The following is a 144179-nucleotide window of genomic DNA, read 5'->3' as shown; positions in this document are numbered from 1 at the left end:
GAAAATGGGTTCCTGGAAGAAGATGAAATGTTGAAGGCAAAACAATACGACCTTTGCATTTCTATTGGCATTGGGTTCAGTGGGACACACATATATCTGGGTTACTGAAGCAGCAGCTTTAGGGCAGAGTACGAAAAAAAAAAAAGTTTTGATATCAACACACCGCTGAGTTGTGGGTAACTGCGCAGTGTAAACATCATTTTATCAATGGCATGTATGTAGATGTGTGTGAAAAATGAGGGAGGAGAAAGTAGTGGATGTAGAGACACCTGCCGGTAGAAGAAGGCCTCTACACATGCATGTACAGCACCATCACAGTAAAAAGACATATATATATATATATATATATATATATATATATATATATATATATATATATATATATATATACACATATATATACAGGATGGGGAAGCAAAATTTACAATATTTTGAGGCAGGGATTTAAAGACAGTGTATGACCAATTAGTTTATTGAAAGTCATAAGAATTTATTTGCCACAAGAAAATTTACATAATAGAAAATGTTTTATTCTATGTGTCCCCCTTCTTTCTCAATAACTGCCTTCACACGCTTCCTGAAACTTGCGCAAGTGTTCCTCAAATATTCGGATGACAACTTCTCCCATTCTTCTTTAATAGTATCTTCCAGACTTTCTCGTAATAGTTTTGCTCATAGTCATTCTCTTCTTTCCATTATAAACAGTCTTTATGGACACTCCAACTATTTTTGAAATCTCCTTTGCTGTGACGAGTGCATTCAGCAAATCACACACTCTTTGACTTTTGCTTTCCTGATTACTCATATGGGCAAAAGTTTCTGAAAAGGTATGGATAATAGTGTTAGGTATGATTATGACATTAATATACGTTTGGTTTCAAAACAATTGATGTAGTGCCTGCTGAGAAAAAACAACTAAATGGTCATTGTAAATTTTGCTTCCCCACCCTGTATTTATTTATTTATTTATTTATTTATTTATTCATTCATATAGGAGACCACTGTAAAATTATCACTTCCTCTGATTTTACCATTTATAGGTATGTGTTTGAGTAAAATGAACATTTTTGTTGTATTGTCTAAACTAACAGCAACATTTCTTCTAAATTTCAAATAAAAATATTGTTTAGCGCATGTATTTGCAGAACACGACACATGGTCAAAATAACAAAAAAAAATGCAGGTGTTTTCAGACCTCAAATAATGCAAAGAAAACCAGTTTATACTGATTTCTTATACTGATTTCTAAACAACACAATACTAATGTAACTTGGGAAAAGTACAGACATCAATTTTTGGTGGAATAACCCTGATTTTCAATGGCAGCTTTCAAGTGTCTTGGCTCTCCACCATTGTTGTTGGATGACTTTATGCAGCTCCTGGCATAGAAATTCAAGAAGCTCAGCAATGTTCAATGGCTTGTTACCATCCATCTTCCTCCAGAAGTTTTCAAAGTAGGTTTAGGTCAGGAGATTGGGCTGGCCATGACAGGGTCTTCATCTGGTGGTCTGTCATCCACACCTTTATTGACCTAGCTGAGGCAAGGAGCATTGTCCTGATAGAAAAAACAGTCCTCAGAGTTTGGGAACATTGTCAGAGCAGAAGTTGAGTAGTTTTCAAGTTATTTTTGGATTCCAATTACTTTTGCGGTACTAATAGCACTGTGTTTGCCTATTGTAAGAAGACAGTGATGGCCACAGTAGTGGTTTTTGTACTTCTTCTTAAATAAGACATGGATCAGGTGTTTATTAAGTAGAATAAGGTTTGCTTGTGTTGGAATTCAACAGACACAGGAATGGAATGGCTGTCATACATGCAGACATACTGATTTCAGAGGAAAATGCAGTGGTCTCTTAATTTTTTCCAGAGCTATATATATATATATATATATATATATATACATACAGTACAGGCCAAAAGTCTGGACACATCTTCTCATTCTTCGCATTTTCTTTATTTTCATGACTATTTACATTGTAGATCCTCACTGAAGGCATCAAAACTATGAATGAACACATGTGGAATTATGTACTTAACAAAAAAGTGTGAAATAACTGAAAACATCTCTTATATTCTAGTCTCTTCAAAGTAGCCACCCTTAGCTCTGATGACTGTTTTGCACACTCTTGGCATTCTCTTGATGAGCTTCCAGAGGCAGTCACCTGAAATGGTTTCCCAGCAGTCTTGAAGAAGTTCCCAGAGATGCTTAGCACTTGTTGGCCCTTTTGCCTTCACTCTGCGGTCCAGCTCACCCCAAACCATCTCGATTGGGTTCAGGTCCGGTGACTGTGGAGGCCAGGTCATCTGGCGCAGCACTCCATCACTCTCCTTCTTGGTCAGATATCCCTTACACAGCCTGGAGGTGTGTTTGGGGTCATTGTCCTGTTGAAACATAAATGATGGTCCAACTAAACGCAGACCGGATGGAATGGCATGTCGCTGCAGGATGCTGTGGTAGCCATGCTGCTTCAGGTTGCCTTTAATCTTGAATAAATCCCCAACAGCGTCACCAGCAAAGCACCCCCACACCATCACACCTCCTCCTCCATGCTTCACGGTGGGAACCAGGCATGTAGCATCCATCCGTTCACCTTTTCTGCGTCGCACAAAGACATGGTGGTTGGATCCAAAGATCTGAAATTTGGACTCATCAGACCAAAGCACAGATTTCCACTAGTCTAATGTCCATTCCTTGGGTTTCTTGGCCCAAATAAATCTCTTGTGTTTGTTGCCTCTCCTTAACAGTGGTTTCCTAGCAGCTATTTGACCATGAAGACCTGATTCACGCAGTCTCCTCTTAACAGTTGTTGTAGAGATGTGTCTGCTGCTAGAGCTCTGTGTGGCATTCATCTGGTCTTTAATCTGAGCTGCTGTTAATTTGCGATTTCTGAGGCTGGTGACTCAGATGAACTTATCTTCAGCATCAGAGGTGACTCTTGGTCTTCCTTTCCTGGGGCGGTCCTCATGTGAGCCAGTTTCGTTGGAGCGCTTGATGGTTTTTGCGACTGCACTTGGGGACACATTCAAAGTTTTTGCAATTTTCCGGACTGACTGACCGTCATTTCTTAAAGTAATGATGGCCACTCGTTTGTCTTTACTTAGCTGATTGGTTCTCGCCATAATATGCATTCTAACAGTTGTCCAATAGGGCTGTCAGCTGTGCATCAACCTGACTTCTGCACAACACAACTGATGGTCCCAACCCCATCAATAAGGCAAGAAATTCCACGAAGTAACCCTGATGAGGCACACCTGTGAAGTGGAAACCATTTCAGGTGACTACCTCTGGAAGCTCATCAAGAGAATGCCAAGAGTGTGCAAAGCAGTCATCAGAGCTAAGGGTGGCTACTTTGAAGAAACTAGAATATAAGAGATGTTGTCAGTGATTTCACACTTTTTTGGTAAGTACATAATTCCACATGTGTTCATTCATAGTTTTGATGCCTTCAGTGAGGCTCTACAATGAAAATAGTCATGAAAATAAAGAAAATGCGAAGAATGAGAAGGTGTGTCCAAACTTTTGCCCTGTACTGTATATATATATATATATATATATAAACTAATTAATAGACTGGAGACTAACTGAGTTAATTTCTTTGAGTGCTTTTAAGTCCAAACTGAGACTTCTTGCAGCTGACTCCATAACTTACACTTGTTTTTCTTTATCTGCTTGTAAATCTTATTTTGCTGAGTGTGTCTGTTATGTATTTTAACATGTAATCCTGTAACTGTGTGTTGTATTTGCTGCTGCCCATCTTAGCCAGGACTTCATTGTAAAAGAGGTTCTCAATGGGATATTTGCTGGTTAAATAAACGTTAAATAAATAAAACAAAATAAAATCATTTACAAGAAAAGCAGATTCAGACTTGTTAAGCACTCATTAAACATTTCATAAGATAAAGTAAATATTTCACAAAAGTAATTTAGATCACCATTTGTTTAAAATTCAAATTAGAGCCACTAAAGCTGTAGGGGGAGTATAATTAGATTTATTTAAATAATTTTTGTACATTTTTATAGTTTTATAGGAAATTCCAGTATAGTGTGTGTCATTTTGTTGCATGTCAAAGACTCTAGCAGCATCTGTCATACTGAAAACTGGCTCCAACATATTGTGGCTTGTGACCAATATCAGGAAATACATAACCAGCTGACCTAGGTGAAAAAAAAAAATTAAACGTGAAAAAATTTGAATAAAGTCTGCAAGGACACAAACAGTCCTATATATCTACGTACTGACTAATGAATAGGGTATCTACAAAGATGGGTGGGGTATCTGGATAAAAAGTTGTGGGCCAGTTATTATACCATTTTAACAGTGAGGCGAGGGGAGTCCAATTAGAGACAGGACTAATACCATATTAGGAAGAATGAGGAATTTACAGAAGAAAGGCAGAAGGGAAGGGATATGCGTATTTGGTGTGATCTATTTCAAAACCTATGTATAATAATATAAGAATATAAACATAAGAACAAAGGAATTTTATATGCAAAAACAAAACTGAAAACCTTTAAGTACAATGCACTGAATCATCAAACAAACAAACAAAAAAAAAAAATCAAAGAATCAGGTAATGTATGAAAGAACTTCCTATAAAATAATCACTGTCCACTGTCACAGTCTACTTCTACTTCCTCCAAGACAACAATACCAGGGTTCAACAGGCTTAAATTGTGAAAGAGTGGTTCAGGGAGCATGAAATGTCATTTTCACACATGGATTGGTGACCACATCGTGCAGACCTGAACCCCACTGAGGATATGAGAGATGTGCTGGAGACTTTACACGGCGGTCTGTCTCTCCATCATCAATCAATCAATCTTGGAGGAAATAAAGAATGCAACTATGGACAGAAATAAATATAGTGATATTTATTCTGACATTGCACAAGCATTTCATAACATTAACAATACCACAATGGTGCTGTCAGATGAAATATTATTTGCATTTTTTTTTGGGGGGGGGGGGTGGGGGGTGGCAGTGTTTAAATATTTGAAATTGTAACTGAACTGAGAAAGAAAAGTAAGTAAAAAATGAAATATTCCTTAATCTACTCAGTGTTAAATAGTTAAATGTTTTCTTTTTGATTTTGATTATGTCAAGTTGCATTATTTCTGCTAAAGTTTGTTGGATTGGCTAGTAGGGTTGTATAAATGCAGGTTTGAGCTTTGTTGCAGGTTTCTGTTAATTAAATTCCCTGCAAAAGTAATGCTATTAATAAAAATGAACAAATCCATTGCGTAACGACAGCTCTTTCATCCTGTGTAAATGTACTGTATTGTACTGTATGAGCTATACTGTATGCTTTGTTCCTCTTAAAGGATGGTGGACGCCTGGCAACAATAAGAACAGCTGTTCAAACATTTACCTTCCTTGGTAGTGAGCCTTTAGTCAAGAACCTGAACAAACCCGGAGACATTTTGAAAATGAAGCCTCCTTGACAGGATGCAACAGCTGGCCTGACATATTCAAGTTCTTTAGGTGTCACAGCATAGATTTTGCCTCTCATCCATTCTCCTTGCCCTACAGAGTATGCCAGCCCTTGTCAGGATCCTCCCCTTCAAATCTTTAACCTCAGAAGTGTTGACAAAGGCTTTTTAGGGAGGGAGAAAAATAGTCACAACTGCATCTTAAATGTCCTTTGACTTCTTAACATAGCATAGCCTTTAAAAAAAAGATCACTACAATTGATTTCCCTTCATCCATAAGCAGCAAGGTGGCTGTAACTGATCTGGTATTTAATGGTTCACTAATGTAGTGTACAGTATGTGTCACATGTAGAATTAACTAAATTAATATTCAGATAAATTGGCATTTTTTTCACATTTTGATAAAAATTCAGGTAAAATGATTAATACATTTGGTCAAAATCCCCTGAAGTCCCATATATGTATATAGCCCGTAGAATTGATTTACTTATTACTATTACTATTACTGATTTTGTATTGTTTGTTTGGTTTTTGAATGAATGTCAGTGTTGTGGGCATAGTTTGAATTACAGGGGTCAATTTTAATTCTTCTAATTTCAAGTCAACTCCCATTCTCAGTGTAGGAATAGTTTAATGTAAAACAATTTCATTCAATTATAATTTTCTAAGCAGATAAATCCCTTTGTTTCCATTCTCATTTTATGGTGAATAAATTGTGCTGTAGAAGTCCAATCAGTGACAGTGTTGTGCAAGTTTACAATTCACATAAACTAGTTCAAAGTTCACTTCATACAGCAGTGGTTCCCAACCTTTTTTGGCTCGTGACCCCATTTTAACATCACAAATTTGTGGACACCCCAGACATTCAAAACAGAGACATTTTTCTTTTGGAAATGTCTTAGCAGGTCCAGGTGGGTGAAGAAATCTTCCCATTCTCTGTTCAGTCTGGTTTTCTGGCTGTGACTGCAGGTTGAAGGGTAGTAACACACACAGTCACATGATTGGGTCAATCAAGATATGCCCTCTCAGATATCCTGCATTTTATCTGAACTCTATTTTTATTAGGAAAAGTGTGTGGTGTTTTAATTATAATGAAATATCTATTGAATCATTGAAAAATATTTTTTTATTAGTAATTTTTTATCCTTTTTGTTAACTTTTATTTTTATCAATTTTTAGAAATTTCAGGCAACCCCATTTGAATTCCAGGCAAAAGGTGTTGGAAGTCTGTGGTGTATAAGGTGAAGAGGAAAGGGGAAAGCACAGTCCCCTGTAGAGCTCCTGTACCACTGACCACCACATCAGACAAGACACTGCCCAGATGGACAAACTTTGGCCTGTCTGTCAGGCAGTCAGTAATCCAGGAAATGATTGAGCTGCTGACACCCATCACCTGCAGCTTCTCACCCAGCAGCAGAGGCTGGATGGTGTTATAAGCACTGGAGAAATCAAAGACCCTATCCCTAACCCTAACCCGGGGACCGGAACCAGGCAGGACATCTTCCACATCACCGGTACTCTCTCCAGACTCAGGTTCAGGTTGTACAGCTGTTCCAGTACTGAAGACAGCTGGGTAACACAGGTCTTCAGTATCTCGAGGGAGATGCCATCAGGACCTGCAGCCTTCTGCTGGTGAAGTGTCTCCAGCTGTCTCCTAACCTGGCCTGTAGTCACTGTCATACAGCAGAGGGTGCTGTTGTCTTCAGTGGAGGAGGAGGAGGAGGAGGAGGAGGAGGAGGAGGTGCGCACACAATATAGAACATTTACATCACATGCAAAACAAAGCTAACCTTAACTCATAATTAGAATAGTTAAAAACTTATGTATTTATTTCAATTTTATATTTCCTAAAAATAATAATCCATTATAAATAATCTGTCACTAAAGCTTGTTGATAGAATTTTGATGAACTTAAAGGAAGTTTAGATACATCATAATAACATAGCAACAGGAAACGTAGACCTCCCACTTCTTCAAATATATTGTGAGGAATGAAATACCATAAAGAATTGGGTGTTTTCAGACATTCTTTTAACCATTTCACCTTAAAAGTATAATTCAAGTCCTTAACCCTTTCATGCATAGTGGTCAGTACAGTGGACAGCTATTCTACAGCTGTTCTCTTGTATATTCATGGGTTTTGTTGTTTTAGTTGCATATTACCCAACACAGTGGACACTTATGCACCATCCCATACACTGCAGTTCATACCATTACTGTGACTTTGCTGTTCTTGATAAACCTGACCTGCAGTAAAATGTTTGACTGCAAATGAATTGCTAATTGTTATTAGACTGTATTTAATGTAATTTAATTTTTTTGCACAATATCTCCCTGAAGTGAGTAATAACTAGTATTAGATTATGATAAAATGTGAGATAACAGATTAGCTGCATCAAAAATGTTTTTATTTCATAGTTTTCACACAGTATATGATATTGCATTTTAAATGTATGTTTTTCTGCTTCAAAATTAAACACATGGGGTCCAGATAAGTGGACATTTTTGTAGCTTCATGAAAAATGGGTTTATTAAAAAAAATTCAATTGCATTTTTTTTCATGCCTAATGAGGAATAAAAACACTCAGGGAAAAATCTTGACTAAGGTTCTCATAACTCATGTGTGAAAGGGTTAAAGTCCAAGAGTTCAAAGTCACCTTCCTCTTTGGTCTCCAGACAAGATTTCCTTCTTCAGGTGATGATGTTTGTTTTTCCACACAAAGTTAATGAAGATGTTATCAATGCCTTTGCAGGTTGAGTCCAGGACAGTAAGAGAGAGAGCAGGATAGACAAAACATGATATACTCCCTCTGCTTTGGTTAATAGAATCCTTCCTATGATGGAGAGGTCTCTTTGGAGCCACATGTTTAAAATGGATTGGGTTTTGTTCATTTTGGGAGAGAAGTTTAGAAACTGACGTTCTGTCGGGTCCTAACAAATATGAATTCCAAGATATTTAACACAGTTTTTGACAAGCATATTATGCAAGATTTGATCCGTAGTTTGAAATAAACACAGGATATAGGTATTTTCATTCTAAATAAGGTAAAAAGTGTTTGTTAGATTACAGGGCAATGCAAACACTGTATTGTGCACTTACATTGCCATATATCAGCTACTGTGTGGAAGTTTGGGGTAATACATATAAGAGCAACACAAAGCCATTGTGTCTCCTACAGAAGAGAGCTATCAGGATTATTCATAAAGCAGATTATCAGGAACACACTAATATATTATTAATTCTGGATTATTGACATGGCATGAGCTAGTCAAGCTACAGACATTACTTGTTATGATTAAAGCCAAAAGTAAAGCACTACCAATTAAATTACAAAAAATGTTTGTCTTCACTTCAGAGAATGAAGAACATAGAAGGAAAGGTCATTTCAAGCACCAGTGTGCACGGACAACTTTGAAGCAGATGTGTGCATTAGTGGTGGGCGTTAAAGTCTGGAATTCTCTTTATAATGAGCTGAAGGACTGTAAAAACATATTCCAACTGAAAAAAGTGTATAAAGACAGAACAATGAGATCATACGAACAGTTACAAGTTTTTACATTTTGCTTTATATTTGTTTTTGCATCTTGTGACATATTTATTTGCTTATTTTGGTCTGGTACCATAATTGTTTTGCATCATTTCTTTAGGTATATGTTGTACTTCTTGGATATGTAGTTTTGCACTTGGTTTTGTATTGACTTGTATTAATTTTTTTGTATTATCTTTGGATGCATTTTGTTTGGTTTGTCTGACTTTATACAGTATGACTTTATAGCTAGTTGTGTATAGCTAACCATTAAAGCTATTGTTATTTAGAAGGGGGCAGGAAATATAAGATTTTCTTCATCCAGCTCCTTTTTGTGTATATGTTTGTTCACCTGATTATTGAATGTCTGCTGATGAAATGCACATCCATGAACAAAATAAATAAATAAATGAAATGAAAAGGATTGTTTTCACATTTGGATTTGTTCAGTTTTAGGCCTGATGCAGCTGAAAACATGTCTACTAGAGATATAGCACATTCGATCTGTTGTTTATGCCTTTGGAATAAAGCTGTGTCATCAGTCATTTGAGTTATTTTTATCTCTTTTTCAAAAATGGTTAAACCTTTAAGGACCGGATCATGGAGAAGGTACAATGAAAGTAATTCAACAACAATCAAAAATAAATAAAAAAAAAAAAAAGAAAAAGGTGAGATGGGACAACTCTGGCGAACGGATGTCCTGACAGGGAATCTTTGTGTTGTGTATGGGAATAACAAAACACTGCTGTCAATATTTGTATAAAACATTTCAACTGTTGAAACAAAGTTTTGACCAAAACCAAAAATTTGGAGAGCTTTTTATAAGAGACCGTGTTCTACAGTACAAAATGCTTTATAGAAATCAAGAAAGACTATGAGGGCTTCAGATTCAATCTGGTTAGAATAATTCAAGAGGTCAAGAATAAGTCTTGTATCAGAGCTAATGTGACAGTTGGTCATAAAACCAGTTTGAGTGTCACCTATGATCTCACTGAAGCCCTTTTTAAATGTTTATCAAAAATTAAAGACAAAATTTTATAATCAGTGTTTAAGAGTGTGATGGGTCTCCAGTTTTCTATTAATAAATGGTCTTTCTCTGGTTTAGCAATTAGGGTTATTAGAAACTGCTTCATAGTTGTTGACATTTCTTTTTTATTCAAACATTCCCAAAATAATTCCATTAAAGGGTTTTCAATAATGCTCCAAAAATACAGATAAAATTCAACAGGAATCCTATTGATGCCTGGTGACTTCCCGTTTTTCATAGATTTAATTGTATCTAAGATTTCAAGTTTTGTAATGGGTCTCTCACAATTTTGTTTAAATTGCTCGGAAATAGAGGGGGTGAAAATTTTCATTGAATTGATAAATTCTCGCAATCATTGGTTCAAAAATTAGATGTGTAAATATAACTGTAAAAGGAGCTGACATATTTTGAGATCACTGAGGGATTGGTGGTTATGTTATTGTTAATTTTAAGAGATACTACAGGGTGTCCCATAAGTCTCCATACATAGGAGACATAATACATATGGTTCTAACATATATTTCTTTATATTTCTTCTTTATAGTTCTTCAGCAGTGGAGGACACGCATTGAAATGTGTTCCTGACAAAATGGCAGTCATATAGAGCATATTATATAAATAAAAATGGTTTATGTCAAGAAACGTTTATTTTTCCTATGCATGGAGACTTATGGGACACCCTGTATATTATTTATATTACAGTTTCGTTTCCCTAAAGAAAAGAAGTAACTAATGTTTTTCTCTCCCTGCTCCAGCCATATTGCTTGAGATCTTATGAAAGCACCTTTAGCCAAGTCAATATATGGGTTGTCTATGTCCTCTTTTAATTTTTTCATTTTAATTTGTTCTTCCTCTGATAGGGAAGATTTCAAAAGTAAGGTATTCAATTCAATTTTAGTTGTAGAGCCCTATAAGAGTGTTTAATGTTTGGTTGATCTTTGCAGTGAAACATTTAGCAGGGCCTTAATGTTTACAAGTCAAGCAGAGATTGTATCTCACTGGCAGAAGCTTCTCAAACCTCTGAGCAGAAAGTGTGTTTCTACTGGGTGTGCACATCAAACCTCCTTTACTAAATCCATTACTGGAAAAAAAACTAAAAGTAATTTAATTACAGTAATATGCACTACTGCCCAGCACTGCCTACAAACAAAGTGTAGATCAATCAAATAAACCTCTATGATTACAGATATGTATGTATATTTATAGATGGGTACAGACATGCATTTGAAGTTGATGATTGTACGAATAAAAACACTGTGGGTTTGTAGCACTGACTTTATGTACAAAATAAAAAATAAAAATAGCTGTATTTTAACCCTCCCGCTGCCCTCTTCTCGTATTGTGTATACTACCCCCACCCCTGCACATTTGTAGTCAAGTTAGAAGCTCTGATTCTTTAGTTCTGTAACAATGTGGCAACAGACTGAGATGGAAACTGTATCTCTGGCTCCATCTTATGGCAGTAATGAGGAAATACACAGACAATTCCAATACCAGTGGGGTATGGATATGAGTGGCTTCGTCTGTTATTCCTCTATAGCCTTCCTTTCTGCCGCAAATTAGATTCATGCCACCAAGACGTCATTTATTCCTGTTTTGACACTGGATAATATACAACATAAATATTCAGTGGCTATTTAAACGCCCAACAAATACTGTTTTAAGACATATATGTCCTCTCACCTCATATCCTGTCTAGTAGAATAGTACTTCAGTTCCACTCAGTCAACAGGAAGGAGGCAGAGGCCATAGAAAACCCTGCTGCTGTAAGTAATCTACTCAATACTCAGACTGAAGCAGACTGTTCTCCTTTATCACAGGAGGATGATGATTGTAAGGAGACACTGTCTGCTGCCTCAGAGGGATCCAGAGGACCACACAGGTCAGAGAAGTTTTTTTTTTTTTTTTTTTATGTATAGCTAAGAGTAATTCTATACCCATTTACATGGCATTCTTTTGTGGAATTTTGATTTTAACATGAGATTGTGAAAAGTGATGAGAATAAATGATTGGATAACTAGCTTGTGCATTCTAATCCTTTTTACCAGAGCACAGCTGGAAAACAGCAAGAGAAGGGTCCAGCAGCAGGTCAAAGGTCAAAGGGAGATTTACAATAAATGCCAGGTTAAGTCTTCATGTACAACTGTGATTTTAAATGCTATATGTTACATGCTGTATGTTTGAACAGTTATCAGTCAAGGAGCTGCATGTATTGTGATGTATACTGTCATTTTCAACACATTAGTGACGATACTTGGATGTTGATGCTGCGGAAGGACTTCCAATGAAGATAATCCCCTTGGTTTTGTGTGCAGGACTAATAATGTATGTTCCATCTACACACACTATTCCATTTGGAAGACCAGCAAAATGAAGATTATCACTGATCACAGTCTTACATTTGCTGCATAATGTCGCTAACATTATTTAGAATATAATTTAGGATTTAATATAGAGTAAGATTGAAATGATAATAATAACCTTTATGTCAAACATAGGTAGGAATAACATATAAAGGTGAAAAAAAGAAAAAATAAATTACAAATTTAAACAGAACACTCCAAAATATTGAAGGTAATCACCAACAAAATAAAATTAATTTACATACTGTACAGCTATTTCACTGTGGCTCTTTAACAACACTTTATGTCTGAAATGGAGTAGGAAAAGGCAAGCTTATATTGTCCAACCCCAAATACATAGAAATTGATGAATAGATATTCATCAGGAAATGACAGCGTATCTATTTGAGGTCCAAAAATTCTCTTTTAGTGTAAATTACTGCGTATTAACTGTGCTTTTAGAATAGAATCTTCATTTTTGTCACACATGTTAACATGCACCACACACCGAAATTTATCCTCTGTCTTTAACCCATCACTAAATCCTAGGTCATGCATCACACACACTCCGTGCTAGGAGCAGTGGGCACACCAGGGGAGCAAATGGGGGCAGGGGGGGATGCCTTGCTCAAGGGCACATCAGCTTACAACTCTTGCCAGCCCAGGGAATCGAACCGGCAACCACTCGGTCACAAGCCAGCCATCTAGGCCATGGTTTTTAAATCTATGGGATCACGTTTTTCCAGACCATCCATATCTAACAGTGTGTTTCGGGTGGTAGGAGACAGGTGAAACTCTGGGTTTCTTAAAGAAAAGATGCCAGCGAGTAGGTTGGCATGGTAACACACTCAGGGTTTGACTTACCTCTCTGGAATGGAAAACCCCTAGTTTCCCTCACCTCAGGGTTAACATACTTGTAGTTTTCACATAACGCGCTTTCTGGAACAGGCCCCTGGTTTGTTTTGTTTTTTGTGGAGTTCTTTTTTATTACTTCTTTCTTTGTTATTATTATTATTATTATTATTATTATTATTATTATTATTATTATTATTATTATTATTATTATTATTATTATTATTATTATTATTATAAGTAGTAGTAGTAGTAGTAGTAGTATAAAAGCCAAGTGACTACTGTGTGCGTGTGTGTGTTCGTGCGTGCGTGTATGTGTGTCTCGGGATTCACACAAAATCCAGACAGAGAAAAAAGTGGTATATTGTTGTGCTTATATATTGTTGATTAGTTAGGAGATAAAATAGAAAAACTATTTCGTACTTTTATATATTTGATGAGTGTAGTATAAATCCACTAGGTGGCAGTGTTTCTTTGTGATTAAGTTGCTTCAGCCACCACTGGTTTACACTCTATAAGAACAGAAAGAGCGCAGCAAGTGTTTAATCCCAAAACTATATACAAACAGTCGTTTTGCTTTGTCTTTATTAGACTGTGCGTGTGAATTATCTGCTGTATACAGCTGATTTATACAAATAAATGGCATGTGAGCAACAATATTAATCTTTCATAAATATATGTATTTTATTCAACAAATCGATGTCCCACCCTTGTGCAAAGAAAATATATTTCTCTATATATTGACAGTCAATATATTACTGACTGAAAAATGTATTACTGTATAATATATATTGATATTTAAAATATACAGAATAATATATTGTGTCAACATATTTCGTATTATATTACAATATATTGAAAAATACATAAGGAATTGCCGCTTTCCATATATTGAAACATATATGACAATATATTTACTTATATATGTAAATATATGTCATTATATATTTAGTAATACACTTCATAATGTATGTATGCATATATGCATATATATATTGTCTAGTGTATTACTAAATATATGTAATTATATATTTAGTAATACACTTCAAAATATATGTATGTATATATACGTACATCTTTTTCATCCTATGTTGCCAAAATGAGTAAGGAGGCATCTTATTGAGCATTTTTTTTAGTTAACACTTTTTTCATGTATATCACGATGCATATTTTCATGAAATATGTTATTATGCATACCAAGTAATGTAAGTGTTGATAAATATCTGCTTTATGTAAACTTGTGTCAATGGAAAGAAATTGAGTTTCAATAAAACTATATGTAAAAAATATAGGGCAGTTTTTGTCTTCATTGCAATATATGTTTTATACTTATCAATATATGGTTAAAGCATATATTGCAGTATATTGGAAAATATATACACTACTTTCCCATATATGGAAATGTATTTTTTAATATAATGCATTATATTTTTCAATATATTGCCATATATTTTTGTTTCATAAGGGCAGTCGGTACACTTATTGAAACAAGTCTGCAGGTATCTGCACTAAATTCTCAGTGCTTGTATTTGATTAACAAGAGCACCTGGTGTAAATTAATTTCTGCAACAAACGCGCGTAAAAGGTGAAATGATACTCAGTAGAAACGTCAATAGGTATTTTACTTGTCACTCATGAAACTTAAACCCTTATGGCAGTGAAAAGAGGGTGGTGGTGGTGGTGGTAGTGGTAGTAGTAAATACAGTCTTTTCAGCTGTGGAAGTGTGCTTTCTTTAGGGTTGCAAAATTGCACCTCAAGCGGGACTTGTGGCGCGTCTTTTTTCAGCGCCAGCAGGGGGGTGGTGACGCGCGCCGCACAGGTCACATTTCAGCCCGTGTTTCCGGGACAAAGATGCAGATTAAGAGCAAAGGGAGGAGGATGGGTGTTTATTGCAGTGCATGTGTGGCGCAGTCTCTCCGTGCGCATGTTCATTAGGGCGCTCCTTTTGGTGTGCGTGCGAGCGTGCGTGCGTGTGTGTGCGTTTGTGTGTGTATGTGTGTGAGCAGGCCAAGTGGAGCTAAATAGATAGATACTATAGAGATAGATGGGAGAGAGGGAGAGGGAGAGAGAGATGAAAGTCAGCCAATCAGAAATCCCCCTAGGCGTTTAAAGGGATGGTGGGCAGTCTCTCGGGCTTTATGAGCTACTTATTTTACAACCTTCAACTCATTCTCACGTCTTGACCTCCCATCGGCTCATCATCATCATCATTCAGCAGCAGTAGCAGAGGAGTGGAGCGTTGTTTGGATGAGCAACGGCCTGGTTCGTGGTATTAGTAGTAGTAGAAGTAGTAGTGGACATGGATCTGCCATAAGTGTTTTTTTCCTCCCTCTTCTTTTTCGAACATTTGAGCTGTTGGATGTTACTCTCCCACCCACCACCGCTGCACTTGTTGCGCAGAGACTAGATGCGCCACTGAGTCCTTGAAGAGGAGAGGCAGGGACGGACTGCAACAGGTGCACAGAGAGCATCTTCTCCTGTAAGACCGCACCGGAGGTAAGGAAATCTGACATCAGCTGTGGCCTTTTTGGACGAATATAATCTAAGTCTATGAACCGGGTGATTTGATAAAACATTTAGAAATAAAGCCTATGTGTGCATTTCTAAGTTTCAGCAGTGCTTCATCCACTCGGTTAAAAGTGTTTTGTTCACTTTGTTCATTCTGTTTGAAGATACACTGAACTTTAGATGCCGATTTGAGGAGGCTGTGCTTGTCTTCTGCCTTCATCACACGTACAAAGCCAGGATGCCGGTCCTGACGAGCCCCGACATCGCCAACAAGTTTAAGGAGAAATGGCTGAAAGCGTACCCGGAGGATCCTTTCACCGGGTCCGACTCTGCCCCCCTCGACGACAGCCTCACCAGCCTCCACTGGCTGCAGAATTTCTCCATCCTGAGCGCAGATCCGGAACGACCGAACGGAACCGGACCGGGCTGTGCATCATTCCAGCAGCAGCAGCATCTCTATCTCAAGCGGATCGGCTTTCCCAGAGGAGGTTCCGATTCTCCCTCCAGCCCTCCTGCCGGGGACACCGCCGCCACTGGGATGCCTCTGTACCTCGGGAGCCCCGTCACCTCCGGCAGCGACTCCTCCGCGGCCCCGAGGTTCGTCGATTGCGCACATCCCCGGAGCGGGTACCCTCAGATTCCCATCCAGGCCAACCCACCGGTGGAGGTTGACTACAAAACCAACCCCAAAATAAAACCACCCTATTCCTACGCCTCTCTCATCTGCATGGCCATGCAGGCCAGCAAGCAGCCTAAAGTGACTCTGTCCACTATCTATAACTGGATAACGGAGAATTTCTGCTACTACAGACACGCGGAGCCCAGCTGGCAGGTAACCGAGACCGGCTAACCCTCTGTCTATTATTGATGAGTCAGATAAATGGCGAGGTGAGGGAGAGAAGGGTAAGCAATTGACTCCAGTGTCACCATCAGACACCCCATGTTTCAAGACATGAGACCAAGCCCTGTCTTTTACCTTTGTGACACAAAGAAATCACGAGATAGAAGAGGTTTAACTTTATGTAAATAAATCCACTCCAGCCATTTGATAACAGAAGAGTATGCTTGTATTAGATTTCATTTGAAAGGGAACATCTACGACTCAAACTACATCAGTTTATACATGTCTCAAATGCAGCCCTAACCCTAACTCGAACTCTAAAATGAGTCTAGTGACCTGTTGGATGAGATGTTTTTATTCAGCAGACACAGCTTTTTTGTCCTCACAGGATTAGTATCTAATGTCAGTCTTTGATGATTCCTGTGACAAGTGTTTTTAAAACCTATGTCTCTGAAATTTCCATCTTCCAAGAGAGTGCTCCCAGGGTTTTGTCTGAGGGGAATGGTGATGGGATGGAGAAAGCACTCCAATGCAGTGTGTGCATATGTGTGTGTGTGTGTGTGTGTGTGTGTGTGTGTGTGTGTGTGTGCATTTGTTAATGAGGGCTCCTGAGAGAGATGGCAGCTAAGCACAGCTGATCATGTTTGAAATGCACAGAGCTGCCTGTTACTAGAAAGCCTCATTAGGTACATTTGCTTTCCCATACAAACAACAACAATACACCCCCCTCCTTCCTTTTCCCCTTTTCGCTTTCTGTCTCCTTTACAAAGACAAACTGGCACATTCAGTTTTTGCATAATTAAATTTAATTTGCCTTGCTAACACAAAAAAGCCAGTGGGATCATGTTATGCATTCTTTTTTGTCTTCCTGACAGAACTCCATCCGCCACAACCTGTCCCTCAACAAGTGCTTCAAGAAGGTCCCCAGACAGAAAGATGAGCCGGGGAAAGGAGGCTTCTGGCAGATTGATCCTCAGTATGCTGACATGTTTGTCAATGGCATCTTCAAACGTAGGAGGATGTCTGCCAATCACTACAACAGCAGCAGCAGCAGCAGTGGCACACACAGACAGAACAAACTGGTTCAGGGTTATCACAGTGCTCAAAATGGCTGCCCTTACCAAAGTGGCACTGGCAAAAGAAAGCACCTTTCCACTAAGGGCAACAGCAAGGCGGTCAGGGTGACTGAATCTCCTCTGCTGGCCACAGAAGCCCACAAAGCTGACATCCTCAGAGGAGACTTTGACCTCGCATCTGTGTTTGATGACGTTCTCAGCGGAAACTGTAGCACCTTTGAGGATTTGGACATCAACACAGCACTCAGCTCACTGGGCTGCGACATGGAGGTTTCCATGCAGGGCAGACAGCACTCAGCAGGGCTGGCGAGGTGGTGCAGCGGTGGCGGAGCGGACCTCGTGGGTCAGAACCAGCAAATGAACCACCATCAGTCCTACGGCGGGTACATGGAGCTAAGCGCTGCTTCCATGGAGTGCTCGGTCAACATGGGAGAGCTTCATTTGCCACAGCATCAGCAGCACCTGGACCAGGACCAGCTGCTCCAGAGCCACCACCCACACCTGCAGCAGTTCGACGAGCCCTCCACGCTGTTTCCAGAGCGGCCGGAGGAGGCAGTGCTTCAGCCCTGGGAGGAGATCAAAGAGGAGGCCCAGGCTATTCCTCTGACTCTGGACCAGGGCTTTGGTCTGTGTGAAGGCTTCTTCACAGAGATGCAGCCGTGGGAGCGTGTTGAGGCCTATCTGTGACCTTTGAACCCAAACCTCTTTGACCTCTTGTCTAAATATATGTGCTTCAAGAGAACTGGAAATTTCTGCTGTTCTACTCCATTTCATTACTATTATCCAATCATTCTGCAAACAATGCATTTGTAATTTATTTTTTGCAATTTGATCATGTCAAACCTATCTCTCAAATTACATGTAACCTCAATAAAAAGACTGATCCAACTTGATCTGAAGGTTGATCGACAGCATAATTCAAGATTGTGGGATTTCTGGCACTGACTTCAGTTTCATCCTGAGCGTCAAGTCATTGATAGGAAGCAGTGTGTAACATGATGCAGCACTGATAGTAAAAGACTCATTGTAATAACAAAACAACACAGAGACGTTTCTGCACCAAATGAAAGTTTAATGTTGAATGTGATGGATTATCTCACCCTGTAGAAGACCTTTCAGGCTGTTTTGCTTGACTGAAAATTCCACAGGAAACACTGTGCTGATGCTCCCAATAAGCTGACTGTGTGTAGAAAACAGGACAAATGCTTACATGGGTAAAGTGAAGTGTAAACATGATGTGGTTAGTAAATGAAAAAAACATGTTTAAAGTCAATGCTGAACTGAACTGGACTGGACTGGACTGTGCACAAGAGCTTTTTACTGCTCTTAGAATTTTTTTTTATATTGAATAACTACAGTGGCAGGAGGCAAACAAAGAACCCTCCTTCAAAGCACTCTACAAACAAGCACTGACACAGGATAATATTTTGCTACATTAGCATTCAAGATTTTTTTTTTACTAACATGCCATGAAATCAGCCATTTATCATGTCTTGTGGTGATGAAAACATGAAGATGATGTCAGAAATTGTCAGCAGGATGGCAACAATAAAACTTTGAAAGCATAATATGAGATTAGAAACCAGTCACTCATGACTTATATAGTGAATTTAATATATATTCTTAAAGTATATAGCATTAAGTTAGGCAGGAACATTTGCCATTTATCTACAGTTATGTATTGCAAAGCAAAAACAGGAGCAGACCTGGAACCGATCGCCTTTTGTCAATCATGTAAACAAACATTATGCACTTTGATAGCAAGCAGTTTTAGGAAAGTAAGACAGCTTTTGTTTCCTCAGAATGCTTATTTGAATTTTTTCATGGTTTTAAAGTGATCTACATGTTTTCTGAAGTTGACCGATCATAATGCAGATTTTATATATATATATATATATATATATATATATATATATATATATATATATATATATATATATATATATATATATATATATATATATATATATATATATATATATATGTGCTAGATTTGTCCATATCTGATGTTTCTTTTGAACACAGAAAATGAATCAACTCTGCAATAATTCACCTCAAGCAGAGGTTTTTGCTAAAACACACTGTCAGCCTTTCTCAGTATGCTACACTGGAGTTTGTTGATTACATTTCGCCAAATTTGTTAATGAGGAATATGCAGTTCATTGGTGTTTCTGTGTTGATTCATAAGGAAATAAGCAGAAGTTCTGTTTTCCATCACTGGGTGATGGATTTCTTTTTGTCCTTATTGATTATTAGTGTATGTCTTTTTTTATTTGCATGGTTTGTTTTCACAAATCGGAAGTTCAAAAATATATATGAACAAGTCATGTGGAAGAGAAAAATGAGCAGATATAAGGCCAGATTTTCCTTTTGTATCATATGGACCAAGTTTGATATGAACTCTTTAATCTTACCATGTTATTTTCATTTGTACTTTTATAAAAAGCTGTTTAAAATGCAATCATGCCTTGATGCAATAAATGGTGTCAATTAAAAAAAGAACAGTAACACAAGCATGACTCATTCAGTTGTCTTTATGAGATATCAGACATTAAAACACCTACATGATACAGACTGCTGTGAACAGGCTTATTGTCTGGGTTAGAGCTCTGTGTATGTGAACAACATATATATGATCTGTTAGGGTTTGTTATTAACCAGCTCTGACAGGTCTGGACTTGCTCATCCTTTCAACCCCACAGGTCAGTTTCATAGATTAAACAGCAACCATAAAATGTTTGGTAAGACTGTGTCATATGTGTAGATGTTGGCCTACATTCATTTCTGTGTTGATAATATTAATTTCAGTGGATGGCACGGGGTGGAGGCTCAGACAAAATTATACTGTTAATGGTTCAGCTTATGTTTAGACAATTCTATTAACATTGTTTTACTGGTAATGCTGGATATTCTACATTAAATCTCAAACCAGTTATGTAATAATCTCAGTGAAGTCATTGTAACTAGCCAGTACAGCAAGCTATCAGCCATAAATACAATTAAGCCCTATGTTATATGTATCTTATGTATTGGTTATTATCTATGACTATATTTCCAGATTTTGCTGCAGCCTTGGTGGTGGTGTAGCTAATGTTGGTAGCTAATCAAGTTTCAATTAAAAGGTCAGCCTGCCTCCACATTTTGAGATGTGATCTAGACAGAAGAGAAACTGTTTTTGTTATTGTTAAGAACATCTATTCCCATATCAAAGTTTTCACAGGCCATAAAAACATTCATTACTTTTCGACAGGTTATAAGAACTTCAAAAGTATCCTACAACAAAAATGCAAATCCTTGAGGCCATCTAGTCAAAGATGTGTAGCTAAAGATGTAAGATGTCAGTAGGTGTTTCTCAATACGCACTCTTGTCTATTCTTCTGTTCTTGCGAACTTGTGAGATGTCATCAGTTGAGGCCCCAGTACTTACATTTAAAACTTCACGCAAACCCCAGGAAGAGTAGCCTGTCGTTCATGCTACTCTCAGATGCTTCTGTGACAACTTACCTCAGAAATGTTTTATTGAGTCGATGACTGTCACGAGATGATGTGATACAGTGTTAGAAGAAGCAGGAGGCAGAACAGTGAGAAAATACGATATGGGATTCATTGAGATTTCTACATCCGGTTTTGAAGAATTTACAAAATGTATAAAAACTACAAATTGCATGTAATTAGTTGTACAAATGTAATTTTAAGGCATTTAAGGCAGTTCTAAAGTCTGTCACGTAGCTGAACCATAGACCAAAAACACATGATTTTTTTCTATCTCTCCTTTATACTGTTTATACCTTTTCGGAATTCCACACAGCCGCAGTATGGCTGCAGGAGCAACAAACATGGAAACGGTGTTATAGCTTCTTGCTGCTGCGGCTGTGTGGAATTCTGAAAAGGCCAGAGTGATGGTTTGGTTTCGGTTTTCGTTTGGTATGTAAACAAACAGACTGTTTGTGATGGAGTACACTTCGAAGTTGTTCACTGTGAGGGAAGTGACTTAGGTACGTTAGTATGGAAAGACTTGTGGATTACTGATAAGAAGGCTATCACTTGGGTTATACATATTTGAAAAAAAATTAGTGATGAAAGTCATACACTGCTTTAATCATCATGCTGAGATTACATTTGAGGGTTATCATACCAAAAACTGAGAAAACTTGAAAAAAAGGGACTTTTTCAGTAAAATATTTCAATAACTGAACATAAACCAAGTGTCTCCATTCACTGTCATTTATCAAACTCCATGGTCTTTACTGGTGAACCAATGCTGTAGAGGATGACGGTGTTTCCACGTTCATATCTGATGACCATGAAAAGGTGACAAACTGAATTTTACACCAATCATTTACATGTATTGATAGGATTAGTGGCTCTAAAGTTATTAAACATTTTAGATCAGTACATGCTTTTGGTCACTGGTGTATACAGTATTTGGATCTTTGTGGGTTAAGCAAACCAGCAGGCGAACGTTTACATTGTCATTAACATCTAAACTGTCCCGATTAGAACATATCCTTTGTTGTAGCTGTGATGCATTTGCAGGCAATAACAATGCTAATATATACAAAATAAGCATGTACAATATGTTATCCAGATAACATTTGGTCAGTAACAATCCAGGTTTTTAATGCGATCATAAGCTAGCGAACATACAGAACCTGCTACATGACCTCTACTATGCACGAGTCCGTCAAAGTCAGGTCAGTGGTAACACAAAACTTTGTGATGCGTTACCAGGGGTCTGTGAATGTGCAAAGTTTAATGACAAATCATCTTAACTGGCTTATTTCACAGGATTAACTGAACTTTTAGTTTACCCACAATTCATGGGAGCAGTGAATGCCTGTGCAAAATTTTACTGCAATGAGTAGTTGCTGAGATGTTTCAGTCTAAGTTTTTTTTTTCTTTATTTCTGTATTTATTATTTATGTCTTTTTCTTATGTCCTTTTTTCTCTACAAGCCAAATTGCTAGAGGCTTTTTCATGCTTTGAACTTAACTGCTTCAGTATCCTAGTCTGCAGTGTATGCAGCTCATGAGGGCCCAAATTTCAGAATGACTACAAAAAGAATATAATCACCAGCCCCAATCTATAGCTCTGATTTAACACAGTTCATTTGAAGATCACTTTGGAAGGGGGACAAACTAACTCAGCACTTCAAAATAAGCTACCACAGAAAGAAATACTCTTTTGCTCAGTTCATCATGAATTGAAAAAGATCAATATTGGTGTCTGAAAGCTTTGAGTATTCTTTGTGTCTGAGCTGTTAAAGGAGCATCTAAAGATACTGGCGCCGACCCTCCATCCATCATCTCCACAAAGAGGTTCACAAGTTTGGTTGATGTTGTATTACGCCCTCAAAAGCCACCTCCACATCTCATCTCGTTTTCCAGGATTTTGTTTGCATGCCCTGTATGAAAATGTGCTTTTCCACCTCAAATCTCTTTTTAATTGAAATTGTTGGAGGAAAAAGGGGAGAAATGCAGCTTATCCTTGTCCCTCCCAGCAGCGACAGGTCATGTGTGGAGATCCCCGGGAATGGGTGGAATAACTCAGATTCCTTAAAACAGCAGGCGCTGCACAGTGAGATCTGAAGCTGATGCATGTTACTCTTGACCACCCTACATGGAGAAAAATCACTCAAGCTGATAAAGAGGCAGAGTCTGTGTCATCGACGGGTCATTCTCTACTAGTTTTAAGCCTTTTGTTCACAAAGGTTATGTTCAGACTGCAGGCACATTGACCCAAATCTGATTTTCTTTATTCATATGTGACTCGGATCATGTTTTTAATGTTAATTCTTGCACATGTAGTCTGATCTTTTCAATTCTGATCATAATCAGTCATAAATCTGATGCATATACGTTGTTCTTTTTTCAATATGACCTGAGGCTGAGCAGTCACATTAGAATTCATCCAGCTTGTGCTTTACTCTAGATCAAGGGTGTCAAACTCATTTTCTTTCAGGGGCCACATTAAGTCCAATTTGATCTCAAGTGGGCTGGATCACTAAAATAAAAGCCTATAAATAATGACAACTCAAAAATTTCTTCTTTGTTTTATTGCAAACATAAACATAATGTGTTGTGCACTTTTACTACCCATCGGCCAAATATAGTGTAAGATTCTTTTGAAAGTTACTGCCATATGATTTAGATTAGATTGTCTTTGTGTAAAACTTATTACATATGTATTTATATTTGAAAGTACTCTATTATAACTGCACAAGGCCATTGGACCTTGAAAAAATAGGTCAAGGTGATCTATTTTCAGTAGGTTTCTACTCCATGCCAAGATGCATCCACAGTATAAATTTGGTGCAGATATGTCAATGCACTCTTCAGATAATGTGATTTTGTCATTGAATGGACAGACAGATGGACGGACAGACACACAGACGACAAAATGATTACAATACCCCTTCGCCCAGAAATTGGCTGAGGGGTAAAAACCTGATTAAATTATGGAAATATTTACATTTATCTTTTCACACTGAGATTTCTTGAGAAAAATAGTGCAATTTTAACAACATTATCCCTCAGTTTATATACATTGGATTGTTCATATTTGTTCTGGTTATTCACATTTTATTTTTAAAAGATAGTTTGTAAACATAAATATTTTCATAACATTATATAATTATTATTATTATTTTGTAAACCAAGATGGAAATTTGGAGTCATTATTTATAGGTTAATCGGCTATTATTTTACTTGAGATCACAATTGGTCTGTATGTGGCCCCTGAATTAAAACAAGTTCAACACCCTTTACTGTTAATATCTTCAGTGTAATTTTTGTACTTTGTAAATCTGGATTGGAACCTTTGCCAGGCCGGATTTGGTCTGCAGGCTGCATGTTAGACACCTCTGCTCTAAACTCAGATTGATCACATCTCTGTACTGGAGGATGTCACTCATGCCTCATCCACATTAATATGAATATTTTGCAAAACAGATGTTTTTCTCTGTCAGGGCCTCTTGTCTACATGAAATCTGCATTTTAGGTTGAAAAAAACTTTGCAAGTTGAAGATTTTTTTAAATCTGTTTTTATGTGTTTTTGTATCTATGGATGCGGATGACAGAGAGATTAGAAATCATTGCTGTCACAACCAAATATGTGCATGCTTGTTGTTTGTTTCTGTATCACCTGAAACATCCAATGATGATCACATAGGTCTCTAAGCCAGTGTATGGCCTGCAGAAGATTGTAGTCAACACAGACACATTTGGGAGCCGGACACATATACTGGTTGTATGGCAGAAACTAGTTCAAAAAACTATGTGTAACTTTGTAAGTCTGCAGTGTGTGCCAAAAACAAGAGTTTGCCTAGCAGCTGTACCAGTTTGTAGTCATTTTTGCTTGTTTGTGGACATTGATATTTTCCAAAACAAAGTTGTATGGTCAGGATTGTTTTGTTTTATTTTTGTTTTATTTTATTTTTTTTACTCGCATAGAAAAATATTGGCAGTAGTGTGGAAAGGGCATAATATACTGCAAAATGGTCCAAATGAGTGCAACCTGAAAAATATACAATAGGACAGCGCAACATCTTTGTACTCATATTTAATGTAGCAGTGATATGAATCCAAAACCATTATGCAAAATAGTAGAACACTCAAAGGGATCATTTTATGGCTTAGTGACTGCAGGGAAACACATACTTTTTTCATGAAATCACAAGAATTAAATAAAATCTAAAGATTTGGGGTGCACAAATAGAATTTGTACTTTCAACAAGGTTTATTCATACATTTACATCTATTTGAGAATCTCTGAAGTGTGTATTATCATTTGTAGGAGAGTATTTTCACAGTGTGTATTAGTACTTTTATGTGTACTGGAGCATTTTCACCGTGTGTGAATACTTGTTTTTGAGTATTTTTACAGTGTGTATTAGTACTTTTGTATGTATTGAAGTATTTTCACAGTGTGTAGTAGCACTTTTACTGGTAGCAGAGTTTTTACTTTGTACGATAAATCTGAGCACTAAGGCTGTTGTGTATGTGGCCTTTATGTTAAATAAAGAACATCGGTGTCACTTTCACTATCAACTTGAAAGGGATCAACATGTGTGTGTGTGTGTGTGTGTGTGTGTGTGTGCGCGTGCGAACTTGTGTGAACTTATTCATTCGTCTGAGACCATGTGCACATGTGCTTTTGTGCAGTTTACATTATATGCCCATAATGTTTGTGTTGGTCCACATGGTTTCTTTGTCTGCACTCCTGCTGATGTGTGCGCCGCCCGCTGAGTGTGTGTGTACACGGTCGCGATCGGGGCCCCGTGGCGGCCCAGATAACGCTATCTCTGTGGAGCCAGAGCCCTGTGGTTCTATTCAGCGGTGGTGGATGAGAGGCTGGGACTGCCCAGCACGCGGACCTGCTCAAAGAAGGAGGAACAAGCTGGGCTGTCACTGTAAGCTCACCCTGGCTTATAATGGTTTATAACCTCCTCCTTGGTGCCCCTCTGGGAAGCTCCACATCAGTGTGTGTGTGTGTCTATGTGTGTTGGCTTGGGAAGGTTGAGGGCAAAGGCTGAAAAAGAGACAAGATGAGGGTGCATTTGGTGTTTTATTGCCATCATGGCACCCTCTGGACTGCTCCTGATTAGAGTCAGACACAGACAGGGTCAACCAGCTTTGCTAAAGAAGTACCTCTCCCAGTGTGACACAGACAGGGGGTTCAACTCCTCATTTATTGGGGATGGGCACAAAGCTATTATTTATGGGAAACGGCAAATAGAAGACACATGATGGGGGTCCCTGGTAAATTAGATCCTTCATTGTCACACAAAGGTAAAAGCAGCAGCGGGAAACACCCTAGGTCTGTTTTATAGCCCCTGAGGAACCTCTGACTGCTAGTGATTACACACCCAGATAACTGTTAGATCACACTGGCTAACTAAATATCTTGGTTGGCTCATGAGGGAGAAATGAATCCCAGTTTTGGATCCATTTGTAATTCATCAGGAGTAACTTTAACCTCTTTGAACTGGCGGGAAATTGTCCTCCATCTCTGGTTTCCAAAGCCTCATCACATATTGATAAGGGAAAAAAAGACTGGAATGAGATTCAGTCTTTGACCATCCATTATTGCTGCTCAGGCTCAGAGAAGGGGGAGGGGCTTAGGCAGGAAATACACCTAAACAGCCTTTTCGAAAAATGGCTCCTGTTTATGCATGAAATGGTAATGAGGTTTCCATTTAGATTGCCTGTTCCATTTTGAAAGGAATTACGGATGGCAAATTAGAATAAAAGGACTGAGGTGCAGTGTTGAGAGGGTTTTATTTATTGACAGAGATTAGGTTGCATCAAGGTTTTTATGCGTGTACATAATTGGTCAAATTGCACACATGGTTGCATTGTATACAATAAGAAAGATCATTCCTCTAATCACTGATTTTACATTCCTTCTACACAGACTTTATTGGTGGCGTTTTCCTCTAGTTTTCATTGTGGTGATGTCTAATACACTGTAAAAACTGAAACTACATTCATTCATTCTTTTTATGAATGAATGGGAATCTATCCCAGATACCAATTAGTGAGTGTAGGATATACCCTGAACGTTTAACCACCAGTTCCTCACAGAGCTGACATATACAGACATGCAACCATTCAATCACATTCACACCTATGGGCAATTTAGACTGACCTAATAGGAAGTACATGTCTCTGTACAGTGGGAGGAAGAACCCACAGAAACACAGGAAGAACATGCAAACTTCAAACAGAATGGCCCGGTGCTGGAATTAAACCCCAGACCACTGCACTGCCACGCCATGCACTAATACTTAATTAATAATTAAATTAAAACAACATTTATCTAATAAATGTTAATATCAATTTGAGATAAATATAGTTTTGATTCATATATTTTATCCAGTTACAATATTAGAGTATTTCAATGGTTACATTAGTTGCATTTGTATTTTTTTCAAACTTCTTGAAAATTTTATTTATCTGTTGTTAATGTGACAGTATTGCAATTATTCATATATACACACATACATACACACACACACACATATATATATATATATATATATATATATATAAAATCTCATTTTTCTTGGTCTAGAAATTGGATTTCCAATCTGCCAACAAGCCAAACCCTCAAAAACGCTCTAGATATTGTTGCACTTTTGATGTGCTAATTTTATTTATTCGGGGCATGCTGTGTATGCAAATGCAGATGTGGAACTGAGCACAAACACAACTGCACACACACAGATGAAGCACAAACAAATTCAAAGGTTCAAAAAGGCAGACAGCATTTTTTTCACGCCCTTTTCCCATCATGACTCTCTTAGGAGATGTAGACTGAAGTTACAGATCACATTGCCACCTTCCAAAAATAATTGCTTTTTTTTTTTTTTTGTTTTTTAACAAAAATTATGTTTTTTGTGTTTCCTGAACATTTTGAAAAACTGACTTGGGCAATTATTTTAAGAAAGGTGATGATGTGCACATTATTGGCTGGAGGAGGCTGCCACAGTCATTTCCATCTCGTATAAGACTTTAAGGTACACTTTCCAACAGGACGCTAACCCCTCCTAAATTTATCTAGTACTCCGCAGAGATTTTCTTTCTCTTTGGAATAAAATCAGCAGTGTTACCACACAGGATTAGGAAGTAACGACATGTCAACGTCGCACCACAGCAGAGTAAATTACACATGTGCTAGCTGCTCAGTCAGTCAGAATGACTTGATTGTGAACAGTACACACTGCTGTGCGTGGCTGCTTTGTATTGTTACCTTAATTTCCACTGGGAGGATGATTGGTGTCATATGACCCCTTAGCTTTAGGCACACTTACTTAAAAGTCCACTGTATAAAATTTGGGAGGATTTAAGAGGATTTATCTGCAGCAAAAGAATAAAATATCCATAATTCTATTTTCATTAGTGTGTATATAGTTTTGTTTGTAATCATTCAAAAAAAGATTAGCTGCATTTGTCATTTTTTCATGACCATAGAATTAAAACATTAAAATGTAATTTTACTTCATTTTGCAACTGTTGAAATCAACGTGGGCAATGTTGTGATTGTGATTTGTGTCTGCTTGCTTCATTATCAAGAAGATGCACAAGCTTTGCCAGAATAATAATAATACAATAAATATTCCACTTGTTTGTCTTACAGAGCAAATTGGGTTTATTTGTTTCCATTTTTCCAATAAGATCATCCTAGATCAAGGCTTCAAAATATAGCCGATACAAAGGCAGAAGTAATTCAAATGTAATATCAGTGTCACTAAATCCAAAATATCACAAAAAATGGTTAGAAATTGGGTTTATTTGTTTCCATTTTTCCAATAAGATCATCCTAGATCAAGGCTTCAAAATATAGCCGATACAAAGGCAGAACTAATTCAAATGTAATATCAGTAACAAATATTGCATTTATCTTCTTCTAAACACCCTGGCTCCTACAAACTTATATTTAACTTTAAAAATCAAATACTAAGTGTATAGTTCTTCTGCAGGACACATTCTGGTCTCATCCATTTTATTGAACTCTCTAATTAGTGATCGTCCATCTTCAAATATTTCCTCCCTCAGTCAGATCTCAGGTCAAATAGGAGCTGTCATGTCTGCTGTGTTGGGCTTTGATTGACAGCTCTGTATGACAGCTTGCTTGTCTGCTGAGTCGGACTTTCAGAAAATTGGTTTATTTAATAAAACACATTTAATGTGTATGTGTTTAAAATGTTCCACTAAAAAGACTGTGAAATCACTCTAAATTCCCATTTTACTGTTTTTGTTGTCGGTATGCTTAGTATTAGGTCACCTCTGACCCTTGGATCTTACATAATTTATCCAAGTATAGGCACTACAGGTTTTAAAAAAGCCAACACTGGGATAGCCAAAGCACAAACTGCTGCCTTAAAACAACAGTTCAGAAACCATAAGGTCTCTTCAGTCCACTAAATATATATAGTTGATTCTCTGGTCCTTTAAATTACAGCTTTTTGCAATTATGTAATTTCACAGACCCATATAGTGATTATTACTGTGATTTGTTTAATTGCACTAGTCCATTATATTGTGTATGTTACTATAGTAGTTTTGAATACATTATTTATTCCTATTTTTTTCCCATTTAATTGCAGTCAAGTTGTCATATCTTTAAACTGTTGGTCATAATGTCCTACAATATATCAGTTAGAAATTCACCATAGCTCCTATTGCATCATGTTGCACTGTGCACTCGTCTGATAGAAGTCAACGTGACTTCACTCAATGTGACTGAAATTGACCAGGTGATATTAAATAGGCAAAAATATTTGAAGGAGGCAGGTGGGATTGGCAATGACGGAACACCAAAATGTGAACTTTCATCCAAGAGACCAGGGTTCATTTCCAACGTAAGGTAAGACTTCTGTTACATTTTGCTTACTTTATCCCTTCCCCTGACCTTTTTTGCCTTACCCTGTCCCCATCACTAGCTGTTTTTAAGCGTAAACCAAAGAGAATGAGTGTGTTTGCATTACCCTCACCCACTACATATAATACTGTATATAAGGGTCCGCCAGAGTTCATATCCACTTCACTAAAAAGCCAAACCACAGCCTAACACAAACACTGACTGTAAATGAACGTGTGGGGTATTCAGCTGGTTTTAACCTCTAACCATTAGCTGTCCTGAAATATCACACATTGTACCTTTAAGTACCTGTTTATTCATTTCAGCATATTAAACTCCCTCTTGACAGACCTAAAAAAAAGTGTAAAAAGTGTATTATTTACAGCCTCCCTGAACTCAATTAAAAGTGTTTTCAATATTTGTTTGTTGTACCCTCCCTGTACAGAATGATGCTTGTCCAGGGGTATACACTGAAGGTTTTGCTACGGAAAGAAAGCTCCTGAATTTAAGGGTCTCACCTACCATCAGGATTTCTGACATTACTACATTTTGGTGATCTACTTTGCATGCAACTTGTACAAGTGTGATGTGGAGACCTGAAGTCATTGGTGGACAGAAAAGTGAACTTCTAGTCAAGTATCTTGCCCCGAGGGATACATTTTAGAGATATTTGTAGACGAGTCCAAACTTTACAATGTGGGTGGACAGTTTAGCAATTTTTAAATGCTGTCTTGAACTTTTCATTATATTTCATAACATGACTGAAGGGGGTCTTAGCATTTGGCCCTATCAGGTTGGATATTTGTAAATCCAGATAATAAAAATGTGTATTGGTGAATAAGTCAGTCTGTGTGTGTCAGCGTACATTTTCAGTTTTTCTGTTTATGTGTGTGAGTGTGCGTCTTGGCATCCAGCACATGGCCACTGAAAGACATTCTTGCCCCATGCCTTCGGTCTCTGTGGTCGCGAGGAGCGGCTGATTGTCCCACAGGCGAACAGGAGGAGGGCACACAGCTGCCACACACACACACACACACACACACACACACACACACACAATACTTCTACAGAACTGCGTACACAGACCAAAGCCAGTCACAGATTACTTTGCACTCCCACTAGCAAACAAACACAACTGTATGCGCACACAGCCGTGCCCACACACAGAGGGCTAGCCAGAGGGCAGCATGTCAGGAGGGTGAGCGTGGACGAGAGAGTGTAGAAAGCGAGCCAGGACAGCGCTGGAGTCCTGCCACTCACACCGCGTCAATACGAGTGCCAAGGAGCAAAAACAAGTTTGGACCAACCTCCTCAATCTGGCCTGCTGCGCTGCTTGTTTCTGCGCCAGAAAAAAAAAAAAATCGTGGAGCTCCAAATTCAGGGTTTGCAAAAAATCTAGGTAGAACTTTTTATCCAGAAGCAGAGGAATATTTTGTTACTGTCATTAGTGCTGGCTGACAGGGATCAGCTCCTTCTCCTCATCTTGTCAGTCTTGATGACCAGATTGTCTGGATGTTAAAGAAAATTTGCCATCTGCCAGAACCATCAGCATTTAATTTGTTCTCTTAAAAGGCCATTATGAGTTACTGACAGCAGAGAAAGTCAAGGAGACTTATTCCGTTGCAGATACAGAGACAAATTCAACAAAAGGTGCTAGATGTGTGTTTGCACTTGACTGCTTCATTTCTTCATCTGCTGTCTATCTGTGGGGGTAATACATGATGATGTGCATCCTGTCTTGTGTGTCTTTGACAGCAGTACAAGGTTGTGCAAGTGTGCGTGTCCATCCACCCCCGCCTACTATCCAGAACCTCTTGAAGACTCTAGATTTGCCTCCACCACCCCCTCCCTCCTTCCTCACACACTGTTCTTCCATTCTTCTGCCTATGTCTGAGGGCTCTTATTTGATTAGCTGCGATTTGCTTTGTGAAGCATTGGAGCATTTGGCTCACCGGGGGGAGCTACACACAGAACACAATCGCACAGGTTCATGTGGGGTGTGAGGTGGGGGGGTTCACAAACACACATATACAAACAGGATACATTCGGACATCTTAGATCCAGTGCTTTCAGGCTATCACCCCAGTCCTCATATCAGGTCTGCTTCTTTTATTGAGTGCAGTGAAGCAATGGATGCTTTCATGCATAGCTGTGTCACATGTTGCCTGAATTTTCTGACCTAAGGATGTCACATACCCATCCTAATTACAAAAAACCCAGATGCCAGCTTTCAAACATGTGAATTGACACGTGAGGGTCATCCCCCTTTCTCATCAGTACAGCTTTCATTGTTGATGATTTGTGTGACTCACACTATTTACCAACCATGACCTCATCTGAGCCTTCTTAGGAAATCACCTCTGATTACATAAGGATGACTGCAGAGCGACACCCTATCTACCAGGCCTTAGTCAAAGTAAACACCTGCACTTCAATAATAAATGTGGGGTCAATAAGTTTATGTGTATGCATGGCCATGAGAGGTGCCTGGAAAAAAAAGACACTGTCTGTCGTTGTGTTCATGTCAGGCTTCATGTGGCTTTGTCTTTTCATTCATCAAGGATGATTGCTAAGGATAAAAGAAGAATAGTAATAAATTTTATAGTATGGTGAGCTGTGTGTCTCTCACAAGGTTGGTGAGTACCAGATAAACCTAACATTGTCATGTATTTACAGACTGCAAAGTGAAGCCATCATCAAAGTGCCAGTTCCTTGATAGGCCTCTTGACTGTAGATGTGTATTGCAAAGCAGAAATAAACATCTACAGTAAAAAAAAAAAAAAAGGGTTAGTGCAAATAGTTATTTTCCTCATTGTTAACAACAGCATTTAAGTTATGAATAATTGAGTTTGTGACCACTTTAAGTGACAGGTAAAGCCTTGGTCACAAAGCTTTGTATGAATGATGGGTTCGTACAAATCTCTGTACGAGATCTGGAGTTCGTAGACATTCGTGGAGGGAGCAGTAATTTCTCATGGTCATATTACAAAGTTGGTACAGCTACCATTCAAATTGCAAGAGCAACTTGAGGCCTCCGTGAGAAAATGAGGTGATTTTGTGTCATACGAAGACTGTACAGCTGTCATGTTCTTCATAGGGGTGCCTTGGGACCCTCCTACATCATACCTACAGCCACTTTGTGATTTTTTTTGTTGTAAGGTGGCCGTACTGCACCCCTATGTGCAACTCACGGCACTCTCAAGTCGATGGTAGGAAGATCTTACACTCCTTCAGAATATTTAGATTGGTATGTAAATAGTGGCCATGTATTCTTTTAAAAGTCCCGTGTCATGATCATTGCATTCAAGATGACGATAATGCCCACAACACTGAAATGTCTACAGCTACAGCTACAAGACAAAGAAGAGAAAGATCAAGCAGTTGTGGCTGCTGATTTGGTCTGGCAGCCACAGAAGGAGAGGGACATTCTAAAATGCTTAATGTAAAAAAAGCTTAATGTAGCTTAATGTCCGAGAACAGTGATCAATCATCACCAAGTTTGTGTGGACATCTCTAGTCTTGCCCTTTTTCACCTCTGCAAAAATCAAAATGAAAACCCTAATTTTATGGATGTTGTCCACGTTAAGCCTTTTCCTCTCCATAGGTGCACGTTATAGAGAAAAAGCTTAACGTAGCTCAATATCCAAAAACAGCAGCCAATCATCACAAAATTATGCATGGAAATCTCTAGTCATGTCCAATTTCACCTCTCCATAAATCAAAATGAAAACCCCAGAGTTATGGATGCTGTCTTCATTAAGCCTTTTCCTCTCCATAGGCACAAATTTAAAAAAAAAAAAAAAAAAAACTTTACATAGTTTCATCTTAGGGTATTGTTTTTTGTCATTCATTCATTTATTCATGTATTCATTCATTCATCTTCTGAACCACTTTATCCTCCAGAGGGTCCCAGAGGTACTGGAGCCTATCCCAGTATTTGAGATGTCCACGCATATTTTGATGATGATTGATCGCAGTTTTCAGACATTAAGGTACGTTAAGCTTTTTTGCATTAAGCGTTTTAGAATGTCCCAAAGAAGATGCAGAGAAGACAGAGGTGATGGTGAGTGCGGCCATGGATACAGAGCAAGGTTATAATAGTTTTGGATTTTTCATTGTAGTTTAGTTTTATTTAGTTTTGACTTTTTTTTCTCTAATTCTTTTCTCTAATACGTTTTTCGAGCAGGTTTGCAAGTTTTTATTAGTTTTCATCTTTTTCCTAAATGCTTAGTTTTAGTTTAGTTTTAGAATTGATTTTAGTTTTGTCGTATCTTTTATCTTCTTCCCCGTCGTATTCAAATAAATCCCGTACAGGACTCTGCTGCTTTCTCACAACTTTAGTCTCCATGTTGCCAGGTAGAGTGGGGACGAGAAGACGACTCTAAATCACGAGTGATGAGAAGTGATGGACCATGAAGTGCCGTATGGTGACGCCAGCTAAAATTGCTGGAGGAAAATAAATCGATTTCGTATCACTGACGAAGATGAAAACGAAGGGAATTTTATCCATAATTTTTAGATATTTTAATTAGTTTTATAAGCACACAATACAGTTTCAGTTAGTTATCTTTTTTTCTTTTGATTATAGTTTTTATTTTTTTCAGTTAACAAAAATGTTTTTTCAATTCTAGTTTTCAACATTTCGTTAGTTTTCGTTAATGATAATAACCTTGATACAGGACAGTACAACACACTGTGAGCCTAAGACCTGACTCATTACTACCCTCTGGTTGTTTTTCTGTAGGTAACAGAATAAAGAAATAAGGTAGAACTTTGAGGAACAGTGATGTATGAAGTAATGTGATTAAAATATGACCCTGCATATATATGTGTTTGGGATCATGCGCTGTCCATGGTGCTGAATTACACATTCCTGTGATATGCGGGAAAACATTGACTTTCACTGTTAAACATAATAAAAAGTAAGTGTCATAATAAGACATCAAATGAAGGAATTTGAAGAAGGTATAAGAATAAAACAAAGATACACAAGAATAAAAGAGGGAACACAAACACAAACCATCCGTCACTGACTGCCTAACCCTAACTGTCACATTCTCTCCATCATCCTGATCCTCATCACCCTGTGGACTCTGCATAATTTCCCTCCAGGTTTTCTGTTGTTTATTCATGTTTATTTTTCTGTTACTAAAACACTATCCCTTCAGCACCATGCGTTTGAGTCCAGTCATTCACTTTGACAATTTGTATACGACCCCCTCTAAGAATGCCGTGTGAATCTCTGTCTGTATGTCTGTTCATGTGAATGCTGCAAGGGGCCCCAAATAACAACATAATGTGTTCATGTGATCAACTTGGGGTTCTGGAAAGGCCTCTTGATCCATGAATGTTCGTAGAAAATCTTGCACAAGATCATCCACCTGGCTATGAAATTAGGAATGGTCTACAAACTCTCCATTCTTATAAGGCTGCCTTGAGAGTCGTATGAAATAGTCCATAAATTGTTCACACGGTGTTCATAGCCGTTTGTATCAGCATTTGCGACTGAGCCTCCATGTCTGATGCGTGGTCTGTGATTGACAGTTAACTCTGCAGCTCAGTCAGACTTACAAAGCAGCTGTTTACTGAATAAAACACATTTTCCCATAAGCCTTTGATTTGAAGAGCATTACAGACAATGTTTTCATAGATGTGAAAAAGTGCACAGTGAGAAATTATGCTGCATGTCAAATTCAACAGAAAATTTGTGCTGTTTTATTCACCATGTGAATTTTCTGCTCAGTCATGCCATGGTAAAACAGAGAAAGAAACATAAAAAGAATTCGGAGACTGAGTGAAACAATGGGACTGTGAATTGATTTTTTGTCATTGTTTTCTGGTTTTCATCTTATGACTTACGGAAAATAAGAATTTAAAGAAAAATCCTTGTCCTTTGTGTCAGATAAAACATGTGATTTATATTGGTGACATCTTTATTAATCTGTGATTCAGTTAAACTGATTTTACCTCTCATGTCAAATGACTCTAATTAGTTTAAATGTTTATTATTAAAACAAAAGAATTTGACCCTGAACAGCTTCATAGATATACCAATATAGATGTATCCAGTGGCTCTCATTAATAGAGGGTCTCACATGAAGAAGAAGATGATAGGAATCACCTAAAATAATTTTACAAAAACGTGAATATTTAAATAAATGACCTCTACATGTTACAGCCAGTGAGTACCAAGTATAATCTGCGTTCAAGTGTAGTTTAAAAATGTTTTTGGTCGTTTAATGAGCAGTCAAATGATGTGTTTCCTGTTTGGGGCACTGCCTGAGACCTTCATAGACTCTAGTTATAAATGGCACATGTGCTGTAGACCCCCTCCAATACAAGTGATAGGAGAGCCTCAGGGCACAGAAAATTGTGCCCAAGCACCACCCACAGGAGTAAACATCACATCTATTCTAGACCTTCTTCAGAAATGAGATCACAAAATAGGTCTGTGAGTAATACTGCTGAGTTATGTCTAAACAGCTGGATATTTCAGTGGTTATCACTGGAATGGACTTCGGTCTGGGGAGGCGCGGAATCGATTCCCGGTATACTGTAAGTGGTGTCAGTGATATGTTTTAAACCCTTAAGTTGATTTTCTATTTTTTTCCAATGCCATGTGATCCACTTGCACTACCTTCACCCCAAGTTAGGGTTGCCAACTGTCCCTTGAAAAAAGGAATTGTCCGTATTTAGAAACAAAAGTATGCATCCTGTATTGAGCTGAAAAGGGACACACTTTTTCACACTCACAAAAAAGGCAAAATAAATTCACCACTCCAGGAGGGGTGAAGGCAATTGGGCCCTGCCAACGAGGTGTCCTTTATTTTAATTTCAGGGAACTGGCAACCCTACCCCTGGTCTAAATACATTGTCCATATCAGTGGAAAAGACACTTGTAAAGGACATGCCTTACTTTAACAATAGAGTCATAGAGAAATGTGCATGTTTGAAGATAGGCAGGTGAAATTTACATATAAAAAATACATGCCTGTAAACACATACTGCATTTTATTTTATTTAACTTAATATTTTTAAAATAGTAATGCATGGACTTCAGTGTATCCTAGTGGTGATATGTGGTTATGGTGCAGCTGAAAACTGACTTGGATACTGCACCCCACCAAAAAATTATTTCATCAGCTGCCACTGAATATATCCAAACATGCACAAAAATGTGTCCTTAGCTCTTTGTTCATACACAATAAAAAGTGTCTGATTGTTTTAATCTCAAAGATACTGAGTTCAAGGTTACTGGGTCAGAAGTTAGATAGAGTTGATCTATCTCAGTGTTACCAGTAAAGACCCAGTGCTCTATGTTTGAGATACAACTTGACAGTGAGGTTCATCGCACTTTTTTATACAAAGAGCAACTTAATTTGACCTAAACTTCAACCATCTTTGCTCCAGATGTCCAATTTTTTATTGTTTCCCAAAGAGAATTAATAGCTAGCTCATTTCAACAAACATTAGCATCTGTTAGCATCCCCCAGCAAACAGTTAACATGCAAACATTAGCATCAGCTGCTAGTACATTGACCTGCATTATAGTGTGTGCCTTTATTTGTAAAGGATTTTTTTTGTTGTAAGCTAATCATTTAATGATCACAAGCAAGCCATATAACATTAACTGAATTGTTTGTACTGTTACGTAAACAAACAAAAAAATTGTTTTAACCTAGAATTAATAGAAAGAAGAAAATATAATACTGATTTATAAATAGGCTATTTGTTCATTTTGACCCAGTACAAGGTCGCAGAAATAACCCAAGTTGGGTTATTTTAAACCTTATCCTATATATTGTAGCTATTTGTAATTTCACATATATTTTCTATATATTTTCAGATTTTAAGCCTTAGCTGTTCAGCTAGCTGGCCTAACTGTGACCTCAACTCCTACACTTTAACATTTTTCATCATATTTTTCACAACAGATTTTTTGCAGTAATTCTAATCTCCAACTAGTCTTTCCTAGTGACAAGCAGAAATTTCTCTCTCCTTCTTCTCATTCTCTCTCACCCCCCCCCACCCCCCCACCCTCCACAAGGGGTTAATTAAAACTGATTGGGGCTTGGGAGACCACACCTGCCTCTGACAGGTACTAAGGTATCAGGCTCATATTTGCCATGTGCATCTGTGTGTGTGCGCCAATTCGTGCTTAGCACATCAGTCTTTTAGCACATTGTGTGCTCTGCTGCTCTGCAGTTCAAAGTGGTCCCATTAGGAGACAATGATAGTGACATGCCGGTTTATACATATGCAATGGTGTGTGGCCTTCAGCAGTTAAGTCTGCATTTGCGTGTGTGTGTGTGTGTGTGTCTCTGTCGTTGGATTCATACTCATGTGTGTCCCCTATTTTCAGTGCTACTTAAAGATCCCACGCTCGATGGCTGATTACACTCTGCTCACTGGAACCAATCGCAGTTTGGCTTTAACTTCACGCCTGTCTGCCTGTCTGTCACATAAAGAGCCACTGGAGTAGTTGACACATGCGATATAAACCCTCAGCATCGTAGTCGTCTTTTCCATCATAATCTATCCATTTAAGTATCATTGCTTTTGAATGCTGATGGCATACAGGCCTACATCCATCAAATACATGAATGACACCTGTAAGAAAAACATGAAAGCAACATTAGGGCTGTGATTTAGTGTGTATATTTCCTGGCGTGCCGTTTGCTTGTGTGTAGAGATGAGAACTAGTGTTGTATAACAGCAGCTGGCAGGGGAGAAGTGAAACAGCACACACACACACGTACACCTCCCGCTGCTAGGTTGGCAAGTAGAACAGTCAAATTAGCCACTTGAGAACAAAGCAAACTAAGACCTCCACTGGGAAAAGGTGAAGGGAAAAAAAGCACCAGAGGAGGAAGAAAGATGTAGAAACCGGGATAGAGATGGAGATAGAGATGGAGACGGTGCAGAAAGAGCACTATACATGACATTAGAAGGAAAAAGATGAGAGGCAGCACTGTGGGGAGAAGAAGTGTTATAAATGAGCCCAAGAAAATAAAAGCAAAGGGAAAATGAGACAGGGAGAAGGTAATTGAGGGACTTAAGGACACGGAAATATAGGGGAGATGTGCAGGTAGTTCAATGAAGACAGAGACAGACGGAGGTGGATAAAAGAATTTCCTCCTATTCCAAGTTTTTATCTCCGTAAGATTACAAAACCAAGTACCATAATGATACATAACAGAGCAATTCAACCTATTCAGATTATGATAAAAGTATTCATGTGTAAAGAAAATAGAATACATACAACACTGCGCAGTTTTATTCCATTAAATTCCCCCAGTTTTCATTGACTGCAGAATAACGTGAGACAAAAGATAAAATGAGAGTAAACACGTGGTCCCTAATGATACTGTGCCCTTCATGGCCAATTAGAGGCCCAACAAAATGCAGCCTTGGCGTGACTGCTTTTGCACTGCATTGTCATTCTATTTTAACATAATGCATCAGACTGGGCTATGGCAAATGCAACTCATGCATAAAACCCAAACTTATGAGATCTTATGAGATTTGGGCACATGAATAAAATGCAGTTTGGGTAATGGCAAATAAGACATGTGAGGATACTGCCGTTAGAACTGACATGATCATTAAGGTGAAATAAGAAGGGGGAACTGTATTTGAGCACGTACTGGTAAATGAAAGAGGAAAACAGTCTGTTCTAGTTTTTAAAATAATCATTTTCACACCTATCATAATGCCATATCCACATTTTCTATGCTAAACTTTTCTGCTGACTCAACCAAGGTATCTGATATGGCCACAAGACAAATGAGTCACTCAAGACTCAAGACTGTACAAGTAGTGGACAGAGGAACCATGATGCACCCATTGAACCGTAAGAGACCGATAGCTGGAAGTAATCGGACATTTGTAATTATCAGATCTTACATGCACTTAAGAAATGTGATATTGAAAAAAAAAATCCCTGTTTAGACACTCCAGTCCATTATTGAATTTCTTTTGGAGTATTCATGCACATAGTGATGGTAGACTTAAACTTCCTGTTGTCTTCCACTCACATTTGACTACGTAACTTCTGTTCTCTATGATTTTAGTTGTGTTTGCACATACGCAGATGTAAAAGAACAAAATAAATCAGATTAATCTGCATACATACAGGAAGACATCAGCGTATTAGGGACAAATCCAGGTGTGTTAATCCAGTTTCTCATAATCAGAAAACTGCTGTTATCTGATAAAGCATATCACATTATCCTGTTTACATGGTCACTTAAATAATCTGACAACTCCAGAAATCAGATAATGATCAGAGTATTGGTGTGTACGTAGGGTATGTGAACCACTGTTTTAAAGCCTGTACGTAGTTTGCAATTTGGTCATTGCCATGATGTGGTTTTGGAGCTGGAAGAAGCCCTAGAAATCAGAGGTAATTCTAAGCAATACAAATGCTAAACACTGGCTTAATGGATAGTAAACTTCATCAGGTTTGCCATAATAATGTCATTTTAGAGTTTCAACTACAATTGATCTGGATCTGTCGGGAAAAATGTGCTTTATTAAATAAGCTGAAACTCTGAAAGGCCAACTCAGCAGGCACCAAAGCTTTTACTTGACCTGAGACCTGTTAAAGAGAAGAAAATAGCAAGATGGATCATATCACATATTAGGGGTTCCAAATAAAATGCATGTGACAGGAATGGGTCTTTGAAAAAAAAAAATATTTGGCTTAGTATTTGCAGAAAGAAGTTCAGCATATGTTTATGGGAGACATGGCTTTTTGGAGCTGATCCCAGAGGTTGTCAGTGGTATTAAAACCTCCAGACATTCCCATATTTGCTTCGTTTTGGAGCTGAGGTACTTGCCCTTTGTTTTTTCTCTGTCTTTGCACGTTCATTTTTGTTGCACTGCACAATCAAAGTACCATTTCTAACACAATGTGACAATCAATAACTGATTGCCCTTTATGTATTCATCATATTTTAAACTGTTTTAATGGTACTTTATTGTGTTTTACGGGCATTCTAATTGTATTTTACTTGCACTGTTTTATTCGTTTTTCGCAATGTAAAGTTGCTACTTTACAGTGTTACATGTACTCCATGTGTCTCCCCCTACCTCCCCCCTCTCCTCCTCTCCCCCAGTCTCTCTATATCTCTATCACTCTCTCTTTTCTCCTCCTTTACCCTCGCTCTTTAACCCCAACTGGTCAAAGCAGACGTCCAACCTTCAGGAGTCTGGGTCTGCTCGAGGTTTCTGCCTGTTAAAGGGAAGTTTTTCCTCGCCACTGTCACCAGTCACAAGTGTTTGCTCCTGGAGGATTCTGTTGGGTTTCTGTAAATTTGATCTGATTTTGATTTGATTTGATAAAGCACTTTGTGACTCTGTCTGTGACAAGTGCTCTATAAATAAAATTAACTTACTTACTTACTTCAAATAAATCCCATGAATGTGAAATCATGTTCTTTTCGTCATGATAGCTCTGTGCTAAATACTCTGTATATGTATATCATAATATTGGAAGGACTGTGTGTGTGTTTGTGTGTGTGTGTATCTGCACAGCTCTGAAAAATTGAGACGTTTTTAACTGGCTAATTTGATACCTACAGTTGAGAAATAGTCCCATCTCCACATTAAATATCGCGACAAGTTGATGGGACCAATATTTTGGGAGATATTTGTCATTTTGGAATACAATAGCCTTACAGTCATGTTGCTCGGTTGACCAGAAGCGCAGTATCACGCTGCATGATGGGAAATGAAGATAAAAAGAGGAACAACGCATTTACTAGCTTCAATCCCAAGATATCGGTATTAAGGGTCAATGCACTATGCGCTAGTAATACAATACAATATATATGCAATATTTGTCCAAGCGAAGCAACAACTCATGGGACTAACACTTGACATCTACTGCAGGAATAATGCAGAGCCATGCTGTCATGTGTAACTGTCCTGTGCCTTTAACCTTGGAGATGCCTTATTTATTTATTTTACTTCTTTTTAGCTTCTTCAGCATCTCCTTCAAATTCCTGGTTGGATTATACCTTGAACATTTCCTGTTTTCATCTAAAGGTGCAAAAATGCATACAAATTCTTTCAGTCTGTAGTTTTGTTTGACACAAAATAGGACTATGGAGTGTGTGGTAAATGCCAGTACCTGTAGTTGCATTCTTTGTCTCACTTAAAGCCCATGACTTATAAAACAGTTCCAATTGACGATTGTCCACTACTAGATCAATATAGCTATGCATTTCAATATAAATATGAATACAAAAAAAATGGCATTTCTGCTGAAGTCAGAATAACCTGCCTCTGTTCAGGTGTATAGTGTCACTGTCAGTTGCATGCTACAGATTTTTATGTCCATGGCCAACATTCTGTTCAGTTTTGCAATGAATGTGAAGTGTTTTGAGCAAAGTATCTGAATAACTACAAAATTAGCTGTATTTCTACAGAATTCTGCAGCTGATGAACACTGACTAAAAGAGTCATGAATTTTAGAAGTACTCCCTGAATGCATTTTATATGAAAGCAAAGCAAAATTAAAGAGTTTAGTTCAAGTGTTCTGAAAAAGAGGATATCATATTGAAATAAGTATGAAAACAACTTTAAAATCCTGATAGTAAGAAAGACGTAGGGCCATCTTTTCGGGTTACAGGATGTGTAGAACTAGTTTGGGTTACTGTAAGCAACTGTAGGTTTGTTAATAAAAACTGATTCTATAAATTCTACATAAAATGAGAAAAATGAACTCAGACTTTCAAAGACAGGTAAAAGTAAAAAGCAACATTTTTATGATGAAACATTTAGAAGCAAAATCAAATTCATTTTTATAACATGGTAACCTTGTATTTGGAAACCATAAAACAAATTTTGACAAAAGGTAAGTTACATAACCATGGGTTTTTGTCTGTCCCCTTTAAATAAAAAATCTTTTATACTGAACCAGAGAAATCATGTCACAGTGACATTTTGGTATACACTTTAAAGAATTTATATTACACATACTAATGTTCTGAACATCTACCAACTAACTCAGGTGTCAAAAGTCAACAAAGTACGGAAGTACAGATAATTGTGTCGAAAAGTAGAAGCACGGATACACTTTCTTTACTGCAGCAAAGGTGAAAAAGGAGAAGTTTATAAATGTATTGAAAAGAATCCTGTGAAGGCCATTTCTACTGACTGTTTCAGTGCAAAGTGGACAAAGCCACATGACATATTAACATAATGTAAAGATAATAGAACTATTGTAACTTGGGATAAAAAATGAAATAATGAACTTTAACATTGCCTCAATGTGCAAATTTCCCAAAGTGAGCAAGACAACTTTGGTGCATTTTCTCTCCTTTCTCTTCTTTCCAGTGTTTATTTCCTTTTTATTATCTTGCTTTACTTTTGGTTAATCTTTTATGTTGTTTTAGCATTACTGTGTCTTTTACATATTTTTGCATCTTTTTCCTCATTACACCATTTATATCAGTTCCATCCAGTCTTTTTTGTTGTTGCATCATCATCGTTTTGTTTCATTTACATCTTTTTTTATCTTGACATCATCATCATCTTTTATGTCATTTCTTGATGCATCTTTTCCATCATCTTTGTCTTGCCTCTTTATGCAGCTTGGATCTCGTTGTGTCTCTTACGCCATTTATGTTACACTACATCCTTTAGTCATTTTTGTCTTGTTGTATCTTTTATGTCACTTTCATCTTGCATCTCTCCACAGCATCTTTGTCTTGTTGTGTTTTTTCTTTCATCTTGCTGTATCTTTAATGCCATATTTGTGCCGTTATATAATTTAAATCAGTTTCATCTTGTTCATGCCATTTTCATCTCGTTCTGTCATTTTATTATTTATACTTTTTTCATCCCATCCATTTAGATTAAAATTTGTCTGGAAAGCAATGATGCAAAATAAATTCAAAGGCTATTATATCAGGACAGAAAAAACTGAAGAAAAAGTGATTTTCAGTAAAATATATCATTAACTGAACATAAACCAAGTGTCTCCATCCACTGTCACTGATCCAACACCATGGGTTTTACTGGTGAATCAGTGTTGTTGAAAATGCTTACTACGGAGCCTCTGAACGCCCAGACGGGTCATATCTGATGATCATGAAAAGATGGAAAACTGCATTTTACACCAATTATTGATGTGTATTAATAGAATTAGTGGATCAACAGGTATTAAACATTTTGCATCAGTAGCTGGCTTTGGTTGCCAGTGGCTGTTTGGGTCTTTATGGGTTAAAAGCATTCTAACTAAAGTAACAAGTCTGTTTTGTAAATGTAAAGAGTAGATGGTAGAGATGGTTGTGTTAAAATGTCTAGAGTGAAAATAAAGTCTCTGCTTCAGAATCTTCTCATCTGGAAAAATTACCATTGAACTTTCCTAGTATTTTGAGAATTATCATCATCATCATCATCATCACAAAAATGTGGTCACCTTCAAGTAAAAAGACATCACCTCAGTTTGTGCAAAGCTAATGTCTCTTGGTCCCTTTCGGTCTTTGATCCCAGAGACTCTTGGTTGCGTCTTTTCACCATTTAAAACCACACACTTAGTCTATAGACCCAGAGAATAAAGAAAGGCAGAAAGAGGAGGAGGCAGGACAGACAGGCGTATTCTCCCTAATGAGTCAGGCTGAGCCTGAGCCAGACCTGGACCAGACCCTCCAGCGGCTCAGTCCAGCTAATTATGCGGAGGCTGTGGACAGCTTCAGCAGAAAGAAGGAGGGACGGCTAAAAGAGACAGAGAGAACACAAAATGCAAAGAGAGGGGAAAAAAACAGAGAAATGACAGGAGAGGAGATAGATCCAGAGTAACTGACACATTTAGAGAAAGGAGATGAAAGAATATGTGAGAGGTACGAAGCAAGTGATGAGGGGAGACGGACACATTAAATGGATGAAAAGAGAAAAGGGGGTGGGGGGACGAGGCAGAATGTCCTTTGGCCGATGGTCAATTAGAGGATGGGAGAGTAACAGGCCACAGTGATCTGTGTCTGAGGCTGCAGAGAGCTCTCAGCTTGTTTACTCTTCCACTGAAGGAGACAGCTGGGACAAGTCCAGCGCTGAGACCGGAGAGCATCATTAGACCAAATATTAATGAGGAAATGGAGAAACAAAATGTTCTATAGGATCAAACAATGCATTTAGCTCTAAACCTAGAAACTTCAAAAACATAATGTGTAAAGCTCAAGTAGGTTAAGTAACAAACAGCTATATTTGACTTTTACTTTTAATAAAGTAAACAGGGAAAGATTTGAGTTAGTCAAACATTTTTGTTCCAGCATTTTTTCTTTCAAATTTAAGAGGCAGACAATGAAAGAAGAAGAAGAGAAGCCCATTTTCCTATTTTACTCCTCCAGAGCCAGTTTTACGCGTTCCTGGCCAATCTCTTTTGAGTGTCGGCTGATGTGGGCAGACGTACGGTTCGCACCATCCCTCTACCAACATTCCTCTATTTGTCTGCACCTCCATTAAGGACATGTAGTCTGGGCCGTTGTGCTTTTGTGTGTCTGGCTGGCTAGCTGTCACAGGGTGGGCAAACGACATGTGGGCAGAATGCTAACTCGCTTTCGATTGTTCACTCGTATCAATGCTCAGGAAGATGTCTGCCATGTTTGAGGACACTGAGGTCAAGAATCTTGCTGTTTCACTGGAAAAATTTTATTAAATTGCCCTAAAAGAGCACCAAAGTTGCTGCTGTTGCCCGTAATATGCTTGTCTGGCTGTGAAAGCCCCTAATCTACATTTGACGGATGAAAGAAATACAAATGAAGCAGTGACAAATACACATAAAGTTTTGGGGAATAAATGAAAAGATGATTTCTTTAGCCAGAAGAAAGACGCAGGCCAATAGAAAACATATATTTAAATGAATCTTAATGTTTGTAGTGTTTTTTTTGTTTTGTTTTGTTTTTATTTTAATTCTATTAATTTAGATTAGATTACATAGAACTATATTAATCCCTTGGGCAGAGCCCTCTGGAAATTAAGTTTACTTTACTCCATGTGTGTTGCATGAATGGTATTGAGTGCAATTTCAAGATGATAAATGATACACAGTGAAAAATAGTTTCATACTCTACAAATCAGACCAATATAAGTTCTAGGTGCTGTAAATCAGGATCTCATTGTGACACCCACAAATGCACTGCTAAAATCCATGGATGTTAAGACAAATTTGGTAAACTGCAAGGGTACAGCCTGTTTCTTTTTTCAACACTCCCAACCACCTCAGTGTCAAGATACACAGGAACTCTATTCAGCCCTACATTCACTCTGAAATGAGCAGAATTCATTTTCTTGATTTCCTGTCAGCAAACAAAGGGGAAACCTCTTTTGTCGAGGCTCCCATTCCTCTGCTACACCCCTTCCCTTCTATGGCTCCCTGTGATTAGGTTCAGAGCACATGATGGGGGTGAGGGGCGTGAAATCATTTATGGTTGTAATTATGGGCTCCCCTCTCCAGAGTAATCATGAGCTATTAAAAACCACCCTCAGCTCAGCCCCCCCAACAATACCTGTTAACATCTTTTCTCCTCTGGGAGGTTGTGGTAAAGAGGCCAACTACCCACAAACTGCACTGGGCACAGCTCTGTGCTCTGTGTGTGTAAATGAGGTAAGACACTTTCTGTGCACAAAGACATTCAAAACACTAATGCAATCTAAGCCATAAAGAAATGTTCCAGTCAAATGCTAACAGGACATAATGTTTGGTTTCAAAACTTATTTATTGCTCTACCTTTAGTGACACTCTAGTGGTACAGTCGGTCAGTGTGCGGTACTTTGTAAGACGGAATCCTGACGAAGAATGTTGTGGTTGTGAGTTAGAGCCTCACCTGGAGCATGGACATTTTGGGGGAAGCCATAACCTAGAGGGATGGAGAAACAGCTTTTAACTGATGTGCCTTTGAGCAAGCTGATGTGCCTTTGAGCAAGGCTCAACCCCTTTAACCCCCTGTTTTCTCCCTGGGTACCTGACATGCCCATTGCTTCCAGTCTGCAGTGTGTGGTGTGCTCCTACATGTTCAGCTATAGAGTTAGGTTAACCCATAAAGACCCAAACCTCCACTGGCAACCAAAACCATCTACTGACGTAAACTATTTAATAGCTGTTGATCCACTAATTCAATCAATACATGTAAATAATTGGTGTAAAATGCAGTTTGTCATTTTTTTCATGGTCTTCAGATATGACCCATTTGGACGTTCATAGTGAACATGGAAACACCGTCATCTTCTACAACATTGATTCACCAGTAAAATCTGTGGTGTTTGATAAATGACAGGGGATGGAGACGCTGGTTTTTGTGTTCAGTTAATGATATCTTTGCTGAAAACGTCAGAGTGTCTTCAGTTTTATTACCCTCAGCCACACTGGCCACAGGGTATTGTCATCAGTTTGTCCATCCATCTGTCCAAAAACTTTACCATGCACTGATAAGCCAGGCCACTGGGGGCAGTAGTGCGTCTGATAAGTCAGGCCGAGGGTTGTTGAGTGAGCGCATGTTATGTTCCTATAACCTTTGAATTTACTTGAATCTACTAGTTTTCATGAGCATCTAAATTAAGTATAGGAAATTAAATATAGGAAAATACATGGTTTACAGTAGAAAATACAGAGGATAATATTATAATAAGGGATAACAAAACACCTAAGAAAGGTTAAATAGATAGAAAAAATCATTTGGGAATTGCTGCAAAATTAGCACTGGGTCTTTATGGGTTAAATGCAGCCATCCACATGTCCACATGTATAATACACTGACAAATAAAGATGCTAATAGTTTGTAGCTATTTATACACCTTAGTCCTGTTAAAGCAAGTTACAGGTTTAACTAACAATGGGAAAATGCTTAACAAGAGCTCGATGGTACCATTATACCATCAATATTCAACATGTAGAAGCCAGTCTAAGCCAATTAGCTGTGGACTCAGTGATGTTAAGGAACAAAAGCCTTAGTAGCAGGTGCTTGAGGTGGTTATGGTGGAGCAGAATTTGAAGACATAGGAGACCAGGGTTTGCGTCCCCTTTCCTCCTGTGTCATTTCTCTCTACATATTTCTTATTTTAACTCTTTTTCCCTTACCATAACAAAGCTGTTTGAATGGTGAAACCCCACCCAACCATAGTCATGGTATTATGTAGCCATCTTTAGGACTCCTACTGCGTGCAAAAAAAAAGACACTCTAAGGGTAGACTGAGTTTCAAAATGTGACAACCTGGGCAGCGGGAGAACATGTAGTTAACTTATATTGTGCACTGATACAACTCAAATGACAACACAACTCCAACATGCCTATTGTCTCCATGAGGAAGTTAGACTTGGACTGTCATCATATATGGACACACAACATCAAACATAGGACAATGTAGAATGGATGGTTAAAGTTCAGTGTATAGGGTTTAGGCAGATATGACTATATTATATAATACACCCTGCAGTTGATGAAGGATGATAAAAGATTCTATTTACCATAAGTCTTTTGTAATTAGAGGGCATCCTAACAGCCTGCAAGATCAGCTTTAGACCCCTGTGAATTTAATGCTTGTACATAAATAGAACATGAAATTCTATAATACTATGACATATCTTTATTCTATAAAAACTTAGCCTGTACATGTACTATACAGTAACTGTTTTAAATGGTAAACCATGCATTTCTACATACTAATGTTACTATCTTTATTGCCCTCTTAAACATACATTTGCATTAATGGGAAAAAAGGTCAGTGATGCGGTACCCCTTACCTTCTACCTGTCACTGATAGTATCATAATCTCTGAGATGCTCCCTTTACCATGAGGATGAATGACTACAATCCAATTATTAGTGACAGTCAATTAAACATCTTAATGTCAAGTTGTAGTGAATAGATGCAGGTGTAGATGGTGACAGGAGGTATTTTACAAGAAAATGAATGGCACCTATCAAAGAACAAGAAGTTGTTTTTTTTTTTTTAAGTCAATCAAGTGAATACCCTCACACTCTCTAAAAGTTATTTTTTAGGAGGTAAAGCTGGAAAAAGTAAAATTCTTCCAGAATAAAAGTAGTTGAACTTTACCAAATTTGAGTCACTAATAAAGAAAAATTCAGTCAAAAGTGCTAGTTGGTTGTAGTTTCTAAGATACAGTTTTGGGCCAAAATGTGAAATTCTGAGAATTATTGAAAGGCTGGGTTTTATTCAGGAGGAATGTTTGTCTCAGAGCTACCAGATCTACCTCAAAACAGTGTCTGCACATTGCAATACATTCACCTTTCAGGTTCTTTCTAGTGGAACATTTATAAATCCATTGTATAAATGTACATAAACCAACAAATATGTGTTATAACACACCATCATATTGAAAACATGAGCTAACCAGCACTTTTGTCATTGTTTTTTGATTCATCTTATTAAAGTATTTAAGATTTAGCATGTTTAATTAATGTTAATGTGGTTGAAAGGCATCTCTCCAGTGACTGTGGTAAAGACAGAAAGTTCCCAGTATGTGAACATAGCTGTGGGCTGACATTTGAATGTATTTCCCAACAGCTTGGTTTTCCTTCTTACTACTCTAATAAAAAAAAAAAAAAAAAAAAAAAAAGGCCTGTCTTTGGTGTAGAACATGTTGGTACAGTGAGAAGACAGAAGGAGATGGAAATCATTGTGGTCATGGCCACAGTGAGGTGGCCCGGCTGTCCTCCTAAAGACAAAGAGTACAGCAAACAAACACAAGTAGAAAAGGTGACAACAAGAAGATCGAGGTATAAAAGACTGAGATGGAAGAAAAAGGTCATATCAGCCATTCTTCGCTCTGTGTCTGTGTGTTTTATTGAGAGAGAACTCCAGTGAAAATGACTGTCACATTGTATTGACACAGCGGGAGGTGAAAGAAAAGGGGAGAGAAGGCCTGAGCCGAGAAAGAAAAGAAAAAAAGTAAGAGGAGGAGTGCTTGTTGTACTTTTTCTTCCCTCCTGAGCTCAGCCTTTTCCCTCCCTTTTTGTTCAGTCTGTGTTGTGTGTGTGTGTGTGTGTGTGTGTGTGTGTGTGTGTGTGTGAGTGTGTGTGTGTGTGTGTGTGTGTGTGTGTGTGTGTGTGTGCGTGTGTGTGTGTGTGTGTGTGTGTGTGTGTGTGTGTCTGTGTGTGTGCTGAACACTCGCCGGCACACTTGAATCTTTCACTGATTACCTCACACACGTCACGTCTTTCTGAAGGGCTTTTAACAGCGGAGGATTATCAGGCAGTCGGAGCCTTTTAACCCTTTCTTTGCCCTTCCTGCTCTAACATGGCAGCTGACAAATGATCCCATTATGCTTCTGCACAAAGTTTTTACTTGAATGTATATAAATAGTCAGGAATTATGTAAGATAATGCACCATTTGTAGCCATATAAGGATGAGAGCAGCATTAAAGTTTTACTGCAAAACAATTTCTCACATTATTATTTCATTTCTCAATTTTGATAATAGTACAAAGTTTTTATTCTTTTTTTTTTATTATTTTGATGGATGTTCCAACTACATATGTAGTTAATATATTTAACATTTAGGCACAAAATCCTATATGTTTAAAAAGGTGCTGAGCAAATACAGTTTTATTTACTTTACTTTAGACTATATATAAATAGTATATATAATGGAGCAGGCCATTATAAATAATATAACTTACATTGCTTTAGACTGTAGAAGTACAGAGGGTGAAACCTCAGTGATATTATGTTTGTGAGATGCTGCTTTGAAGCCTTTTTTTTTTTTTTTTTTTTTTACCACATGTCCATATTTGGTAAAGTGGAGTGAAACTTGCCGTAACTGTCATAATTAAGATTACTTGAATAAAAATTCACCCCAATAAGTAGTATATAATAGAGACTAAACCCATCAGTCTGTAGACATTTTTATTTCAGCTGCAAAACTGGGGCTTTGGAGCCAACCTCAAGTGGCCATTCCAGGAACTGCCCCAGATGAGCTACAGTCACATATAGTTTTTTGTTTTGTTTTTGTTGTTGTTGTTTTTTTTTTTATACAAAAGTTAATTTCAAAATTAATGTAACTGAGCTCAATTGCAGTGGCTGAGATAAAAAACAAACATGTATTTGAATTGCAGTTATTGACAAAAACAATGGTGACTACAAATGGGGCATATCTATATTATTTGATGAGGTAACTGAAACAGATCTCTTTTTACGTTTTTAAATGGGTAATTAGAAATCTGTAGCTTATTGTGTTTAAAATGTAACTTTTCCTATACTGGTTATTTGTGAAATGAATGGTATTGTTCACACTTGCATGACGTTACAGATGTAATTGTGAATGTGTAGGGTCAGATCTGTGCATTGAAAATCATTGTAAAGCTTCTGAGCCTCTCTGCTGGCCTACACCATCTCTGAGGTGGTCGGGTGTTTATCTCCTCTGCCTCCCTGTCCTCATGTTTTCCTCTGTTTTATGTGTGTGTCCTGTCCATCCTCTTCCATTCAAACCTTCGTTTACCATGACAATAGCTGCCTGCAGAGACCCTCTCCCATGTATAACCCTGACCACCGCTGGCAACTGGCAGGAGCCTATTCACTCCTGCAACCCTCCCCGGGCCATAAAGACCCTGGCAGGACTCAGTAGGCCCCCCTGTAAACAGCCCAACACTACACTTGTTGTGTCTGTCAGCTATACTAGCAGGGAAAGAGGCTGGACGGTGGAGCTGTTGGGTTTATGTACTTGGTTTTGTCAGGGGGTAGAAAAGGAGGGGTTTGGTTTTATGTACCCAATAGGATAGAGCAACAGCTTGAATGGACAGGAAAACTGTTAAGGACAAATTGTTCGGCATTTAACTTGAGAGGAGAAATAAAGGAAATGGACAATGACCATATTGTCTCCAGACCAGACTTGTAATATTGGGCTGAGACATAATTCTCAGCATTGTCTAGTGTTGTTTTTTGGGTTTTTAGCCAAGTTTGGAAGGAAATTATATGATCACACCTGACTTAGGGTCAGCAGGATGACACAAAAACTATTGTGTCAATTTTCATGGGGTAGGACAGGCATTAAGGATGCATACTTTGGAGCAGACTCATAAAAATGACTGGAGGCTACAACTGTTAGGACCTAAAAATAAAAGAACTTCAGTTTAGCTTAAAATGGTAACAGCTGGTAAAAATAAATAAGAAAATAAATTTTATTAGGGATGCACCGATACCACTTTTTTTCAGACCGAGTATGAGTACGAGTACTTACATTTGAGTACTTGCCGATACCGAATACCGATACGAGTACTTAATAATCCCATTCCAGTTCTTAGTTCCTTTTGTAAATGTTCTTTATTATTGTTGTCATTAGTCTGACTGGAAAAAAGTGCTGCTACTGACATTTAGTGTGTTGGAATGAGCATTTCTCAATTAATCCACCAGGGGGTGCCGCTCTTAATTAACCATACTGGACCACTATTATGAAGAAGAGTAAAGTTTTTGAGAAGAAGAAGAAAGTCAGCAATAACAAACATGGAGACGTCAGAGGTAAGACTAATGTGATACTAATATTGCAACGTTTTCACTAGTAAGGTTTAACAGCGAAGCTTCAGCAGGTAGAGAAAAGAGAAATGAGCGATAAGTTTCGTCTTCACTTCTGTTGGCGGCGGTCCGCACCGCTCTGTACTCCCGCTGGTATTCTCTGTCTGGGTACGCATCCGCCACCTGGAAAACAGATGGAATGTATGCAGAGGACGGACAGAACGCTGCGTCCGTATCTGTCTGTGTCTTTAACGTTACTTGTAGTCAGCGTTACTCTTATCATCGTCATTTATTTTGAAAAATCTCCACACTCTTCACATTCCCCATATATTATTCCACCACCGCGTACCTGCTGCACTGAACTGTGGATGTCACACGGCCGTAAGTGGGATAAGTGCATTTGTATTGGATATCTTTTACGAGTATGAGTACACACACAGAGTATCAGAGCTGATGCCGATACTCATATCGGTATCGGTGCATCCCTAGTTCGTTTATTCCTCTTTTTTATTTTGACCTTAATTTAATAATTGTTTAGAGGATGTGGCTGTGATGATTGCCACAGGTGCAATTCATTATGGGTGTTGGTTTGGGTGTGGCAAGGTTTCACACACAGACACACACATATATATATATATATATATATATATATATATATATATATATATATATATATATATATATATACACACACACACACACATATATATATATATATATATATGTGTGTGTGTGTGTGTGTGTATATACTATATATATATGTATATATATATATATATATATATATATATATATATATATATATATATATATATATACACACACACCTCTGGTGTGTGTGTGTGAGGACAGCCCCAAACAATTTTCTGACCGTGAGACAGATTGGATTGAGTTGTTCGTGTTTTCAGTGTTTTTTTTTTTTTGGTGTTGAGGAGCCTATTTTGTTAATTTGTAGAAAGTATATGGAACAACGATTGTGACTTATAATGTACACTTGGACTTGATATTAGTGAATAAATGGATTGGCATATCCAAAGACAAAGAAACCCAGCCGGACATTCATTCATGCACGCGTCAAAAACACAACAGGTTGAACCCTTCCACACCACTGTAGTGGCTAAAGGTAAAGCCACTACAGTGCTACTTCCTGTCACCAGTATTTCTAACTAATTTACAATATCTAAAAACAATTACCATAATTGTTACCTTTGGTTTTAGTCATTAATGATTACATGAATTTTTGATTTAATGCATAAAAAGAAAGCATAAATAAACATCTATGCAGAAATCTGGTCTCTGTGGCACAATTGATTAGCACTTCTCAGCTGTTGATCAAAAGGTTTGTGGTTCGAGTACACCCAGAGATGGCAGTAGAAGGTTGGACAATTGTGAAGGTTAGGGTTAAATAAATTGTTGGCTGATTTTCCCTTGAGCAAGGCACTTAACATGGCAGAGTGTGGTGTGTTCCTGCATGTTCAACTAGTGATGGGTTAAATGCAGACACTTAAAAAAACAAATTATTTCATTAGTCTGACTAAAACTAGACTTTAAAAGGACATGTAAATATGTTAGCTAGACTGATATCAAGGTTTTAACAGCTGGACTAATATATCCAAATATTGCAAATTAAAATTAAACTACTCCTGCACGCATACACACTAGCTGGACTGGAACGGGAGGAAGGGTGCTGGCCATGCGCTTAGAGCTCTGAACCAAATCCTGGCCTGGGGGTCGAGATGCATCTCATTTGCACAAAAAGTACAGCAGACAAAAAAGTATGCTATGTATTATCAAATGTATTTATTAATCAATCAATCAAATGTTATGTATATTTTGTTACATCATAACAAAAGTTATTCCATGACACTTTACATTTAGAGCTGGTCAAAACCACACTCTTAATACGCCAATTCACAGACACCAATACAATCCTCCAGGAGCAAACACTTGGTGACAGTGGTGAGGAAAAGCTTCCTTTTCACAGACAGAAACCTCAAGCAGACCCTGACTCTGGAGGATGGTCATCTGCCTTTACCAGTTGGGTATAAATTTGCAACATTGTCCATTGTCGTGCCAGTTTATCTCTGGGTTGATGACTTGGTTGCTCACACTTGACTACTGTTATGGTTTGTGGCGCTGGAGGTTAACAAGCTGAAAGTGTGCATATCATCACCTATTGTAGTGGAGGTAACAAAAATAAATTGATTACATTCCTGTGCATGAAGACTGGGTCAAAGACAATAGTCCAATTAAACAGTTATGTGTAATGGTTATGTGATATGTACCTATAAACGTACTGAGTGATACCATTGCCGCAGATATGTAATGTATGTGACCAAAGCTGCAACAATTCAGATGGAGGTTAGCTGTTAAGTGTTAATTAGTGGTGAGTCAGCCAACCTTGGACTCTTTCACCTTTAGTCAGAACACCTTTGGCTATTCTGCCACCATGTTGGACTGAAAGTTATGGTTAAAAAAAAAAAAAAAAGACCAGTATTGTCTCCTTGGTTCTATACCATTCTTTACTCTTTACCATGGTAAACTAACCAATACAATATCATACTAATCAAATGATGCAACAAAGGTCATAATTTGTCCATTGTTTTTGTGCTCTATCAGTGCATTTAAAGTTTACACAATACAATGTATATGAACAGTCAGTTAGATGAACCTCATTAATAACACCTAAGTCAGTTATCCCAACAGATTCTGGAGTTAATTCCATCCTGTCCTGTCCTGAACCTGTCTCTGGCTGGGGGTCAAATGGGTTAGCAGGTGTCTGGACCATTTTTAGCAGAAGCTTCACATGATTGACCTCGTCTGAAGAGCTGTGTTCTCTCCAAAATCAGTCATTTAGTGGTGGGGCATTCAGCAAATCTCGATTTGATTGGAGAAGAGGCTGTGTTTGTGTGCATGAATGTGTGTGCGAGTCTGCATGCCTCAGACCTTGGGAGGGCTGACTGAACAAGCCCAAGCTTGCCCCGGCAATGCCACAAAGCCTGTCAGAAATGAATGATGACGGCTGTACAGGGCCAAGAAGCAAAGAACGATATTCAGCAGTACTACTTATGAGAACAAACACGCACTCGACCGTTGCAGAAGCTGTGATATATGATACACTGTACTTATTGGCATATTACTGTCACAAAATCTGTGCTTTGTTCTTCCGTTGCTCAAAGAAATAAGAAAACAATGCGTGAGGTGCTTATCTTGAGGAAGAGCTTCATCAAAGTCTTATTGACCCAGCTGACCTCCCGTAAAGATACTGGAAAGCTTAAGATTAAACAGCTGACAAGCTACAGGTTGTATAAAGAAACATGATAAAATAAAAAACTGCAGTGGAGTTTACAGGTGTCTCCTGATAAGCAGTGAGCGGAGAAAGGCTGCTGTTGATTTAAGCTTAATCCCTTTAAACGTATTGACAGAAGCTGTTGCAGGGGTAGTGATCTATTGGAGGCATGAGGTCGCCCGTGGAATTTTCCACCCAGTAAACTGCATCGCACTTTTTCATCTCAAGTTCTTCACCACACTGTCTAATACTTGATTCCTCTCTGTTATCATTAGCTGCAAACCCTCCTACTCTTTGATTAGCTGATTGCTCAAGATTAAGATCAATTTTAAACTCCCAGTAAAACGCCTCACAGTAGAGAGAGACCAATCAATACGGTAACGCATCAACTTCAGAATCTATGAACAACTTTCACAAATGGAAAGTCAGGGAGAAAATTGTACTTTATATGGAGCTCTGAAGAATATAGCAATAATGGTGTGTAGTCTGGTTTCATTTGATTGTGCATGTTGCTTTCCAAAAGTATTCATGAGACACTGATTTGGTTGTCAAATTGTACCTTCAATAGAGGACGCCGTGATTTATGACACTACGAGAAGAATAGAGAAAGATGAGGAAAAAGAGAAATGGGATCTTAAGACTTTTGGAAAAATGAAATTGCAACTGAGGGTGATTTACACTGTGATCAGCACAGAAACACAGGATGAATGGTTTCTCTTCGCATTAATTTATTACCCATGTATCTAACGTACAGCATCTGATTTTAGATGGATTCTCTATCTGAAATTTGATCTAAGTTTTTTCTCCCTTAAAGTCAAACTGTCATAAAACACCAGAACAGCGGACTTATTTAGCTGTCAATCTTAGGAGGAAATGCTAAAATGCTTTGTATTCCTTTGGCTTAATGAAATCTAGCATTTTCCTCTTTGTCTGCACATCTTTTGTGACCTGTGCTGAGTCACGATGGGCTATCGCACCATCTCATCTGACTGCTAACAGCCAGCAGCCCCTCCTCAGTCCTGACAGGCCCAGACTTGCCTCGAACAATGATTAGTCCTGCTTGTCTTACACTGGACACAATAGTCCCTTCCTTGCCACTATGCATAACTATTGACCCATCACTAACCGATTGGAACAGAATGAAACATAGATCAGGAACCAGATCTCTGCATTTAGAGCAAGTGCAAAGTGGGAGAGCTGCATTCCATCGACAGCTAAACTGACTGTCAGAATATGATACTGTAAGAGGTGACCTATTATATTGCTCCCACTGTCTATTGTAGAAACTATGTTGAACTCACATTTGGGTTCAACAATACTGAACAACTAACATTTGATCTTTAAAATGTCTTCATATCAGAAGGTCTTTGCTGAATAATATAACAGCAGTAACATTGAATACCTTTTATGTGGCCTCTCAACAATCATTTCTAATGTAACTTGCAGTTGTTTCATTAGTTTATTTTAATGTAAAGTGACTTCAGTTTCCCTCATCTGTAAGGTCATGCATGGAAAGCTTATATTGCATTTTTAGATTCCATTGTGGCGCAAATTTTCTATGGAGTGTTTCCTGACCTGTAATCTTTAGTCTGTTTGATTGGAACCCTTGTGTATTTCCATTTTAGGCAGATGTGAAAACAGTCAGACTCAAGTCCAGGCTGAGAACCTTCAGAAGTGGTGGTCTTGGTCTAGTCTGAAATGAACTCTAATGTGGTTTGAACATGGTGGGAATATGATATAACCTTGATCCCACCCAACTGCCAGTAGTTTTACACAAGATTTAGTGAAATGGCTGTTCTAGAAAGCAGTCACTGGTCCCTCAAATGTCTCACAAAACAATAGTTTTGTTCATGTTAGATCATATCGGTGGTATTAGTTGAAAATTTATGAATCAGATGTTAAAGATCATCGCAGAGGTCTTCTAATTGGTACCTCCCACCTAACAACGTGAATATCACAACATACGAACTTTTAACCCTCTTCCTTAGTAGTAATGAATTCTGGGATATCGCAGGAAACCGCTTTGATTGGTTGTTTGATTATGTGGCCATGCATGGTTCATGAGATGCAACTACATGAAAATAAAGCTAGCTTGATGCACTAAGCATAATTTCATATCTCTCTTTAATACATGCAGATGAAGCAGTAGAAAACTATGCCATGAGCTGGTGCAAATTCAGAAAATACATATATATGAATATGAATTTTCCACATTTAAAATGTTACAATGATGGAATTAGTGCACCCCCCCCCCCCCCAACATTTCTGGAAAATTTCATCAAAATCCTTCCATAACTTTTTCAGTTATCTTGCTAACAGACAAACAGACAACCAGTGATGAAAACATAACCTCTGCCATTCCTTGGCAGAGGTAAAAAAAATAAATTCACCAAAATCTTAATCTGCAAAACATCTAGTAAAGCTGTCAGACAATTATAGTGAGGTGGATGCATATGTTTTCCTAGAATGTAGTCCATAAAACTGCATTGTGATTTGTGCTCAGTGGTGGATCACAAAATTTTCAGTTCGGTACATTTTCGGTTTTGAAAGCCACGGTTCATTTTATTTCGGTTCGATAAGGGAAGAAAGAAAACCCTTCAAAATGCCTTTAATGCATTTATTATGAATTTTTGAACCTTTTTCCCCCAATTTTTGGAGACAATAGAATATAGAAAAACAGGAATAATATAATTCTGCTGCTATAAATCAAACAGAAAATAAGATAAATAAAATATTATTAAATGTATTTTAAACATTAGTAATGCACTTTTCCCTGAAAGGTAGTTTTGAACAAACAACAAAAATTAAATCACAGTTCTGTCAGTTCACATTCTGCATTAAAATAATAACAAAAAAATTCCACATGAAGTGCAACATTAAGAAGATGGCAAACTCGTATTCTCTTTTAACAAACTAAAGAGCAACATTAACAACAAAATTAACCAAATTATTTATTTTAGGACAGATAAACTGTTTAGACCACTTTGTGTATTTGTGTGTGTTTGTGTGTGTGTGTGTGTGTGTGTGTGTGCAGGGTGCGATTTGTGTAAAACACGGGGGGGGGGGGGGGGGGGGGGGGTTGTCGGAGTAGGCTGGGGGGGGGGGGCTTCAGGGTTCAGGGCGCATTAATATACGTCAGGGTGCGGTCCATAACTAACACTGGCATGAAACGAAAGTGATACTTTACATACTTTCAACGTCCAACTCCCAGGTTCTATTCCTCTGTTACACAGCGTGTGTATGGGAAACAGACAGACAGACAGAGAGAGTAATGCCGCATTTCCACTATGTGGAACCCGCTCAACTCGGCTCGGCTCGACTCAGTATTCCTGGAGACCGTTTCCATTACAGAATACTACTGACTTTACAGTACCTGGACGTCCTAGCGATGTGGCGCGTTATTTCCGTGTCGTCTGCTCAGAGGGTTGCTGAAAACTCGCTCGTTGCGTGTTGTCTCGTCTGAATTTTTACGTCAGCCACCAAAGACTGAATCTCCTCGACCAACCATGGTGTAGCTTTGGGCTGTTATCATGTGGATTAATGTACCGCTATATTTACTGTAAACTTCTGCATCTGTTTTTTGTAAAATGGTGGGTCACAGAGATAAGTGTCTGACCAATCAGTGGTCTGCAGTGTTATACGTTACGGTTTAGTATCGCTTGGAACCTTGGCGGAGGGTGATACCAAAAAACTAGTACCGGGTACCAGATTCCAGGCCCTTTTTCGTAATGGAAATGCAAAAAGGCCGAGTCGAGTCGAGTCGAGCCGGTACCACACAGTGGAAACGCGGCATAAGTGTAAATGTTTGAGAACTACTGGACATAAGCGGTTGTCTTTCACCTGAACCCGAAGCGATGCCAAACAGGACTGTAATGATGGTAGAGGGTCTTCTGTCTCTTCCTTCCAGGTTGACATCATATTTGTGTTTTTTTTTTTTTTTTTTATCTTATATCAGCTGCTATTTTGTATTTCTGGTCAGTGTGCGCTCCTTCAACATGCCCATGTGGAACTTGCACGGATTTAAAGTTCCGCATTGACTGACGTCTTTAGTTACTTTTTCTTTTTCATAACATACTGTGCCGTTTCGGTACAGCTGTGTACTGAACCGAACAGGTATGTACCGAAACGGTTTGGTTCGGTATGTGTACCGTTAAAGACCTAATATGTTTATATCAGTGGTGGGCCATCAAGGCCTGCAAGGCCTTCTCTGCTGACCTAAAAAAATATCTGAATCCGAGACTGATGTTAATTATATTTTGTCCATGAATACTTATTAAAAACTTCCAAATGGTCTGTCTGCTACCTTTCATAGCTTTTCCCCTGGTTGTGCTGCTTCCAGACATGTGTTTTCATATTAAAGCTTTTAACCAGTCACATTTCAGCCACCATTTGTTGCCAGGCAGGGTGAAGGCCTTCATAATCAGTTCTGCTAGCCCTCTAAGAAAAGCATAAGTCTCGATGACGCTGTTGCTTCAACCAATCAGATTTTGAGTTGGCGACACCAGGGCCTTCTAGCAGGCATACTGAACGTGAGCGTAATCACACCCTTTGAACAGTACAGGTCCATTTTCGTGCAGTAATGTGTGGTTTCAGCACCACGGACAGCGCACAATCCCAACCACAGAAAACGCACATTATCAAAAGGCATCTTGTAAAAATAGGTTAACGTAGTTTAATGTCCGAAAAGAGCATCAATAATCACCAAAGTATGCATGGACATCTGTAATGCTGGGATAGACTACAGTACCTCCGCAACCATCTGGAGGATAAAGCGGTTCAGAAAATTAATGAATGAATGAAATAATGAATGAACAGTACTCTAAGTTACTCTATGTTAAGTTTTTTTTATGCAGAGGTGAAAGTGGACATGACTACAGATGTTCACATGAACTTTGGTGCTGACTGATCTCTGTTCTGTGGCATTCAACTACATTAAGTTATGTTTTTTATGAAACGCTTTAGAATGTCCCTCTTCTTCCACTGCTGTCGGACTGAAACAGTGTTAGATCTTCAAACCATCAACTTGCGAGCATGGTGAGTTTCATGTAGGGCTGATGTGCATTGACCTTATGACAAAATAATTCATGAAGTGTCTGTAGGTCTGACGTAGGAAGGTATCAAGGCACCCTTAGGAAGACCGTGACAACTGTATACGGTGTTTGTACGACTCAAAATCACGGCATTTTCTCACGGCGGCCTCAAGATGCTCTTGCGTTTTGTAAGACAGTCGTAAGAAACTACTGCTCCATCTACGAATGTCTACGAACTCCAGAACTCATACAAACCGGGAGATTCTCACGAACCCATCGTTCGTAAGAAGCTTTGTGACTGAGGCTTAAAGAAGCATCAATAATAACCTCATTAACTTGCAATATTATTTAGGAAAATAGCAACATTTTACTCACCAAAAATTCTGATTTGTACACAAACTCCATCCTCCTTTCTTTCCTCAAAAAGAGTTCAACTACTCTGCTGTACAGATTATCTGTGTGGGTACCGGTCGTAGTTAGTGGAGTGAAAGTGATGGCCAAATACTCTTCCTGGTTGTGACCGGCTTGCTAGCTTCGGAATTGTCTGATTTTTCTTAACAATGTCCAGCTTTTCTGGAAAAGTCCATCTTGAAAATGGCTTTGACAATAAATCTGCATCCAAATCCATTTCTTCTCCTCCTTCAGCCATTGTGTTTTGACAAAACAGCTGTTAAACCAACACAACTATATTTCTGTTGGTGCAGCTCTCTACAGATGCAGTTTGCTGGCTTTGGCTAGTATGCTCTCTTACTATCCAGTCAAAGGGTGTGATTATGCTGACGTTCCATATGCCTGCTAGAAGGCCCTGGTGTCGCCGACTCAAAATCTGATTGGTTGAAGCAACAGCATCATGGAGACTTATGCTTTGCTTAGAGGGCTAGCAGAACTGATTGTGAAGGCCTCCACCCTGCCTGGCAACAAATGATGGCTGAAATGTGGCTGGTTAAAAGCTTTAATATGAAAACACATGTCTGGAAGCCGCACAACCAGGGGAAAAGCTATGAAAGGAAGCAGACAGACCATTTGGAATTATTTAATTTTTTATTTAAGTATTCATGGACAAAATATAATTAACATCAGTCTGTGGTTCAGATATTTTTTAGGCCTGCAGAGAAGGCCTTGCAGGCCCTGACAGCCCACCACTGATATATATATATATATGTATATATATATATATATATATATATATATATATATATATATATATATAGCCTCAGGGCTCAAAGATTTGCGGTCAAGCACCACCCACAGGAGTAAACGTCACATAATAGGCCCTTTCCCACCAAAAGGCCCAGGAACTTTATTACCAGGAACTTATTTACCAGGAACTTTTTGGGGTAAAGGAGTTCCTGGTAACTGCGTTTCCACCGCACCCGAAAGGTCAGGGTAATTTATTCAAATCAGGCTGATGATGTATGAGGGAGCAGTAACAGAAACTGTAGTCCTGTTCATGTACATTCACAAACTAACCTCTAGTTCAATAAAATGACACAGTGCTGAAGTGGATGGGTTGGGTTTAACGTTTTACTGGTTGTTGAATCACTTAATCCATCTGGAATACATTTTAAATAAAGTTAACCATCATACCTTAATTTGTATTTAAAAATGGTAGAACATGTATTTTCAACTTCTCATTCCTTAAACTAAATCACATCTAACTTTCAGTGTGATGGATGGTTCTGTTTCATTTCTATTATTTTACAGATATAGTCCAGGTTCAGCCTAAAGTCAGACAGATTTACTCAAATGCCCGCAATTAATTCAACTGCATACTACTGATAAAAGTACTTATACTCATATTTTGATGCCTTGTAAATGAACAGAGAGTATTAGGTTAGATTTTTTTTTTTTTTTAATTAAAAATTGAAACAAAACAAAGGTGCCTTGAGATTAAAAGGGAAATAAACATGTGTGAAAGGTTCAGGTTTTTGGACCAGTGTGTGGTCCAGTTAGTCCAGGACAGCCGGTCTGGAACTCCATGGTCCTGGTCCCTTTTTCGCTTTCCTACTGGAAGAGTAATAAAAATGCTGAAATGAATAATGGAACACATGATGACAGATTCCTACCAGTGTGATGTGTCATGTGACATGTGTGACCTGGGTCATTGTAAACAGCAGTAGATGATGGACGAGGACACAAACGAGCCGCAGGTTCAGAAAAAGAGGCGAGTCTGTCCGGTCCATTTCAGGTGGAAATCACAAACATACAGAATAAATCAGTGTTCAGCTCACGGCGACAACACGAATACATCCAGTTCTGTGATTTAGGTTTAGTGTCAGATTGTTGACCAGTTAGCATTAGCATTAGCATTAGGTTAACTGGACTTCACTGTTGTCTATACATCTGATGTTCCACTGACTACTGTTACAACATGGAACCAACTAAACAGTGAATATTTCTGTGTTATACTTACCATTGGTTTGTTCAACAGTCAGATCCACTGCGACCGTTGTGGTCCTATAATTTCTTTTAATCCTGCATCAGTTTCTTCTTCTTTACTTGTATCTCTTTAGGCTTGTGTCTTATTGTGATGGCCCTGACCAGTTGGTTTGCTGGGTATTGTTGGTGTGTTTCTGTTGCAGAGGATTGGATACATCTGGTGCTGCCAGGAGGACATGGTTTGGTGCCTTGGAGGTGTGGCTGATTGGGATTGCTGACGAGCCACACCTGGTTGGGAGGTCATATAGGCCAGGCTTCTGCTGGATACTCTCTCTCTCTCCCTGGGCTGCTACTCTTCACATCTCGTCAGCCATGGCTGGACCCCTTGTACTTGTAAAATAAAGAATGTTCATTCTTTTGATAGCAAGACAACCGTGTGGTCTCACCTATGTGCTGTTGTGGCCTAGACAAGTTGGGCATAACACTTATATTTGGCTCTGACAACTTTTACTCGCTCGTTTTGTGTCAGTGATTCAAAGTCTGTCTGAATTTCCTCGTCATCCGTCCACTTGCTGTAGCTTCTATTTTGGTCCATTTTCTGAATTATCAAAATACAAAGCTTGTGGAAATTAAATGAGTTAAATATTGGTGGTGAACAGAATGCGGAAACGCTGCCAGTCTAGTCCACCACTGAGTGTTCTCCAGCAAACAGCTCCGCCCCGTAAAGTTCCTGGTAATCTGAAAAGTACTACCTCTCTACCAGGAACTTCTTCGGGGTAAATTCGGGGCCGGGGGAGGGTCAGTTACCAGGGTAATTTTCAGTGGAAACGCACCAGGAACTTTGAAAGTTCAGGGTAATACACAAAGTTCCTGCAAAAGTTCCTGTGGTGGGAAAGGGCCTATTGAAAAGAATGAAGACAACTAGAAAGGAAATACTTCAGCCAGTCATAGCTACTGGTGTATAGCTCACTAGGTAATGCTACAGACTGTGATGTGGCAGATCAATGACCGAATGCCACAATCATTTTTTCTGCACATTTTCAAACAGGGGGCATGGACCTGAAGGTGCCAGTAGATAAATCTGACATTGGTACTTAATCATGCATTTGTTTAATTCAAATATAGCACTGATACAACTATCCCATAGCACTGTAGCTTTAAAGGTCAGTGTTTCCTGTATGTTATCCCATTGTTAAGCCATAATATTCCTTTTCCTTCTTCCTACTTCCAACCCTGTTCACTCCTCTAGACTCAATATGCTGTAGTACTGTGTCCTTGAGCCTATAAAACGCATCTAGTTGTCATTCTAGGCAAGGCAAGGCAAGGCAAGGCAGATAGCACAATTCAAACACAGGGCAATTCATAGTGCTTTACAAAAATGGAAAAGAGACAGGTTAAAAACACACAATTACAATTACAATTAAAACATAAATAATAATCAATTAAAACAAAGTAAAGAGAAGGGTGCAGATAGAACCCTTTCAGTTGTTATATGCACAGTTGAACAGAGCCGTTTTCAGCCTGGACTTAAACATTCAAACATTCTACCACTTTACATACGATCATAAAGAGTCCAATGAAGCTGATAAAGCTACAAGTCTTAATCAAAGGAGTAAAAAATGTTCTGTTTGGCTCTAGCCTGTCACCTATCTCATGATAGTTCCCACCACATCTACATCAGCTGGCTCTGAAATAGAATAACGTCTGATGAGGTGTGTCACATCATCACACTTTGTGATATTTCAAACACTCATCTGTGCTGTCCAGTTCAGGAGGAGGTCAATAAACTAATAATTTAAGTCAATAAACACTTGGGCATGAAGTGAAGCGATGGAAACAGACCCAGAATTTAGGATTTAGTTAAAATCACAATCTGCTGCAGATAAAATGAATAACAATGGAAAGTTGTAATGTATTAAATACTGTATTGTTATGTACTTGAATTTAGCTCCTTCTAAACCTTGTCTGTTGTATTTAAGAAAGAAGTTATAGTAAAGGAGCACGGAGGCTCTGATGGTAACTGACTGAACCTGGGAATGAGATTTACAGCACCATGATCTTACACTAAACAACTGGATAACATCTCACTATGTAATAATCGATTATTGTCCATCCTTCCTATTGCCTACGAATGTAATAACCAATCGCAGCAGACTATCTGTCGGGCCAATCTATTCTAACATCAACATCGAGGACACGGACACTGTGCCTTTTTTTTGTTCTTACATTTCAAATAGCTTATATTTACAGTTGTGTAAAAAGAACCAGAACCAAAAAAAAAAGTAGGACCAATGGACCTGTATCTCATTAGCATGTTCTATCAAGACTCAGTAACAACTTGGATTTGCGAGGTTGTCAGGTTCTGCTGCTATGTTAGAGTCCTGTGGTCTTGATGCAGGAGAGCAATGTCCCAATAGAAGTGGGCGGTACTTTCACTGGAGGAGAACTCAGCTAATTAAATCAAAGTCCATGTATGACTTCTTATCAGTGCTCAGTAGTAATTATATTGATATCTCTAACAATTTCCATTTTATAAGCCATCAAAATATGGTTCATTTTAAGTAGAAAAAAACTGATGAATTTCTAAATAATAAAAATTTTTATTATCTAAAAATTCATCAAAAATGCAAAAGTCTATTTCTGTTTCAGAGAAGGAGATTGTTGAAATCTAGAGATTGGTGACTTTGAGTTTGACCCTTCAAGGTCACTCGAGGTCAAAGGTCACGGAACCAAATGAAAGTCCATATATGACTGTCAATCGGTGTTCAAGAGTAACTATTTTGATATCTCTGAAAATATGGTCCATTAGAAGTAATGGGAAATTTTTAATAATTCAAAAATTCATCAAAAATTCTAAATTTCTCAAAACTGTGACTAAACTTTGAAGACATTTTAAATGAATCCAACCAGTAGTTGGGAAGATGACGATGACGTCGCCAGACACAGCACCATCGCAACAGGTCATGGTCTGTCACCGGTGAGATAAAAACATCATTTGTAAGAGCTGCTGCATTTCTTAAGACTCCTAGTGGTTGGATACTGCCACTGCAATGAAGAGGTGGGGTCTGGAAGTCGCACTGTCTCTTCTCTTCTCTTCTCTTCTCTTCTCTTCTCTTCTCTTCTCTTCTCTTCTCTTCTCTTCTCTTCTCTTCTCTCCTCTCCTCTCCTCTCCTCTCCTCTCCTCTCCTCTCCTCTCCTCTGTCCCATGTGTTCTGTGTGAATATCAGATAACAATTGCTTGAAAACGAACCCAGTGAGACATCACCCACACAGAGGGAGGGGGGGGGGAGGGCGAGAGGGGGGAGGAGGGCAATGTCACATGCACTTCCATACAGGGAGCGAGGCAGAGAAAAGGGAATTTCTAACCATGAATAAGATGAAGAGAGTCTGAGAGGGCATTCAGGAAAAGAGTATTGTTAACGCTAATGAGGTGTGTGTGTGCACCTGTGTGTATGTGTGTAATTAGTGACTGGGAGCCAATGAGTGGAGGATAAGAGCAGGCCTTCAGGACGGCTGGAGGACACATGGCAAGGCCCAGGATTGTCCTCTGGAGATGACAGGGAAATGGAGGCTACTCAGGAAGCACTGTAAATCATATTACTGTTGAGTTTGAGTTGAGTTTATCTCCTTGTTTCCACACACTCTCAAAGAAGTGCGACGTGTAAGATGATGTTGACAAACACTTGAATGCTAAGTTCTGAAGAACCTTTCATCGAGATGGCATCTACCTAAGATTAAAATGCTGCAACGTGAAGGAGAAAAGTATCTTAATTCTCGTCACTGTGTCTAATTCAATGCTCGTGGTCCTAAGATTTATACAACGCAGTCAAAGTTACATTAGATAAGATGGAAATCTATTTGTCTATTGGGCAAATGGGTCAGAAAAACAACAAAAATATAAAAATGAATAAATAAAGTATTGTCAACCCTAAATACTAATATCATGTCGTAGCCATTATCTTCTTCTGTTTGGGGAAAAAAGAGAAACATTCTAAGTATTAAAATTTTAACTGAATTCTTTTTAACCCATACAGACCCAGTGCTACTTTTGTGGCAGTTCCCAAATGAATTTTTCTCTCTATTTAACCTTTCTTTAGTACTTTATCACCATTTATTATGACATTATCCTCTGTATTTTGTGTTTTTCAGTGTAAATAATATATTTTCCTGTATGTAATTTACTGAACATGTAGATGTTCATAATAAGCCTAAAGTTGGGGGTTATATCAGAAACAGACAAAACTGAGGAAAAAGTCACTCGTTCAGCAAATATATCAATAACTGAACATAAAAACAAGTCTCTCCATCCACTGTCATTGATCCAACTGCATGGGTTTTACTGGTGAATCGATCTTGTAGAAGATGAAGGTGTTTCCAGGTTCATACGGAGCCTCTGAGTGTCCAAATGAGTCATATCTGATGGCCATGAAAAGATGACAATATGCATTTTACACCAATTATTTGCATGTATAGATAGGATTAGTGGATTGATCAACAGGTATTAATTGTTTTAGATCAATAGGTTTGGTCGCCTGTGGCTCTTTGGGTCTGTATGGGTTAATAATGACATAAAATAATGTTATTTTTTTCAAGATATCACCACAGACTGTATGAAGTGGATGGAGCTACTGCAACATCACCCATTGGTTTTCAGACTCCTGTTTTTAAGCAAGAAGTTAGTGTTTTGGATGATACCATGTTAGATCTTTAATGCCAGAAGTGACCATATTTAGACAAAGAATGGGTGGAGGGGTAGGGGGTTTGGGAAAACAGTAAACAAAGTAGTCTGACAGACTGTATGCTATTAGTCATCATAGAAAACTGTAGATGAGCTTTTGTGAAATTTTTGAGATTCTAAAGCTTTATTCACAGCGGACTAGTTCCTATGAACCTGAGGTAATTCGTAATAATATCGGAGGTCGTCTTTGATCTTAATCTTGTGTAACTAAGTCTTCACTTGTAATTTGTTAAATAAAAATTTATTAAGTAAAAATGTGCCTATTTCACATTTTCAGGCAACCTCTTTTGTTTCTCCCATGCATTTATTAAGCCTCTTTCCTGGTCAACAATGGAGGCTCATGATAACAAATGAAAGTTTTAAAGCTGATGCTGCCATATCGCAAGGATATTTACTCAAAAATAAATAAATCCATTCGTAAAGTGATATCTCAAAAGATAATGAGATGGATGACATGCACGACAAAAACAGTAAATAATTTTTTAAAAATGTATTTATCTTTCAATAGTTATCTGTAAATAGTGACCCTGGCCTCGACATCAGAACCTGGGTAATAGTCCTACAAATTGGAAATCATGTGTAACAAGTCATGCAATAATCTTCTGTTCTGATAATTTTCTGTTCTCCAATAACAATGTAATATTTATTCAATATTTGTCAAAATATGAATGCACTATTTTTATACAGACTTGGTTCATAGGTATACATATTATTTCATAGATATTCATACTGTTTTCATGGGTAATACTGTTAATATTGCATCTATTCATATTTTGTCCATTTTAATTTTTTACTCTATTTGGTTCTATTCTTATGTTACTTTTAAACTGTCAAATTTATATTCTATTTTGTTATCTTATTTTTAGCTTTTGTAATTTTATTTCTGAAGTACCGGTGTTTTGCTAATATTGTTGCATTGACCAAAGTAGCAATCCTAATTTCATTGTACACACAATGACAATAAAGGCTGTTCTATTCTATTCTATTCTATTCTATTCTATTCTATTCTATTCTATTCTATTCTATTCTATTCTATTCTATTCTATTCTATTCTATTCTATCCTATTCTGGAAATTTGAGTAAAAAAAAAAACAGCTGTAGAATGTAATGTCACTGTAAAAATCAAGGACAGACCCAATATAGACAGACGCAATATTAATAAATAATGACAACTTTGAATTTGTTGATGACAAACAGGTTATTATATCAGAAACAGACAATTGAAGAAAAACAGACTTTTTCAGCAAAACACAGTCTATTCTATTTAGGAAATTTGAGTAAAAAATAAACAGACTTTTCTTATCCTAATGCAAATGTGCCAAATAAAACACATATGTGGGGAGTTAATTTCCAAATCACCAGAGGTCTACAGATTATACTTGTCCCATGTGAAGAGAGCTCAATGCGTACAGTGTGAGACGCCAACCTATTATTTTGACCAGCAGGATAGATTCTTTTTCATCACAATGGTAGAAATGACTTCCAACCGGAGAGAAAATATTACAGATTTTCATTTGCTCTTGCGTGTCGACATGTCCACCTGCCTTGATGTGGTTGACATTTATATTCACCATATAAGCTTTCCACCAAAAATGACGTATAATACCCTTTTGTATTCTAAACATTTGCATTAAATTACCCTCAGTTTGCAATTTAATTATAATTTAGAACATTAAAATGTAAGACAAGTGTAGAAGAATTATTCAGAGATTCATAGACAGATAGATAAATAGATAGATAGATTGATGGAGCTGTATCTGCATGGAAAGGCGATCCTGAAATGGGACCCTGACAGCTGGTCAACAGGTGGCCACTGACAGACCCTCTTTTCTTCATTGTGCCTAAAGCAGCACAGACACACACTCCTCAGGCTCAGCACCCAAAGCTATCAGGTGAAGGAGACTAAAGAGGGGAGGGATGCTTATGGGTGAGCAAGGGGGGAGGGGAAAGGCAGACCTACCGTGCACCTGTCTGATGATCCCACCTATGGCAGAGCCGATAGAGAGTAATGTTATAGCCCCCCCCCCCCCGTAAAACCACTTGGTCCCATACACCACCTGGACTGACAGTAAAAAACCTCTTCCACCTGTGTGTGTGATCACTGATGTGCTCAACAGGTTGTTTTTTTTTTTTCTCCATAAGTGCTTTAGAGTCCTTAGCAAATTTGTACTAATACCCTGCACTAGGATGTGACATGGGCCAAAAATTTAATCTAAATGACAAAAACAATTTCAAGATAGCTATCTTCATTAACCTATAAATACTCAAACATCCACCGTCAACCAAAACATCTACTGATTTAAAATGTTTAATACCTGTTGATCCACTAATCCTATCATTACATGTAAATAATTGGTGTAAAATACAGCTACTCATCTTTTCATGGTCATCAGATATGACCCATTTGGATGTTCAGAGGCTCCGTAGTGAACATGGAAACACTGTCATCGTCTACAACATTGATTCACCATTAAAACCCATGGAGCTGGATCAGTGACAGTGGATGGAGACACTTGGTTTATGTTCAGTTAATGGTATACTGTATTTTACCGAAAAAGTCTGTTTTTCTTTAGTTTTTTGTGTTTCTGATTTAAAAGCCTGTTTGTCATCAACAAATTAATTCAACATTGTCATTATTTATTAATATTGCTTAATCAATATCTCCTTGATTTTTATCTCCTTGATTTTTACAGTGACATTACATTCTACAGCTAGGATCTGTTCCTGAAAAAAGATAATATTAGCACTGATTTGCAACCTTGTTACTGTAATTAGAGTAACTGGGTGATCACTGATCAGATCCAGTTTGTGGTCATGTTGACATATTTATTTGTCATTCCTGTGGTCTTTAGTATTTATTCATTTATTCATGGCTGTGGCTCAGTTGGTAGAACAGGTTGTCCAATGACCAAAGGGTTAGTGGTTCAAATCCTGGCTTCGACTGTCCACATGTTGACATGGCAACAGCTGCCTACTGGTGTGTGTGTGTGTGTGTGTGAATGAATGAATGTAAGGCTTTGCTAAGCACTTTGGGCACCATGCTGGTCTGTAAAATGCGCTATATAAGTGTACTCTGTAATATTATATTATGATCTATTATCGTTGAACCCTGTTTCTTTGTGCAACTCCCATTTCAACCCTCTTACCATATCATTTTAATTAAAATAAGTTAGTAAGTCAAGTCTTATCTTAAATACATGACAGAAATTGTAGAATAAAAGGTACATTTTTCAAAACTTTTGATGCCTGGCTTGAAAGTACTTGAGAGCTAATGCTAGCCATGTGCCATGCGGTGAAGGGGTTGTTATTCATCAGATTTTCTATCTTTACTATGTTATCTAAACCCAACATTAACCCATTTTCCTTTTGATAACAGTATTTACTTGTCCCACCTTTAATGTGACATCAGAGGAAAATGGCCACCATGTGTAAATGGTCTCTTGGTTTAGTAGTTTTTTTAATAGCTGCATTGTCTAAATCTTTACATTTTTGATGGGGTAACTCGTCATCTGTAGCCTGTTACATTTACAAAAAAAAAACACTCCCGTCACTTGTGGTCAAAATAAATAACTGAGTCAAAACCAAATAAAGAGGTGTGTATTAAAAGATAAGATGTGGTTAAGAAAAAAAAAAAAAAAAAAAAAGAGGGGGAGGGGTGGAGATGTCTAAGGGGGATCTAAGTGTGTCTCGTTTGATGCTGATCAATGGCTCGTAGATACTATCCCCTTCATGTCACATTACCATCTCTATAGGAGCCGTGATGGAGAGTGGAGTGGTGTTGCGGGGGACGGTGGGGGTGGGTGTAGGTGTGTGTGGATGGATGGAAAAAAAACACAAGTGATGAATGAGTGATGAAATAAGGAGGAATGAAATGAACAGGAGGAGGAAGAGCAAGACGTGACAGGAGAGAGCGGAGAGTCGGACTGGAGAGGGGAGGGGGAGGTATAATTTCCTTTGGGGAAGGGGTGGTGGGGGTGGGGGTGTCTAATGGCTTTGGGTGCTGCCTTTATTAGCCCAAGCACCTCGTAGATGATGGGATAAGACAAGTCTTGAGATGATTTTCCAGAATTTTCCATGATTTTCTATGCTGGCTGGGTCATTTATTTGTCACTATTAACTGCTATTACCAGCTTTTATGGTGAGAATGCAAATGGAGGTCACACAAAAGAGGAAATTCTGCACACTTTTAAGCTCCAGCTAGGTAATTTAATTCTCTTTTTGAAACATTCTCCTTAGTGCAGATCAAAATGTTGCCTACCTCAGACAGAATGCTTTAAAATGAGGATTAAATCATCAGGTTGGAGCAGAAGAGGGTGTAGACTTTTCTCTTCTTTGAAACATTTTTAGCAAAATGTTTTAATATTTGTGGGTTGAATATGTACATTTGACCCCTCCTTTTGGGAAATAACACTGGAAGCAGAACATTTACATTATTAAGTCATATATTATGTTAATTTTACTCATAATTTATGTAAAATAGCATAAATTCTTTTAAAATTTTGAGTTTGTCAACAGAAAGTGATGAATATTGTAGTATTGTAGCATTGAAGATTGTATTGTAATACAGCTCTAAATTTGAAGACATCGCTACAAGTTTCTTAAGCAAACTCAAAAGGTTTTTTCATTATATTTTGACATATATTAGACAATAATATATAAATTGTGAAGAATTCATCTTCACAATAGACTATTAAGTCCTAAAAGGTAAACAACAAAACAAACAAACAAAAAAAAAGGTAAAAGCACACAAACATCTATCTTTCTTGTAATGTAAAAACACTCAAATGTCGATCTTGGTCTTTAAAGATAGTATCATGCAAACTTTATAGTTTTAAAGCTAAAAACATGCCAACATCTCTCTAAATCTTATGGCAAAAATACAGAAATGTTACTCTCTATCTTAAAGGTAAAATATGCAAACAGTGTATATAGTCCTTAAGGCAAAAACTGAGATTAATTGAGCTAATCTCAGCCAGGCTTTAGGGTAGAAATGTATTAATGTCATATCTGATTTTAAATATTAAAACAGGCAAACCTTGCGTATGATCTTAACCCTATAAGACCTGCAACTTCCGAATTATGTTTTTGTCTTTCCCAAGTGATTTATCATCATTATTATAATATTGTCCTTTGTATTTAAAAAAGTTTCAGTGAAAATCAGGTATTTTCCTATATTTAATTTATTGATCTTTAGATGTTTGTAAAAGCACAGAGCAAATTCAAACGTTATTAGATCAAACCAGAAAAAAGTGTGGAAAAAGTGCCTTTTTTGACACAATATATCAGGGTGCTTCTATGAAACTGGTCCCTAAAAACAGGACATGGGGGCTAAAAATTCAAACCAAATGTAGACTAATGTTATGAAGTAAGTTTTGAAACACTTTGCGTTTATTTTAAAAATATATATTTACTGAGATAAAAGAGAAACTATTTTTCAGATATAACACATTTTTATATTATTTTACATTATATTTAATAAAAAATTTGCATGTAACATGGTCAAAAGGACACTAAAATTATGTGCTACTATTTTTTTTTTTTTTTTTTTTTTTTAATATCTCTTTATTCTCTCACAGGCACATTTTGGGAATTGAACTAATTATGCAAGACAGAGTGTTTCACAAAAATGGCCGCTGTTGCAAAATCATTTTCGATTTATATGCGTTTAACTGGGCAGGTTCTGCATGTAACAGAACATGATGGGTTACATACAAAACCTGGAATGAGACTGCCAATTCATGAAAAACCTGCATGTCTGAAAAACCACTAGGATCATCAAATTTAAGTGTCTTTATTTATAGTGGAATATGAGACCATTTCAAGCCATGTGGTCCAGATAAAATGCACTGACACCTAGGTAGTTTTTCATGTCCCAATTTTGGTCCTATTTTTGGCTCCCCTATGTGGGAGCGTGAAGTTGGTTCTGTTTATGGCACCAGTTCTGTTTAAGGATCCAGTTCCGTTGAAGGATCTAGTTCCGTTTACGTAACCAGTTCTGTTTAAGGATCCAGTTCCGTCTAAGGATCTAGTTCTGTTTACAGAACCAGTTCCATTTAAGGATCTCGGAACCAGTTCCGTTTACGGAATCTATCAATCAGTGTAAATAACTGAGGTAAAATGCAGTTTGTCATCTTTTTGTGGACATCGGGTATGACCCATTTGGACGTTCAGAGGCTCCGTAGTGAACATGGAAACAGCATCCTCTTTTACAACACTGATTCACCAGTAAAACCCATGGAGTCTGACAAATAGCAGTGGTTGTAGACACTTGTTTTTATATTCACTAAATGATAGGTGCTTCTGTGAAATGGTACATTTTGGTATCTGGCACTTTGCCACCTATTTTAGACCCAATAATAAAAGAGAAATTTAGACATATTTCCCCCAGGATGTACCTAATGATGACCTCAGATAAGTGCAAAAAAAATTATGCTCTTGCTCTGAGCCATCCCAAAATTAATGATTAGTGGATCAACACTTATTAAACATTTTAGATCAGTAGATGCTTTTGGTGGATGTGCATATATGAGTCTTTATGATCTTAAAGGTAAAAACATACATGTGTCATAACTGGTTTTAGTTATAGAAACACTCAAACATCTGTCATAAACATAGAATCCCACAAATTCCATGCTCAGTCTGAAAGGTAAAAACAACAATAATGTTCTACCCAGTTGTAAAGCTAAAAGTGCACAAATTTCTTTCTGAATTAAAGGTAAAAAATATCAAAATGTTGCTCTCTATATTAAAGATAAAACATGTAAACAATGTGCTCAGACCTAAAGGAAACAAACTGAAATAAACTGAACTAAATATTGCACCCAGTCTTAAAGGTTAAAAAAAAAAAAAACCACAAATGTTATATACAGTCTTAAAACTTTGGACCTGGAGTTTCGATGGGATTATTGTAGCTGCTGGATAAGAAATCTTCAGATACATTTAGTGTTGAATGCATAGAAGTCTTCTTTTCTTTTTTTGTTACCTTTTACAGTATTAAAACTAAAGGACATAATGGGAATGTAATTCTGGATGACATGCAGCAAAGGTTCTTAAACCTCCAGGCCAACCCTGCATCCCCTCAGACATATAAAGTCCATTGTTTCTCTTTTCGGTTTGCCACCCAGGCCAATAAAATGTCAGCGGTGCAGGGTTTAGTCCCTCTGCACACAAGACTTCATAAAAAAGGTCACTGCAAAAGTTGAAGAGAAATTCCTTGTGGCCTCAAATAACCTGATGAGTGAAATGTCAAATGGTTTTGACAATCAATAACAGTAGCCAGCCATCGAAAAGGTCTCCATCACTCTGTTTCTATTTGTGTGTGTGTGTGTGTGTGTGTGTGGGGGGGGGGGGGGGGGCACAGATTATCGTTGCTGCAATTTTAGAAAGCGACTTTACCTGTTGCTCCATTGTCTGGTATTATGTGACATTTTGGATTTGTGTGATTAATACATTAATAACTCAAACTTAAAGAGTCACTTCAGTGAATACTAAACTATTCTCGCCTTGGTGGCCCCTAAGGTCAAAGGTGAGGATGTAGGAAACAAAATCAACTTTCTATTACGGTGTGTTAAGGTCCGATCTGTTACTATTCTGTCGCCGTTCAGATGCAGATCAGTGTTGTCTGTGTTTGTGCTGTTCAGCCTCTCCATACACCTCTCTAACATAAGCACACACTTATTTATACTCAATTACTGACTAGACTTAATGAATGCTACAGCAGTCTCATGTGTATATGTGTATGCATGTGCACACTGAAAACAAAAGGAGGGGAGCGGGAACAGGAAGAGTAAACCTTGAGCTACAATGCACAGGGAGCATTATGGGTACCTACAAGAGTTCTGCACGCTAATATAGCTCGTCCTTGAATTAATGACATTCAAGTCCCACAGAACAACACGGTAATGTGGCAGTAATTCAAGTATACCCTAAGCTGCAGTCACGTTGGACCATTTTACCCACTTCAAACTGTAAGTTATTAGTGGTTGGGCACCATCTGGTGGACAAATAAAACACTTCTGTAACCACAACAGGCTGTTTTAGCTGTTAGCTATTACAGCCTTTCTCAAATGGGGGTACTTGTACCCCAGGGGGTACTTGGAAGAAGCCCAAGGGGTACTTAAATTTTTTGGGGGAAAATACATTAAATAGGTCATCATGTACTGAATACAAAATAAATAAGAATTAATGCTGAAATATGAAACACAGTAAATACATACATAAATTGACACTTTTGACCTTATTTCATTTCAACATTATTAAAAACTGGAAGAAAACAAAGATAATGTGTGCCTGTGGATAAAGTCAGTTCACATATCAACACAATCCCATCTTAGACAGAACGTCAGAAGTCTAAGCAGAAGATAGAAAACAACAGAATTTTATGTTGTTGACTATTAAGGAGTAGAAATACTACATATAGATCCTTCCAAATGAAATACTTGTTTTCAAAAACATGGAAGTGAGATAGAGACTACATTAAACAGGTCAACACAAACAACAATTAAATGAGACTGCTTTCCACCTTGATTCGTACAAATTTTCTTTGGTTTATGGTGCATAGTAATGGGTTCGTACAATATGGGACCTTTAAAAAAGCAAAAGTTTTGATATTTCATATCATGCATTTTTTTTTATTTAACCTTTTTCAGCTTCTAAAAATCAAGGCTTTCCTCATAATACCTGAAAAACCTCAAACTAACACCAAAATGTAATAATAAAAATAAAACCAGTGAATTCCACTGAATAAAACTGATTGAAAACAAGTTAAAACTACTTATGCAATGATAATACAAACTAAAACTGAAATTACACCAAAAACCAAAGTGAAAATCTAAAAGAAAACCCACACTTGTTTGTGTAATGACTAGGCATAGAAAACCAAACTAACTTTGTGTGTATTTGTGTTTATTGTCAAGTAGCTAAAACGCCACCACAATTAATTAAAAAAGACACAAATTCAGCTCAATAACACCTATTCACAACAAAGAAGATGAATAATATACAGATGTGTTCTTTACATGTAACATGGGGTAAATACAAAAATCTGTGAAAGCAGTGCTTTAAAGGCTGATACATGGCACAAAATGACAGGATGTGTGTTTGTGTCATTGTGTCAATAAGGCACAGTTAAGTATTGTAATTGTAAGGAAATCCATTAAATGAAAAGCCTGTTATATAAATGAAAAGCCTGTTATGACTTGGGGGGGGGAAAATCCCATCATGGCAGTCACAGGGTTAATGTTCCTTTTGTCCACTTGGGGGTGCTGTGAGGCCAGTTTCACTTGAAGAGACACTGGCAGGAAAAGAAATGCCTTAAAGAAACTATGAACATTCTCCTTTCACTTGTGACCCATTTTAGGGTTAGGGTAATGGTTACATTTGAGCTGTGTTCACCCTGATGTAGTTTAGGTTGCATTTCAGCCACATGTTCAACACAGAAACAAGTACATGTTCCCCTCAAATGCAGTCTAATACATGCAGTTTGGCCTTGCACTTCCTCTACAGTCCTAACCCTAACCCTAGGGTCCCATGAAAAGGGTGGATGTTAAAGGGTTAACACTCTTGCACATGTAAAACTCAGTGTGACTAGGCCAGCTAGAGATCAGACACACTGGGATCAGTCATGAGTCTTTTCAGTCCGCTTCAGTTTCATCACCATGCATGTAAATGTGTTCAGTGAATAACAAAGCCTACAGGCTGTCATGCATTCTTCATACTGGGTCTGTTGTACACTTCCACACAGGACAACAAATATCATCTGAAACTGCAGGAACATCCGCACAGAATCTTAACATGTTCAGGATACAATTTTTCATCAATGTGTTAGAAAAACACTTGCACTGAACTATAGTACCGTGTTGAAATGTCAGCTTCCTCTGTAGTTTGAAATGTTGAGACCAGTCTGAGCAGTGCAGATCCATAAAAGAAAGAGCTGATGTTCAGAGGAGGTGGGCGTTCAGATCGTACTTCTCGCAGAATTTGTCCGTGATTGGGATGCAGGTGAGGTATTCGCACCACTCACACTTCACAGGGTAGACGTAGAAAAGGACAGCCAGAGCAGAGAACAAACCCAGGAAGATGAGCAGGAAAACACAGATCTGGACCCGTTTCCGGTACATATCAGAGCGGCCAAAGCTAAGGGGGGGCAAAAATATAAGACAGCGTCAAACAGATGTGTCATATTGTTACAAATATCCCACCAGACATCCTTTCTTCACCTACCTGATATATGGCAGGAAGGCAAAGGACAAGAAGAACCCTGATACAAAGCCGCAGATGTGGGCAAAGTTATCAATCCAAGGCAGCAGGCCGAAAGAGAAGAAGAAGACAGAGATAGCCAGCAGCTTGGCAAATGCTCGCCACGGTCGCTCAAGGATCTGCCAGCTCTGAAAAAGCTCCACAAACAGACAGGCCAAGATGCCGAACTGGCTTCCAGCAGGACCCACCTGAGAGCGAAGGAAAAACAGAGAAAAGCTCAGCTGCAGGTCTTCACACATCAGTTAGCTCGTACTGTTCCACCTCAGCTGCCTGTAGCTGGACTGGTCATGTTCCAATACATCACACACTAAAACTTTAAGGCCTTTTTAAAACCAGTGTGAATGCAATTTAAGACCTATTTCTGCTCTCCACTCACTCCAATACTTCTGAAACTGCTAATACTACTGTTTGCTTGTTCTGGGTATATTTAGCTCGGTCAGTAGGCCATGAGTCATTGTGAAGACGATATGTCTGTCGTCATCTTCGACATCATCTCCATCGTTGTCTTCCTTGTCGTCTTTGTCTTCCTCGTTTTCTTCCTTGTCATCGTCATAAGCAACTTCATCAAACATCTCTGATACAACTCCTGGTCAGATTCATTTTAAATTTTATACGTAATTTCCTTGGGACAATGTCTCCAAAGTTTGCTCCCATTTTTGAGAACTTAATATTTTTGAATTTTTGACAAATTTTTGAAATATTAAACATTTGCCTTTTGGGTCATATTTTGATGGACATGGAAATGGTTAGAGATATCAAAATAGTTACTGTTGAGCACTGATAGGAAGTCATACATGGACTTTCATTTGGGTCCATGACCTTTGGCCTTGAGTGACCTTGAAGGGTCAAACTCAAGATTACCTGTGTCTAGATTTCAACAATCTTCTCCAAAACTACTGGTGGGATTCATTTCAGACTTTATTTGTAGCTTCCTTGGAACAATGTCTACAAAGTTTCTTAAGGCTAAAGATGTTCATTTTGTCTTCTGTTTATGTAAATATAATTTTTTTTTTTTTTTCTTGTCTGAACAAAAGAAAAAATTATATTTACAAAGTTTCTTCCCAGTTTTGAGAAATGTAGATTTTAAAATTTTTGATGAATTTTTAAAATATTAAAAATGGGCCTTTACTTATAACAGGCCATATTTTGATTTATTATTGATTTGATTTAGGATTTATTATTTTATTTGGTTTATAACATGGAAATGGTTAGAGATATCAATGTAGTTACTGTTGAGCGCTGATAGAAAGTCATATTATGAACTCAAGTAATTAGCTGAGTTCTCCTCCAGTGAAAGTACCACCCAGTCCTATTGGGGGATTGATCTCCTGCATCCAGACCACAGGACTCTAACATAGCGGCAGAACCTGACAACCTTGCAAATTTAACTTGTTATTGATTCTTGATAGAACATGGTGAGCTACAGGGCCATTGGTCCTATTTTTCAATTTCATAATGAGATGAGAGGTGACATTGTACCTCTGCTCTATAAGGTAGAAAGATGGCTGAGGCCAAGTTGCCTGTGATGCCACTCAGCATGTAGATGATGGAGATACGCAGCCAGCCGGCCAGCTTCTCCAGATCCCTCAGGACTGTCATCTGGAACAGCACTGACACCAGACAGTGCAGAATCCTGTGTAAAGACAGGAGAGAGTTTTCAATACTAACTACATGCATAAATCCAGCTGTTTCTTTTTCTAGACGTCAGGGTACAAATATTTCCAATTGGGTCATGTCAGCACTGAAAACACTGGCACACCACACTCCCTGCTGATTTGTAACTGAGGCAAATAAAACTACTATTTTTCGTCAAATAAACCCCTGATCTCGGTGTAGCTATAACTACAGTTACGTAGAAGGATGGACAGAGTTAAGAGAGTCCACTCACCCAGCATGGAGGAAGAGGGACAGCCAGAGTCTGGAGAACTGATCTGGGATCTCTGGGTTGAGGAAAGGAAGTAGACCACACACATCATCCATACAGGCCACCTGAGGCAGAGAAAACAATGACGACTGTAAAGGCCACCAGTCAGGATGAGGAGTCACTGTCCTGTGACGTTATCTCAATTCAGTCCAAAGTCCTTTAGACTTCCAAAGGACCACAGGCTCCAGTGGCGCAATCGGTCAGCGCGCGGTACTTATAAGACAGTAATCTGCAGAGCAATGCCGAGGTTGTGAGTTCGAGCCTCACCTGGAGCAGCGAACTTTTATAGATGACTGCATGATAGATAAAACAGGGATTGTTGTAAACACTTAACAGAGAGGATAACTTTGGGATTAAAGCTGTATTATTGGGAAAATGATCCTTTCCGCTAATGAAATTTGTGTTCAAGTGCTTTTGTTGTTATAGCGAAATGAAAAGTGGCCATGTTGCTAAATGCTATTAATGTGCAAAATCATTAGCTAACAGCGGCAGAATGTTAATAAAAGTATCATTTATCATTCGCGATGAAACCCTTGTTACTCTCCGCCATGTTGAAAAGGTCAAAGGTTATTTTCATCTTGGCAGCTTGTGAATCCAATTTTTTTCCCAGCTCTCCAGTGGAAAATACGACATGAGGGGGCGTTCATGTGCAATTTTCAGATCGTAACAGGTATTTACCATAATTCCCATAGCACGTGAAGGCAGGAAAAGAAGAGTTTATCGATGTGTCAACAAAATTGCTGTTTCTTGTCATACCTGTGAGCAGAGAGTAGCCTCCTCGTGGAAGTAGCCGTGCATGAACTCACAGTACTCTCTGGAAGTGATTTCACATCTACAACATGAAAACATCTCTTTAGTTTCATTCGAGTCAAATCTCATGAAAACTACAACAACAGCTAGTTGTGAGTTTTAGTGTGGTGCCACTGACCTATAATTATATACATTCTGCTGCACAGGCTTTGTAACCTGATAAGAATAGTCATGGTGGAGGGACTCTTACCGCCCTTTGGTTCCGATGCAGCAGGGTCGACCTGTGATTGTGCAGTCGATGTGTGGAAGATTGGTGTGATTCCCAGAATTATACCTTGTGCAAACCTGCAAATCATACATACAGACTCAAACTTTGATTCTGCTTCAGTGGTGAAATTGTTCAGTGTGCTGCAGTAATGTGTGGTGAGGTTCATGGCTGGTGAGGCACTGACTCTTTCAATCAGATCTACAAATATATGAACCAAAAGAGTATCCTATTCACCATTTAATTGGCAACAGTTAACAGGTCATGTTTCATATCTCTTGTCAGCATTCTTTACACATACATACATGATGCATATTTCATTTAAGGTCAGAATTAAATTTTCAGTCAAATTATGTTGGATATGTAATCTTCCATTTAGAGACTAAGGCGGAGCGAGAAGGAAAAATAAACAAATCGCTGCACTTGACTTGTACAGGGGTTGGACAAAATAATGGAAACACCTTCACCTCAAGATGATAATGCCCCAATCCATACAGCCAGAATTGTTAAAGAATGGCATGAGGAACATTCTAATGAAGTTGAGCATCTCGTATGGCCGGCACAGTCCCCAGACCTCAACATTATTGAGCATTTATGGTCAGTTTTAGAGATTCAAGTAAGACGTCGATTTCCACCGCCATCGTCTCTAAAAGAGTTGGAGGGTATTCTAACTGAAGAATGGCTTAAAATTCCTTTGGAAACAATTCACAAGTTGTATGAATCAATACCTCAGAGAATTGAGGCTGTAATTGCCGCAAAAGGTGGACCTACACAATATTAAATTATATTTTGTTGATTTTTTAAGGTGTTTCCATTATTTTGTCCAACCCCTGTAGGTCATGCAGTCGCAAGAAGAACCTGTGCGTTCGCGAGCACCCTCTGCCATGAGGCTGGAGTACTGGCTGCCTCACTGAGTGCTTTTTTATGCAGTTTTGTGACTGATCTGCCAGACTGAATAAGTTACACACATACATTACCCAGACTATGGAAAGTCAGGGTGTATAATCAAAGTGTTTGAAACCATTTTATTGTCGATATACAGAGAGACAGCAACACACTCTAATTGTATGGAATGGCATCACGGTTTGGGATTAGTGAGGGATTACATGAGCTGCTGCCACACCATGCATCCCTTCCATATATTTAAACGGGAAATATGGAAACTGTGCAGTTTTTAATTGAAAAATAATCAAAATTATTGGAATCACTCAGAAAATAAGTTCATAGTACAGATCAGTGGACAAATATCAACATTTATTTTATCATTATTTGTTTTTGTTTTTTTAATTTTCATGATGACAGGTTAGGCTCTGCCTCCCCTGCTTCCCCTGACTGCACGTCACTGGTGTGCAGTACTTATGAGGGAAGGACATTGTGTCATAACTTTCTGATGCCACCCCAGACATATGGCAGTTATTTAAGAGAATCTAATGTGCTAAGTATTGATACATAATTGTATCTGCACTTGGAAATGTGCTGAACAAAATCAAACCCTGCAGTAAATCTGGGAATCCACACTTATGTACAGCTCTGTCACTAATATGTCAGTATTGGTCCTGGCTATGCTTCAGGTGTTTGGGATAGCTGTGTGATCTGTCACGTGCTTCATATTTGGAATAGACTGTAAGGAGGATCTAGTAAAAGATTCATATTTGGGGCATTCTACATGGTCAATGAACTGGGTAATGAAAGGAAATCCTTATTTTATGTCAACAATTGATCCTTTTTTCAAGAAAAGGTTATTTTGTGACATTGAAGCATATGTTTCTCATGCACAGAGAACAACTGTCCATGATATACAGAAAGTTGTTGTCTTAGGGACCTTATGAGAAGTGAGTGAATTTTTTTATTTTTTTTTTTAGATTTCCTGCTTTATTCTGATATTCATGGTAGAGAGACATGAAGGGGAAGAGACCGGGGTATCAGCCAGACTCAGATCACTGTTTCAAGGACTAATACATGGTAAACACTGCACCACGTGGACCACTGAGGTTAGATTCATGTAAAACAAAACGCCCACACAAGCACAGTTACATTAAAGAACAGAGACAGAGTTGATTAATGGTGGTCCAGAGGAAAATGGACCGTTACTATCCTGTCTAAAAGGATGCAAAGATTGTACTATTCTGTAAAATATCCCCCATTTCTGTTGAGGAATGGGACATTTTTACCCCGTCCCCCAAAGGAGAGGCAAGGGGTATTGTTTTTGGTTTGGTTTGTTTCTTAGTTTGTTTGTTAACACTCTAGCAGCAAAACTGTAGCTTGAATTCACACTAAATTTGGTTTATATATTGCCAGTGGCCCAGACTAGACCTCATTACATTTTGGGAAAAATAGGTCAAAGTTTGAATTTTTTATGAATTTTAAAATCTTTCCTTTTCCCCCTTTACTTATAATGGGCAAAATTTCTAATGTCTCTAGCAGCAAAACTATTGCTTGAATTCATACCACATTTGGTTTATACATTGCCAGTGGCCTAGAATAAATGTTATTACATTTGGGGAAAAAGGTCAAAGTTTAAATTTTTTATGAATTTTTTACATCTTTTTTTTCCTCCTATTTATTTATAATGGGTTAAATTTCAAATGTCTATAAAAACATCAAGTTTGTTTCAATGTACTTCAAACTTGGCAAATATATAGAGGCAATTGATATGCTGACATCAGCACACACATAGACATGATGACATCGGCTGGATCGATGCCAAAATAAGCTATAATATGTGTGAGGGGCGGGGTTTGTTGTGCCTGGCACCACTTGTTTGCTGTAGATTTGAGTTGCCAAACAGCAAAGAAGGAAATTTTTGCAATGAAATATAATGCAAATGGCCACTGTGCTTGTGTCTCGGATGTCTTGTTTAGCCATGATGGTTAAATGCAAGACAATAAAGAAATCTGTACTTACTGGCCACTTGGTAATATCATCAGGCCACTCGTGAGGTGAAACTGAGGCTGGCTCCAGACAGATTCTACAAAATTAAGAGCAATGAAGTGATCCTTAAACCTATACCCGCCAGACAGAAGGACTGATGCTTCATTCATTTCACTCTGATGTTACCTGGGGTCCTGATGGCACACGGAACCATACTGACGGAGTTTACTGTTCAGATGCGGAGCACTGGGATGCTGAGGCCACTTCACCCATACTGCCAGGGTAGTCTGAAATAGGAGGGGGGAAAAAAGATTCAGGACCTACTGAGCATGTGCAAAACTGAGACTGTAAATGCTTCGGTTGATTTCACCAACCGAACACTCCTCTTGCAGAGTCTGGAGGCAGCCGGAGCGGTCGTTCCTCACACAGCAGCCTGACTCTCTTTCTTTCTCTCTCTTTTCCTGGATCAGCTTATGGATCTCTTGGTCTTGGCGCATGCATGGGGAGAACTTCGCTCCCAAATGGATCAGTGCTTCCTGCGAGACACAAAAGATGATATTACCGCTGATTGAATGAGGCATGAAGGAGCTTCTGAGTTTCATTTCATCACAATTACAGAAAAGTTAGACTGAAGGCACTCACTGAGCTTGGACCAACCCAGAAGTTTTGCTGCTGCACAAATTTCACATTCTCATATACTCCCTTGTTCCTCAAGACCTATAGGAGAGAAGAAAAAAACCACTTGAGTCAGTCATTTTAAGAGGAAAACTCAAATCTGACACGGCAAGAATCAGGAGTGTAAAAAAGGAGCTCACCGAGTCGACAGTTTCATGTTGTGAGAAACCCACGGGAGCAATGCCGTAGATAGTGACGGCCAGAATAGTGATGAGTAAATGGACAAACGTGATCCAGTAGGAAAAGAAAGGCCTGACGAAGAGACAGCACAATTTACAAGACCACTGACATTTTAAAACACACAGGATGTACAGGACTATGCAAAAGTCTCAGGCCAACTTTATCTTTGTCAATTTTGCAGAGTGAAAATGAGCATACATAACTGTCTCTCACTCTCTTTTCTTCACATACAACAAGAAAATACAGCACAGGCTTAAAAAGCACACAACAAACTGAACTAAATGGATTGTAAAGGTTAAAGTGACTATTTAGTGCAGTGGTTCCCAACCTTTTTTGGCTCGTGACCCCATTTTAACATCACAAATTTCTGGTGACCCCAGACACTCAAAACGGAGACAATTTTTTGCTAAAATGAATTTGTTTTTGATCGTGTAATAGTTTGCTATACTATGTTGCAAATACACGTTGATTTTAGATGACATTTAGACTATATAATGTATATTATTATGGACAAAGGCAGAAAAGTCAGGTATAGATTACTGCACAAAGTGAGAATTTTATCTTCCTCAGTCAGGATATGTACAGTCAGTCCAGCTTGTATTTACAAGGCTGACAATTAATACTGAACAAACAATATCTCAAACTATTAATTATGAAAGAGCTGCAGCATCGTAAACCAGCCACAATGAACATTTAATAGATATTCAGTACCACAGTGCTTCAGTTTCAGCTTCAGAGTTTGAGATTCACCATATATTTTTAATTAGTAATTTATTTATTTTTTATTCAATTACTAGAAATTTCAGGTGACCCCATTTTTATTCCAGGTGACCCCACATGGGGTCCTGACCCCAAGGTTGAAAAACACTGATTTAGGGTGATATCGTCAACATGACAAGAAACAGTAACAGTTAGAAACATCTGATGTGTTGAATGAAACCCGTTACAAAATATTGGAAAATGAATGCAATAAGTCTCATATTGTCTGAACAAAAGGGTTAAAGACATGTTAAATGCAAAGGGAGGTCACACTAAATACTACTTCCTTGGTTTACAGCAGCTGTTCTCTCACTGCAACTTTTGTTTTTACTGCTGTACATACTTCCCATATATCCAGGTTTTATCTTACAGTTTTTCTCAGTCGCTTTGGTACATTTCTGTAATCATCCTTGCCACTTGCAAAACAGTAAGTGCATTTCTCAAAACAATTCATACAAATAGCAAAACACCATGGATTATCTACAATAGCCAGTCTCTTGCTCAGAATCCTTAATTTATCTCTCAAAAGTAAATATCTGAGTCAATGAACATGTCAGTGTCATCAGAATGACAAGTCCTTGTGCCATTGTGTACAGATAAGACAGTCCAACTGCTTGGTCATGTTGTCAGTATAACAGTGTACTCTGGAGGGATGTTCTGATGTAAACTATGGCTAAAGTTTGATGACAATTATTGTAAATTGTAAGTTACACCTTAGTGTAAGTGGGATATTGATTGCAAGAGACTGGACAAGACTCACATTTATGCTCTTCCTGTTTGTAATGTAATTTGTTGACAGACCATGTCATTGCGATACAGAAAGGAAAAGACAGCACTGCATAGCACAAAGAAAAAAACAAAAAAACAAAAGTAGAACTGTGAACATAGGACAGTATCCTAAGGGAAAATTGAACATGCAGTGCTGTAGGAATTCCAGTGTAGTCTTCCTACACCTCCTACAGACATTCCTGAAGACCCTGATGCTAGAAGTACTGTAGTCACATTTTTGGACAATTCAAGTTGAGCAAATAAACATGTTGCATTTGTTTAGCTAAGTCCACCCTATAAATATTTTTATTTTAACAGATGTTTTTTGTGACTTGAGTACTTTTAGCACCAGGGTCTTCAATTCTCATCCACATCACAATGAATATCTTCTCTTGCCTGATATATTATGTCAACTTGTTCAACCATTTTGCATGTAAAGACTTATGTGATAAACTAATGCCTAAATGTTGTGGGGGGTGAGAGCCATTATTATACATCTGGATCAACATGACATTAAGCAACTGATAATGTAGGAAACAGCAGAGAATTGTACAAAATCATTTACATGGATGTACCAAAGCCTTTGCAACTTGTTCAAAGAAATGAGAAACTGCTTTTTTGACGTGCACAAGTGACACAATGATGTGAAGTAGTTTTGAGAATTTCAATTCTGATCTGAGAAATGTACCAAAGTGACTGAGATAAACTGTAATACAGAGACTGAGAAATGCGTATGTACGATCTTTACAACTTTACCAAATTAACAGACCTAACACTGCCTTAGGACTTTTACACAGCACTGTAGTTTGTATGGCTTGGGCTCCTTTTGACTGATGCAGTAATAAAAGATGTAGTGGATGATGATGGAGGGTAGGGTGGAGCTGTTGTTTCTATCACCACTGCCAACAAAGATCTGCCTGATATGAGTCAGGAAGAAATTGTGTTTACAGACGCTATATTGTTTTAAAGTTTTATTCATATTATGTTTAAGATAAGATATCCTGTATTGCTCCTCCAGGGAAATCTGATTTGGGCAGTAACGCCACTTTACAGCTGCACTGCCAGAACAAAACATAATAAAAAAAGTACAATACATGCTGTAGCCAGACATTTTTGCAGACGCCTGCACATATTGCCACATATCCTCTATTGTAAACACTTTTATCATTTTATTATGCTTCCTTCTTCATGACAGCCAACTTGGTTTTACTGCTTCTGTTTTTTTCTTGCAGCTCCTTTTAGTACTTGTTTGCTATTTGTCTATTTTTTGGTAATTATTTCCTCTTAGTCATCCTTTTCTCAGTTTGTTGTATGCACCTACATAGCATCATCATATTGTGAAGAGAAAAGCTACCTGGAAATAAACCTGTTTTTGAGTCTGAAGACACAACAATAAAAACAGATGTCAGTATAACATCTGGACACAGTAAGACTTGAGATAGAGAGAAAATTAAGAATACTAGTGTTAAAGCAGGCACGTCAAACATACGGCCCATGGGCCAAAACTGACCCACCAAAAGGTCTAGTCCAGCCCCTGGGATGAATTTGTGAAATGCAAAAATTACACTGAAGATATTAAGAATCAAGGATGTCAAAATAATTTTAGTTCAGGGGTCACAAACAGAACAATTCAATCTTAAGTGGATCAGACCAGTAAAATACCAATAAAATAACCTATGAAAAATCAGTGTTGGAGAATACATTCATTCAAGTAGTGAAATAGTCAAATAGCAGTAACAAATGATAAACATTGATAAACATTTGTTACTGTTATTAACAAATGCTTAACATTAACATTAAAGGTAACACTAGTAAATGGAATATACAACTAAAACAGAATGGACAATTGCATTGAATAAAAGACTTAGTCATTAGTACATTAGTTAATAAAGGCCTACTCATTTAGTCATTTGTTGTATTAATGTTACATATTCTACTTCAAATAGAACAGAAGCAAATAGTGTAAATTGCTGTCTTGCCTGTGATCGTCCATATCCTCAATCTGTCTTTTGACGTAGCTGTCAATGCGTTTGCGGTACGTCCGGTTTGTGAGTCGACCCACAATGCCTAGTCCGTATGGCCTCTTCTCTCGGGCGAACAGCTTCTTGACAGGAACAACGATTCTCTGTCCGCGCTGCTGTTGGCTGACACTCACCACCTCCTGTTTGAGACGGACCTTCGGCTGGACCAGAGAGCCATCCTTCGCCTTCCGCCACCCTCGCTCCAAAGGCCTACAGCATTGAGGAGGATGAAGAGAGCGCTGTCAACACGGACTAATAACCTCTCGAGTTATAAGAGTTTCTATGTGATAAATGATGAAGCTGTCCATGTAAACCCACAGCATAAGGTGACTCCTCTCCAACTCATTCCTATCCAGGGCACTTCCTGTGAGCTCACATTCATCCACCTGTTTGATGGCAGCTTCTGAGGCGGTCTCAAACACCTCGTCAGCATAACTTGACAGCTCATCATGCAGACCGTCCTGCAAAGGCAAAATAAACAAAAGTAGTCACATCAAATCATACGTGCACAGTCTGTTGAGCACTTTTAAAGATGCACCTATTTGCACTGGTTTTTAGTACAAGTTTATTTATTTAACCTTTATTTAACCAGGTAAGTTAGTTGAGAACTGATTTTCATTTCCAATAACACACAAACAGGATGAACAGCAGAACAGATTACATGTACAACAAACCACACAATGTCACATAACAAATAAAAAGGCTAAAAACAGACGCTGGGGTCCTGAAGTGTAACTCTCACTGACCTCTTAAACGATGAGAGCGGTATGAATGAGGTGAGTTTTAGGGATCGTTGCAAAGAATTCCAATCATTAGAAAAACTAGATTGAGGATCGACCAAGAGAGGTAAAGGCTTTGGGAATGTGGAGATTAATGAAACTGCTGGAACGCACAAGTGTGCGACTTTTATTTGTTTTATCTTCTGGTCGTGTTTTAGATGCTATTTATTTTATTATTGTGTATCTGTTTTTATCAGTTTTAGTATATCTTATTTTTACTAGTATTAGCAAATGTATTTTTTATCTGTAAGTTTGTACAGCACCTTGGACACTTGTCTTGTTTAAATATGATACATAAATACACTTGACCTTGATCATGACATCTAGATGACAAAGACCATGTCCTGATGAAAAATGCTCTTAAAGGCTCCTGCATGGCACAGACAAATATATAGTTTCAGCTGTGTAGACACCACACACTGGTACTTTGGATGAACGCATCCATTGATTGGAACTGGCTGTTTAAATCAATTTGTTTACTTTTCTTTGGTCTGTGTGCACGAAAACAGTTTGGAATAAGTTAAAAGACTCTCAGGAACCCAACAGGATCATTGAATTATCGAAAATTGTTTGTGTTATAAAGGTTGACGTCAGTTAAATGAAAGTCGATACACTTGTGACTGACTGGGTTACTGCTCTAGAAAATGTAATTTTGTCAGAAAAAGTTAAAGGTAAAAAAACTCCTTCTGACTGAATAATTGAAGTAAAAAAAAAAAAAAAACATTATTGACTGGGAACTTTGTTTTACTGAATAATGGCAAAATATATGACAATAAAATTCAAAACACCTTCCAAAAAAGACAAAACATTTAAACATGTTTACACAGACATGTATCAGATGGTTTTGTGTTCTATTGTAACATATTTTGACTCATACTTTGATTCAACAAAACAAACCGTAAATGTTCAAACTACAATGAGATGTGGTATGCTCATTTGTTTTGCCCATAGTACATATGTAGTACACACGTATCTAGTATGGAGTAACATAGTATGTACAGTATATGTGGGTTGGTTTGACAGTGTGCATTTGTGTGTTTGCTGCTCACTCTGGTGAAGAAAGAAGTGTCCAGATCGTCTGGGAAGTCCACGGTGTCATCTTCAAAGAAACTAGAAGGCATGAAGCTCCGTCTGCGACATCGGCCGGCTGTGCTGTCACCTAATGTCCGGCCCTGATGAACACAACCACACATCTTCATCAAAAACTAGATCTATTAGTGGTTTTTAAGGCATACTAGTATAAAAGTCAATGATGTATGTTTTGGTGTAGTTATAGCAGTGGAGCAAAAGCAAGTAAAGAGCCAAAAACTGCATGGAAGAGTTTGAGCCAAAGACAAAAGTGGATGTTAAGTGAAATTAAATTATATCAAAACACATTTAAATCTAAAATAACATTTCTAGTAATAAAACCATTATAATGGACTAATATTTTAACACAAGTACAAGGATCAACAATATGGAAACTAAAATTCCACATCACCCACATACGTTGTTTTTTGTGGAGCTGCTGATAGAAGTTCCCACAGAGTGATCTATCTTGCCTCCTTATCTCTGCTGAAAGTTGCATAATATCTAACATGAGGAGGATGAAACTAAGCGGGTGAAACCCCAACTCAGTATTTCAGTTTGCAGCACATGTGGATATAGGCAGTCAAAGGCAGTCAGATTTCTTTTAAAATGTAACCTGAGCGCTGACAACAACTCACTGGCATGGCAGCTAAGAGGGCTGCAAATGAGCATCACAATTAACATCATCCTTGTTGGTATTTGATAACAGCACAAAATGTATAACTTGGAATCGCAATGCTTAAGATTTTAAAGCACTTTAAAAATAAGAATGCACTTGTTGAGCTTGGTTAAACTGAGCTTCATTTGGATGTATTTGATTGAATATTTGTATTGTAATTGACCTTCCAGTACCAAAGGCTACCATAGACACACTTTATTTTACTAATGAGAGACAAAAATGTGTTCATGTGTGTCATAAACTATGTAAGTTATACTCATGTTTTCAGTCATATTTAGACAGAAAAAAAGCACAAATTCACTATCCTCACAATTAATAAAGCTTTTTTTTTTTTTTTATTTTACCTTTATTTAACCAGGAAAACTGCATTGAGATTAAAAATCTCACAATTAATAAATCTTGTTTTGAATCGGATTGTGATGTTTTTTTGTTTTTAAAGAATAGGTTCATGGAAAAACAAGTGAAAAAGTAAGCAGTCTTTTGCAGTAATACTTTTGCAGTAAGCAAAAGTAAGTAGTCTAGTCGCACAGCAGTTTGCCCCTCCTGCTCACTGATACCCTGCCTACCCAGGGATTAATTTTGAGTTTTAACTTTAAATCTTTTCAAAAACTTTTCAAAATTTGTTAAAAAAAATGTAAAAATGTTAAATTAGCATTGCACCTCTTCTAGTGGTAAAGAACATGTGTGTATATTTGAAAAGCATCAGATTTTACACACATTTTACATTCATCTGGCAGGCGGGGGTATAAAAAGGTTTAGGAAACACTGCTGTAGAGGACCAATACAAAGGGAGCTCAGGCCTAATGTGGCCTGGTGTGACCATATCTAATCTAGAGGAATCCCTGGATGTGCATGACAGCCTCATAATGATGTGTCTAGGCTGCTGCTGATTACATAGAAGCAGTGACCTCTGTGTCACTGGATTAGCTCTGCAACTCTGGGACACTCTAAAAGCAATCCAACACATAGCTGAGCATTCGATGTGTTTTATGAAAGACCATCTGCTGATATAGCACCTCATACAACACACACAGCTGGATTTCCTCCCTGACCTTCCATTCATCCCTTAAAGCAGTGCACATACCTCTGCACTCTACTGTAACATATCGCTCCGGTTTAATCCATAAGCCAATCTCATGTTTTACATAACATGCCTGCATACACTAATACATGGAAATCCAAGTATGTAGATGAGCTCATACAGTCTGTAGAAAATAGGAGCAGTGAAAGGATGTACATTAACTTTTTGTAGGAATCTCTTTATGTATGTGGGAGGCAGCAAGCTTTTTAATTACTGCATATAAATTATAAAGATAAAAACACTGGTAGCTTAAAAAGGTTTGTGTTCAGTAAATATATCTGCTCAGTTTATGCAAAAACAACAGCCAGCAGTTTCTTTGAAGATCATCAAGTAGCTTGAAAGAAGGGCAGAGATTTCGCAAAGCGCGTATCTTTTGGTTTTATAAAGATTCATAAGATAACAAACACCTTCATTAGCGCTGCTGCAGCCTTCAGACTCATGACTGCAACAGACTCCCTTTTGCGTCGTCTTGGCAATCGGTTGAGGGCAGAGCGGGAGCTGGAAAAGGAGCAGAGGGAGGCGGTGCCAGGTGTGATGGGAGTTTGCGGGACACTGAAGCCGTCTACCTCTTCCACCATACGGAAGGCACGACCCCGCGCCAGAGGGTCTACGATCTGCGCACACACAGTATGCAGTTGGTCACTGCAGTGTTTTTAAGCACAAGAAGCAAGATACATTAACACATAAAGACACAGCAACGTAAAGGAGGACAGCAGGAATGCACAATATTTCTTAAACTATGAATGCACTATTTATATATAGCCTTGAATTCATAGCTATACATAATGATAATATTGTTCATAAATATACATACTATAACATACTGTTAATACTGTATATGTTGTGTTTATTCATATCTTATGTCTATTTTTTTTATTCTACTTAGCTCTATTCTTATCTTACTTTTGTAAAAATTGTATTCTATTTTCTTATCTTATTTTTAGTTTTTGTAATTTTATATTCATTCTATTCTTATTTCCTGAAGTACTGGTGTTTTATTAATATTGTTGCACTGACTGGAGTAGCACTCCTAATTTCACTGCACACACAATGACAATAAAGGCTATTCTATTCTATTCTATTCTATTCTATTCTATTCTATTCTATTCTATTCTATTCTATTCTATTCTATTCTGTTCTGTTCTATTCTATTCTATTTATAGGGGAAGTACAGCTTTAACAATTAATTTGCAAAATTGCTAACAAAGAACTAAAGCAAGCTAGCTGGCATCACTCAGGAGCAACAGAGGAAAGAGAAAGGGAGGAAACATGAAGGAGGTGAAGTACTAAATGAGTGCACGTCCCATCTGTTCAACCCCTACATGGTGCCCCAGGTGCTGGCCTACCCTCTGCATGCCATAGTGGTGGTGACTGGGGTGGTGGGGTGGGAGGTAAAGGGGAGGAGGGGTCTCAGTGCTGGCTAGGGAGAGGTTGTCTTGGCTGTGGAGCTCCATCTCCCTCATCACCTGCGCCTTCAGACCACCATACAGCTGGCTGCAGTGCTGCAGGCTCTTCCTCCTCCATCTCTGGGTGCTGTCGCAGTCTTTGCTCACGCCGAACCAGTCAGCTGTACCCCTGTGGACAGCAAACTTCGCTTAGTGAAATGGAAACAATGTGGTGATCGAGACTGATTAGGAGTAACATGTTATAAAAGACCCATTTATAACAGAAAGAATTCAATAAGAGTGGGAAAAAGGTTCTTTGTTCAGTGCATTACAACCAGTCAGGAGATATAGTCATTACTTCAATAGAATTAAGGCTTGTTATTTTGCCAGGAGCTCTTTGGTACAATTAAGGAGGCTCTTAAAAATAAGAACATAATAATCAGTTAATATAACTGTATAAGATGTCTTACAATGTTCTTGCTCCCAGGCAGAAACACTTAAAAAGAAAGCGTCAAGTCAATTCAAGTCATGACAATGTGCTGACACAAGCTTACATTTCAACACAGAAAAAAATTCCATGATTATAAGGACCTGACTGCAATGAGAACATTTCTGTCTTCTCAAAATCACTCACGTTGTATTTCCAGTGCTGTCCGTAATGTGTTTTAAGACACTGACATTCAACTGCTCCTTGACAGATTGGACTCTACTTTCCATCTGATTAGCTCAGCTACATGCTCATTATTGGATTTATTGCGGCTGTTGGTAATCTGCTGACTGTATTTGTGATTGTTTGCTTGTTGTGTTTCTTTGGTGAAATACATGAATACTGTCATAAGATATCTGACAGAACTGAACACTGGTAATTTTACCTAATTTTTGCCTCTGGCTTAGAAGCTTAGTTAACTTTTTTTAGTGTGAATTTCTGATTATAGTGAAAAGAGATGATTAAATTTATCCTGTCCTTTGTTAGTGGTAAAGGTCAGAAAACTTGTTGCAAATTATCTTGGTAAAATCTAGTCTGCTTTAATTCCAATTTACAAGAAATGTGCAGAGCAAAAGTCAAAGGCCAAGGTCACAGATGATTTTCTGTCTCAAGATTATATACAGAGATTGATTTCTAATTTTAACTTCATCTTTGAGCCATTGTCCTCTAGGATGTAAAATATAATCTTAATCTTACACGTGCATAATCATTGATGAGGATGGTATGTTGTTATTCTGTTGCTGTGCTGCATTATGAGACCTCTTGAATGTATTCTTTTAGGCCTTGACATTATACTGTATAGAATTCATTCAATTATAGTACAGAGTATAATAATTTTTTTAGCATCATTAGGCAAAAATCCATAATGACCTTACATTTTATGATTTAAGTGGCCTGAGACAACAGCAGACTTTTGCATCTACTCTTTTCCTGTGTTTTCATGCTGTAGAAAAAAGCTTCACTTTTCCATAATGACATAAAAATGGTAAGGTCTGTGTCTATACTGAGATATTTCAGTTCCAGGAGCTGTGACTGTTTTTACTTTGTGAAAATTGTCAAACATGCCTAAATTGCAAAATCAAGGTATGTAATTCATGTGAAGCAACAAAAATGCAAAATGCAATCCATAACCACGTCCATATATACAGTATCAGTACACCCTGTCAACAGAAAACACAAAGAGAGCTATCCTCAGGTTCTCTCCTTGCTTTTCTTACTGTTTTTTTCTGTGTGTTTGTGTATGTTTACATGTTTGAAGACACGGCTGACTCATCTTACAGAGATGAGATGAAAAATAATGTCTTGTTTCCACATAGAACCTCTTCCCTCTGTTCCATCAGAGGCAAAGAGGAAGAAGATTTTGCCTAAACGGGATATGAGCTGACTGAAGATACATATGTAATGTTTTTATCAACTGTGCTTTGTTAGGGGATCCGTCCAGGTAAACCTTTTTTCTTTTTCACACGGAATGGTGCCTACGTGCCATGCTGTGTAAAGTGATTAGAAGGGGGAGGCCACACTGGGGAAATTGTTTGGAAAGCAGAACACTCAGTAATAAACACTCAAGACAGACACCAGCTGGGGAAGCCTTTTAAGGCCGCATCAGGGGCAGGGAGGGGGTGGTGCGACCCTGAACGTTGTCCTCCCAAACAGCGATAAAGACTCAGGTTTGGGGAAACAGCTCTGTTAGTTAGTAGAAGAGGAAATGTAAACAAACAGGAAAAAGACAGCGTGTGTTTGTCTTTGTTTATATAAGCCGGTATTTTTGTCAGTGTACACACATGCACAGACAATACCTGTCTGTGCATGTGTGTACGTCAACAAAAATACCTGCACATCCACAGAAAACATTCAGTCATGTTTGACAATTCCAATCCATCACCTATCAAAGATTAAAGCTGCCTCCGTATCCTCCAGGTAAGGCTGGTTCACCTGAAGAAGGTGTTAAAAATACTGTTAATTATAGGCTTAGACAGCATTTATTTCATCATGGAGACAAGCTGAGGAGGATAATTTAATGCAGCCAAAGAACAAGTACAGTACAACAGAATGAATACAGGAGGTCCATGTGAGCATGGACAATGAGTACAAACGAGCTGAGTGGATTCTTTTGTATAAGGGTCATTCCTGTTATCAATAAAAAAACATGTTCTTCCTGTTTTTATCATTCTATCAGAATAATATTATTCATATTTAGAAATACATGCTGGTCAAGTTCATGGTCTCAAAAAGTAATATATATTAAGAATACTGAAAACGACAGGAAAGAGAGCAAAAATGTTCCACCCTGTTACAAGCATTCCATTCAATTCCATTAGAGCTTCCACCCTTTTACACAGTAGAAATTTAGAGTGAAGTTAACCATAGATCTTTGAGTGACTTATTCTGTATTTACCAAGTGAATTGTCTACAAATAAGCATAACTTTTATACTAATGTCAGACATGTTTTGGAAAAACAAAATGGCAGACAAAAACTGTTGATAACAGGGTTGAATATAACCTGTAACCCAAACACCTGTAGGAGTACAAGTTTAAATGAATGTAGCTGAATTCTGTAGGAAAAACATTCATGCCATCTCCAGAAAATGGGCTCTGCCTAAGGACACACAACAATCAAAGAAAATTCCCAAAACATAACAATCTCCAACTAAGGTCTGATTAGAGGAAGTTTAGCATTCTCTGTAACATGATTACAGACTATTTTGAGGTTTTTACCATTTCATGGTTTGCACTTTTATTTGATTACTATGCACTGACATGGACATGACAAAATTAAATGAATACATCAATAAATCTGTATAATACACAAAACAATAATTTAACATGTACCATCTCTATGTAAGGGATGAAGACCTGAAGCAGAAGGCAATTTGTTATAAATATGCACCTCATTTTGGCAAAACTATGAATCAATAACTCATAGAGACACAAAAGGACAACGCATAAGCGTTTGTATCTAAAGGCTGAACTATCACATTTCTTCATTGCTGAATGGGTATGGATTACATCTCTGCCCTGAGGTAAGGTGAAGCCTGAAATTCTATCTGCAGCTAAATGGAGCATTTTGCTATCATTGTCAGCTAATGGCTGTGTCAGATTTAAGAACTGTTAAATGTTTGTCATTTTCTTACACAGTAATAGCCCATTAAAATGACATGAAACCTAAACTTTCTATTCGGCTAGGCATCACTTCATTTTCTGTGTTAATACTATATGTGAAATACAAGTTGATAATTTACAGCTTTGGTACATGAGTAGCTACAGTTATGCAATGCCAATGCACTGATAGCCCACAAGCAGAATGACTTATAAATAATTGGTTTAACCCCTCTTTACATGTGGTGTGATACTAAATATTGGTTCACATTGTTGCTACTAAGGAAACAGATACCAAACATTCCAAACATTGTTGTGGTATTCCCTCATACCTTCTATAATTTCATTAAGTTGTTAAAATACCTCTGTGGAGGATTAATATTTGTTTGTTGTTGGACTCACATATTTCCATTTGGTTAACACATTACTCCATATGTGTAATTAATCACATGTTTCACAACTATAAATTGTTTTGGTTAATTATAAATATGAGGCACACCCCTGTTTAATGATATTAGACACATATTGTTCATAGAGTAACATTACAGTCTGCATTTTAACAAAACAGCAAAACCACAGTAGCTTCTCCTCGTAACTACATTGAAGTGCTGTTACTGATGTTTCATGTAAAGAAAATGTTAAGCACAATAAATAAAACACGTAATTAATAGTTTTATTCATGCCTGAGTTTATAGATTGTGCTGTAACAGGCAAAAGGTCTTTGCAATATGTAGTATGGCCAGTCTCTTCATCAATATTGTTAAATACATACTCTAAAATTTTGACTTACTACACTGGTTTCAAAAATGCTTCATTGTAAGACCCAAAAGATGACGGTATACAAGACTGACATATCACCAATGCTACTCATAAGAACATAAGAGCATAAAATATACATGAAATGTATTTCATTATAAAAGTGCATTGCTATGATAGTCAAATTTAATGAGTTTGACACTTTGTTTTTCATGATCTTGCAATGAACTGAGAACTAATTAACCACACCCCATGTGACTCTAAAACAAACTGTAAGAAAAACAGTGAAACAAATGTCATTATTTAGCCAATAGGTGTGTTTCCATGCAGCTATATGTATTCAGATTTCCAATTCGTGCATGAAAAACACAAGGGGAAACACCAAAATTTTAAAGAAAACCTTGAAATATGACAAGTAAATGTGAAGCTTGAGAAAGGTGGAGTATCAATAAAGTACAAATAAATAAGTACAAAGGAAATAGATTTAAATCATTATGTGTCAGTACAGACTGCAATGTTCACTGAATTGATATAAGGAACTAACCGAAATGGCAGTTTCGATAGAAACAGCGTCAATACACCACCGCATAAAAGTCACAACTGATGACGCTTTTGAAACAGCGTTAGATGATCCAGATCATCAGTTCAGTTTGAGGGAGTCTGACTGCAGGTAGACTGAAATATTACTTGGCAAAGTTCTAAACCATGATGATGAAGAACCAACTCTTAATATTCACAGAACATTAATGGACTGCTGGAAATCTGCTTAATGAGACAGAATTTTCATAATTACTGTATGTAAGGTTTTTTCTAAATCATCGCATAGCCTTATATTTTGTTATTTGTTTTGGTTTATAATGTAGCACAAGTCAGTGAAGTGTCTAAGGTTGACTCCCATCTTTAACCTTTTATCAGGCAAGTGATTAATTTTTGGTAATTTCAGCAAACATTACATATGGGGCCAATCTCATGCCTCAGTGAGGTCAAGGAAGCATGTTGGTTTTTATAACACTACACGGTGATTGAGAGAGATTTTATAGAAATTTTGAAGCTGTAAATATTGAATATGAGTGGTTTTTGTCAGTTTATGACCTTGTTTTATTGCATGTGTTTACTTTTTAGCGAGTGCTGCTCCGATGTTTTATTTTCAAGAGGAGGGAGACTGTTGTCGTACCATCCGATGAGGAGGTAGATGACAATGTCCAATAATACACGAAGGTTGAAATTTTGAATTTCAGAGTATTTCAATGAGTGCCATACAAAGGGTTAATATCCTCTGCTTAGGTTTTCCCAGTTGGAGTGAAACCACAACACTCACCTGTCCAGAGTGCTCCAGGAGAGGTTGAGGGTCTGGGTCATACCTTAAGGGGGCTGGTAAAACTGTGCAGCTGTGTCGCCTCCATCACTGACATCACTGACTTTCTACTTCCCCCGCACACCCACTGACCCGTCTTAAACCGTCATCCGCTGAATGCCAACAGATCCTCTGTAGATCACGCATAACATGTTCCATAAGGGGATTTTCCTCATATCCAGGCCAACAGTAGCCGGCAACACTCACTGTTATGCAAAAGAGCGGATCATGACAACGTGTCCAGACTCCCTGTCCTGCCGCGACGTCTGCCAGCGAGCTTCTGGTTCATCAAAGGTTAGAGGAAAGCCGGCGCTGATTTCCTCAACTGCATGAGAATCTGAGCTCTGTTTCTCCTGATGTCTAGAGAGGACTTCCAGTCATCCTCCAGCTGGGCTCCTTTATTTGTTGGATAATGAACGGGAGGATGTTAAAACTTCTGACCTTATGTCACCAGTAAACAAGTCAAGTTTCCATATGACTGCGAACATGTGAGAGTCTGCGAAAGCGTCAGCGGCTGGTGGGCCTCCTGGTATCCCTCCTCCTGAAAAGGATGTGACCTACTGGGCAATGAAGACAGCAGCTCTGGTCCTTGTCAAACTGAATATTCCCCCCTTGGGAGCTAAGACGATGTCTCTCAGAGCAGCCCCCACTCTCTCCCTCTCTCTCTCTTCAGCTCTGTTTTGCATGAATGTGTGCAAACACCACTTCTAACATACCAGCACTCCACAGGAAATAGAAGATTACAAGGGGGGAGAGAAGAGAGATGGAAGATCATACATATTAGGTTGAAGGAAGGAGGGCGCTGAGGACTTGCCCGAACATGAAACATACACACACATACACGTGTCAGAGTGACGCAAAGCTTGAGGTTTGCACACAGCTAAGCTATTCATGTCAGCAGTTAAAGGAAACCAACTGCATGTTAGAACTGAAGCTTAAACACCTATCATTATTGCAACAGTGTGACCAAAATAAATTATCTGTTTTAATATGTGGCCTGATCTGTCAGAATTAATGGCTGCTTGAAAATGACTCATAAAGAGCTGTGGGAGGTTTAAATATGTCCTCCACATCTAGAAACATCGGCACTAATTCACCAGGGTCATTGCAGGTTATGAAAACACCGACTAATAGTAGAGCTAATATGAAAAAAGAACTTCCTGTGCTAAAAAAAATTTGATAAATTAATTTAGGTCTGACTGTTTATAATCACATGGTATACTTTGGTTTGAGCAATGCCATTGGTTCATGATAACGGTAACATATTGGCTTTATACCTGCCTTTACTTAATTTAAAACTGACACTTAGAACTGATTTGTGAAGGCACTGTCCCAGATGAAATTGGGGAATATTAAATATTATACAGAATATTAAAAATGCAGTGGAGGTGTGTTTTCTACGGGCACATACTCGGCCCTGACAGTTCCAAACAAAGCATTATTAGTGTTGGGCAAAGATGGGAAAGCTTTACTGGCTGACCAAAGAACAGACTTTCAAGATACCTATATCCTGGCAGAAAACTAAGTCAATGTCTGTTTTTGTATGTTAGCATATAAATCATAATTTGTATGTTACTCGCTAACATTAGGTACTTGTTATTACCTCTCAGTGTTAGCAGTTTAATTGTTTCTTGATTATTGAGCTGGTGACTCACTGTTACTAGTTAAGTTGTTATTCTAACTTGTCAGTACTAGCATTTGAACTTTTTCTGTTGTCTTTTAGTTGCTAAATAGGTGTTGCTGGCTAACATTGTGTATTATTACTTGTCATTGTTAGCATTTGAAAAGTTTATTGGTTATTTAGCTGGTGAAAATGTATTGCTAGCTAAAATTGTCAGTATTTCTAATGTGCACTAGGCAGGGACAACATGTATTTACTCGGTGCTGTTTTGGAGGAGTGTAATTCATGTTTGGCAGCATGGCCTTGCAGTGGTTAGCACTAACGCCTCACAGCTAGAAGGCCCTGGATTCAATTCCAGCACTCTTCTGTGTGGACTCTCCCCTTCATTGCACTCTGAGTACTCCAGCTTCCTCCCACTGTCCAAAGTCAAGACCCTTAGTAGGTTAACTGGTCAATGAATGTGAGAGTGAATGGATGTTTATCTCTATAAGTCACTCCTTTGATGATGGTGACACATACAGGGTGTACCCCACCTTTGCTCATAGGTAGCCAGGACCCTCAAGACCCTCATAAGGAATAAGTGATTCAGAAAACAGATGGATGCCAAATTTGGGTTCTGGCCAGACAGCAAATGTCTTATTCATTAACCTGAAGAAGTTTAGGAACCCCAGCTTTGTTTAACATGACTCCTTTAACAGTAGATTTGTAAATCATATTTGATGCTATGTAGGCTATTTCCTAAAATATTCAGAAATAAAATAAAAAACAAACTTAAAGTTGCTGAAATAAAAAGAAAAACTACCTCAGTACTTGTAAAACTTGCTGAAACTAAAAAGCTGTGGTTTGCCTCAAAAACACACATACTTTGTTTCACTAGTGGAGGTATTTCAGCTAACTTCCAACAGCTCATGTACACATGAACCAACTTCCTCTCCGTCCCACTAATTCACTTATAAACATCAAACACATTCATTCTGTTTCTGCCTCTAGTAAACCTTGGTATGAATAAAGATGGCCTTTGAAGAGAGTGTCTCTAGATTTTAGTCTTGGCTCCGTGTTCAAACATTTACATTTGATTTAACGCTGTGGGAGGGGCCACTTTGATGTGGCCCACATGCTGTGTAGATAGTCTGTATGAGTAATTGTATTATTTTGTCTGCCATAAAGCACATGGTCCTGTGAGCCACCTGGACTGACACTGATACACAGAGTGTGTGTTTGGGACAGGGAAGCAGAAGGTTAGAGCTTATGTGTCAGACAGTCTTCAAAGCACTACAGCTGGAGGAGAGAAAGACAAAAACAGCACAGGGGCTTACGGGGTGGGTTTTGTTTGAGTTATTTACTGATAGCGACAGAACACTCAAAATACTATGATGATAAAACATTTGCCCAAATATAAAAAAAATTAGTAAAATTGAGTACAACAACAAATCACTGAAAAATTATGGCAAAGGTGAACAGTGTAATCCAAACACCGCTATGAAATGTCTCCTTTTGCAGAACATCACATTCAAGTGGTTCCATATTGAGGTTGTTTATCTTTGGGCCTGGTTGATACTAGTTATATTAGAACTGGTACCATAATGGGTACAGGTTTCATTACCCAGCCTTTTCGTCTACCTCTGCTGTACCTGATGATCTGTTTGGGTATGGAAGAACGCCTTCGTGTCAGTATTTTGGGGACGCAGGAGCGCCTTCGGACAGTTGAAACCCTCTGGGGGCCCCTCTGGCCCTTCGGAGGAACTGTGTTGACTCGCTCAAAGCGCACCTTTTTCTCACTACTCACCCAGTGCAGAATAAGGAGTAGAAGGAGAAGGACAGCAGGGAAGCAGATGGTAAATAAAGCAAGAAAAGAGAAGACAGAGAAGAGAAGAAAACAAAGACGTTATTGTGTTAAACTGAAAAGTGGAATCGGTTAAATTAGATTTGTTAAAGAATTTCTGAAGGGAAAACTTAGCAGCTGGAAAAAATCAGCAGAAAAGACAGGATAGACATGTTCCTGTGTGTAAATATGTGTGGCTTACCTCTTGATGGAGTGTGTGATGGAGGGCAGCCTCTCCAGAGGAGGCCTGAGGTAGTTGTTGGAAGTTTCCAAGGCAGCGATTACCGTCTGAGGGTTTTCCCCTGGCATGCTGACACTGCGCAGGCGTTTTACAGGCTGTATGAATCAAACAACAAAAAAACATACTGAATCAATAACTTTTATCTATTTATGAATAGTTCATGTTTGATGGACATAATCATAGCATAAACTGTTTTACTGATTTATTTCAATGACTTTAGTGTCCATTGTTTATTCAGCTATTTGACTAAGAAGTTTATTTCAGCATTCATACAGTTTTTAATAAAGTCAAGGACTTCATGAGAGTGTCTGCATTTTTTCAATTGTCTGCTGGCTTTTTCTTTCACCAAACTGTCATCATTATATTCTTTTCAGCTTTTAAAAATCCTCTATCGGTTGACCTCCAGCAGATAGAGGTTTGTTGTTGAATTAGCGAGGATTTGGTTGATCTATTAAGCAAAGTGAAGCTCACAGTAAATGATCTGGTCACTAGTTCAGAGCTCAGACAGAAAAAGCTATTTGAGCAAAAAATGTTTTGCAGAATAACTATTTGCAAATTATTTGAGGTTAACAACAGATTATTTGTACACCAACAGTTTGCATGAAAAAGAAAAACCATTTATTGGCACTGAACACTGAAATACATAATTTAAAAAAAAATATTTCCAGTTTCCTTTTTGACTTCTATAAAAAATAATAATAAATCACACTACCAGCAAATCACACTCCAAGCCTATTACTGAAATACTTGAAGATGAAGTGGGTGTCATTAAATCATTTAAATCTCAAATGGTGGAAAATGATGTGTTGACAGTGATCAAATGTGACTTTTCTGTTAGTTTCATTCAGTTGATATTTGGTAAAGTAATTGTAGTTGGGTGAAATAGTTGTGATAAGGTTATTATGTCATAATCAACTGAAAATCCTGGACTGATGTTATGCTTTAGTTGAAACTTTCAAGGCTGATTGCAAAAACATATCACAGATGTGAATGTCACTGAAGTTAGAAATAGCAGTGTGGTCAAATGTCAAGCAGTTTTCCTATTAGTAAGATCAGCTTTAATCCATTAAAAATCTTTTTAACATGGCTTTTAACCCGTAAAGACCCAGAGCTACTTTTGTGGCAGTTCCCAAATATTTTTTTTTCTCTATTTAACCCTTCTAAAGCAATTTATCACCATTTATTTTATTATCCTCTATATTTTGCATTTTTCACTGTTAATCATGTATTTTCCTCTATTTAATTTCCTCTATTTAATTTAGATGTTCATAAAAACTCAGAGTAAAGTTAAAGGTTATCATATCAAAATAGAGAAAACTGAAGAAAAAGTGACTTTTTTGGCAAATCTATCATTAACTGAACATAAAAACAAGTGTCTCCATCTACTGTCATTTAACGAACCCCATGGGTTTTACTGGTGAATCAGTGTTGTAAAAGATGACAACGGTGTTTCCATGTTCACTACAAAGCCTTTAAACGTCTAAATGGGTCATATCTGATGACCATGAAAAGATGACAAACTATATTTTGCATCAATTATTTACATGTATTGATAGGATTAGTGGATCAACAGGTATTAAACAGTTTAGATCAGTAGATACTTTTGGTCGATGGTGGAGGTTTGGGTCTTTATTGGTTAATTAAATTGAAAGTCTAAAATCATCTGTAATTCTTGTCCAGTGAGCTCATCATTAATTAATTAACATTCACAGATTCTGTTACAGACACCCTTTGTGTTTCTTTATCTATATCCATTTTAGTGGGATAACACCACTACTTTCAGTTCTCCTGGGTGTTTACCAGTGTGATTGTGGGCGCGTCGTCCGGTGTCAGCTGGATAGTCGGGATATCCAGTTTGAGCCATGGTGGCTTTTTCCTCTGCAGGCTGCTGTTCCTGCTGCCTGGTTCAGCCATGCTCACTAGCTCCCTCCTCCCCTGCCAGCTGAAAACACACACATGCGGAGGGAAATGGGTTTGTCGGACAATGCACATATTTGTTTGTATACAGTTGTCTTTATTCACACACGATTGTGGATAGAAAATTTCCACATGAAAAAAAAGCTTTGTTCTGCTTTGCTGAATAATTACAATAACTGGACAGCATGTGCAAAAAATCAAGCAAATCAATGCACAAATGCCCTGAGTCAGAGCAGTAAGAAGCCAAAAGGTGGAAAAGCATACTGCTTATTATAAATATCAGAGTGATTTTATTTTTTCAGATGTTTCAGACTGATGTTATAGAGATAAAGATAGATACAGTGTTGATTGTACTTTTTATGTACGTTAGATGTATATAAATTCCCTTTTTTGACTGGAAAAATTTGTAGTATTCACATATTCATTTTATTTCAGTGGATTTAATTCTTTTTAACTTTTATCTTATTTTCATGCTGCAAACACCAAGACCTGGGTAAGTATATTTCATTCTATCGTGTCTATTGATTGACATTAAAGCTGAGTCTGATATTCTGACTCAAGGATTTCAATGTTCTTGAGTTTCTATAGATGCTTTAAAAGTTGGCTGCTGTAGATGAGGCTTGAACTCTCAACCTCTGCATGTCACTGTCTTATAAGGACTATGTGCTGACCACCTGCACCAGTGGAAGTCCCACAGAAGGGTGAATGTAATCAATGTTTGGACCTGAATCAGTGCAGCTCTGATTCACCACCACAGGATGGAGCTGGTTTTCACAAGATTCCTGCACCCACTTCCACCTCTCTCCATCTTTCTCTTTCAGAAAGGCACACTATTGAGTACGCTCCCATCTTTTAAAAACATGCTTTTCATTGAAGGATAAGTGGTCTGAGTGCCGTGGACCACTCCAGACAGAAAGACAGACAGACAGACAGAGAAGCGCTGAGCAGTAGAAAGCAGAAAGGCACAGCAGTAAAAGCCAAAGCCTGTACTGATCCTGCTGTTTGTTGGTTAATGGGTTTATGGGTAAAGCAAAGTATTTGGAGGGTGAAGGGGGCTTTTTCTGCTTGAGTATTTCAGTGGATGTTGCATGGGAATAAAGGACTGGTCTCAGTAAATGCCAGTTAGTCTAGTATTGGTCAGTGATGCAGGTTGGCAGGTTGTTTTAATATAAAACACAAGACAAAGAATGGTCATTTCCTTTCTCTGTGAACACATCTTAAAACTGCTGTGCTTCAAAGGTGAAGCAGGAACACAGAACCTCAGCAACTTCACACTGCTTATTTGCCACTGATGCTACATATTACTGAGGGTCTAATGCCGCGTTTCCACTGCTTGGTACCGGCTCGACTTGACTCGACTCAGCTCGGCCTTTTTGCATTTCCATTACGAAAAAGGACCTGGAATCTGGTACACGGTACTAGTTTTTTGGTATCACCTCCGCCGAGCTTCCAAGCGATACTAAACCGTGACGTATAACACTGCAGACCACTAATTGGTCAGACAGTTTTCTCTGTGACCCGCTGTTTTACAAAAAACAGATGTGGAAGTTTACAGTAAATAGAGCGGTACATTAATCCACATGATAACAGCCCAAAACTACACCATGGTCGGTCGAGGAGATTCAGTCTTTGGTGGCTGACATAAAAATTCAGACGAGACAACACACAACAAGCGAGTTTTCAGCAACTCTCTGAGCAGACGACACGGAAATAACACACTGCATCGCTATGACATCCAGGTACTGTAAAGTCAGTAGTATCCTGTAATGGAGATGGTCTCCAGGAATACCGAGTTGAGCTGAGCTGAGTCGAGCTGGTACCACTTGGTGGAAACGCAGCATTAAAGAGGTTACATAATTCCGGTAGGGCTACACGATTTTGGCCAAAAATAAAATACTAATTTTTTTAGCAAGCATGTTGTTTTCATGTGCAATGCACTGGTCCCACTGTGTGATGAAGTTTGAGGTGCTTAAATAAGTTGGTTGCACTGCTGTCTTTGACTGATATTGCCTTCAGGCTGATTTTGCAGCAAGGAATGGTTTGGTTTTCATCGGAAACTTCGAAGCCGTACCAATTCTATACAACCGATTTGCTCTTACTGTTTTTAGCCACAAACTTCTCACTCTCCTTAGCGAAAGCCATTTTTGTACTGGTGCGTGGAGACCAAAGACTGTGGAGACCGTTCTCACAGTTAGGAGGAGGAGCCTATGGTAGCCCGGAGGCGTTCGGCCTGGAGACATGAGAGAGATGAAATTTGATTTGACAATTACCCTTTTTTAAACATTGTCCTAATTAAATAATCCGATTTTGATTTAAAATCAATTAATTGTATAGTCCTAATTTTCAATGACTTTTTAATGTTCATATTTTGAAACCATGGATGCTTCTTGAAACCAGAAAAATAAGCATTGGCTGCAGACAACAATTAGCTTAAATTCATCATGAAATGTTTAGCAGAGTGCCATTTGCTTTTGTATGTTTACTGTAAAAATGGGTATCTATGAAGCTGCCCCCCTTCTGAAAAGACTACTGTGCTCTAATTGTCAGTTTCACCTATGGAACAATGACCCATAATGACACAGTAATGATCCACAAATGCAAGGTAGCTTATAGCAAAGACAAACATACTGTACACAAGGTGGTGCATTGTAAGTAGGCATAGTCAGAAGGCTAGAGAATTTAACATGGATGAGTGGAAGTACATTAATTAGCTCTAAATAAAACAAAGTTACATTAATATCATTTTAATGATGCCTACCATTTTTTTAATGATAATTCTCTGTATCTTGCTGCTTATTTTTAAACCTTTAGGATCTGTTGTCAGATTTTGCAAGATTGTGTAGCTAAAAAAGTGACGGGTTGGGCACAAAGTTTATTTTCTTCTGATCTGTGTCTTTGAAATGCCATTTTGATAACAGGTTGTTCAGAAGATATATGCCGTCTGAAAATGGGTCCACTAGTTACTTGGGTGGCAGGAAGTGGGGTGAAATAAACAGTCCTAATCTGTGATCACGGTCACTTCTCCCATTGGAATGAATGGGATGGACTATACTGGTCAACTCCTAAAGGCCCCATGGTGGAGAAACTCATGTGACACTGAAATAGCAAATGACTTTCGTAAGCATCTTTAGCAAAGATCTTTGCTTATAGGGCCTGTCACTACCATATGCATACTGGAAAGCCTATCTGATCTACACATTTTCTAAAAAAAACTCCTCTGTGACACAAGTCATTTCATACAAAATGTTCAATATTAAATCAAAGATATCTTTGGTTTTCCTTGTCGGTCAAGTATATGGTGGCGATGAAAAAGATTATCTACATTTTGTTTGTTAATTAAAGCAGCGTATGGCGTTCGTCACCAACTTTTCATCAAATCTGTAAAATTCAAGCGATAGCCTAAGTATCATAAATCCGTTAGTGTTTCCATGATTACGCACCTGAATCACTTGAATCACTCTGAACTTTGAATTGTACTCCATCACAAGCAGTCTGTTTGTTGTGGGATGCACACGCAGGTCAGCTGGTTTCCATCCTACTTATTCAATAAGGGGGGGTGTGTGGAAAGTGAAAGTGAAACTTAACGTATGTTCCTAATTCCTCTATGTCTCCCGCTGTTGTGAAGTTCATTTACCTTTCCCTACCTCCTGAAACTTCGCAAACATTCATTTGAGGGGGCAGGATGTTTGTTTATGGGGGCACTGCCCCCAGTACTGCCCTGAGGCTTATTATATATTATACATATGTTTAATAAGTCTAATGTGCCAGTGATGATTTTTTTGTATCAAATGTATTCTGTGATAGCAAAGATTTTGCCATGGAGCTTCAAAACCATACCAGCAGAAACACTCTAACATTTACATTAATTTTTCTTAAATGCAAGAAAATACTCTCAATGACTTAGTAATCTTGGTGACAGGAAATTGCATTTTAAGAGCCAAGGATCTCAGCTGAAGCCAATGAGTAAGTATGTTAAAGTTGTAATACCACTGATGACCACTGGGGCAGCTTTAAAAAAAAAAAAAACCTGGCTCCCATAGACTTACACCGTATTTCATTCTACAAATACCAAGTCAATTAGACTCAAGTCATTTCAGTATGGCTCCTTTTCTTTGGATCCCCAGTAAGTGTTCTGATGGTCCATCTTCAAATTATTTTTTAACTCTACGCCAGGAGATAACTAACCATAATGTACAATTAAAAAAGAACTACAAAACTCAGATACTAGTGTAAAAGTGATGTATACTGCAAGACATTATATGAAAACACTTTAATATCAGGATGATTAAAAATGTTAAAGCCTTTAGAAGAGGTGACTGGATGTGAGAATTGCATAATGATTATCTGAGGGGGGGACTACCATGCACATGTGACACATAAAACACAGTAAGTTGACCTGTAGCAAACACTTAAAGTATATATTACTGCACCTTCAAAATGATGGGTTAACAAAAGAGCTGAAATGTGAAGCCTGTCTCTCTCAATTCATTTCTTTATATACTTGAGTAAATGGCTTTAATGTGGGCCCCTTTGGCACAGCCCAGACATTAGTATCTCTCCTGTTGGGTTGTAGCGTTCATTGTGCAGGCCGTGGAAAAGTCATTGAGCAGAAGTGAGGGCTCTATTACCAAATAATAGAACATCTGCACAGACTGAGACCTAATGAGTGACCACCAACGAGGAGCTCCTGTAGTTCTCAGCTGTGACTCATTTTGTGATTCACTGCAGAGAGTGAAATTACAGGCCTCTGTCTTTTGCCATGAAGCCATTAGCCAAACAATAATCTTTTCCATCATATGTGCTGCTGGAGCTGAAATTCACACTTCTGCCCAGAGCCAAGTCTAATGAGCTGAGAGATATTCAACACTGCTGAAGCTGAAAGGTTTCTTAGGGACCCAGGGACAGGGTGTGCTACCAAATCCAAAAGCCAACACACAACAACAACTCACAGTCACTCTGGATAAAAGTTCATCATCACATGCCTAACCAGCACAAATCCTCTGGATTCTCTCACTTGTCAGATACAATATGTTCGGATGCCTGTTTTAAGCTAAAAATGGGATTTTCCTCTCACTCTGATACACACTGCCTGAGAACTCCTACATTACCCAAGAGACCACTCAATACTAACTACAGCACAGGTGCAAAAACGCAAAGGTCAAGTTAAAGACAGGTGTAAGCAGGAACATGAGAAATCTAAAGAGCAATAAATTACATAGCTAATTTTAAGTGTTTATCAAAGTAGAAGCAAACCTAAAGATATCTGAAGACTCTTCATCATTAAGGTGCAATAATTACAAGACAAGGGATCAAATTCTTGTGTACAATGTGGAAATTCATAGTGACAATCTCCCAGCACTGCAAAACACCTTAGCTTTAAGGAGAATTGTATGTTAATGAAATAAATATTAATACAATTAAATAAATTAAAAATATATACTAATCTGAGCATGTTTTTTGTCAGGTCCTAATGGCTTTTCAAAGGTCAAAACTCCTAAAACTCAAAACTCATACATCAGTCCAAATGTGATCACCTGATTCTATTCTAATTTACACATTTTGCATGTTATCCCCTGTTCTTCTGTCAGTGCTTTAAGCCAAGGTACAGGCAAAGATCTGGAGCTTTTTCAAGGGCATTTCCAGGGGCAGCCCACTGTTCCTTGTGTATGAGCTAGGATCGGTTAAATGCAGAGGCAAGATTTTCCTGCAGGGACAACGTAAGTGAACATTACTTTAAATGCACACTGTCAATATCTAATGCAAAACACATTTGACCATTAAAGCTCTGGATTTCAGTAGACCTTATTGTTGGGACTCATCAATACAATACATTTAGGCCATTTAGCTTATACGGATTTCCTCTCAGGAGATAGTTGAACCCAAAATGCAACTAAAAGACCAGACACTAGAAAGACTAAGAGAGTACAAACCTCTAACATGGCACGTATATTTTCAACACATTACTTCCTCCAGCAAAGTCACTGAGGATTATTCTGCCCTCTGGAAGAAAATGGCCCAAAGATACCTTGTTTAGAGAGATAGAGTGATTAATAGGAAGTCATCTGTAACTCTCACCATTTTGTGGCTCTAGATTTTGACACTGCACATGAATTTGGTAAATTTAGAGTTGTGACCAAGAGATTGATGCTAGCGAATTGGCATGAGCCTAACCTTTGACCTAGAATGGCTAAAATGGATCTGTAGTCACCATTATGTGGAACTCAAGCAGAAAAAAATCACAAAGATCCATCCAAAACTGTGAACAGTACACTGATGACAGACAAGCTACAAGCAAACAGACAAAGGTTTGTAAAAACATAACCTCTAGTGATGGATATGGAGATTGGGCTTGAATTTAAGCATTTCAAAAATGCCCATAAAATTCTGCAGAACTGCTTTATTGTCACACCATCATTATTTTGGCTCATGATAATATCCTGTTCTGAGTTTCTCTGCAATTCCCTGTGCTAATTTAGATTTCTTCTCCTTTTCTCCCAACACTGAAGAACACAGGTGTCAAACATGCGGCCCGGGGGCCAAATCCGGCCCGCCAAAGGGTCCAATCTGGCCCGTAGGAAGAATTACACTGAAGATATTAACAATTAAGGGTGTAAAAATCATTTTAATTCAGTTTCCACATGCAGACCAATTAGATCTCAATTGAGTCAAATCAGTAAAATATTATCATAATAACCTATAAATAATGAAAACTGCAGATTTTATCTTTGTTTTAGTGGAAAAACAGGAAAATTACATGAAAATGTTTACATTAATAAGCTATCCTTTTACAAAAAATGTGAATAACCTGAACAAATGTGAACAATCTGAACTGTCTTAAGAGAAATAAATGCAATTTTACCAATATTCTGCCTGTTAATAAAAGTTTTGTGTATTTGTAATTGTAATGTAAGTTGAAACTGTGGCAGAATATTGTTAAAATTGCACTTGTTTTTCTTAAGACAATTCAAGTTGTTCATGTTATTCAATTTTTTGTAGGAAAAGTTGTAGATGTAAACATTATCATAATATAATTTTACTTTTTTCACTGTTATTTTACTGGTCCGGCCCAATGGTGATCATACTGGGGTGAATGTGGCCCCTGAACTAAAATGAGTTTGACACCCCTGCTGAAGAAGAATCTGACAATGGAGTCATATCGTTGCTCTACAAATTACTTAAAAAAAGTGAAGAATGGCATAAAAAATGCACACACACACGCACTTACACACTCTACTCACAATTAAATCATCATGCAGTTTGGTAGGGTAAACCAAACTGTCAGGTAGCTTATACTAAGTTGAATTTGAATCCTTTGTGACTCTGAGCCTCAGTTCTTGTCAGTGGTTTGTTTTTTTGTGGTTACATGTGGAAGCTTGTGCGCTCTCTTATGGTCACAGCAGATAAACACACCCCTGCAAATAGAAACCTCCACCAGAACAATCCATAACCACATCCTTTGCTTATTTGGCAGCGGCAGTGATGTTGTGTGTATCTACATGTGCGCTGATCTGAGCACAGCTGCACTCAGAAAATAGGAATATGCGAACACATGCTCACATGCGACCATTATTTAAACACTTACATGACAGTCGTTGTTTCAGTCTCTTATGTGTTTGCATCTCTCTGTACGGCTAACGACAGCAGACAGCATAGTCCAAAACCACATTTTTCATTCTCATTTCAGGCATCTGCATTTTTTATATCCATGACAATCTCTGTTTTTTTCTTCTAGTTGGGTTTTTCTGACAGGCAGATTAGGGGGCTATAATCCCTGGGCTGGACATCACATGACATTGTCCTGCTGTCATGTCAGACCACAAGCCTCATACCAGCCCCTGATCAGATTGCAATATTGTTGCCACAGCATTATCAACATAAATAAATACAAGTGTTTGTTCTAAAAGCGAAAAAGATGGACATCACTGATCCCCTGGAATCATCTAAAAGGAGTCCTGTACTTACAGGAAGAACCAGAGCATACTTTTGGTCTGAACTCTGGTCTCTGGATTCATTGTTTGTGCTGTAATCACTTCATGCTGAAATGTTTGCTTTGGCTGTTGTGATGCATTTTGGACACTTTATCAGACTTTACTGAATGCACTAGGTATGACACTAGCATATTAGAGCTTCTCTATTGGAACAATGCATTCCTTTTCATATTTCTTCTATCATTTGTCGTTATTACCTGTCATTTTTTGTCTGCGTTTTCCTAGACAGAGAAATAAATGGCCTTTTTACTGAACCAGTGTAGCTGTAGTAAGTATGAACCTGTTAATTTTTAATAGTAATATCATACGGTGAATAGGTTCTTATGAATTCTTATGGACAAAGATGGTAAGGTTAAACTTAAAACCAAATAATATTTTGAATTTCAGTGGACTTTCTCCTGCTGATAATCTCACTGCCGCCCTGTATGACAAAAACCACAGTTATCTTGTTACTTGACACTAGCAACCACGATCAGTTATCAGCTGCATCTGATAGATTCAGGGATGAAAAGATGAGAGATGAAGACCAGGTAGAATAGAATAGAATAGAATAGAATAGAATAGAATAGAATAGAATAGAATAGAATAGAATAGAATGCCCTTTATTATCATTGTGTGTTTAATGAAATTAGGAGTGCTACTCCAGTCAGTGCAAACAATATGAATAAAAAATAAATAAAAAATAAAAATAGAGCATTTATAAGATTAAAAAAAAAGTAAAATAAGAAAATAAAATATAAAATTTTACAAAAGGAAAATAAGAATAAAACCAAAGGTACAATAAAATATGAATAGATCCAATATTTACAATATTAACAGTATTAACAGTGTGTATATCTAGAATTATTAGCAATATCTACAGTGTGTATTTCTGTCAAACTCTTTAAAAAATAGTGCATTTGTATCTTAATAAATATTTAATAAATATTATATTGTTATTGTAAGAACAGAGGACTGCATGACATATTGCACATATTGTACAAAATCTAGCCTACCTTTAAAACACAGAAATAACCTTTTGGAAAATTGTAGCTTTGTACTTTTTGGCTTTAGTCCCACTCAATAACATGGAGGGCACAAAATTTGTGACCTATACTGCATCCTGCCACTGGGGGGAGATCAAGACGTTTTAGTTTCACATTCGAGGTCTTGTCACTTTGCCCATCTATGTATGTCAGGTGATATATTGCCATTCTACAACATCACATCTGGCTATCATTTATGTACTCTGGGTGATGAAAAAGTTCTTGATGTCCCATCTTATTTTTGGTGGTGACATGAAAAAGTGCAAAATGTAATGACACAGAATATACATGTTGAAAAATACTACTTACTGGAGTTCTGTGAGTACATCTGTGATGGGATTTACCATCCATACATACAGCATATCTACCCCCGTACAAATTTCACTTTTTGCTCTACCTTGGCTTGAAATCCATCCACTTAAGATTAGAATCTGATCAGACATATTGTGTCTGAAGGTTGTGATGTGAGGGGTGTGGGATGTCTTACAGGAAATGCAACCCTTCAGCTCAATGCAGCAGCTTCATGCATCTATAGGAGAAGGCCACAGGACAGCAGAACTGCGATGTAATTGGATCCTCTTTACAAAGTATGACATTTCTTGACATGCTGAGACAGAATAAAACAAAAGCATCCCTTGGCACTGAAGCAGGACTTGCCCTGACACTGTACCCTCTCTTCTGTTCTTTTAAGCTCTTTGCCTCTGTAGTATGGTAACTCTCTGTGACTGCATGTCAATAAGCTTTGGATATTCAGTGGATCTTCATGTTAAGCAGCCCAAAAAAGTAATCCATGCTCATTTTCTTTGCTAAACCTCTCACTTCCCTCCCCCTCTCTTCCTTTCTTCTTTCTCTTTCATTTCTCTCATATGCCTCCCATCATGTGTGAGACTTCAATGAGGAAGGTGCTGTAAAACTGACATTTAAAGAGAGTAATGTGAAGTTAATTGATCAGGGACTCGGTAGCAGATTAATGCACAGGCAATCCAGGTGTGATTTTCATTATGCTGATACTTGTCTAATAGGTTTAACTCCCCACTGGGATATTTTCACCTACAGGTTTCTACGACTGAAATTTAAGACTTTTTAAGACTACTTAGAACAGAATTTTATGCCCATTTCGCAGCCTATTTCACAACCATACAGCCAGCTTTCTTGGGCGACGTGCACATGACTAACAGCTTCACATGTGTTGGGCTGAATGTTCTGTGATCATTTCTGCAAAGTTAGTGGTAATTAGTTGCTAATTTCAATGTAAAAAGTCACATTGCAATGAGTGGAATTGAGTAGAATGACGCCACTTTCTTTGCAGCTTGGACATTTCCCAGACACATTTAAACACAATTTAGTGTACAAGTTTATGGCAACATAAGTCCTGCCGTATGAAATGTAATACCTTTTAAAGACTTTCTTACGGTATTAAATGCAGATTTGTAAATTCAAGACTTTTAAGACTTTTTAAGACCCCGCAGGAATCTTGGTTATTGCACTTTTTAGGTAATTTCAGAGATTGTGGTCATGGGAACTGTGAGAGAAAATGGCCTGAAACCAGTGAAGAAATCCTTAAATGGTGTCAAATGTGCCATTGATTAAAGTTTCTAAACATTTTCCCCTTTTTACCAGATAAAAGAGTACACCTTAGCTAATTTACAACTACACTTTTTTTTTAACCATAATAACATTTTTAATCATCTTGCCTCACCCTTATTCCTTATGGTCCACATGATTCACAGATTCTCATTCTCCTCTTGAAGTGTCTAAAATAAATGGCATATTTGCATTTTCTTCTAGACCATTTACTTTGTTATGATGTAACAAAGCATTAGTGGGTCACACAGATTAACAGTGAGTTATGATGTGAGGTTTCACCCTCCTCCCTCTCCAGCTCCCACAATACGAACATGTATTCTCTGGGCTTTCATCTATGCCAGATGTTACAGTCGTAACACAGTAGGTCATTTCCTTTCTGTTTGAATATACAGTGTGTGTGTGTCTGCCTGTGTAATCTGCTGCTACCTATATAAACAAACACAAATAAATGATTTAACATCTGTCACAACAGACGCTGCAATATAGAAATGACTGCATTGCATTATATGACAATAAATGATACATGGATTGAAACACAATGTCAAAGATGGCTTCTTTTTTTACCTACCTAACTTTTCCATTGACTTCTTTACTACCAGTCTTTCATGGCTCCATATCCTGCGCCATAGACAGTTTCTGATGATGGCAGACATTATCCACAAAAGGAGAAAAAAGACCACTCGGATTATCTCATGTACTTACCTAGAGTCATATGCAGATGAATAGAATCAAATAGCAAACATTAAATTCTGTTAATCTTGACCCATTCCAGCAAACTGACAATGGGATCAGGGAATAGTTAAAGGCCATTACAAATGCTTATATCTGCAGCAAACACACTGACTCTACTATACAATGTAAATGAATGGCTGCTTTTACAGTCTCTTTGCTGCTGTGACATAGGCCAAATGTTGTTGATGTGAACATTTTGTAATAAGTGACGCACACAGACGTTTCTCAAATGCTTCAAAGGCCTTAAAATGTTAATACAGTATCCTCAAATTCCACTCAATAGGGTTTTTCTTAATTGAACATGATAACATCAGTCTGTATTTTGTACACGCTTTTATAGTGTTTTTTTTCCTAAACCAACTGACCCCCCCCCCCCCCCACCCACACACACACACACACACACACACACACACACACAGGGGGTCTTAATCGGTTAAAGACATCTGTCTGATGGTCTTGTGGTGTCTGCCTTTTCATCCTGTTGCCACAGATTATGCCACAGTGAGTGCTGCCCTAATCAAACAGCTACTGTACTGCAATGTCTCCACTCACATCAGAATTGGGCGGGGGGGTTGGCATGGATCCAACTCACTTACACACCAAAAAACCACAACAGAACACACACACATACAGGAAGCAGCTACTTAGAGCTACTGAGTGTTGCATTTCTCACACATTTAATTTGAAAAAAATCACATTAGCACTAAACAATTAACCCATTAAGACCCAGTGCTACTTTTATGGCAGTTCCCAAATAAATTTTTCTCTCGGTTTAACCTTTCTTGAGTGATTTATCACCATTTGTTGTAATAATTATCCTCTTTATTATAAGTTTCTTCAATGAAAATCATGTATTTTCCTATATTTAATTCACTAATCATGTAGAAGTAATTTAAATTTCAGAGGAAATTCAAATGTTATTATATTAAAACAGAGAAAACTGAAGAAAAAGTGACTTTTTCAGCAAAGATATCATTAATTGAATGTAAACCAAGTGTCTCCATCCACTGTCACTTATCAAACTACAAGGGTTTTACTGGTGAATTGATGTTGTACAAGATGACGGTGTTTCCATGTTCACTACAGAGCCTCTGAATGTCCAAATGGGTCATATCTGAAGACCATGAAAAGATGATAAACTGTATTTTACACCAATTATTTTCATGTATTGATAGGATTAGTGGATCAACAGTTATGGTTTTGGTTGTTGGTGGCTGTTTGGGTCTTTATGGGTTACTCAAAATATTGTCAAAATAGCAAGAGATTCAAAGATTTTTTTTTTATTATTTATTCACTGGATGCACAGGACATACAGAGAATTGAAATGCCATTTCTCTCTCACCTTGTTATTAAAAAAGAAGTGAAAATAGAACAAGAATAAAAAAGAGGTATGAAGAATAAAGTATAATGGAATATAAAGTGTATAAGTCAGTCTATTTACAATGACAGTGGTGGTGCAATACAGTAACGGTTATGAGGTGAATAATGGGTTAAAACAGCAGCAGATATAACAGTAACAGCAGTAGATACAGCAATAGTGAAATAACAACTGCAAATAATAGAGATAGAAGTAGAAATAACTAAACTAATAAATAACTAATAACAATAATGATAATAATAATAACAATAAAATAACTACTAAAAAGAAATAACTATAAATCATAAATGCATAGCCTCAAATTTAGTGCCTGTTTCATCGATTCATCCTTCAGTTCAGTTTAACAAATTGTTCAATAATAGTTTATTAGTCATCCTGGGCCTTATGCATGTAAACAGCAAAATCTGACAGCGACTCAAGTGTTTCACAATAGGAGGTGGTACCTAATTTCAACAAAATCTTTTCACCTCAAAGTAGAGGAAACTCATCTGAATGTGTTTATGTACACCTTATCAAATTTTTTATATAATAATATATTGTATTATTTTGTATTTAGTGTTTAGGTTTAATAAAATTTGTGGAAAAGGCAGAGATGAAAAAAGTGACATTTTCTAGATTTGTACAGAAATGTCTGCTATTGACATTAATGGGGCTGTTGGATTTAACTCGTCCTTTTGAAGGTCATAGCTCAAATTCTATACATAACTGGGATTTGGGAGTCGCATTGTATGAAGGATGACAAATGTGGCTACATTTGCCACAAATGTGGTTTACTGGTTGTAAACAGTCTCAGAGTATCATCAGTTTTAGAAGAAAGGGTTTAAATATTTCCAAGGACATGATGCCTGAAAAACAGGCACACAATAAGGACAAGGTTCCAAATCCCAGGAGCTGGAACTATGTGATAATGGTAAAATGTGCCCCAAACATTACATAAACCTCTTATAAAAACTCTTATGCCGCACAGATGCCGCAGCAAAATAAATAATAATAAATAAATCATATCATCAAGACATAAACCAAGATGCTATGTTGTTGCTGCCTCCAAGAAAAAAAATCACATCACCATTTGGAAACTTATTCAGAGAAAATTCAGTTTATAGCTCCTACTAAAATCATAACTCATATCTAGAGCTGCAAACATCAACCAATTAGTTGCCAATAATGAAACAAATCAGCGACTACTTTAATAATTAATCAGTTTTCAGTGATTCTTTTAAAAGAAAATAAGTCTACACTCTTTGATTCCACATTCTTTAATTTCAATAGTTTCTAGTTCTTTTACTTCTCCTTGACTGTAAATCTAATATATTTGACATATGGGCCAAACAAAGGATTTGACAATGTCATTGTGGACATTTGGGAAACACTAGGGTTGATTTTTTTCAACATTTTCTGACATGTCGTCATGCCTTTCAGTCTTTTCATCCAAACAGACCCCGCCTGCAGCTTGGCAGATAGGATAACCATGACTGAGAACAATTATCCACACCCCACTGCATGCACCTGTCCTAAACCTTTACTAGTGCCTTCATTTTTAGACAGTGTGTCTACTAAAAGTATGCCCACAGATGTCTGTGTCAGTGTGTGAACCTCAACAATACAAGATACAGGACTTTTTTTCATATGGGACTCAAACTGTGTTGTTAGGATTATTCAAGAAGCCATACCCTGATGTTGCATGTGGTGCTCCTTCTCAGCCACTAGTTACAATATTTAATAATGGATGATGACAAATCCATGAAATATTCACTATGTGAGGAGTAAATCACATACAAAATGACTGTAAACTCCAGGCTACTCAAGTTGATAAATATTTGCAAATGGATGCCAAAGATAACATCAGGATCTGTTTTCTCTCAATTACTAAAATTATAAAAGTGAGTTAGTGGCAGGTTTTTTAGTAAGAGGTACGGAGTAAGTGTTGAATTCAGTAGTTAATGTAATATAACTTCTAGCAAGTTCATAGATTGTAAAACTTGGTTCATGTAGAAGATTAATATTGTCCATAGAAGACTGGTAAGGAGGAAAAAAAGAATCTGTGTAACATGATGATAACAAGAGTAACATGAAAAACATGCAAGCCACATTTACACACTGTTTATGCACAGTGCTAAGTGCTGAACAAGAGAAAAATATTTTGCTGAATGTTGTGATGTTACAGAGAATATTGAAAAGGTTCCAGCACTTAATTAGTTCATCCAGTCAAAAAGTATAAAAGAAAAGGGGCGAGGCTTCATCTTTAAGTCCAACATGGTGGAAGTGTAGCTCTGCTGCTTCCATTGAACAGGCAGTTAGTTTTCACATATACAAGTTGTTCATCAGTAGAGATTATTCCATTTGTTTTAAAATACAATATTTCAGCACTGTGGACACCACAAATTGCATATGTACAACTTTCACAAAGGCATCTAAAAATCTCATCAGTTAGAAATGATCTGAGGTTTCCATAATTTGATGGTTTGATGTGTATTTGCTTAGAAAAGAAACACATGTCTTCTCTTCTAAAAAGTTTTCCTTGGCCTAAAAAACATATAAAAAGCTGCTTAAGATAAACAGTTGCATAGACAGTCAGATCAGAGCAGTGATCAGGCTGCATCTGTTGTCTATGTCCAAGTGAAATCTTTTCTCTGTGACCGCCTAGATGTAATTGCCAACTTGAATCCAGGGCAAAAGCACAAAAAAATCCACATAGACTTTCTGCCCTACCAGCTTTGCTTCATCAGAATCCTCAAGCTCTTTCTTATAGTGAGAAATGTCTTCCATAAAAGTCATAGAAGGATGATTAAAGGACTGGCAGACTGCCTCGAACGTGTGTTTTCAACCGTACATTGACATGTGGCCTTTAGGGAGGCACATGAAGGAATAGCACCTATACTGGTGTGTATTCAGACAGCGACCCTGCACTTCACTTTACACCCACACAGAGAGACGAAGCTGTCTGCACAGGAAGACAGCAAGAAGAAAAAGAAGACTGCCAACTTGGTTAAAATAAAACCTCAAAAACTCTTGATGACATCTATAATGATCTTAACACGTCAGCAGTGGTGACACACGCAAAAAAAATAGTAACAGCACTTTCAAAACAAAACTTTTGCTGGCTGAAAATGTTCTACCACAGTGTTAAGGCTACAATAAAGCCGCCTCTGTCTACAGATGACCTGCCAGTTATTGAGGCAGAGAGAAGAGTACAACAACAGATGCAGAAAGATGAAAAAAGCAGATTTTATGTAGCGTTGGTAGAAGATGAAAGGAGCAACAGAAAGGAAAAGGGAAGGCATTCTGCCTCAGGTCAAAGAACAAAAAACAAAAAGAAAACCAATAAAAGACAAGAGCAACAGTGCGTAGCTGGAAAGTAAAGATTGAAAAGGAGAACAATATTTTGTCTGTTGCACATCTGCATAAACACCATATGACAACCATTTGCCTAGTTTCATTGTTTGGGCAATTAAAAACACAGCACCGAGGGCCAAATGCACAAAAGGATTGCTCGTTTTTTTCAGCCATTAAACTGGTGAAAATGAGGTCAAAATATCGGATTTATTTCACAAAACAAAAATCATAGGATTAAATTTGCTGCAAACCCTGCTGCCAAGCAATAGCATCATGTGATCATGATTTTCTTTTTTCCTTTTGTTCAGACAAGGTATAGTTTTTAGATGTTACTGCTTGACATTTTCAACTGTGCCTCCAGTCTTCCTCACACGTCAGCAGCACACTGGATGACGCTTCTGAGGAAGACCGCAGTCACAGTCGAAACTGTCAAGCAGGTAACATCTAAAAACTTTACCTTGTCTGAACAAAAGAAAAAAAGAAAAGCATGATTTCATAAACAGAGGACAAAATGAGCATCATTAGGCAATAGCATCATGGTTCATGGATGTAAAATAGGTAATATTCAGTGTCTAATTCACTTATGACCTGCACAAGTTAAAGGGGTCACATTTTGCTAAACTCACTTTTATTAGTCTTTGGTACATTTATTTATTTATTTGTGTATTTGGAGACCCTAATAGTTCAAAAAGTTTGAATTTGAAGACTCCAGGTGCTGCAAAGCTATCTTTATATTCATTTTGGCAAAAATCAAGTGGATTTCTACAATGCGTTTTAATTCCTGCTTAATTTGTTACATCTATAACTAGTTACATCATGACATTTGCACATATAAGGTCAAGACTTCCGACGGATATTTCTCAGAGTATGCCATAATTGTTTGTCAGCAGCAGCAGTTATAGTCCATACTGAAAATATGTCCAAACTTCGAGCTCATTACCTAAAATGTTCAGTTGTTGGTTGAATGGGACAGAGCAGCACAGCCAACCACCTGGAGGGGGTACGGTATGAAGTGGCTCATGTGCATTTAAAGGGCCAGCGCTCAAAACGACTTTTCTGGTGTCATTACTCAGAAATAAGGTTGAAGAAGGGCCTGTGGAGTTGAATTAATGAAGAATTCAGACCCAACCATAGCATTTACAGTTTATGTAGACCACAGAGAAATGTTTTAAAATGCATAATTCCATTTTTAAAAAAAAGCAAAATATCACTCCTTTAAGTTAAAATGCTGCTATTAACATCTGAAGAAACACAAACTCACACTGCACTTGCTCACTCTTTCTCTTTTTTCATATTTTGGTGTGTTGAATTATATTGAATTAATAGTTAATGGTATGATATCAATGTTTTTTTGGGGGGGGCTGCCTTATTACAAACACTACACTTTAACAGCCTGGAATCTAAGTGAAACAAAGGCAGTGCAAACAACAGTAATGAGCATCAGACTGCATCATGCATCATCTTTTGAACAGGCCCTTTCTCAGTTTGGAAACACTGATTTCAGCTGGGGTGTGATACTGCTGCCAGCTGTGAGTACCAAAGTAAACACACTATTAGCAGTTTTCTCAATCCTGGATACTTTCAGTGATACATAAACAACATTTTAAGCTTCCTACAGTAATGAACATGTTTTAAGACCTGACTGACTTTAATAGCAGGAGCCAATGCTGACAATATGTCAGTGTGAAATACTATAGAGGCATAGGCAGCACAGTAGATGGTGATTAGTTTGTGATAGTGGATAATTCTGTGTGTATCTCTGCTAATTAGACATACAATATTGGGGGGGGGTTGCTTATTGCAGTTTTCATTATGGGCCAACATGTGAGATGAAATGTACCAAAGGGTGAAACACAAGAAATGCAAATGCATAACAAGGGAAAACTGCACTCAGGTGCAAAATTTTATGCACCTTCTCCATCTACCCTTCACAACAGTGGTCACAAAAACTACATAATTCCTTCATTAGAGTCAGCATTTGTTTTGTCTGTTCTGTTTTTGTTTTAATTTATTTAAGAAAGCATTACCTCTATTCCACACTGAGACATAGCTGGTAAATACTATATGACTCCATTCGATTTTATATGAAAAAAAAAAAAATACTGTAGCAGGAAGTCCTTCTAAACTGCTGTAGAAACAGGCATCATGCAACATGTAGTCTCTCTATGGCAGTGGTTATCAACCTTGGGGTCGGGACCCCACGTGAAGTCACCTGGAATTCAAAGGGGGTTGCCTGAAATCTCTAGTAATTGATTAGAAAAAACCCAACAACTTACTAAGAAAAATATATGATGAGTTGAGAGAGACAATCACAATAAAAGACATGACAAACTCTGAAGCTGAAGCACTGTGGTACTGTTTATCTTTCAAATGTTCATTGTGGCCAGTTTAAGATGCTGCAGCTCTTTCATAATTCATAGCTTGGGTTATTTTTTTTTCAGTATTAATTGTCAGCCTTGTAAATCCAAGCTGGATTGACTATACATGTCCTGCCCAAGGAAAATAAAATTCTCACTTTGTGCAGTAATCTACACCTGACTTTTCTGCCTCCGTCCACAGTAATATATATTATATAGCCTCAATGTCATTTAAAATTAACATTTATTTGCCACATAGCATAGCAAACTATTATATGATCAAAAACAAATAAATTTTTAGCCAAAAAAAAAAAAACGTCTCTGTTTTGAATGTCTGCGGTCGCCAGAAATTTGTGATGTTAAAATGGGGTCACAAGCCAAAATAGGTTGGGAACCACTGGTCTGTGGAGACTCCCTCCATCCATAGATAAATGGCGGATTCTAGGGTATCACAAACACAACAACTTTAATTTTTGTGTATTGAAAACATGACTGCATTTCTGAAATTAGATCTATCTAAACATCCCTAAATCTTGCATGGTGAACCACTTATTTCTCTTCGTTTTTTTTTTTTTTTTTTTTTTTTTCCTGGGTTCTAATTTAATGTATTGATTATTTCTTGCTATATTACTCACACAAATCTAACAAATCATTTGCAGATACATGAAAAAAGATGCCATAAAAAGGTTTATACTATAGAGCAGAAATGACTAAATGGAAAAACTCTCCCCTAAAAAGGTAGAAGTGCCATTCATCAGTCCAATTGTTCTGATGTCTTGCAGCACATTCGACTGCCAGACATCCTACTGAGGAGTGTATAATGGTTTCTCAGCTCCTATGCCAGTTAGACTTGAGAGGATCGGACCGAGTTTTCTCTCAGAAAGGAAGTCTGGTTCCTGCCTGCCAATTGAATCTCTTATAAAAGCAGAAGCTGGTGACAGGAGCTGCTACACTGCTGGATGATGTGAGAGATGAAAGAGAAATAAGGAAGAAAAATCTAGATCTAAATGTAAGATGTAGACACAGTGTAAACAAGATGAAAGACAAATTAGAGGAAAAAAGACCATTCATTATACTCAGGGAAAAAGTTTAACAGAAACCAGCAGCTAAAACTGTCACTTATTGGTGATAGGTGTTTTAATAAATGCTTCGTTTTACCATTTACTACCTCTTTCGACCATATATCATGGTATAATGAATATCAAAAATATTATAATATGTGATTTATGACCCATTCTTTCAGTATATTGAATAGAGGGATAGAGAAAACTCATTCCCGTGTTTACAACTTGTAGCTATATGGTTGCAAATCTAATTATTTTAGGGTTAAAAACATACTATGCAAAGTCCTTATGACACTATATTGATTTGCACTACCTTAAGTTACAATTTGTCTCATAACTTGATGTTTACAGGAGATATGGAGAATGTGCTGAGTAATCCAAGAGGTATTTTTTGAACCGCATATCAAGGCTTGTGTCAGTGATGTATGTGATGACATCAGAAGCAATGTGACTGCTTCACAAAGTGATTCAGGCACACAGCATGGAATAAATGGAGTAGTGAAACACAACTGAGGTTCCCGTCCCTCACGATTGTGACTGTGAATTGTCTGAGCTAAGCTAATTACCCCGCCCCCCCCGAAAGGGAGGCAATGGGTATTGTTTCTGGTTTGGTTACCTCCGTTTCTGGTTTGGTTACCTCCGCCAAGGAGGTTATGTTTTTGCCAGGGTTTGTTTGTTTGTTTGTTTGTTTGTTTGTTTGTCTGTTTGTCTGTCCGTTAGTGTGCAACATAACTCAAAAAGTTATGGACAGATTTTGATTAAATTTTCAGGGTTTGTTGGAAATGGGATAAGGAAGAAATTATTAAATTTTGGTGGTGATCAGGGGTGGGGGGGCCCACGGGGGGGCCCATTTCCAACAAACCCTGAAAATTTCATCAAAATCTGTCCATAACTTTTTGAGTTATGTTGCACACTAACGGACAGACAGACAGACAGACAGACAGACAGACAAACAAACAAACCCTGGCAAAAACATAACCTCCTTGGCATGGGGGGGCCCACGGGGGGGGGCACTGATCAGCCTTGGCGGAGGTCTGCGCTCTCCGAGTGCTTCTAGTTTGTTTTTGTTTCTTTGTTAACACTCTAGCAGCAAAACTATTGGTTGAATACGCACCAAATTGGGTTTATAAAGTGCCAGTGATCCAGAATAGATGTCATTACATTTTGGGAAAAGTAGGCCAAAGTTTCTATTTTTTATTATTTTTTAAATCTTTTTTTTTTTTTCAATTTACTTATAACGGGCAAAATGTCACGTCTGTAGCAGCAAAACTACTGGTTGAATTCATACCAAATTGGGTTAATAGATTGCCAGTGACCCAGAATAGCTGCGATTACATTTTGGGAAAACTAGGTCAAAATTCATATTTTTTATGAATTTTTAAAATCTTCCCATTTACTTATAATGGTAGAAATATGTGCAAGGGGCGGGGTTTGTTGTGCCTGGTACCACTTGTTCTCATTTTGAGAAGGAGCCAGACTGTCAAAAAGATGTTTCTTAATAAAAATGTATTAGTGTTTGACCCGGTAACACAAGTACATTCACAGTAGTCACGCCAGTTTCATTATTTCCATTTTCTCCTATGACCACTGTTATTTTTAAAGGACAGTACATTCATTGAAAACTATACACGTCAAACCAATAATGCCCTCGTTAAAAGTTTGCACATTGTCAAGACTGTGGCTAGTAAGGCCTTGACACAAAACACAAACACAGGAGGGTGCTGGCAAACGTGTATTACAAATGTTATTTATTAACAGTGTAACCTTGACCTGTATGTGTCTCATCTGTACAGTCTGACATACTGCAATTCCACTGTGTTGTAAATGTGTATATAGTCATTAAAGTTTTATTACTTATTAGTATTATTATTTTTTTTATATTGTTTTGTCTTTTGCACTCTTTATGAACTTTTTTCTTGCCATTTATTCTGTTGCTGCCTTGACCACTGAATTTCCCTGTTGTGTGATCAATACAGTCTAATCTAATCTAATCTAATCTAATCTAATCTAATCTAATAAAATTGTGCACAAATAAGATTGACCAAACTAATAATAAGGTGAGGTCTAAATAGGTAATCAACATTTTCAGTAGTGTGGTGTTGCATGAATGAGTGAACGTTATGGATGTGATGGATGCAAACTAAGTGTAACGAAACAAAGGAGTGGCTGCAGGCTTCTGCCTCTGCTGAATATAAAAGGCTGTAGCCACACCCACAGCCAGGTAGTGCAAGAGAGACCAAGGCACCTGATTGGTCACCTGAAAGGGAGAGGAGAGAGAGGCTGGGAGGCAGACGGGACAGAAAATGGACCGTGCCGACCACAAGACTTATACATGCAAACCATATGGCCTTAAAACTGAAAATGAAACTAAAAACGTTTATAAGACGGGGGTCAATAAGTCTAAAGATGGGGGGCTGGGGGGAGATGAATATAATGGGGGAATAACGCATAACAGCAGAGGGGTCGGATAATTGTAAGAGTGGAGGGACTTCTCCATAAGTGTCATGACGTATGTATCTCTCTCTTTTTCTCTCTCTCTCTCTCTCCTCATTTGATGTCTTCACAACTAATTTAGGAGTAACGGAAAATTTAAGGTAGACAAAAATAGTGATTTGATTTATATCGTGATCGATATCATCTGATATGAAAAAATTTATTGTGATGTGAGTTTTTCCATATAGCCCAGCCGTACTTCAGTGGTTCAAAAAACTCCTCATCTGGCCGTCACTCATATACAGCACAGTACAGACAGTAAGAAACTGTTATATGTTCAGTTCAGCATAGTTTTTCATAAACAGATCAAATAAAACATAAGTTATAAGTCACTAAAGGAGACTTGTGACATGGAACACCCTTTGAATCAGTCTTGAACACATATTAGAGGATCCTCATAAAATGAACAATGATCTGGGAAAAATTATTGACAGTATTTTTTAGATAAGTTCATTGTAAGTCTGTGGGAGCCAGGCCTTCTCTACAAGCTGTCAGTGATATTACACTTTAAGACTCTGCACTGGCTTCATTTTGGAGCTGTGGTTCTTGCTTCTCGTAGCAAATCCCCTTTTCAATAAATTTTAAAGCTTAAAAATCACAAGTGGTGGATATACTCATGTATTTCATGTTGCTGAACAAAAAGTGAAAATGTCTTTACCTTGTGTTAACCACAGACCTTGTTCCAGGCTTCTAAACAAAATCCCCTTGAAAAAAAACCAACTGACTTTGAGATGAGGGAACCAGGAAGTTCAAACTACCAATCATAAGAGAGGCTGCAGAAGACACACCAAAGCACTAAATGAATGAACAGTGTGTTCAACTTTCTGGGCAACTGCTCTGCCAAGAGCTACAAACTCACTTTCAAAACATCCATGAAGAACAGTGAAATGGAAAACTCTAAACAACATAAGGGCAAAGAAAACTGTAATTATGAGGTTTGTATAATTGAGGTCAAGTCTTTTTTTAAGCTTTTATGAGTACTACCATGTTTTAGCTGAATTCAACAATACAGGCGTGATCACCTTTAACACAAACCCTTTAAAAACAGCTGTATTTATCTGATGTAGGTTTCCACGGTTGTTGTATGAGTCAGTAAATTGTAAAGATATTCCATCAAAATCATAAATGTCAACCTGTTGGCACAGGACATATGGATATTACCAGAAAATACCAGAACTCATCTCACAACAAGCTTTTCGTACCATTTTACTGAGTAGACAGTGAGAATCCTTAGGGCAGCGCCTGTGTTTTTAAATTGTTTGCTGACCTCGACCAGATCTTGCACGTTAAAAGATTGCTGGTGGCCTAAATTACATCGCACTTCAAAAATTTTGTGAAACCCTTGTTATTATTTTGTTTTCTTACTAAATTATTGCCTGTTTTTTTAATGTATCAGTATCACTGATCTTTTACCCTGTTTTTCATTATGGTATGGTGTGTGCTCCTTGATCTCTTAGCCAGGTTGCCCGTGGAAAAGTGATCTCAATCTCATTGGGATTTTATCTGGTTAAATAAAGGTTAAATAAAAATAAAGTAAATAAACATATTTGACAAAAATGAGAAAGTAAACATTAAACACACAATAAACAAAAAAAACAGCATGAAAGGAGATAGGGTGTAGGGTTGACAGGCAAGATGGGAGGCCGCTCAGCTGACCCTCATATGAAGCTGCATTGTTTTCTCTGTGTGGTGACAGGAAGGTCAGCATGACAATAAGCGTCTAGTCAAGTATGGCTTCGCCTGGAGACATGAATAGGCCTCCTCAGCAGTCATCCATCCCTCCCACCATCCCTCCTTCCTGCTGTCCCTCTATGCAGCCAGCAAAGCCATGCTGAGAGCCCCAACACAACAGCTTCCTCTGTTGGCCTTGTGTGAAAAGTTAATGGTAATTGCCCACAGATGCTGCATTAGGGTAAGATAGAGGGGGGAGAAAGAATTGGCTCTGAAAGGAATATTTGGAGGGAAAAAAAATGGTCGTCATAATTGTGGTTTCGTTGAAAACAGAGATGAGTTATTCAGGATCTTCATAGAGAAGTCTGTCCCTCAGGAGAACTCCAGAGGGGGGACAGCGCTGTCATCAAACGGACACTGAAGAAGAGTTTGGAGACGGCGATACGCCATACAATATGTAGATTAAAATTCTTCTTTGACAGGCACTTTGCTATTCATCCCTGCTGTCTGAGGCAAGTTCAAGAAAAAAGACAACGGGTTCATGTTGACATTTCTCAAGATGCCAAATAAGAGAGGAATAATGGATAGAAATCATAAAAATAAATAATAAATGTGATATCATTGTCTCCATGCAGGAGGATATGTGTAAAGCATTTTCCTGTCTATTACCAGTCTAGTGTCCAATTATTTATTTTTTCATTGACTTCTTGATGATGGTAACTACAGATGATTAAAATGTATTCAAATATTTCAATAGTTCATTTATTAATTATCCTGCTTCTTTTTTTTAATTTGGGCTAAAGAACAGAAGCAAAGCAAAGTAGAAAAGTAGAGATATGTAGTTATATGTGTGTCTGGCAGTAAGAGAAATCATTTAATCACATGCATCATGCATTCACACTCAGTATGTGAGCATTTGACCTATTGGATGAACCACACATTCATACAATTTAGCAATCAGATGAAGCCCCAGTTAGCTGTCTGTGACTCATTAATTGAGGCCAACTTTGTGGCGACTGCAAGGTTAGTTTACTTTATTTGTGATGGTGAACAATGTTATTACACATTCTAGATTTTGCTCATAAGGTGCTGGCCTAATTGAAAGGAAAATAAAGTTTATTATTCATTTATTATTTTCTCATTCTGTATAATCTACAGACATTGTTCAGCTTTGACCCAACCTCGTTTGAGTTTGTTAAAGGTTCACTATGTAATATTTACTGATAGCAGGGAAGGTGTAGTTTGTTACAGAATACTACCCTACACCTGCAAAAAAGCTGACGTCTATGGTTAGCCTGAGTGGGATTTTTTTTGTTCATTCTTGGTTTTGTAATTAATAGAGTGTTGACTCTGGTCTACAAACATAGTAGTTGACAAAAATGAAAAAAAAAGAAGGGGCAGGTCTGTTCTGAGCTAATGTGTACATGGCGGTGCAACTTGGCAGAAACGGCTCCATGTCAATATAAACAGCTTATTCCGAATTACAACCATTTTTTGAGTGATTACACTAATGAGCACATAACTAAGAACATTATACTCAATTTCTGCAATTAGATCATCTGTTATTTGCCCTAAATCATATAAACTGGACCTTTACGTTATGTAACACTGTCTGTCTGGTTTGACCAATTGAAGTTTACTATGTCTACTCAGCCACAGTGCCTGTTTGCATTTCAGAGTTAACTCTGGCACTATTTACACATCTGCACCCATCATTCATTATCTTATTTCAATGATCCACTGATGACCGCTCATTGACCCAGTGGTTCACACTTCCACTGAACTATCAGTAATCCTATAGGCATATAGGCTCCAACAATCTGTCTAATGTGCTGTATTTTTTATTGATGGATTCACAATCCCTACAGCATTTCTAGCTCTATCTCTATCTCTGGGCATTAAAAACCAAAGCACAACAGTGAGTGGGTGACTTTCAATAGAAAGAAAATATGGAGGTTAAAAAGAGGATTACTGCATATTATACATGTATTAATGTACAGAGAGAAATACCAATAAATACAAAGGACCCCTAGTACAGACTACAGACAATTACCTAATAGAATGATGTATTCCCTGCTTTTCCATCTGTTTTGCTCTGTTATGTAAAAATAGTATACGTGTATGAACTTGTATTTTTGGTATCGCCTGGAAATGATTCACACGAGTACTCTGGCAGAACTGGTGTATCTTTGACGCTGATAAGACCACTCTGGTTTCGATCTAGAGTGGGAAAATAAAAAATAAATAAATGAATAAAAAAACAAGTAAACAAACAGAAAAACCCACAGAGTCATAATGAAAAAGAGGCAGACAGAGCTGGAGAGAAAGGATTAAAGAAATCCTTTGACAGATCTGGGGATCAGCTCAGATCTTGACCATTTTTAAGCAGACACAGGGTAAAGGAAACTGGATGAAAGCCTCAGTTACACGTGCGAGCAATCAGTAAGGTTTGAAAACTGCACACTCCTAGCACTGCTTATGAAAACAACTGAGATCTTTGTAAAGTCACATCTTGAATATTTCAAATGTCCATTTAAAACAGATGGAAAATTGATGTCTTTTCAAGAATAGTTGTAAAGTTATCTATCAAGCAAATATTTATCCCAGCTTCCCAAACGTATGCTCTTATATAGAAAATGTTATTAATTTAAACCATGGGCAACCATCTTAGCTTTAAAGAGACAAAAGCAACCATGGAGTGATGTCTGAAACTTTCCATTCGTGGAGCTGTACCAGAACCCTGGTTTGTTGTATGTATGTGTGAAAATGCTGTGTTGTCTCTAGTATTTCTAACTAAATATTACAGCAGGAAGTAATTTTACTATTTTGCAAAATGACCACCAGCACACAATGAAATGTGTAATGGAAAACATTGCATTTAACTTTCCTAAAGAGAAGTTGAAATTGTTTGAATGGGAGTCACTTGGAGGCTGAATATTTGGAACTAGCATAGAAGTGGTCTTACACTTTAAGATAATTACGAACTGGCTTTAATTTCAAGCCATTATTATTGCTGAATTTGGGTCACTTTCCAGTTTCTCAAGTCCAGTCAGCTGTAGGAGCTGAGACTGGTTTAATTTATTCCAACTGGCTCAACCAACATTTGTAATTATGGCCGACATTAGCAACCTGATGGCCAACTGGTTTCAGTAATGAACAACATGACAATGTGATAAACATAATATTATTATATTATTATATTATTATGTACGACATTGGAACCACTGTTACAAACCTGGCTCAGTGAATAAAATGAAAGCCAATACACCCACTTCCCTAAGCAAGGAATATTACTTTATTTTACTAATTGTAACACTATTATTAGTGTGGTTGCACTATAATGGACACTACACTAATGGAGCCGAGTGTCTGACAAGCCAAGAGTCATTTACTGCTTAAGGCCGAAGCTGGCAACACAAAGAAAATCCCATTTCTCTACAAGTAAGGAAAACGCACAATGAATCTGTTTACTACAAATTCTATCTGTTTTGGGGTTAGAGTTAGAGAAAAGGAGAGAAGACGTGGTGACTTAAGTCGCAAAGAAAGCTAAAAATGCACCAACACTGCAACAAGCAAGAAAAAGCCAGAAACAACAAAAATATACCAGTTTAAATCATGGAACAGGAAGCATGTAAGCTCAGCAAAAAGTCAAGGCGTAACTCATCGAGCCACTGCTTTAGCCTCGCATAGTCAAACTGATTGCTTTCGTTTGGTCTTGCTTCTTCTAGGTGGAACTGCAACACCCAGTGGTAAAATTCAGTTTACTGGGTTGGTCTGGACTTTGGCTTCACATCAAGTTAGTTAGAATTTTTTTACATCAGCCAAGTTCTTGCCTTTGCCTCTTGTTGTAAAATGTAATGATTTATGATGCAATATGTAGACTTTTCTTTGAGCAATGATATGAAGAACATTTTTCAGACAATTAATTTTGCAGTGATGCCTTAAAGCAACTAGACTAATGAAGTTTTAACAAGGAAGAGAGCAACCCACAGCAAGGTAGAGAACGTACAAAAAAGACATGTATTTATTGACTACAGGCAGAAATGTTGGCAATTATTTACATAGTTGAAAAAGCTACAACTGCTGGGCAGTTGTATTCACTACTGTACATGTGCTTGTGTCCCATGTTGTTAATTAAAGGACATAGGTACTGAATGGAAATGCTTTATGAATAGACATGACTTTTGCTGAAGTCATGTCTCTATTCATACTGTATTTCCACACCAGTGTATCCTAGATGAAAGAACCACTCATGCAGTGACAAGTAGTGGCCAACAACACAACAAAGATAAACAGTGCAGCTTGTAGGCACCGAAGAGATCTACTCATGGGCAAACTGCCATGAAAAATGCATTGTGAAAATGCTGGAGGGCTGCTGTAAAAACTAAACCAGTTTTCCACTCTGATGCACCCAGCGGAGGAGTCAGTATAAACATGAAGGTGCATTTCACTTCTGAGAGCAGTAGCCCAGAAATAAACCCACTTATTGTCACTGCTGGATTTCGATGCAACCTGTTCGAACATGCATTTCACACAATGCTCTCGGCCCGCCAAAGGGAAACAGGCACAGATGAAAAAAAAACCCGCAAAATGCTACCATGCTTACAGACGCCTACTGTATTTACGTTCATGTATGCAGAGTGACGGTTCATATCAGATGAATCATCTTCCAGGATGCTGTCAGCTTCCTGTTGAGAACTGACAAATGAGTTCCTTTACTTTGTTTTCAGATTGCCTGAAGTACTTTTAGTTGTAATTTTAATGTCAAAGCTCAAACCTGGATTCTTGAAAAAAAAGAACAAGTCAATTCCTGACATAATTCATCAATAAATTAAATGAGAGAAAATACATAAATATTTATTTAAGTTATAGGTCATTCTTTTAGGTAAATCCCTAAATTGACTAAATTGTTGTCCCAAGAATAGAACTACAGTCATTAGGTTACGTGTGTAAGATTTAGGGGATCCGAATAAATATCCGCTAAACTAACAATCCTAGAACAGACAAAAATCTAAATCAGAACACCAAATTAACTCTGAAAAGGGGAGAGATTTGTTTCTTATTCTTTTATTTTCCTTAGAAGTCAGTACACCTGATATTATTCATTGGCCTCAATCAGAGTCAGGTTCCTCTGGTGCAGATACTTTGTAATATGTCGTATTGGTGTTGATTAAAGGTGCAGGAGACTTTTGTGACAAATTTTTCATCAAGTCTGTAAAACCTCAGTCATAGCCTAAGTATCACGAATCTGTAAGTCGTTCTGTGATTACTCACTTGAATCTCTTTCATTACGGTGAACAATTTCGAAGTGTCATCCACCATACACAAACCATGTGTTTACAAACAGAGCCGGGAGGTCACTCAGGCATCTTTGGAATTTTGTCGCAACATGCACTGTGGGAAAGGGAGGTTCACGCAGCCGCCTGCAGCGGCAGTGGCAGTGCAACCATATGAAATTATATGGATGAAACAAACACAACGTGGAAATGTCTGAAACGCGGAAACGGGCTGGAGGGATATGCATAGAGGGAAGGGAGCTCCTGCCGTTTCCACGTCATGTCTGTAGCAGCTGCCGCTGTCAGGTGTCTATGCAAGCCTCCGTTTCCCATAATGCACGTCACGACAAAAGTCCGAAGATGCCCAAGTTACCTCCCAGCTCTGAATGTAAACACATGGTTTGTTTATGGTGGATGGCACTTCAAAATTGTTCACCGTAGAGATTCAGGTGAGTAATCACAGAAAGACTTACAGATCCGTGGTACTTTGACTATGACTGAGGTTTGACAGATTTGATAAAAAATTGGTCACGAAAGTCTCCCTCACCTTTAATCTGTATTTCTAAAATGTGGCCCTAACCATGAATATATCTTTTTAAAAAATCATTGTTCTTATGGCAGAGGTCTAGCACTCAATACTGAAGAAATTTCATGACAGTGTAACAACATTTGCACATAATCTGATCAAAAATGTACTAAAAAATTATTGACCTTATTGAAAATGTTGTTATAATATCAATCACAACATTTATTGGTCAAGTTATCACATTTTTTACCGGGTTAAAATATTGTTTTTTCAGTAAATTATTACATTTTCAGGACATTTTAACTCTTGGTGGACACAGGAGAAAACTCTTACAGCATGAAGAAAAAAATGAGGCACTGTCATATATATATATAACTATATGGATGCGGGTTTTGGTAGGAGATATGGTAAATCTTCTGTTATTTCTTAATCCCACACTGCAGTAATTCTCTGCGAGTCTCTAGGTCACAGGTTCAAGTCTTGGCCACCGATCTGGGTTAGTAGGAAATCTGACCTACTGTTCCAGGTGGATGTGTGTGTCAGAATGTGCTTGTGTGTGTGTGTGCATGCCATCTGGCCCAAAAGTCTGCTTCCTACGGTGTTTCCAAACAGGAAGCCAGAACAAATCCTTGATGACACGGGTCAGTAGTTTAATTGTCTCTGTGGGATTTCTGTGCAGCCGGCAACTGACACTGTCCCCCCGTCTCAACTGCAGCAAAGTCTGCAGCACTCTGACATCAATTTATCATCAGTGTGTATATGTGTGGATGAGGTGCTGCATGTGCACACAACCCTCTTTTGATTTAAGAGTGTAACCTATAGGGAGCTGACAATGTTAGAAGGTATAAATGCCTGATGCTGTCAGTTTTGCAGACAAACACCTCATTAGACCTGTATTGATGAAGTTCCTTGTGTCTCTGCCTTTCCAGCCACAGTAGACGAAGGCATCGATAAATCAACACGAGTCAGAGGAGGAAGCGAGACAAAGCTTTCATCTTTCTCCAATGACAAAAATGTGCACATACGCAGGATTTTAGATTTTTATAAGCCCATTTTTTAGACAGTATAAATTAATCTAACAAGGCAGAGTCAACAGAGTAACCTGTTAAACCCTGGGCCATTTGTTTCTAATCAGAATTATTTCAATATAACGCAAAGCAATGGATTAGCTGATACCAGAAGCTTCAGTCATAAAAAATGAAGTTATGAGCAGAAAATAGCAAAGGTAAGACAAAATGCGACCTTTATTTTTGCACTTCTCTGGCTCATTCAGTAAGTTTTAGTGATAGGGAAATAATAATACTGTTTATGCACCTTATATATATATATATATATATATATATATATATATATATATATATATATATATATATTGCTCTTGGAAATAGTTTATATATATATACATATATATATATATATATATATATATATATATATATATATATATATATATATATATATATATATATATATATACGTATGAGGGCCATTCAATAAGTTCATGGCCTCACCCAGAACAGAACAACACAGACTGATAATTTATATTTTATTTTTCAACATAATCTCCATTTACAGCAATGCACTTGGTCCATCAATGTTCAAGCATCACTATCCCATCACGAAAGAATGTAACATCCTGTATTATAACAACCAGTATTTCTGGGTGAGGCCATGAACTTATTGAACGGCCCTCGTATATATATATATATATATATATATATATATATATATATATATATATATATATATATATATATATAATATATATGTATTTTTTTATTTATTTTTTTTTGTACTCTTTCTTTTGCATGCCATTTTTTTTAAATGTCACTTTGTTTTGGTTGCAGTAACTTCCTAGTTAAATTATTCTATTTCAATTTTTATACTTTTCTCATGGCATTCAGTGTGGACGGCAAAGTAAGATTTTCATTGTACAGGGAAACCTGTTTCTTTACTGTACACATGACAATAAAACGCTTTGAATCTTGAAAACTTGTACTGTTGGATCTGCTTAGTGTTAGCTTAGCGGTGCAAAGACCGTCACATTGGTCTGCTGTTTTATGAAATTATTCATGACATTCGCTGGTCTACTGGTGTTAAATGTTTGCCCATTTAAGAGTTTAATGTTTGAATTGTTTTCTGTTTTCAGACAATTGGTTTTCTTAAGCTTTTAGTTGACATGCTTCAGAGTGTAGATATAGAGCATGTGTATAGTGCTACAAGCTGCACAGCTGCCAAACCCAGGGTATAAGAGGCTACAGCATGAACAGTCAAAATATCGCTATACCATTACTGACACCATGGCTTTGATAACCAATCCTAAATGTTATGCAGTTTTCAGTTAACTAAAACATTAACTTATACTTTACAGAACGAATCTTTAGCTCAGCTACGTTTTTGTGCACTCACAGTACTTATATAAAAATGACTTGTTACACCTTTTATGTTTTTTCATCCTGCTACTTCTCTTTTTTTATTTTACCTTGCAACATCTCATAGCATCCTCCACCTTCTTTTTGCCTTGTTACATCTTTTACACTGTTTTCATCTTGTTACATGTACTGAAATCAGTTTTTGTTCCCCAAAAACACAAAAAAACTAAAGGAATAAGCCTCTTTTGAAAGTGTGTGGAGTAGAAAGCACAGATTGGTATAAAAGTAAAAAGTTATCAAAAAATGTCCAAGCATCACACCCTGAAACTCGGAAAATTCCACCAACAAAGAATTTAGTTTATTTCCCTCCTCTACTCAATAAGTAGCTAATGTGACATGAGATTCAGTACTCAATAGCACCCAAGCAATTTGGTCAGTGCCATAACAGTGCACTGTTTAACATAAAGTGGACAATAAGCCACCCCCACCATAGTTTTGTTACATAAACATTATTAATATGTAAAAACACTGGAAACACATCTTGTAAAAGCTTTTGTAGAAATTGATGAGTGTATTTACACTGCTTTTTCCAATAAAAAGAGAATTTAACCCATAAAAATCCAAACAGCCACTGGCGACCAAAACCATCCACTGATCTAAACTGTTTAATACCTGTTGATCTACTAACCCTATCAATCCATGTAAATAACTGGTGTAAAATGCTGTTTGTCATCTTTTCATGGTCATCAGATATGACCTACTTGGATGTTTAGAGGCTCTGAAGTGAATGTGGAAACACTGTCATCTTCTACAACACTGATTCACCAGTAAAACCCATGGAGTTGGATCAATGACAGTGGATGGAGACACTAGTTTTTATGTTCAGTTAATGATATCTTTGCTAAAAAAAAAAAAAAAAAAAAAAAAAATATTTTCTCTGTTACTAACATAATAACCTTAAACTGTAATCTGAGCTTTTATGAACATTTACATGATCAGTGAATTAAATATAGGAAAATACATGATTTAGACTGGGGGGAATTTTTTAAAGTAAACAGGATAATATTACAATTAACCCTTTCATGCTTACTGGTCACTACAGTGGACAGTTATTGTACAGCTGTTCTCTTGTATATTCATGGATTTTGTAGTTTTAGTTCCATATCAGCCAACACAGTGGACACTTACACATCATCCCATACACTGCAATTCATACCATTACTGTAACTTTGCTGTGCTTGATATACCTGATCTGGAGTCAAATAGTGAGATGGTCCAGTCACCTGATTGGTGAGTCCCAGTCTTGTCCCGCCTCCCTGTACACTAAGCAGGTCCAGAAGATGGCTTCATCAATTCTTAACAATGACTCCCATCCTTTACGAGGTGAATTTCAGCTCCTTTCCTCTGGACGGAGGTTCTTAGTCCCAAGGTGCAGGACACAGCGTTATAAAAACAGCTATGTTCCTGTAGCTGTCACTGAGCTCAATAAGAAATAGTGACATTGCACTTTACAAACTTATTTTAGTTATTTATCCCATTTCTTTGGTCTATTTATTATTATTGTGACTTCAAATTTTTAAATTTTATGTTCTTATCCTGTTTTTTATCCCAGATTGTTCTTATCTTTTCTGGTTTTTATTGTGTTGTATTGCATCTTGTTTTTATTTATTTGATCTTATTTATTCATTTTATTCTTTTACTTATCCACGCTGCTATACTGATAAATGGCAGAACACTGAGCACTTTTTTGTCCTGTCTTTTTGTCCTGTCTGTAAGTGTGATCAAGTACCTGTGTTACATGTTCAACGTATGTATTGTTGTAATACCAAAGCAATCACCTAGACTGCAAAACAAATCTACCTACTGGTACAAATAAAGTAACCTTGAACCTTATGTTTTAGTGTAAATCAATTGTTATTTGTTAGACTAAAAGGTTTTTGGTTTGTTTTTTTTCTTTGCATATTGTCTCCATGACGTGAGTATTAACTAGCATAGAATATGTTAAAATGTAAGAAAACATCAGATTAGCAGCATTTAAATGTTTTTATTTCACTGTTTTTGTCTCACTTTCTGATATTGGGTTTTAACACGTTTCTTTACTTCAAAATTTAAATGCGTGGACATTTTTGTAACTCCATGAGAAAAAAAAAAACTGGATCGCAATTTTTTTTTTCATGCCTAAGGAGGAATAGAAACACTCAAAAAATCTTGACTAAGGTTCTCATAATTTATGCATGAAAAGGTTAATTGTGACAAATCACAGAAAAAAATGTTAAATATAGAGAAATTTTCATGTGGGAACCGCCACTAAAGTAGCACTGGGTCTTTATGGGTTAAAAACAACTGTGATAAAGTAGATCTCTTCAGCAGATCCTATCAGTTCTGTGGGACTCAGGTGTCAGTCAAACACACACCAGCTCCTCACACTTCTCTGGTTTTTGTCTGATTTGCTGAAAAGCTTCAACACAAAGTCCTGTTTTCCTCAGAGGCTGGACAGTGTGTGCAGATGTTGGAAACTCTCCCACTGATCACACACTGCTCCAGCTGTCACCCACGGGTCTCCCCCGCATGCAGCCAAGGGAGACCCCACCCAGAGACCCCCTGTGTGATGCGTCTGCGGCGCCTCGGACAAACCTGGACAACCTGAGAACGCGTGGACGTGATGCTCACACACGGCACCGACCCACGCACGATGTGACAAACGACAAACGGACAAACCCACCGCCGCTTACCTCCAGAGCAGCTCCGGTTCCTTCAGCCCGGTAGCAGCACCGGCCCACGGCTCCGGTCCACGGGTCACTTCATAAGTTATCCCCGCAACATCACACGGGCACGCGGAACAGTAGTTTCCCTCTCGCGCACCTCTGCCTCCAGATGTTAGAGAGGGCGGGTCCCACCAATAATAAAACACCCCAGTGGAAGCGCGGTTCTGTTCCGTATAAAACACACCGGCCCCTCCGCCACTGCCTCTCTGTCAGTGCCGCTCTGGCTGTGGAGTGTCCTCCCGGTGTGCCTGTCCACGCCGCTGCTCTGCTGCTGGATGACAGGACGGACCGACAGACCGATCGACCGGCTGAATCCCGCTCTGCCGGGCCGCGCTGCAGCTCCGCCTACCGGTGGAAAATGGCACCTGCAGGCGGACCTGTTGGTACACCACAACAGGGGGCCACTCCTGATAGTTCAGGGGCTGCATACAGCCCAGTATGATCTCAAGTGGGTCAGACCAGTAAAACCGTAACATAACAATCTGATAATATCAACTCCAGAATTCTCTTTATGTTTCAGAGTGAAAAAAGTGACATTTTATGATGAAAATTAGATTTGATAGAACTTTATTAATCTGTTGGACAGAGTCCTCAGAAAATTGAGGTTCCAGTAGTAGCATAACATCAGATGTACACATGTAAGAAATAGAAAAAGAAATAGACAAAGGGAAGAAAATAGCAATAAGAATAACCATTTTTAAAAAAACTGTCACGAAAACAGCCAGTTTCACAAAGTAGGCACTATAATGTGCCATCTATATAATAACAACAAATAATAATTACTATGATAAAGTCATAGTGGTAATAGTTGTCATAACAATATATAAGAAAGTACTCTAAGTTTGTAAGTATTATTTACATTTACAAAATATCTTGTTAAAAAATCTGAATAACATGAACAACCATGAACAACTTGAAATTTCTTTGGAAAAATAAGTGCAATCTTAACAATATTATTCCGTAGCATTTCATTTACACATGTGCATTACAACTTACAGATCACAGTGGATCTACAAAGGCCCAAAACATTTTTAACCAGCAGAATACAGGGTGGGGAAGCAAAATTTACAATATTTTGAGGCAGGGATTGAAAGACAGTGTATGACCAATTAGTTTGTTGAAAGTCATGAGAATTTATTTGCCACAAGAAAATTTACATAATAGAAAATGTTTTTATTCTATGTGTCCTTCTTTCTCAATAACTGCCTTCACAACGCTTCCTGAAACTTGCGCAAGTGTTCCTCAAATATTTGGGTGACAGCTTCTCCCATTCTTCTTTAATAGTATCTTCCAGACTTTCTCGTAATAGTTTTGCTCATAGTCATTCTCTTCTTTACATTATAAACAGTCTTTATGGACACTCCAACTATTTTTGAAATCTCCTTTGGTGTGACGAGTGCATTCAGCAAATCACACACTCTTTGACGTTTGTGTTCCTGATTACTCATATGGGCAAAAGATTCTGAAAAGGTATGGATAATAGTGTTAGGTATGATTATGACATCAATATGTTTGGTTTCAAAACAATTGACGTAGTGCCTGGTGAGAAAAAACAACTAAATGTTCATTGTAAATTTTGCTTCCCCACCCTGTATTCTTAAAATTGCTTTTAGTTCTCTTAAGACATTTCAGGTTATTCAAATTTTTTTGTAAAAGGAAAGTTTGTAAATTAAAATATTTTCATTTATTTTATACATGGGTCAGCGGTTCGAATCCTGACTCCAACTGTCCACATGTCGAAGTGTCCTTGGGCAAGACACAAAACCCTAAGTTACTCCCAGTAGGACCTGGCAGCGCCTTGCATGGCAGCAGCTGCCTACTGGTGTATGAGTGTGTGCATGAATGGGTGAATGTGCAGCTTTGGTGCGCTTTGGGCACCATGAAGGTGTATACATAAGTGCAGTCTATTTACCATTTATTTAACTTTTTTACACTAAAACAAATATAAAAGTCATAGTTGTCATTATTTATAGGTTACTATGACTGTATTTTACTGGTCTGACCCACTTGAGATTGAATTGGGCTGTGTTTAGCCTCTGGACTAAAATGATTTTGATGGTCTTGATTATTCTTCAGTTTAATTCTTGGACTTTGCAAATTCATGCCTTAACTGAATTGAACCCTTTGGTGAGCTGGTTTTGGTCTGCGGGTCATACGTTTGACACCCCTGCACTATAGTTTAGTTAATTTGATAGTAGTTACACTTAATTCTTTTATCATTTGATCATGATGGTTGTGTCACAATTTTTAACAATAAAGTTTCTTTTTGACGTATTTTATTAATCTAATGTCACTTACTCCTACAGGCCTATTATACACAAATACACACACACACACACACACACACACACACACACACATACACACACAAGAACATCTACAAAATCTTCATACGTCAATCTTTTTTCAGCTTTATTCTGCATGAATCTCTTGACCTGATTCAACTCTGCTCAAAACTACCAAATGTTCAATAATTTCTCTTATAAAGTATGTGCCTCAGAGATTAAATGTGCTGAATCTTAAATACATTAACAAGATGAAAAGTGTTGGTTAACTGATGTTTTCAGTGCATATGAAAATAAAGTGTGACACATTTATGTCTTTATGTACATTTACACACTAGATGTATAAATCTTCCACTAAAAAGAACCTGAAAATTGAATGCACTGTAATGCACATGTTTTGAAGTAGATCTGGTAGATCTGAGACAAATGAGTACAATCCATTCTCACACTAATTCTCAGAATTTGGCATATTGACCCAAGACTAAGTCTTGGAAACTACAGCCAACCAATATTTTGAATTAATTTTTCTTCAAGAGTGACCCAAACTTGGTAGAATGCACTACTTTTCCTCTGGAGGCATTTTACTTGTAGACCAAGGTTATCAGTATTTTAACCCTTTAAATACCAGATTTAATATATGATGCCACTTGTTTTATTAAAAAAAAAAAAAAAATATGAGATGTTTTCTATATGATAAGTAATGGAAGGATGTGGCTTTGTTTTATATCAGACATGTCAAATCAGTGATAATAATAACACTGATTTCATTGCATTAGTAGTTTTTGTGCAGTGTTGGACCCTCATGGAAAAATGCCCCACCCCCATATATTTTATTATACAAAAAATATTGCTTGTTTTTCATAAATAACAACATTACAAATGTGATATCAGATATTCAAACTGGCATTTAAATTTATGTCAGTTTTTTTGATGCAAGGGTCCTTAGAGGGCAATAATTTAAAGAGCTCTACAAGGGTTAAATGAAAATTGCTCCATAGCACATCAATCTCTGCCACATCACATCTTTAGTTTAGGATTATAATTTTTCCAGTGTAAATAACCACTACAAGGTACACTTCTATTACAGTTACTTAATCCGTATGAAATACCTCAAACTGTATTTCTAATATTTAGAATATAACATAATTTATTAGAGTGCAAGTACTAAGTCGGTGTTTTTTTACTGGGAGTTTTTATGGTGTCATGTGGTTTATTTGGACTCTTAAGTGTTCCGGTGGTTCATCTTAAAACATCATTTAAGATTCAAGATTCTTTTATTGTCATTCAACATTAGTAAAATAATGAAATTATGATCCACAGGATCAATGGTGAGATGAACCTTTTAAAACACACACATTTAAAACAGAAAACAAATAGAAAATAGAAAACAACACAGCAAAATGCAGACATTAATAATAAATAAATCAACATAGAACAGGAGGAGAAATGACTGAAAAGTATACAGATTATTGCACATTATATGTAGTACTCTATGTTATGTTATAGTAACTGCACTTTATGTTGTAGTAGTAGATTGCATACCTGGTTGTTGTGGTGTTATGCACATAATGAGCTGCACCAGATTGGGTTTTTTTTCAGTTGTGGTTTGAGTTTACAGTCTCATGGCAGATAGTTTTTAGATTTTAGATCCATGACGATACTGTATGTTTATAAAGGTTTTACACTCTAATTGATCAACGTTTTTTCTGGTTGGACTGAGAAATCTTGAAACATTGCAGAAAAGTTTTAGCATGCCTTCTCTAGCAGGTTTCTGTTGCGCTCATTTGATTTGTTGCATTGGATGGATTGGATTTTTGGTTCTGAAAGAGACACCAGTGTTCAACCCTATTTTACTTCTTTGAAAATGCTGAACATGCATTTCTGTTTTGTCCTTCAGTTGTTTAGTTCAGACTCTTTCAGCACATGCAGGCGGTACTGTAATTATTCCCCCAGACTTGTTTCCCCTGCAGGGTTGGTGTCCTGTTCCTGCAGCCCCCCCATTGGATCTTCTTACTGTACTCCTCGCCCACTGAGCAACGGCCAGCAGCAACCTTTGATGGCTTCAAACAACTGCCATCTCTCATCATCTCACCACAACATTTAGTCACTGCAACAATGTGGCCTTCAAATGTGAGAAGATGAAACACAGGGACACAGCGCCAGGACAAAGGAGAACTTCTATGGTTGTGGATGGAGCTCCGTACAAGCACAGCCAGGTGTTTCTGGGTGTGGTGGGGATAAATTCTTCCTTTTGTTTGATGGATAATGCCAAAAAAATGAAGTACTTAGTGCCAGCCTCGTGCCACTGGAGATTATTTACTGCTGAATACAACTACGGTACTTTTGGCAGACAATGCCAAAGCAGTGCCAGTCTAGAAAACAGCATGCAACTCGGAGCAGAAATGCATTTAGAAACAGTTTGCACCAAAAACAGATATGGTTCATCTTTTGTGCATACTTTATCTCACAAGTCTGCATGTTGAAAACCTAGATAATCTACATAAAACATTTCCAGCAACATTGTACTCACAACAACAGAAAGCCTATGCATACCATTGTCAAATATGTAATACATTGGAGTCATTGAAGAGCAGTGTTAGGGAAGTTACTTTTAAAGAGTAACTTTTGCTCGTTAATTCTTTAAAAAGTAATCCATTACTTTATTTAGTTACCCTCCATGGAAAGTTGCTTTTT

General features: G+C 37.8%; 2 protein-coding genes and 1 non-coding gene across 6 annotated transcripts; 2 read left to right on the top strand and 1 right to left on the bottom strand.

Moving 5' to 3' along the window:
• Positions 1-15635: 15635 nt before the first annotated feature.
• Positions 15636-18704, top strand: foxj1b (forkhead box J1b). Its single transcript, XM_030122127.1, has 3 exons — positions 15636-15676; positions 15853-16520; positions 17405-18704. The coding sequence occupies exons 2-3, from the start codon at positions 15927-15929 to the stop codon at positions 18290-18292; spliced, it is 1482 nt and encodes a 493-aa protein (XP_029977987.1). The 5' UTR covers positions 15636-15676; positions 15853-15926; the 3' UTR covers positions 18293-18704.
• Positions 18705-76759: 58055 nt separating this feature from the next.
• Positions 76760-139483, bottom strand: rhbdf1b (rhomboid 5 homolog 1b (Drosophila)). 4 transcript variants are annotated; one of them, XM_030121825.1, is made up of 20 exons: positions 139168-139483; positions 104517-104658; positions 102678-102811; positions 102285-102431; positions 93300-93528; positions 92361-92567; positions 90175-90297; positions 88665-88807; positions 88305-88556; positions 84759-84870; positions 84586-84660; positions 84318-84479; positions 84130-84230; positions 83977-84040; positions 81058-81152; positions 80814-80889; positions 80022-80122; positions 79613-79766; positions 78098-78321; positions 76760-78010 (listed from the first exon to the last, which is right to left on the bottom strand). In XM_030121825.1, the coding sequence occupies exons 2-20, from the start codon at positions 104628-104630 to the stop codon at positions 77815-77817; spliced, it is 2709 nt and encodes a 902-aa protein (XP_029977685.1). In that variant the 5' UTR covers positions 104631-104658; positions 139168-139483; the 3' UTR covers positions 76760-77814. The 4 variants fall into 4 exon arrangements, with proteins under 4 accessions (XP_029977685.1, XP_029977686.1, XP_029977688.1 ...); XM_030121826.1 differs by having other exon boundaries at positions 93420-93528; positions 139168-139482; XM_030121828.1 differs by lacking the exon at positions 92361-92567 and having other exon boundaries at positions 139168-139482.
• On the top strand, positions 80239-80332 carry trnai-uau (transfer RNA isoleucine (anticodon UAU)). Its single transcript has 2 exons — positions 80239-80276; positions 80297-80332. It is a non-coding gene; the product is annotated as a tRNA-Ile (tRNA).
• Positions 139484-144179: the final 4696 nt, after the last annotated feature.

Source organism: Sphaeramia orbicularis, chromosome 19 (assembly GCF_902148855.1).
Source record: "Sphaeramia orbicularis chromosome 19, fSphaOr1.1, whole genome shotgun sequence".
Taxonomy (NCBI): Eukaryota; Metazoa; Chordata; class Actinopteri; order Kurtiformes; family Apogonidae; genus Sphaeramia; species Sphaeramia orbicularis.
The sequence above is the reverse complement of the archived record's forward strand: the minus strand, read 5'-3'. Positions and strand labels throughout refer to the sequence as shown.

Coding starts and splice junctions, on each gene's coding strand:
- foxj1b (XM_030122127.1), top strand. CDS start 15,927: ATGCCGGTCCTGACGAGCCCCGACATCGCCAACAAGTTTAAGGAGAAA. Junction 16,521..17,404: donor ACGCGGAGCCCAGCTGGCAG/GTAACCGAGACC, acceptor TCTTCCTGACAG/AACTCCATCCGCCACAACCT.
- rhbdf1b (XM_030121825.1), bottom strand. CDS start 104,630: ATGGCTGAACCAGGCAGCAGGAACAGCAGCCTGCAGAGGAAAAAGCCA. Junction 84,871..88,304: donor GAGGATATGGACGATCACAG/GCAAGACAGCAA, acceptor TCTCTTCGTCAG/GCCTTTCTTTTCCTACTGGA. Junction 79,767..80,021: donor TCCCTCTTCCTCCATGCTGG/GTGAGTGGACTC, acceptor GTCTTTACACAG/GATTCTGCACTGTCTGGTGT.